Source organism: Cryptomeria japonica, chromosome 9, assembly GCF_030272615.1.
Source record: "Cryptomeria japonica chromosome 9, Sugi_1.0, whole genome shotgun sequence".
NCBI lineage: Eukaryota > Viridiplantae > Streptophyta > Pinopsida > Cupressales > Cupressaceae > Cryptomeria > Cryptomeria japonica.
Genome location: NC_081413.1, coordinates 164,286,371 through 164,430,549, shown reverse-complemented (window position 1 = coordinate 164,430,549; position 144,179 = coordinate 164,286,371).

The following is a 144,179-nucleotide window of genomic DNA, read 5'->3' as shown; positions in this document are numbered from 1 at the left end:
ACTACTTAATAAGTACCCTGCAATCCAACAGTCATCCAAACTAGCATTTAATAATAAACCTCCAATAAACCCATAAAGTCAAAAACCTCACAAATTCATGGAAAGAATATCACCACAATATCGTCCTATCATAGTAATTCTCATACACCACTTATGCGTGCAATATGATTCATAAAGCAATAAAACATAAGACTAGAACTAGTTGCTAATTTCAAATGATAGACATTAGAAGACTACACAAAAAAAATTAATAGCACATACACATAGATTAGACAATCTATAAGCTAATTCTTGTATTAAATTCAAAGAGTATCACAAAAAGAATCTAATTCATAACAATCTACAAAAAATAATCTAAAATCTCTAAGTGGGCCTCAAATCATCCATTTGTGGACCCTTACAAATGAATCAAACTCTCCAATTCATAGAGTTTCTTGTCCTACTTTCTAGGAAATAAATCTACCTAAATTAAGAACTAAAAAGCAAGGAGTTGTAGTTGACATGCAAGTCTCTGCCTTAGAATCTAGTTAACTATTACAAAACTGGGACTGAGAGAGCACTACAAAAATGGTGCTAAATGAGCCAAGCTTTCGTAGTCATACAAAATTCCTCAAAACTAAAGCGTAATTTGGAGGTGCAGTTGAAGTCCCTGTGTATTGTCATGCAAAATTACTTCAAAAAGTCATGCTATCATTGGCAACCATATGTTTATCTTTCACTTCTTTTTATAGGTCTTGTAGTTGCTAATGATACATGCAATCACTTCAGTAGGAGGGTTAGCAACATGTTTGATTCTGAACTTGTACTTCCTCAAAATCTCCTCCGCATTCTTTCTTCCACCTTCCAACTCTTCTACTATTTCTATGACATGTTGACACTGAGTTATCAAATACGCATACCTATCCATTAACACAACATCAAACTGAGCAGGAGATACAAACTAATGTGCCTCATATACATCCCATTGGCAAAGTACCTTGTCCTCCTCCATATGTCCAACACTGGTTATATCAAGCCCCAAAATTCCTAACAACTGCCCTACAAAATTCTAGTACTTCTCTACTACACTAAGAAGGTGAGACCAAATACCTGTTATATCTTTCCCATACTATTGAAGCATTTTGATCTTCAACTCCAAAATGTATATGTAGAATTGCAAATTTTTACAACTATCTCCGCCTAAGAGGTCTTCTCTTACTATAACCTCTTCCCCAAGATTCAAAACTTTATTCAAAACTTGAAACTGTTTGCCAAAAATGTTGAGCTTTCGCTCCCACTGCTGAGAACAAGAAGCTAATGCTCCTCTAACCTGCATGGCCTTTTCATATTCTCTCATGGTGTTTTACAAGAATAATCTAATTTTAGAGGCATTTGTTTGTACCCATGCCTTTGTTGTAGCTTCCACCCGTCTTACTTCAACCAGTGATTTTATATCTCCTTTTGGGAGTGATGAGGTTGAAGGTAGGTTATCATCTATACATGTATCTAGGGGCTTGCCCATCTCTACCAATAGCTACTTATATTCTTCCAGATGTGCATTGACCTCTAAATGGGAGATGTGCTCCTTTTCTATTCAGCCCTTGATGACACTAGTAGCATGTTCCAATGTATCTAGCTTTCCCCACTTGGTCTGTTTACCCAATTTGACCTATGACACCTAGTATTTTGGGGAGTCTTGAGCTTCAACTTGTGTTGGAACTACTACATCAACAATCACTTCACCAGAACTTGTCCTTGACAAATGATGCACTATCTTTGCCTTCTTTGTTTTCCGTGGTTCTTCAGTCATGGCCTATTGTAGTGTAACCTTTGGTAGCACAAATTTCTTCTTCTTCTCGAAGGTGAAGTTTAGCCATTGTGGCACATCCTTATCCTTTTTACCTTCATGTGGCATGATGTCAGTAGTCACCACGTGTATGTTTGACTGCTCTTCTGCTTCATCTTTCTCCTCTCCAACTTGCTCCTAGGTTTGAATATCTCAGGTTGATGTAGCCGGTGGAATTTGGGCAGTTCAAAGAGTGACATCAATATTCAACTACTGTTGCTTATGCAACTCTCCTAACCTATCACTTATCTCTTCTTTAACCTCCCTACCACCTTTATCTATTTCCTCCATACCTTACTTGAAAGCTATCTCTTTTAGTAGAACTTCTTGGTCCTTTGGAGTTAAGACCAATCTTTCATCTTGTTAATCCTCAAGCTCAATTTGTGCCCTCTCTCCTCCAAGTGGCTGCTCAACTAGGAGACCTTGTTCATCAATGTTCATGGGGTCAATCGGTACCTATTTCTTGAGCTTGGTAAACTTCTTTTCTTTCTTCTCTTCATTCCTTCTTTGTACCAACTATTCCACAAGTTGCTCATCTTCTTGGTTAGAATATGACTCAATCTTATGAATGCTTATATTTTCTACAACAAGAGTCAATACTATGGTTACTTGAGGTAACATTTTTGATGTTGTTATGAAAATATCAGATGGTGTTGGCAGAGGGGTTGTACTAGTTGATGTTAAAATTGGAGCTTGTGTGGTTGCTATTGGCGGGGGCTGAGTAGATGTACTTTTCGTATCAGGAGGAGGTTGTGTACTTTCATCAACTTTCTATTGTTCATCTTCCTCCCGAGTGCCCTCTCTTGGCCTTTTCCCAATTGCTGCCCTAACGGGATGTACCTCTACCAATGGCATAGCTACTAACCCTTCTCTAACTCCAAAATCAGTAGCCTTCTTGAAAATTTTGGCCTTCCTCATTTTCTTCTTGACTTGCTTGAGGAGTTCCTCAGTACTTTCTTTAGGTTGTGCAACCTCTTCTGGGTCCATAGACGTATTCTTTCTAGAGATAGACCTTGTCTTGCAGGCATACTCTTTATGAGCCCTTGACTGAGGAACATCGGAGGTTGATTCCTTTTTCTTCCCCTTTGAAGTGCTCGGCCTAACCCTCAAACTTAGCCACTACCTAGTTCTATCTATAATAGTTTGAGTTACTCTATCTATATCCACCTCTTCATTCCCCAACCATCCGATTGGAGAGAGGGGATTCTTATCAATTTATTGTTCCTTATATGTAGGGTCTAATAAATCACCATCATCCCTTAATTATTTAGGGAGATTAGTCTCTATTTTAAAATTCCTTATTTGCAGAACTGAGAGCCTAGAATACTTTTTCTCTCTGACTTCAAAATTGTCTTGGAGTTTGGCCCAAAAATCCTCCAATCTTGACTTATGCCCCTCATATGCCTTTGGCATTATTTTCTTTAGTTTTTTGTATGGGTCATAATATTCTTGAGCATAACTGAATTATTTTAAATTTAAATCTTGTAACTCCTACTCTACTGTCTTAGCCAGCTGAATCTTGGACTAGGAAAAGTAACCAATATAAACTAAAAAATTCAAACCTGCCTTATGTTTTGAAGACAAAAGTGATTCTAACCTAAGCATCTACCTTACATACTCTAATAATATAATGCAATCATTACAATATCTTGGTAGCAATATAGGGCTCCCTGTGAATCCACTGACCCTAATATATGTGGAACGTTGGTTCTGAATGAACCAACACGCCCATTCCCTAATTATTGCCATGGCTTCTGGGCTTATTCTATAACCTATATCACCTATGAGTTTGATGATGACAAGGAAAAGTAAGGCATCATTTATTCTTTTGTAATGTGCCTTTGCATTGCCTAGAGGGAGTTGGGTGTAATACTCCCACACCTTCTTTTGTCCTTCCTCATCTCTGAGCTGGCCATTTGTTTGCAACCCAAGAAATTTTCTCGCTTGAGCAGCTACCCAGACAACATATGAGGTGAAGAAGAATTTCTTCATTCTATGCACATCAACCAATTGCTTATGTATATTGTCGGAGAGGATTTGAGCCCAATCAAAATATTTCTTTCCAATCAGAATAGTAGTCATGTAGTGAAACATCCATGGGTGGAAATGTCGATAATTTGTCTTGCCAAAGGCCTTGCTCAACATAATAATTAGGTCACATTGTGGCTCCTTGAAATCAGCCCTTAGAATGCCATTGGATTTCAATCCTATTTTCCTCTCCTCCTTGAGCCAATTTTCATTCATATGCCTTTTTCTTGGAGCAATATACCCATCCCATACTTCAACAACTTCTTCCTTAGTTGTCAACAACATCTCTTCCTCTCTTGAAGGAATACCAAACACAAATCCCAACATATCAGCAAATAAATCTATTACTATCCTTCCTTAGGCATCTGTGCACTTCCTAGTGTCTGCATTGTAGAATTATGCAATGGTCATAATGAATTTGGGGGCTTGGATAGATTGAGGGAAAACAGTTGCTTCCACTAGCCCTGATCTCTTGATTCTCCTATAAGGAGCCTCTAGCCTAGGTTTATCCAATTGTGTTCTAATATCCTCTAATTCAACATGTCCCACCTTTGTGTCAGTTACCCATTTGATTTGATCATCCAGTTTTGAAACATAAACCTTCCCCCGATAATGGTACTTCATGGTTGCAGGGAGTCTATCCAATTCCTTGCCTTTCTTGTTGGAGGTTGGGTTTATCTATTTTTTTGATCTGCAAGAAAGAACCACAAATTAGCCTATCACATCATTAAATATATTAATTATATCACCCACTTCAAGGCTATGGGGTAAAAAAATCTTTCTAAAATAACTGACCTTAGAACTCTGGGCTTCCGAGGTTCCGAGGTAAGGATGGGCTAAAATAACATGGCTCGAAACTTTGGGGTTTTGAGGTTCTAGGGTGGACCAAAACAATGGAGTCTAGAACTTTGGGGTTCCAAGGTAGGACAAGATTAAAATAATAAACCTGGAACTTCGGGGTTCTGGGGTGGACTAAGTTAGCACAACTCATTCGGTACTTCAGGGATCTGAGTTCAAATGACGGCCCAAAAGATGTTTCAGAACTTTGGGGTTTCGAGTTAAAACAATGGCCTAAGAGGGAAGAACCTCAAAACTCCAAGGTTCCAAGGTTCTGAGGTGAGTAGTTCATTCGACGGGTCAAAAAGGGATGGTCTGGAATTCTGGGGATCCAAAAATCTGGGGTAAAAGCACGACCCAAAAAAAATCAACCTCGGGACTCTAGGGTTTCGAGGTGAAAATTAATACTGAGCTCGAAACTCCAGGTTTCTAGGGTTTTGGTGTTGGAAAACCCTAAGGGACATAGGAAGAACCCGAACACATAAAATGAGAAAAACCTCAAAAAAGAAAATCTAAGCTACAAACTAGAAGATCTAAACAAGAAAACACAAAGAGGGAAAAACAATCTACCAACTTGGCGGGAAAAAACCCTCGAAAACTCGATGATAAGGAGGTACGAAGTCGGGAGGTAGAGATAGGAAGTTAGAAACTTGAATGCACAAATGAGCTCAAAAAAAGTTCATTTCCTCTATTTATACCCCCGACATTCCATCCGTACAGTTGCCTTAAACATGACCTCAGGAGTCTGGGGTTCCGGAATTTTGAGGTGAAAAAAAAAGAAAATCCAAACACACCTCGGGAGTCCAAGGTTCTGAACTTCCAAAGTGAAACACAAGAAAACCACAAACAGACCTCGGAACTCTAGGGTTCTGGACTTTTGAGGTAAAAAAACAAGCAGGGGCACCTTGGGACTCCGGGGTTCCGAGGTGGAAAAAGAAAAAGAAACAAAACAATTTTGAGACTCTGGGGTTTCGAAGTGACTAATGACAAAACATGAAGAACTCAGAATTCCAAGGCTTCAACAAAAAAAAGAGACAAGGCACGACTTTAGGACTCCAGGGTTCCAAGGTCATGACCAACGCAAGAAACAAAAGCCTACCTCGAAACTCCGGAGTTCCAAGGTAAGAACACAACAGAAAACAAGTGCCTACCTCAGAACTCTGGGGTTTTGGGATAGGACTTCAAAGATAGGAAAATGAAACCTCGAGACTCTGGGGTTCCGAGGCGTTAAGGCAAAAAATAAAAAAAAAATCTACAAAAAGAAAATAAAAGAAAAAAGGGGGGACCAATATTTTCAAGATAAGAAAACTAATGGGGCTAGGTATGTAGGGCATAACAGGTTGGCTTCCCATCGTGGTTTTTCCCTTTACCGGGTTTTCCGCGTACAAATCTTGGTGTTATCTTTTGTGGATGGTTGGTAAATGTTTAGTGGTTTATATTTGTGCTTAACTATTATATCTGCTATTCTAGTATTTGGTTTATGTATTCTGGTAATAAGGTTTTAATGCTTAAAGTTCTATAATCTGTTGACAACTGATTCACCCCCCCCATCTCAAATGTCCACCGGTTATCTAAGTTGTCTAAAAATTGGTATCAAAGCTTGGTCCTCTCTGCATAAGCTTAACCACTTGAGGAATATTCTATGGCATCTAATAGTTCAAGTTCATCAAGTTCATCTGCGACTATTTTCTGGAGAGAAATTCCTAGGCTTAATGGAACAAATTATAGAGTATGGAGGATTCGGATGGAGACTCATCTGAGATATCTTGGTAAGGAGATTTGGGAGATCATTGAGAAAGGATATACACCTCATAATCTGACATCTAGAAATCCTCCTCTGACAGGCTTGGATAAGGACATTGAAAATGATTGTAGAGCTAGAGAAGCCCTTTTGTGTGCACTTTCTGATCAGCAAGTTATGAGACTAACTAACAAATCAACTGTAAAGGCTATATGGGATAAATTGGAGACTTTGAATGAAGGTGACACTACTGTTAAAATTGCTAAACTTGATGGTTACCGGGTGAGATATGAGAACCTAAAAATGGAAGAAGATGAAAGGATTATTGATTTTATGGAGAGAGTTAAAAAAATTGTTTTGGGAATTTAGTGCTGTGGTGAATCTTTGAGCGAAGATGAAATAGTCTCTAAAGTATTGAGAGCTTTTCCACCAGCTTATAAGATGAACACTACTACAATTATTGAGTTGAGAACAATGGCAAACACATCTATTAATAGGGATACCTTGGTTGGGAAGTTATCTGCTTTTGAGCTTGAGGAATTTGGTCCTTTTGGAGTTGCAAAATCTGAACCTGCTTTTCATGCATCTATGTCATCTACTAGCAAGAGTGATTGGAAAGCTTTATATGCTAAGGAACTAGAGGAAATGAAGAAAGAAGATGAAGAGTTTGAGAAACTTGAAGCCCTATTTTCTAGAAGAGTACCTAAAGGTCCGACAAGAAGTAAGTATAAAGGAAAATCACCTTTTAAATGTTTTGCATGTAATAAGATAGGTCATTTTGCATATAGATGTCCTGAAAGGAATTCAAGATTTGAGGAAAGAGATATAACATCTTTTAGGCCTAACCATGATTATCTGAATAAGTATAAGTATGGGAGGAACAAAGACAAATCATGTTACTATGCGGATGAGGAAGGTCTAACTGATTCTGATGATGAACCGACACAAGATTCATCTAGTGGGTCCGACAATGGAAAGGAATGGGTATTCTTGGCTATCAAGGAAGATCATCTGGTACCTAAAGAAAAGGCCCTTGCTACTAAAGTTGAACACAAGGATGAATGGGTGATAGACAATGGATGTTCACATCATATGACTAGAGATAAAATGAAGTTTATATCTTTGCAATAATTTGGTGATGGTTTGGTTAGATTTGGAGATGACAAAGCATGCATGATCAAGGGAAGAGGAACTATATCATTGGATGGTAAGCATGATACTGATAATAGTTATTATCTTAAAGGTTTAAGGCATAATATTTTGATTGTAGGATAGTTGGTGGATAAGGGTTTTCAGTTATAGTTCAAGAATGGAAAATACAAGATTATCAACAAATCTAGATTAGAGATTGTAACCGGTACACAGACTAAAGGTAACATCTTTCATTTGAACTCTAGTGAGAAGACATGTTTTATTGCAAAAAATTATGAGAGTTGGCTATGGAATAAGAGGTTGTGTCATGTGAATTTTGATTGCATTGTAAAGATAAGTTCTACTAAGGCAGTTAGAGATATACCTAAGATTGTGAAGCCCTATAATCCGGTATATAAGGAATGTCAAATGGGAAAGAAAGTCAGAACTTCTTTTAAGAGTATACAAGAAAAATCTAATGATGTTCTTGATCTTATTCATACTAATTTGTGTGGTCCTGCTAGAATCAAAAGTTTTCAGGGTGATGGATATTTTATTCTAATCATTGATGACTATTCTAGAATGATGTGGGTTACTTTTCTAAGGGAGAAATCTGAAGCATTTGAAAAGTTTAAAATATTTAAAGCTAAAGCTGAGACAAAGATAGGATTGAAGATTAAATGCTTAAGGTCAGATCAGGGTGGAGAATTCAAATCCAGTGGATTTAATAGTTATTGTGAAAAGAATGGGATAAAGAGACAATTATCTACACCCCAGACACCTCAGCAGAATGGAGTTGTGGAAAGGAAGAACATAACTATCCTATATGCGGCTAGAACTATGATGATGGAAGATAATTTGCCTCATATCTACTAGAGAGAAGATGTGAGCACAACGAAATACACATTCAACAAAGTTCATATCAAAGGAGACACTGATAAGACACCTTATGAGTTATGGTTTGGTCATACCCCTACAGTTAAGTATTTAGGAATCTTTGGTAGTAAATGCTATATCACAAGAGATGATTCCATGGAAATTTTGATCCTAGATGTGATGAAGGGATATTTCTTGGTTATTCTAATGAAAGAAAATCATATAGATGTTATAACAAAAGATTACAGAGAATTGTGGAGAGTACTAATGTCAAGGTGGATGAGATGAACATAAGTCAAATCATAACTTGTGAGAGAGAACCGATAGTGGAAATGATCATACCTACACCAGAACAAAATGTTGAACCAGTTACTCTGATAGTATCAAAAAATTCAATAGTAACTGAAGATTAGAGTAGAGGAACCAAAAATCAGAAGACTCCTAAGTATGTTAGGTTAAATCATTCAGAAGATCAGATTATTGGAGACAATAATAAAGGAGTGATGACAAGAAGAAGGTTGGTAGCTGATGAGGTATGTTTAATTTCACAAGTTGAATTGGCATTAGTAATTGAAGCATGTGAAGATGTTTGATGAAAGCTATGGAAGAGGAATTAGATCGGATAGAAAAGAATAATACATGGAATTTAGTTCCTTGACCTAAAAAATAAGAATGTTATTGGGACTAAATGGGTTTTTAGGAATAAATTGAATGAAGATGGACAAGTTGTGAGGAATAAGGCTAGATTGGTTTGTAAAGGATATTCTCAGAAGGAAGGAATTGATTATGGTGATACTTTTTCTTTGGTAGATAGGATTGAAGCTGTGAGATTATTTCTTGCTTATGATGCCCATAAGAACTACAAGGTTTATCAGATGGATGTTAAGTGTGCATTTCTGAATGAAGATCTTGAAGAGGAAGTTTACATTGAGCAACCTAATGGATTTTCACTTTCAGATGACAAAAATACGGTTTGCAAGTTAAGGAAAGCTTTATATGGATTGAAAAAAGCTCTTGAGCTTTGTATGCAAGATTGTATAAATATATTTTGAAGCTTGGTTTCACTAAAGGTAGTGCTAACAACAATTTATATTATAAGATCACTGATGATGACATATTGATTGTTGAAGTCTTTGTTGATGATATCAATTTTGGAGGTGAGGATACGTTATGTATGGAATTCTCTGATAATATGAAGAATGAATTTGAGATGTCTATGAATGGGGAGATGAAATTTTTCTTAGGTTTGTAGATTACTCAGATTGATAAAGGCATTTTCATCTATCAAACTAAGTATGCTAGGGAGTTGTTGAAGAAATTTGGTATGGAAAATTCTAAACCGGTTGGTACTCTTATGGTTATAAGTGAGAAATTGACTAAGATAGATGCATCAACACTGGTAAATCCTACAAGGTACATGTCTATGATTAGAGGTTTGTTATATCTGACTTAGAATAGACAAGATATAATGAATGCAATTTTTATTATATCACGATATTAGAGTGATCCTAGAGAGAATCATGAGAGTATGGTGAAAAGGATTTTTAGGTATTTGCAAGGAACAATTGAATATGGTTTGTGGTATCCTAAAGATGATGGTTTTACACTATGTGCATATATAGATGCAGATTGGGCTGGAGATGTTGATGACCAGAAGAGCACATCTGGTAGAGCTTTCTTTCTTGGAAAGAAACTTGTTTCTGATGGACTTGAAAAGCACTAAGAGGGGGGGGGGGGGGTGAATCAGTGACACCAAAAATAGAACTACTTCAAATAATAACCGGTAGATGAACTTAAAAAAACTTTTAAACACAATGCATGTAATCCAAAATGATATAACAACATTCACAACAAGTAAAACATCCACCATAACACAAGTGTTTGTATGTGGAAAATCCAAATAGGTAAAAACAACGGTGAGATGGAGCTCACAAGCTAACTATCTATAGTAATAGATAACTGACCGGTTAGGGTCTACAAAGTGCTCTACTAGGAGTGTATCTTGTTAGAGATCCCAAATCTTGATTAGAAGCTTATACCCTGTTAGGAGTAACCTCACTGGAGGATTTTTGAATCCAAACTAATGGATCACCCTATTAGAGGATTTGTACAAAGAAGCTTGTTAGAGCTTACCCAGTTAGGGGATTTGATTTATGTCGTGATTGTTAGAAAACAATAGGATTGGTTTGATTTGACTGAGTAGCACAATAATTGCTTGATCAGATCCTTCTAAACATATTCAACACTACTCTTCAGCATACTCTGTAACTTAACTCTTTTGTCTTTCACACACAACATATCACTTTAACTCATATGAAATAATTCATTGTGATGTCAATATATAGACATTAAGATTTCATGTCGGCCCAAAGAAATCATAACACAATTTCCTATGTGCAGTGTATCTAGTCAAGTGATCATAATTCATCACAAAAATACCGCCAAAATTTGTCGGTGGGATAACTCATCACGATTTGTGGTAACTCATCACAAAATCAATGAACACTGATTGGAATAATCAATACCAGTTAGAGTTAAATATATAAATCATTATCCTTGAATCTCCTGATATGATCTCCACTTGATCTTCATCTTGATGCCGACTAATGTGTATCCACTGGTTGTCTTCTATGCATATACCGGTTATCACAAAGTACTGGTTAGAAGTAAACCTCTTAGTATAACCTCTAGCATACCAATTGTAGTATAAACAACTTGAAGTTATATTGGTAGACAATATAAACATATGTGTGTGTATGTGCTTCATCAATGATAACATATGATGAATATATTACAATCATCATCAAGCCAACAATCTCCCCCTTTGGTATTGATGTGAACACTTAGAAAATTTTACAGTAATACCGCTAAGTGTGCATACAAAACAAATTTACACATATACACATGCTCCCCCTTAATGCATACATTATACAAAATTTTCAAAAAACACACATACATATTTCTACTCCCCCTTTGACAACAATGAGAAATTAGAAAAGAATATATATATATATATATATATATATATATATATATATATATATATATATATATATATATATATAATATTTGTATCAAAGTGTTTAGCACATACAACAATAACTTGAAAACACTGTATCAAAATTCATGCATTCGCCAGTCTCATGAAAATATCATTAAAGTTCTACTTCAACTGTGATATGGCATTTGTCCATGTCACTAGCACATTCTCAGTGTACTCTTTTGTAGACATAAGCCGTGTATGTAATTATTCCATTGAATCTAGTGTACAGGTTTCTAGAGTTGCCAAGATAGCTTCTGCATTTGAGTAGGCTCTCTGTAGTATGTCCACTTGTGATGTGAGTAGACTCTTGAGTTCCTTGAGAGACCAGAGTCTCTTTTCCTTCTCATGATCATAAGTATCCAACATGTTGTGCAAATTATCCATAGATTTTCTAAAAGAAAATATAGAGTCCTGAAGTGGGATATATGCATTGCATATCCTTTCTAGCTCTTGCTTTTTTTCTATTTGAATTTTTGTGATATCAGAATAATAGAATGAAATATTAAAGGTAGAAGAAAGATACTTTCCTCCTTTCTCAATAGCTTTGCTCAACAAATCTTTATTATGTGACAGAGCCATCTTGCCAGTATCAATGTCCTTTGCAAGTTTGTCTCCATACTTCTTCTTGTGATTTTTATCAGCATAGGTTTGAGCAACGTCTTCAAGTGAATTGATTTGATCAGATGCATCAGATACTAACTGACCAAGTTTTCTAATAGGGGATGTCAGATGTGCTGTAGATGTTTCAAGTAGTAGACTAGATAGTATATCTGTGAGATTTTTCCAAGATCAAGGGCACAATAAAAAGTATAAAAGAGAGACAAAAGAATGACAAGAACAAATTGTATTCTCATCAATATGCAAATGATCAACTGGATTAACCAATACAATGTATATGGGCCTCCTTATATAGGCAAGGCCATATGGATGTACGAGCACACAATCTGACATGTGGCTCAATGAGAAACAAGGGTAGGTAAGAAATACTAGGGGTAGGTAGGAGAAATAATATAATATTCCACAAGAGGTGGATGACCCACCGAATATGGAGTGTAACTACAAAATAAGACCACAAAAGGTGGAATTTCTCCTACAAGCTATATCCCTATGTGCACACTTCCCTAAGTGTATCAAATCCAAACTACGAAGAGGTACATTATCCTAAGTTAACTTAAGTAAAGTGTAATAATATCCATGATGAATATTTATTTACACCAACACCCCCCCTTAAGTGAAACATAGGGGAATGAAGACTCAAGTCAACAATGTAAGATGTGTCTCAACTACGAGGTCATGATAGGTACCCTTGTACAATATGCACATGCAGGCAAAACTATGTAATGCAATCTCTCACAAACTGAGAAAGGGAGAAACCCCAGTGGGAAACAACTCCTCCCAAAAGAGAGGTGAATGTACAAAAGACTCTCAAAGAGGAGAAAGTCCCCCCCATAAGAGAGGAAGGAGAAGTTAGCTGACCCCCCCTAATGAGACATCTCGCATCCCCAAGAGAGCTCACAACTACTGGAACTTACTCTGAGTGAAAGGGTTGGTGAATATGTATGCAACCTACTCCGCTATAGAACAATATTGCAAATCAATGACCTACTCTTGAATCAGCTCTTGGATACAGTGCATATGGATCTCGATGTGTTTGGTCTGCTGGTGCTGGACTGGGTTCTTCGAGATTGCAATAGCACTCTAATTGTCACAATGTATAACTGTCGACCATGGAGTGGTGAACCCAAACTTTGTGAGAATCTGCTAAAGCCAAATGGTCTCAGTCGCTACGTTAACAAATCCTTGATACTCAGCCTCATTCAAAGAGAGAGCAATAGCATGCTACTTCTTGCTCTACCAACAAATGGGGCCTAAACCAAGGTGAAAACTATAACCTGAAGTAGACTTATGATCATCAAGATCACCAGCCAAATCAGAGTCTGTGTAACCAACCAAGTGAAGTCCTATGCCTGCTCCATAGTGAATCCCATAGTGATGTGTACCCTGGATGTAATGAAGGATCCGTTTGGTGGCTTTCCAATGAAGCTCATGTGGTTCCTGCATGAAGAGAGAAACCATGCCAACTGCAAATGAAATATCAGGGCATGTGTGACTCAAGTAGATGAGACTACCCACAAGCTGATGATACAATGTGGCATCAACTGGTGGAGAACAACACTATGCCTCAAGCTTGACTCCTTAAAAAAAGGGAGTCGGTGCAGATTTACAATCAACCATATGAGAGAGTCCAAGTAGATCAAGAGCATACTTGGGCCGTGATAGTGTAATCCAAGAAGGTGATTGTGAAATCTCTATCCCAAGAAAGTAGTGCAAAAGACCCAAGTCAGTCATAGAAAATTTGTCATGCAAAGCAAATTTGACCCTACTAATGATGGATGTGGTGCTCCCTGTAATGACCAAATCATCAACATAGAGCACAAGTATCAAGTGAGAGTCATCCTATTATAAAATGTACACATTCGGATTAGAATGGCACCTGGTGAATCCTGATGAGAGAAGAAAGGAATCCATCTTGGCGTACCAAGCCCTAGGGGGATGCTTAAGGCCATAGAGAGATTTCCTTAGTCTGCAAACCGAGGAAGTATCCTGGATGAAACCCTATGGCTACTCCATAAAAATCTCCTTATCAAGGTCACCATGAAGAAAAGAACTCTTCACATCCATCTGATGTACAACCCAACCATGAGTTGCAACAATAGCAAGTGTCAAACGAATGGAGTTCATCTTGGTGATGGGCACAAAGGTCTCAGTATAGTCAACACCTGGAACCTGAGAGAAACCTTTTGCAACAAGCCAAGCCTTATACTTATCCACACTACCATCCATTGTAGACTTGGTTTGATAGATCCACTTACATCAAACCATCTTTCTCCCCTTAGGGAGATGGACTAAATCCCATGTGTTGTTCCTCATAAAGGAACTATACTCTTCCTCCATAGCTTGGCCCCACTTAGGAACCCCTGATGCTTCCTGAAATGTCTATGGATCAGAAGTGGTAGAAATGAATGCATGTGGAAGATCCTGATGTTGTGATCGAGTCCTCCATGTATCTAAAGGATCCCCAACAAGAGAACCCACAGACTCAAATGTCTGTCGATCCCAATGAGGTCTAGGTGGAGGTGGAGAGTGAGTCTCCTCAACTGCAAGTAGACCCTGTAGAGGTGTAACCCTGCGAGTTGAAGTTGAAGGAGTCTCATCATCTAAATCACTAGCATCACTATCCACAATGGAGGAAGGTGGAGGAGGTAGAGAGGCTAAACTAGGAGAGTTTTCCTCAAAGTGAACACTCCTCTCAATAAACACCTCATGTGTCTCAGGATCCATCAATCTATATGCCTTAACACCCTTAGGATATCCAATAAAAATGCAAGGCTGACTCTGAGGTTCCAATGCCTTGTGTTTCTGTGGAGGTATGTGAGCCCATGCCAGATACCCAAAGACTCCAAAATGTCTCACAATTGGTTTCCTACCAGCCCAAGCCTCAAAAGGAGTAATATCTTACAAAGCTTTGTGAGGAACCCAATTCTAGATGTTTATGGCACAACTAATAGCCTCTGCCCAAAAGGAGAGATCAAGAGAACATGCATGTATCATACAGCTTGCCATTTCTTTGAGAGTTCTATTCTTGCATTCTGCAACTCCAATTTTCTATGGAGTGTATGCAACAGAATGCTGAAGATCAATCCCCTCAAATATACAAAAATCCTCAACTTTTGTTCACATATTCCCTTCCATTATTTGTACGAAGAATCTTGACCACTTTCTTGGATTGATTCTCCACACGAGTCTTGAAGTCCTAAAATCTATCAAATACTTCACTCTTATGAATAAGAAAGTAGACCCAAGTGAAGCAGGAGTAGTCATCAATGAAGGTGAGGACATAGCGGGCCTTACTAAATGAAGGTGCTGGAAATGGACCTGCTACATCGCTGTGAACAAGTTGAAGAACTTCCAAAGCTCTCCAAGCTTTCCCCTTATCAAAATTCTCCTCGGGATTCTTGCCCATGGAACAACTTGAACATACACCCTCTGAAAAACTAATTTGAGGTAGACCTGTGACCATGTCTTTAGTGCTAAGCTGCTGAAGATAGCGGTAGTTGAGGAGACCAAACCGCTCATGCCATAGCTTACTTTCTAAATTTGAATGAGTAAGAAAGGCCCTAGAAGGAGAACTTGGCACAAAGTGGGAGAATGAATAAAGCCTTGAGTTTTCATTGACTTGTCCCACTATTACCAAGGCATCATCACCAAGTTCCTTTACCACAACTGAATTAGGTGTAAACTCAACCTTTTTCCCATTCCCATAGTGAGTGATTTGGTAGATAGAGAGAAGGTTGCTAGACAAGTTAGAATCATAAAGAATATTCTCAAATGTTCCATCATCCATGTCAACTGAACCTTTCCCTTCAACCTCAACTTGTGTATCATCACCTATGTAAATGTGAGGTACCTTAGATGGCTCCAATGAAGAAAACTGCTCATTTGTAGAACCCATGTGATAAGAGGCACCTGAGTCAAGTATCCACTACTATGAAGAACCTGTTGTAGCCACAAAAGCTTTCCCTTTTCCCTTAGGCTATGAGGAAGAGGAAGGAGATGAATCCTTCTTTGTGTAGGCGGATGGCAAGTTGATGTTATTTTTCTTAAGAATATTTGTCAGCTCATCAACTTGCTTGGTGTGGCATCGATGCTCATCATGACCATACTTCTTGCAATATGCACAAGTTGGTTTATCCTTCTTAGGTGGAGTCCCCTTCTTGGAAGAGGATGAAAAATCACCTTGTGATGGAGAGGATGATTGTCCTTTTTCCTATTGTGGCTTTGACTTAGATTTCTTCTTCTTATTATTGGAATCTTTGCCTTGACCTCCTTGATTCCCTTGATTAGCCACCAAAGCCTTGGACTTTGAAGACTTGAGAAGCCCCAAGTTCAACAACTTAGATTGTTCCAATATCATCATTTCTGTGAAAGCATAAAATGAAGGCATAATATAGGAACTCCCCACTGTCAAACGATGAGTTTGGAAGCTAGACACAATGTTGCATATTCTGGTGCAAGCTTGTCCAACAAGTTGAATATCAACCGAGAATCCTCTTTGTCAATTCCATAATCCTTAAGCTTTACTCTTAGCTCATTTGGTTTGGTGACATAATCTTGGATTGTATCAAAACTCTTGGGATCTGAGTTGGTGAGCTCATTGTCAATCTTGTAACCTCTAATTTCATCAACCTGACCATACAATTTCTGATACATATCCCAAGCCTCTTTGATTGTTGTACACTTCTCAATGTGAAAAATGAGGTCATCTAATACATATTTACGCAAAGTTCCAAGAGCCATGCAATTCTTAGTGAGCCATTCTAACTGAGCATTAGGATCAGCCTTAGGATCAAGCTATTGTTCCATCTATGTAATGCGTGAGACCATTTTCCATTAATTTGCTCCATACTTTAATTTTCCATGATGCATAGTTATGTGGAGTTAAAGGTGGAAATTTATGAGGACTCTTTGCAACAAAAATGAAAGAGAACAAGAAAAGAGAGGCACAATCACACAAGACACCCCCCAAATTCACTCAATGAAAGAACCCCCCCCCCCCCCCCCCAAAAAAAAAAAATGATGATTTGACACTTTATACTTAGTGCATGTATAATGGGCCACTTGCAAAAAAATGGCAAAGTGGACTTTTGATTTCAACTTTAAAATGGCCTCAATAAGGCCAAAAGAGACTCAAACTAATAATGCAAGAGATTTAAACTAAGATCCAAGCAGATTACAAGTTCAATATCCACTCAAAATATCTGAAAATTGATCATAGATTATGAAAGTAGACAAAAAATTGTGCACTTCCAAAACAAAACAACACCTGAAAAGGAGGTCGTATGAGCTCAAATGAAGCCTTTGAAGTTGCAAAATTGAGGATTGGATAGGTACAACTGAGAGAATATAGAAATTTTGAAAAAAATGTGCACCAAAATCGGAAAATAATCACACCACTATGAAGAGCAAAAAAAAATAGCCCAAATAAAAAAAATTGCACCCAAAAAGGAGCAAAATTGAGCAAGTTATGTACCTCCAAAGTTGACTTAAATTTCCAAACTGCTCAACGGAGAGGGATCTAAAAATAATTTTCAAAAAATGCTAACTGGGCATTGACTAAGCGCTGATTGGGCTGATCCGCTGACTTGTCAGTTGACTGGATCGGGCTGCCTTCATGGTAGGCGGAGGTGGGCCCATTGTCTGCGTTGCAGGCGGAGCTGGATTGCTGGTGGCGGTCACTGGAGGTCTGCTAGCGGCGACCAGAAGTCGGTTGAAGGGCCAATAGTGGCGGCCAGAGTGGTGGGGCTGGGATCTGAAGCCGGCGGCGGGCTGGTTCGCCGGTGGCCGGAATGATTGTGGAGGGCGGGGGCCGCTGCTGGACAGTGGTTGGGGTTGTTGCGCGGTCGAAGCATTATCGCCGGTGGCCGGCAAGGCGTCTGTTGCTGCAGGCGTGACGATGGAGGTCGCTGGTACGTCTGCCAGAAAGCGGGGCTTGAAAACCTGCGAAGCCTACAGAAAGGTATGACAGGGTAGGGTGGGTCTATAGACCCCCAAACAACATAATTTTTTTTTTGTAGGATAATAGATTTTTTTTTTTGCAGAAAAAAAATTAAAAAAAATAAAAATTGAAATCCGTACCATATCGCCCGAATTGGGCAAAAAATTCCTCCAACACCCAAAATTTAATTTTCGCCAAAATAGGTTGAGTTTATACTCGATTTTTATGGAAATGGCCTCGAGGATGCAATGGTGAGGTCTAAAATTCTCTAAGATGCCTCCAAAAAGCACAGTCCCTCAGATCCAAAAATAGAAGCCTTCCAAGATGTCTCCAAAAACAAATCAATGAAGCCCCAATGGCTCTGATACCATGTGAGATTTTGCCAAGATCAAGGGCACAATGAGAAGTATAAAGGAGAGACAAAAGAATGACAAGAACAAATTGTATTCTCATCAATATACAAATGATCAACTGGATTAACGAATACAATGAATATGGGCCTGCTTATATAGACAAGGCCATATGGATGTACAAGCACACAATCATGACATGTGGCTCAATGAGAAAAAGGGTAGGTAATAAATACTAGGGGTAGGTAGGAGAAATAATATAATATTCCACAAGAGGTGGATGACCCACCAAATGTGGAGTGTAACAACAAAATAAGACCACAAAAGGTGGAATTTTTCCTACAAGCTATATCCCTATGTGCATAGTTCCCTAAGTGTCTCAAATCCAAACTATGAAGTGATGCATTATCCTAAGTTAACTTAAGTAAAGTGTAATAATATCCATGATGAATATTTATTTACACCAACAATATCTACTACATTTTGAATTGTTTCTGCCTCAATCCTTTACTCTTTTAGTCTCTTCTTATGTGCTCTAGATTGCATGACATTATCAATCTTCATTATTTCAGATGCACTCATTTTGTCAACATCAATAGGCCCTGAAATGCCCAATGAATCATCATCATCCTCATAAAGTTGGTGTTGCTTTGCTGGTTCAGAGGATGCAACCTTAATGATCGCTTTCTCTAGATTTTTCTCTGGTTCTTTTTCAGAAGTCTGTGTGTCAACATTTTCCATAGACTCCTTTGGAGTATCTTGAAAGACCGGTGGAGATTGGAGTTTCTCCAGTTGTTCTATTTCTGGTGGATTGTCCACTTTTGGTTGTGTTGCCGGTTGCTCAACTAAATTGTCCTTTAGATTAGTGATTTCAGGAGGCTCCATATCTAGTGCAGTGTTGTCTACAGATAGATCAACTGTGTCCTAAACATCATCAACAACATGAATAATGGTGTCATCCTTCTTCTTGATAGGATAGACCTCATCAACTTGTACAATCTCTTCTTCATCCATTTCTGATCGATTAACAACATCTTCCTCATTCTTAGAGGATTGGAGAAGCTCTTCCATCCATTTGATTTCATAGGCTATTCGATGGGTCTCAGTTTCAATAATTTCCCTCTTTCCACTAAGTAGCTTCAATCTCTTTTCTTTGAAAGCAAATTGAATTTTGTACTTATCAACCAAAGGACTTATTTCATCCATAGACAAATTGGGAAAATACTGCAAAAATATCTCATGTATAATTTCTTTTTCCAATTTTATAGCTTCTTCCCATTTATCCAAAAGAATAGTGTACAAAGAATTTGAGATATCCTTTTCAAGATCATATGAATATCTACTATAATGACACAAATGAGTAATTACCTGTTGAATGACTTGCTTCTTCTCATCTTCAGTGAAGGAATCAAAATGTTCTTTGACATTATCAAACCCGTTCCTCCCTAATGTCTTCATTGCTCTTTCAAAATGGGTATCAGGCTTGAAAGTTAATATATTGATAGTCACAATTGCCTTTGGCACTTCCTTTATTGACTTTGCTACTCTACCGATAGCTTTCATCTTCTTCGGTTCTTCTTCAGTATCAGTACCCTTAGATTCTTCTTGAAGAATAAGTTTCTAATTTCTCTTCTTTGGTACATTATCCTTCTTTGTGTAGACCTGAGGTGCCGGTTCCTTTTTGGTTTGGATACTCCAAGTCACCCTTGTATTCTTTATCACTGGAGGTGCTTCATCAATTTTCTTTTTCTTTCCTTTCCCACTTGTGGCAGGAGAAATACTGGTTTTGGTTTGTGCATCCTGGAATACCACAATATCCAATTTTGCCTTCTTTTTATCTTTAGGAGATGCTAATAGGTTATTAGCATAACCAACCAGTAAGTCATGGTTCACCTCATAACTCATATCTTCCATTTCTTATTTTCTGGGCTCAATTGTTTGCATCAAACAATAATTAGTGGTAACTGTAAAAACAATGTCTTTTGCAAAATGTCTTACCACATCTTCAGGCAATCTCATTCTCATGCTCACATTCTTCTGAAACTCATTGAAATAATTATTCATAGTAGCAGGGAAAGTATTCTTTACAGCCTTGATGTTGTTCTTGATTTGTGCAGATACCGGTAGGTCCTTTGATCATTCAATATCTCCTATTCCAGGTACAAAATTTTGAAAATAAAAGAATAACCCAACCAATAGCTGTCCATACTTGAACTTGAGACTGCTATCCTTCTTGATAGATTGCAAATTTAGAAACAATTGTCTCCTAATTGCCTCACAAAGATCATAATCTGCATTTTCAGCTATCATCTTGTAGGCTATGTGAATTGTTGCAGATGGAACACTATCTAGTCTACTGGAGTAAAACACCTAGTAGCCTATCACAAATGCACCCAATTTCACTGCTGGGTCTCTGATATTGTTAACATAAAAAGAATGTTTGTCAGATGTTGAACCAATTAGAGAGAATATCATCTCTTTTGAAATTTGCCTTAGCTCAGGTACTTCACCAGTTGAGAAATAACTAGTTACAACCTGAATGGCTTCCTTAGTTATGGTGTGATTTCTCTCTAAGTACATGTTCTCACCATGAACCTGACTCAAAATAATTCTAATATGCTCTTCCTTGAAATCTTCTAGAAAATAAGCGAAGTTATGAAAACCCTTCTCAAAAACCCTAGCATATTGTGTTTGAATCTTTCCATTCTCATCATAGAGGGATTTCAACTGAGTGTAAATGTATAGTGATCCTAGATCCTCTATCTTACAATCAATATAACTCGACAAATCTCTTTTAACCAAAACTCAACTAGGAACTTATGATAATGCATTATACGACACAATTTGTTCCACCTTTACAACTTCCATTGGCTCAGATGTAATCATTAACCTTTCTATCATCTTTGAAGATGATGCCATTGCAGATGAACAAGATTCAAAGAAATATTTTCAAAGAAATACATTTTCTTATGCACTCTACCTTGTTTACCAGTTGAATGCCCAAGTGCACACTAGTTAGATCTTCTACAACCTTCAAATAATCTTGATTGCAAATCACAATGCAAATTCGATAATTATCAGCCAACAATCTTTCTTAGCTTAGCAAGCGCTCCAAATTTCTTTCTTGAATGCATTAGGATAAAAATAACAAAGTAAAAACTCGCTTTTATCCTTTTCACCTACTGCATTAAATGATTTCCTGTTAGGGTTACAAACCCTAATTTCATAGCTCAAGGAGAAAACCAGTTGATAATATATTGACAAAAGGTTATCAAAATTTCATGCTTCAAAATTCTCTTACCACTCATTTATCTCAAGGGGTCCAGAGGTGGATTTACCATTAAGCTCCCCTTAGCAATATTTAAAAGGCTTAATTCACCGGTGCAGTGTTCTCTTCACTGGGTGAAGGAACAGTTTCTTCTCCAGGTGAGTCATCACTTTTTTTCTTCCATATCTGATTCATTTCCTCTCTGGTTTATTCAACATTAACTTTCTGCTTTCCTTTTTGATCCTTAGAAGAATTGACCGGCTTGCTATTTCTAGATCTACAAAATTTTGCAAGGTGCCCCGGTTTGTTACAGTGATAGCAGGCCATACTAGATGATTTCCAAGGTCCTGCATTTCCTCTCCCAGTTCTTCTTCTGCAGTTCATAGCCACATGACTAAAGTTATTACAGACAGTGCAAATGACATTTGTTACCTTTTCCATCTCGAATGGACTAAACTGGTTGTCGTAGGGTCTTTGCTAGTTCATGTTGACCCAGTTGTCAAAATTTATCATCCAGTTGCCATTTGGTCTTGGATGCATATGTGGTACAGGATTATTAGCTCCATATCTGCACTCAATAGATCTATGTCCATACATTCCACATGTAAAGCAACAAACTTCAAACTTCTTAGACACATACCTAGCATTAGTATTGAAACTTGTATTTCTGTTAGGTTTGTCTCTACAAACATTTGCAGTGTGACCAGGTTTATGGAAAACAAAACAAACAGGTTTAAAGACCACCTTATCGGTAGGCTTCTTGATCTTAGGAACAAATTTGTTCTGAAGAGTGTTGCTCTTGTTACCAAAGGATTCACCTTTCTCAGATGTATGAAAACCAAGTCCAGAGGTATCACCTTTCATCCTTTGAGATTGAATTTGTTCTTCAAGCAAGGTAGAACTCTTGTTGACCTTTTCTAGTTTCCCATTAGCTTTGGTAATATATTTGGTGAGATCTTCATTATGCTTTGATAGGTTCTCTCTTAGAGATGATGCTAATTCAAGATCTAGCTACAAGTTCTCCTTCTCTTCTCTTTCAGCATTCAAATGCTCATGCAAGGTAGCATTTTCTCACTTGATCTTGGAAATCTCTTGATCTCTTTCCTTGATAAGATCTTCAACAACTCTTCTAGCTTCCAGTTCCCGACTCATGCGGATAGTGAGACCTTCTAGCTCTCTCCTCAAATTTTTCTTTTCACCATTTAAATTTTCAACTTCCTCGGCTAAAGCATCAATATTGGCCTCATTTGAAGAACTATTATCAGATATCTCCAATAGTTGTTCAGTAAGCTCTCTCCTTTTGACTTGTGAAGCTTTTAGTTTGACCCTAAGGTTTTCAATCTCAATTCTGCTAGCTTCTAGCTCTCTAGCCATCTCAAAGTAGCTCATGTCCCCCATGGTAGTTTCAAGGCTCCCTTATAAGTGATTAGGATTCAAAGAAGTTAGGCTCTGATACCAATAGATGGACTTGAAAAGCACCGAGAGGGGGGGGGGGGGTGAATCAGTGACACCAAAAATAGAACTACTTCAAATACTAACCGATAGATGAAATTAACAAAACTTTTAAACATAATGCATGTAATCCAAAATGATATAACAATATTCACAATAAGTAAAACATCCACATAACATAAGTGTTTGTACGTGGAAAACCCAAATAGGTAAAAACAATGGTGAGATGGAACTCACAAGTTAACTATCTGCAGTAATAGATAACTGACCGGTTAGGGTCTACAAAGTGCTCTGCTAGGAGTGAATCTTGTTAGAGATCCCAAAGCTTGATTAGAAGCTTATACCCTATTAAAGGTAGTACCCTATTAGGAGTAACCTTGCTGGAGGATTTCTGGATCCAAACTAATGGATCACCCTGTTAGAGGATTTGTACAAAGAAGCTTGTTAGAGCTTACTCGTTTAGGGGATTTGAATTTTGTTGTGATTGTTAGAAAACAACAAGATTGGTTTGATATGTCTGAGTAGCACAAGAGTTGCTTGATCAGATCCTTCTAAACATATTCAACACTGCTCTTCTGCATACTTTGCAACTTAACTCTTTTGTCTTTCGCACACAATATATCACTTTCACTCATATGAAATAATTCATTGTGATGTCAATATATAGACATTAAGATTTCATGTCGGCCCAAAGAAATCATAACACAATTTCCTAGGTACAGTGTATCTGGTCAAGTGATCATAGGTCATCACAAAAATACTGCCAAAATTTGTTAGTGGGATAACTCATCATGATTTGTTGTAACTCATCACAAAATCAACGAATACTGGTTGGAACAATCAATACCGGTTAGAGTTAAATATATAAACCATTATTCTTGAATCTCTTGATATGATCTCCACTTGATCTTCATCTTGATGCCAACTAATATGTATCACTAGTTGTCTTCTATGCATATACCGATGATCACAAAGCACCAGTTAGAAATAAACCTCTTAGTATAACCTCTAGCATATCGGTTGTAGTATAAACAACTTGAAGTTATACTGGTAGACAATATAAACATATGTGTGTGTATGTGTTTCATCAATGACGACATATGATGAATATATTACAGTCATCATCAAGCCAACAGTTTCATGGATCAACAAGAAGTAGTCATCTACCTTTTTATCTACTATTGAAGCTGAGTATGTTGTTGCTGCTACTAACTGTACACAAGTTCTATGAATGAAGAAAATGTGGATTATAATAAGAGTGGATTGTAATGAACCAATAGTTATTCACTGTGATAACTCTACTGTTATTGACATATCAAAGAATACAATATTTCATTCTAAGACAAATCACATATCTATCAAGTACAACTTTTTGAAGGAGAAGGTGGAAGCAAATGAATTCAGACTGGTTTATGTGAACACTAAAGAGCAGATTGCAGATATCTTTACTAAACCGTTGCCTAAGGAATAATTTGAGTACTTGAGAGATAGATTGGGGGTTTCTGCCCCTCCAGTAGAGACCTGAGTGATGCTGATTAGCATCAGTGTGATATGCATTTACAAAGCTACTATTTGTTCTAGATTGACGTGTTGGTGCTACTACTCAGGGGTAGTAGTCAGCTGTGTGGTTCAGTGGATTGGTGATTTTTCTTTGATGTTTATGTTAGATTTTTGGCATTGATGTCAAAGGGGGAGAGATATATGTGAAAAATAGAGCTTAACAAAATATCAGTCAAGGGGAGAGATCAGATCTCAACAGGGATATCATTCACAGGGGGAGTTTTTTAACTTCATTGTAATATCACTTTATGGGAGATTGTTGAATGTCTTCCTTTGGGGGTGACTTGGTTGGCATTTCTTGGCACTTGGATGTTTTTCACATCTAGTGTTGCCATGAATGCCAAAGGGGGAGATTGTTGGCAATTGGAAGAATTGATTATGTGTTGCATTGATGTTTTGTCATTGATGGCAACACCGACTATTTTGGTTGTTTACCGGTTTTCGGTAGGTTCTAGTAGAGCGGTTGGATTATGATATTGATCCGATATGCTCCAGTATTCTTCAGTTTGTGGAATTGGTTTGGATATGTCATTCATGCTATATAAATGTGTATCATGATCAGTTGGTTTAGGATTTGATGACTCAGGAGCTATCATTTGTTCTAGTAAGCCTTTTGGTCACTCGTAAGGGTTTTAACAGCAGAGCTTTGTTGAAGATCTTTTGATGCACTTGATAAGTGGTGTTGGTGCAACTTCTAGATAAATTTCAGAATGTTGTTGGTTATCTTGTTCATGTTTCTATTGATCAATGGTGTTGCATTTAGGACCAGACCTAATGCTATCTTATTCTGCTAGGTTATGGACCAGTTTATGTAACATGTTGGTGGATGATCCTGATGCATTTCTAGTTGGATCTATTGATTGGATTATGTTGTTTTAGTCTTAGGCTGACTTGGTTGATCATTGGATTGCAGGTTTATGTTATGAATTTATTGTATTATCTTTTAGGTGGCCGACCTAATTGTTTAGGTCTCGAGTTGGTATAAATATGATGTAAGATCTCTTTGTAGATCGTGGGTTTTTGGGATATAGGATTATCTGTGTACGAATATGGTTGTAATCGTATGCAGAGGTTTTGGGCGATCATAGGTGATAAAATTGGGTTGGTGAAAGAGGTTTAAGACCTCTGGTACTAAGCTTAACCAGAACTATATTCAGGCATAGGAGATGCTATTCTTGTAGTTCACTCTTCTTTTCAGATTGTAGTTTGGATTTTTTTTGTAGTCAGTGAGGCTCCTTTTGTGGTGAGCAATGCGCTCTAGGTTGTTGGCCTTCCTACATGTGCAGGCCCCTCTTTTTGTAATCACATACTTACTATAGAAGTATTATCTGATTGTGGGTAGGCTTCCCACCGTGGTTTTTCCTTTTACCAAGTTTTCCACGTACAAATCTTGGTGTTATCTTTTATGGATGGCTGGTAAATTTTATGTGGTTTATATTTGTGCTTAACTATTATATCTGCTATTCCAGTAATAAAGTTTTAATTCTTAAAGTTCTATAATATATTAACAACTGATTCACCCCCCCTTTTCATTTGTCCATTGGTTATCTGAGCTATCTAATAGTCTAAGAGCGTGATTTGAGTAATAGAAGTTAGTCCTACCTCTGTCTCATAACTTGTCAAAAATATGTGACATGCATGAGTTTGATTGGGTAGATGAAATGGTTGTAGTAATTTGTATATTGATTGATTGTTCAGATTCATTGGATTGATTAGGTTGATCCAATTGATGAGATTGATTGGATTGATAGGATACAGATCAAGTCTAGTTTCAGTAAGGACACATCCTCTATAAGACAAAGATAGATGATAACGTCTAGTTTCAGGAAAGACACATCTTGTATAAGACAAATGATAAATGAAAGTATCTAGTTTCAAGAAGGACACATCCTATATAAGACAAATGATAGATGAAAGTTGGATGAATGATAAAATATTATGAAAGTGAAGAATGATTAATAAGAATTAAAGATTGTTAGGAAATAGAATTTATTGATGGATAAAATAGTTGATATGAGTAAATGAAACTATCCTAAATTCTTGTGTCTTTATTATAGCGCAAAATTTTCATCACTAAGCCATATTATGTATCAATGGAATTGCATACACCAGGATGTGAAAAACCAAGCTGAAAATGGTATCCCATTGTAGAAACAAACACATAGCAGACAATGATTTTGAATCTATTAATTCTAGGGTATAGTATTAAGGGTCGAGGTATGTGTGATAGTTATAAGCATAGTAATCCTTGAATTTCATTTTTGCATAGGATACTTGCCTAATGAACGTACTAACACAAACATCCAAAATACATGTGCCCCAAAACTTCATGGAAACACATCACAAACAACAAATAAAGAAAAAGGATCATAACCATCTTGACTCCTCTAGTCACTTGTGGACATCCTCGAGTAGCAAAGGAACATGATGTCATAAATTGATAAAGATAAATCAATAAAAGATAAGACTAACTTGACCAAACAAGTCAACAACCATACTAATCTTCTTGCCAAAGATAAGTGTTTCTAGATAGGATGATTTGATAGGATGTCCATTGTAGGAAAGATGTATCCATTAAGACATGATATCTGATAGGGTGCCTATTTTAGGAATGATATATTCATAAAGGCACTTTGTTTGATAAGGATGCTGAAAATTGATCAATTGAGTTGTAGGCTATTTTGGTAGTTTGTTTGTTGATGCATGATTTGTTAAGCTCAATGTTTTGCATGACGTTTTGGTTGTTTGCTCAAATGTTTGTCTTTGCAAAGGATAATTTATTGTGAACTATGATTGATGGATTGTTTTTGGGTTTTTGATTGTATCCTAATTTTTACGGCTTTTAGAGTTTATTTGATGTTTTTGGATATTTTGAGATTTTTTGGATTTTAATAGATATTTTTAGGACTTTTTCTGATAATGATTTTTTAGGACTTTTTTATGATTTTTAATGATTTTTTTCATGGCTTCATTTGATTTTTTTGGATTTTTTCAGGAATTTATTTGATTTTTTGGTACTTTGATAATTTTTTGATTTTTGAAAGATGTTTGGATCATTGATTGAGGTAAAATACATGTCATAATTTATTCTCAAGCAAGATATATTTATTTGCCCCAATGTCTAGCAAGACATATAACATTATGAATGTATGGAGGAATTGGTGGGATGGAAATGGATGTGTGAAAGATGGAGGTAGCTTATTATGGAATTAGAGCTTATTTGGTTTCCATGGACTATCTCATGAGGTAACCACATGTTTACCCAAGCTAAGGGATTGGTATGGAAATGTAAGGTGATGACTTGGTGCATTAAATAGTATCGGGTCCACAAGGATGGACATGTTAAGAGGATTCTGAAAACATGTTTTATATTTTATGCCCTTAGGTTTGGTCAAGATCAATAGATGTATCTGGATAGGATGGAGATAGGATTGGAGAAGATAAGAATTATTAAGAGTGATAATGGATGATGGAAGCAAGAAATGGATAAGATAAGGGATATGGACTAAAGGGTGTGGATAAGTTGAAGCAAATAGGTTGTGTTTTTTTTTCGAAGATCCTTAGCCTCATCAACATCAAAGGTGGAAAAACAAGATGGATGTAGATAGAGTAATGGGTAGTGGCCAAAGGATAAGGGGAGATGTGGTAGGAAGGATGGAGTGGATGAAACTTTCCCCCAAGTATAAAGGCCTCCATTGTAAAAGGGGTGATGTGTGAAATCGTCACAAAATTTAGTGCCACTTGAATAAGTGTTCCTGTATATTTCAAAGATAGAGACCCAACCCACACTTAGAACCTCTGGAAAATTCAATCAAACATACCTAGTGAATAGGAAGCATAATAAAAAAAGATGAAGAATCCCAAATTGGATCAAGGTTGATTACCCATATGTGTGCAAATGCATTCATTTTGGTCCATATGATCATTGTAATCTTTAGAATATAGCATGACTAGCTACGTGAGTATTTCTAACTTCAAAAGCATCCTGGATAGAACCTCACTTCTAATGAGTGTCCATAGCCTTAATGAGGTTATAGTTATAATCTCAAAATATTTATCCATTGCCAATCAGGCATCCATATGCCCAATGGAGTTACTCGCATGTTCCCAAAGCCAAGCATTTTGATATTCTTTTTCATGCATTTTTGCTTTTCTCTTCTTGGTATTTATTTTCTTGCTAATTTTTTTGTTTTTATCTTTTGATATTTCTTTTTCTCTTGTCATTTATTCTTTTGTGTGTTGGATTGTAAGAAATGAAGCTCACTTAGGTTAGAGAATTATAATGGTGTGGAAGCAAGATTTTAGTTTTTTCACTAGCCATGCCTTCACCTAAGAAACCATAATGACTTAGATCAACGTATCAAGTGTATGAAATATAGTAATTAGAAGATGTTGGTATCAAGATACAACATGTGATTTTGTTTCCAGATTGAGTACACATCCCAAACAAAAGATAATGCTAAAGAGGAACAACCTTAGATTCTAAAGTGTTTCATGAATATATATCTATGAAATGGACTAAACATAAGATTGAGCATGCGTGAGTGTGCGAAAAAATGAAACAGACACCTATTTCATAGATGAAGGATTTATGTAAAGGATTGAATGAGAGTGATGGAAGGATGGAAAATAGGTGTTGTATAATATATAGGATGTTGGAAGATTTGTGGTTGGGTGGATACAAATGTCTTCAAGATCAATGTTGGCACACATCTCGAGGGGTGGTGGAGTAATGGAAGAAAAGTGGATTTTGGACTTTGAGATTTTGAGGGAGGCATGGATATGGATTTTTGGACATAATGACCCAAAATGGATAAAGGAGGTGATGGAGGATTTAAGATAGTGGATTTTGAAATAGGTTTGAAAGGTGAGAGATGTTTGGATGGAGATGTTGGAATTTTTATATTGTTGGCATTTTGCATATAGATTGCATTAATGATATGTTGTCATTGATGTCAATTGAACCGGTGAATGGTATTCATGTTTTGCTGATGTTATTGTTGATATTGCTTTTGTATTGTAACCAGTATGATAAAATTTGTGGAAGATGTTGTAAACCGGTATATGGTAGTTTGTAAGTTAAATCGGTGAATAAGGTTAAACCTTTCTTTGTTTTGTAACTGGTAAAACCTACCAGTTGTTTTTGTTAAACCCTAACTCATCAAAGTTTGTTGGTACAAGATCTGATGTTGAGGAGTAATGGTAATGACATGTGTGGTCATTGTATGAAGATAAGTTCAAGTTATTTTGGCGTGTTTGATTGTCTTAGAAAGGAGCAAAGTGGATTGCATCAAATGCATAGCGCGTGATGAGTTACAAGTCTGATGAAGTGGTGATTATGGAGTGGTTGGAATTTTCTTGTTAAATGTGAAGAGATTGTTATGATTTCTAATGGTCAAGATTGTACCAACTTATTTGTAATCTTGATGATGAGAATTAAGGTTTTTGCTGTGTTACCAACCTATTTGATTTGTATTTAAGGTCGATGATGTTTTATTTGAGTGTTGGTAAAGTTGGTAGAAATTAGTTGAGTGTGAGGTTTTCTAACCAGGAGAATGGATCTGCAGTTTGAGTGAAGGAAAATTTGAAGCTTAAGAAGGATTTGATCAAGCAGATGTAGTGCTATCCATACAAATCAAGAAAAAACATGTTGTTTTCTAACAATCACAACAAAAATTGAAATCCCCTAACAGGGTAAGTTCTAACAAGCTTGGTTACTTTCTAAATCCTCTAACAAGGTGGTCCATTAGTTTGGATTCTAAAATCCTCTACTGAGGTTACTCCTAACAGGGTATTGTTCTTTTTATGAAGGCATATTTGTAAAATCCCCTAACCGAGTGATTCCTAACAAAATCAGTTCCCAAATGAATAAGGTGGAAGAAAATGTCATTGCTGAAGCTATGGGTATGGTTAAATAAGGTATTAAATTTTACAGAGATTAAAGTGTGTCTCACAAGGCCGCGGATAGGTTTCCTGTCACTAATGGAGAAAAATAGAAATTGGTGAAGGTGGATAATCCCTACCATTCCCCTAAGCGTATTTGCAGGTCATGGAGGTTTGTGCTATTTGCCACCATCAAATACATTACTCTGGATGAGAGATTCACAAGGGCTTATGGACATCATTTTGTGCTGCTTAATCACTTCCGTCATGGTGACAAGGTCAGTCTTCCTTACTATCTTGCTTTCTCTATGGATCATACTATTATAGAAGTGTAGAAAGACTCTCAAAGAGACCATGCCCTCCACTAGGGTTTAATGGTTTTAGTTTATAAGCTGTTGAAGGGGAAAACTATTGAGAAACCCATTAGTAAAGGCAAAAAAATTAGGGATGATGATACTGAAAATGAGAATAGTGGGTTCAATCTCTACTCTAAAACTAAAGGTGAGTCTGAGTATTTTAGTAACAAGGGGAAGACCAAGGGAAAGAGCAAGGGGACTACTATGGATTCTGATCTTTCAGACTCCGAGGATGAGTCTTTTGATGATAAATTCATAAAAAGAAAGAAAAAAAAGGGTATGGGTAAGCAAACCCAAAGGACTAAGAAGACTCGTAAGGGGAAAAACAAGGTGAAAAGGAAGATTTTTATTTCTTCTAATGATGATACTAAGGTTGAAAAAACTAATAATAAGAAGGGTAAGGAGGAAGATGAAATGCTGGATGGTGATCATGGGGAGAACCTGAGCACACAAAGAATGTAGAATGAGGGCCAAGAGAACAACATGGGAAATCAAAATGACTATCATGGTGACATTGGTAATGACAACATCAAGGGTTTTTGTGAGGTCATTAGCAAAATGGAGAAAGAGATTAGTGACTTGAAGACTGACTTCAATGTGATACAAAAGGCTACTATGGGCAAGAAGCCTCTCTCTGAAAACATAAAAGAATTAATGGTTTCTATTAACAAGGCTAAAGCAATTGAGGCTACGATTTGTAAAATTATGGAAACAGAAAAGAACGTGAAGGAGATGGAAGGGAACAATGATGCTAAGGGTCTGGATACTAACCAGAACAATCTGGTCAACAAAGTGGATAGGATGGAGCTTACTGTGAAGAGGATTGCTGAGCAAAACTTCCAGATCCTTAAGGCCACTGTTGACCATATTAACATCCTTATTAACAGATTTGAATAGATTAAAGGCAAGGAGGGTGATAAGGATCAGATGGAGAAGAAGGGTCACGAAAAAAGAACAAGGGCCAACACTCAAAAACAGGTTGATATCAAGGAAAAAGAGCAGGAAGAAATGAAAAATTCTATGATCAATATGAAGTGGATGGTGGTTCATGCTGAAGAACTTATGAGAAACATTTAGCTGCCCTTGTGCTGTCTTTGTGCTTTCCTTTGGCTGTCTAGTGTTGCTTCCTTTGTCTTGTGTTCTCTTTTTGTTTTGGCTAGGAATTGTTCTATGTGTGGGTGATTAGGCAATGTTGTTTTCTGCCTCTTTTATGCTTTATCTTTCTCTTGCTTTGTAACAAGGCTCTAGGTTCCTTTCAAAAACCTATTTTTAATTAATTAAAACAGAATCAGTTCTTAATAGGACTTATTGTAAAGCTTTAATAGGCTTGGCTCCTAACATGGAGAACTTCAGAAGAGTTTAGATAGCTATCCTTGTGAGTCTCATCTCATAGTGGTTTTTACCTATTTGGTCTTTCCATGTATAAATATTTATGTCAAGTGGTGAATGCTTTTGTGGTTATGATCTTATTTATTGATTTGATTAAGGCATGTTAATTGGAAGCATGAGAGTTGAAAATGTTGATATTTGATTAAGCATTGTTGATGTTAACAAGATTGAAGTTGTTTACTGCTAAGTTGGTATAACAGTCAAACCAATTGGTATTGGTTGATGCTGGTAATCTTTGAGATATTATTTTGAGTTTGGGAGTTTGTATTAGTTTTTGAGTTTATCGATTCACCCCCCTCTCAATATTCTATCAGATACTTATTCTTTCATCATATCATCAATTGGTATCAGAGCGTCTCAGGTACTCTTAGATCTCTAAGCCTAACAACTTGAGGAAAAGATCTTGTAGATCATGATGAAGAAAGAAGGTCCTAAGTTCAACAAAGACAACTATAGAATTTGGAGTGACAGAATGAAGATTTACATCAAAAGTCTTGGTAGTTAGTATTGGGAGCATGTAGAAACTCAATATGTTGCACCTACTGGTACTCTGACTGATGATAAAAAGAAAGTACAATAAGAGAATCATCAAGCATTAGATGCTATTATAAGTTCCCTATATGCTGCTGAATATGTAGATGTTCATGGTCTTGAAACTGCATATGAAGTGTGGAAAAAACTTGAAGAGATTTATGGCGGTGATGAACATGTTAAGATTGCTAAAGAGGAGAGTTTAAGAGGAAATTTTGATGACATGAGAATATCTGAAGGTGAGAATATCCAATAGTATGGTCAAAGGATTAAAGAAATAGTTGGTGAAATAAAGAGTGCATGAGGGAAAGTGGAAGATGCCATAATGATTAGTAAGGTATTGAGAAACCTGCTACTGGTCTATGCTTTTTGAGTTGCAACTATTTAGGAGATGAAATCAATTGACAAGATAGAGGTAACTCTTGACTCTATCATTGGAAAACTTACTGCTTTTGAGATAAATGGCTATGATGGTAGTGTACAAAAATCAGAATTTGCATTTAGAGCTTCTGTCTCTAATCCATCTGTGAGAAGAAGTAGAGATACCGACCATAGCTATGAATCTAGATCCAACAGAGATGTTGATGATGAAGACAATTTATTGAAGCTTGAAGCATTGTTGGCAAAATGACTGCCTAGAGGCACTGGTAAATACAGAGGTAAGATACCGTTGAAATGTTTTTCTTGCAATAAGATTGGTCATATAGTAGCTAATTTCCCTAATAGTGAAAATGAACACAAGAGAGACAAATTTAAGAAGTATAAGGTTAAAGGAAAGAGAGATTGTCTTGTAGCTATTGACAGTGGTACTACTAATGATGAATTTGATGATGATGCTAGTGAAGATATTATTTTTGTGGCTATTAAGGAAGAGACATCTAACCAGAAGGCTTTAGTGTCTAGGATGGATAACTCTGATGATTGGATCATTGATAGTGGTTGTTCACATCACATGACTGGTGATCGGAGCAAATTTCTTTCCTTGAAAGAGTTTGATGGTGGTGTTGTCAGATTTGGCAATGACTCACCTTGTATGGTTAAAGGCAAGGGAGTTATTTCTCTTAATGGGAAGAGAAGTGCTGGCGATGTTTATTGGGTTGAAGGCCTTAAGCACAATCTTCTAAGTGTGGCACAACTGAATGACAAAGGATACCCACTGGAATTTAGAAATGGAATGTGCAAAATCTTTGACAACAAAGGTGAATTGATTGCAACCGGTAAACAAACCAGAGGTAATCTATTTCATCTTAATCCAAAAGTTAGCAACTGTTTGATTGCAAAGATAGATGATAGTTGGCTTTGGCATAGAATATTTTGTCATATAAATTTTGACAATATTGTTAAAGTGAGCAAGTCAAAGACAGTAAGAGGTCTACCTCAAATAGATAAACCAGTTAAATCTCTTTGTAAAGAATGTCAGTTAGGGAAGATGACTTTGTCTACTTTCAAGAGAAAGTCTTTCTCAGCGGAGTACTTGTTAGATTTGGTTCATACAGATCTATGTGGACCAATAAGAAATAGAAGCATTTCAGGTGATATATATTTCATGATATTCACTGATGACTGTTCAAGGATGATGTGGGTCACATTCTTGAAAGATAAGAATGAAGCTTTTGGTAAATTCAAGGCACTCAGGGCCTTAACTGAGAAAGAGAGTGGAAAAAAGATTAAATGTCTAAGAATAGATTAAGGCGATGAATTCACTTCTAAGGAGTTCACTAAGTATTGTGATGAGAATGGTATCAAGTGGTAGATTTATACACCAAGGACACCACAATAGAATAGTATAGCAGAGAGAAACAATAGGTCAGTGGTTGAAGCTAATAGAACTATGTTGATACAAGGAGGTGTGGCGAAAACATTTTTTAGAGAAGCTATAAGTACAACAGTCTACACAATGAACCAAGTTCAAGTGAAAAAAGGTAAGGACAAGACACCTTATGAGTATTGGTATGGAAGGTCACCTGATGTTAGTTACCTTAAGATCTTTGATAGTAAATATTTTATTAAAAGAGGTGATTACATTAGCAAGTTTGAAGCGAAGAGTGATGAAGGCATATTTCTTGGCTATTCCACCAAGAGTAAGGCCTACAAATGTTTCAATAACCGAACTCAGAGAATTGTTGAGAGTGCTAATGTTCATGTAGGTGAATGTCCTAAAGTTTCTGAAGGAACCAGTTTAGAGAAAAAGGATGAAGATCCTTGCATTTTTATTTTAGAACCTGAAACAGTTAAATCTGAATCTGGTAAGGGAAATCCTAATGTACTTGTTCAACCAGAACAAATAATTTCAAAAGAAGAAGATGATGAAGAAGTCGAACCTGAGGAGAATGATCATGTTATTCCTAGATATTTAAGACTGAATCACAACCATGAGTAGATTATTGGGCATAAGGATGTTGGAGTACTTACTAGAAGAAGAGTTAGAGAGAACTCTTGCATGATCTCCACCTTTGAACCTAGAAGTGCTAAGGAGGCATTTTGTGATGATCATTGGGTTAAGGAAATGGAAGAAGAATTGGATTAGATTGAGAAGAACAACACTTGGACCTTGGTACCCCGATTGGTAAACAAGAATGTCATAGGTACTAAATGGGTGTTCAGAAAAAAGTTGAATGAGGATGGTGTTGTAGTTTGCAATAAGTCAAGATTAGTTTGCAAAGGTTATGCACAAGAAGAAGGATAGGATTATGGAGAAACTTTTGCACCAGTAGCAAGACTGGAAGGAGTAAGAACATTACTTGCATTTGCAGCTCACAAGAAGTTCAAGGTATACCAGATGGATGCTGAGTCTGCATTTTTGAGTGGGATATTGGAAGAAGAAGTTTATATAGAGCAACCTGATGGTTATGCATTGACAGATAAAGAATAAACGGTATGCAAATTGCATAAAGCTTTGTATGGATTAAAGCAGGCACCCAGAGTATGGTATGAAAGGATTCATACACATCTAATGAAGATAGGATTTGCAAGAACTAGTGATGACAACAACATTTATCTCAAGTCTAAAGGAGATAAAATACTGGTTAGTGAAGTATTTGTTAATGACATTATATTTGGAGTTAATGATGTCATGAGCAACAATTTTGCAGATGAAATGAAGAATGAGTTTGAGATGTCATTAGTAGATGAAATAAATTTTTTCATAGGCTTGTAGACACAATAGATGAAGAATGGTATTTTCATTACTTAATCTAAGTATGTGAAAGAAGTTTTGAAGACTTTTGGCATGAGTGACTGTAAACCAGTTGGAACTCCAATGGTTATAGGTTGTAAATTGTCCAAGGAAGATGCATCTAAGTTTGTAGATGAGAAACAATACAGGTCAATGATTGGAAAATTGCACTATGTTGTTCATAGTCGACCTAATATTGCCCATGCAGTTGGTATAGTTGCTAGATTTCAGAAGAATACAAAGGAAGCACATTTGATAGCAACCAAGAGAATTTTTAGATATCTGAAAGACACAGTTGACTATGGATTATGATACCCATATGGAGGAAACTTTGATTTGAAGGCATACACTGATGCTGATTGGGCAAGAAAAATTGATGACTATAAAAGTACTACCGGTGGAGCATTCTTTCTAGGAGAAAGGCTAGTTTCATGGAGTAGTAAAAAGAAGAGTTATACTTCACAATCTATTGCTGAAGCTGAGTATGTAGTAGCTTATATGAATTGCACACAAGCTATTTGGATGAGGCACATTTTGGAAGGTTTTAAGATGAAGATCTCCGAACCTATCAAGATTTTGTGTGATAATATGCGTGCAATTAATATTTCTAAGAATCCTATTTTGTATGCAAGGACTAAGCACATTGAATTGAAGTATCACTTTTTGAGGGAGAAAGTTCAAAGTAAACATGTTATCTTAGAGCATGTTTACACCCAGGAGCAACTTACATATATCTTTACCAAACCTTTGCCTAAGACCACTTTTGAGTATCTTAGAAGTCAGTTGGGGATTGTCCCTCTTCATGAGGTCAATTGAACATGATACTGATTGCATTAGTCCCTAAACTACTTGCAGAATTTTACATGGATTGATGAAGAAGTGGATGTATTCCACAAGGGGAGCATCCAGTTGTAGTATGTTGTTGATACAGAGTGATATTTTGATATTACATATTTTACTTTCAATTGTCATTGTTGTCAAAGGGGGAGAAGAATTATGTGTTTGATTAGGTGAACCAGTGACAGGACAATGACAAATAAAGCATGGTGAATATTTGGTATGTAAATTAGGATTCCAATTCACTAATCACAACAACAAATCAGAGGTGTTGATATTTGTATTGCCATCAATGCCAAAGGGGGAGATTGTTATCATTTTGCATATAGATTGCATTAATGATATGTTGTCATTGATGTCAATTGAACCGGTGAATGGTATTCATAATTTTGCTGATGTTATTGTTGATATTTCTTTTGTATTGTAACCAATATGATAAACTTTGTGGAAGATGTTGTAAACCGGTATATGGTAGTTTGTAAGTTAAACTAGTGAATAAGGTTAAACCTTGCTATGTTTTGTAACCAGTAAACCCTACCAGTTGTTTTTGTTAAACTCTAACTGATCAAAGTTTATTGGTGCAAGATCTGATGTTGAGGAGTAATGGTAATGACACATGTGGTCATTGTATAAAGATAAGTTCAAGTTATTTTGGTGTGTTTGATTGTCTTAGAAAGGAGCAAAGTGGATTGCATAAAATGCATAGCACATGATGAGTTACAAGTCTGATGAAGTGGTGATTATGGAGTGGTTGGAATTTTCTTGTTAAATGTGAAGAGATTGTTATGATTTCTAATGGTCAAGATTGTATCGACTTGTTTGTAATCTCGATGATGATAATTATGGTTTTTATTGTGTTACTAACCTATTTGATTTGTATTTAAGGTCGATGATGTTGTTTTATTTGAGTGTTGGCAAAGTTGGCAGAAATTAGTTGAGTGTGAGGTTGCCTAACCAGGAGGATGGATCTGCAGTTTGAGTGAAGGAAAATTTGAAGCTTAAGAAGGATCTGATCAAGCACATGTAGTGCTATTCAGACAAACCAAGGAAACCTATTGTTTTCTAACAATCACAACAAAAATTAAAATCCCCTAACAGGGTAACCTCTAACAAGCTTGGTTACTTAAAGAAGATGGAGGGAGCTCAGGTCCAAAATTCAAATTTGAGCGAGAGTTCTGGTTCAATGTCAGGACAGATTCCTGCAGATGGAGGGAGATCAAGTAGTAAGGATTGCGATGCTCCCTTGGATTTGGGGGACCCAGGGGCAAGACCAAGATCATGAGAAGAGAAAATAGCAGGTGATAGCGGGAAAGGTCAAGCTCAAACTTCAAAATTAGAAGACGACAACTCGAAAGGAGCTCTAGGACAACAAGCGGCTAGCAGTTCAGAGAACACGGTGAAAGGTAAAGTTTCTCCTGAAAACGATCTTAAGGGGGGTCCCAGTTTGAATGGACATACTCGTAAGTGGTCCTCTCTATTCGGAGTCAAACCCAAAGGTAAGTCCTCACTGCCTCCAGTTCCTCGAATGTGTCTTAGGGCAAGTTTGCTATCTCTGTTCTAGACCAAATCATAGACCAAAACATTGCTAGGATGGAAAATACTTTGATTGGTATCTTTTTTGGTACTAGACCGAATATAGAAATCATTCATGGATTTGTCAAAAGAAAGTGGAACTTGAAAGGCCAGGTTGATGTGGTTGCAATGAACAAAGGTTGTCTATCCTTCTCTTTTTCTTGTGATGAGGATATAAGAAACATTCTTTGTAGTGGTTCATGGGCAATAGGTAAATACATCATGTACATCCAAAAGTGGTACCCTAATGCGGGAAAAGGAAATTTTTTTTGGTTCAAGTTCCGGTCTGGATTAAACTCCCTAGGCTCCCAATGGAATTTTGGGAGGAAGATGTGCTAGTAGGAATAGCCAATACCTTTGGGGAGCTTATCGCTATTGACTAGGTCATGACATCCAGAAGAAGGCTTATTTACGCTAGGATTTGTGTTGGAGTTGGACCTGATACGAGCATACCAGAGGAAATAGAGATAGAATCTAAACTGGGGAAGTGGAGGCAGAATGTTGTTTATGAATCAATCTATTTTGCCTGCTTTTATTGTAAAAAAGTAGGACACTGGGCTAAAAAATGCCCAAATAATGAGGGTAAATCTTATCCCCAAGCTAAGGTTTGGAAAAAAGTTGATAGTTCTCTAAAAGCCTTGGAGTCCAATGACCTAGATCAGGAGAAACACTCTCAGGTTGGAAGGATAGAGGAAGAACTCACCAGTGAAATGGGAAATGATCTAAAGAAAGTAGATAGCGAAAAAATAGATCCTCACGAGATGGAGCAGAATGGTAAGGATCTAGACCATGGAGAAAAAGTCAATAAATAGAATGAGGAATCGGAAGAGGATAAGACAGAGTTAGTCTCAGATAAGTTTGAGAGTAAAGGAGATAAAAAACCCACAGATAACAAAGAGGAAGGTGATAATTTCAACCTTGTATCAAATTCTTAGGATCTAGACAAAGAAACATATTGGTTCCAGGAGGCCCAACCTGATAACATTCTGGATCAAGGGTTGTTGGAAATCTCATTAGCTTCCCCAGCAAAAGTAAAGTTGACCTTTTTGGAGGAAAAAGTACCAAAATGGGGAGATGAGGAAGACATCAAAAAGGCACTGGGGAAGAGTGAAACAAAGCAGGAGGAAGAAGAAGTAGCAGAGGACAAAAGAAAGAACAAGAAAAAGAAGAAGAATAACAATAACTATATCAATAGTATGCTGACTAGAAATACCAGAAGTAGGCTTAGGGATGTGGGGCGCAACACACTTGTCTAGGAAGACATTCAAATGCAAAAAAAAGATCAATGGAAACAAGCAAGAATATTGTAGATGGAGCTCAAAGAACCATCTTTGAGGTAGGTATTTCTAAAAATCCATGAAGATCATCTCTTGGAATATTTGAGGACTAAATAGCCCTCACAAACATGATCTAATTAAAAATATGATTAGAGATAAAAACCCTGATATTTTTTTGATTCAAGAAACTAAGATGGCAAAAGATAAATTAGAAAGCTTGAAGATGTTAAAAAATGGAGGAGTTAGTGGAGGGAGTTCTAAAGGTGCTTTGGGAGGAATTGTTACCTTCTGGAACAAAATTAATATAGAAGGTGAGGTGCTGATTCAGGACAACAATTTGGCTTGTATTAGATTTAAGCATCTTAAAAATTTCACTATTTGGGTCTTAACTAATTTATATGCTCCTAACACTAAGACTGGTAGAAGTGAGCTATGGAGATATCTTACTAGGTTAACAAGCAGGTTTGCTAAGGATAGCTAGATTATTATGGGAGACTTCAACACCCCCTTGAAGGAAAATGAGAAAAAGGGAGGGAGTCAAGCTAATCTGGACAATAGATTGGACTTGATGGAATTTATTAACAATAATGCCATCCATGACCTAGAGCTGCAAGGAGTTAAATTCAATTGGACTAATAGAAGAAGTGGTGAGGATTTGATTCAAGTTAGACTTGATAGAGCTCTTCTATCCTTAGATTGGTTTAACCTTCATGACTGCTCTTTATCTTCTCATATAAGGGCAGAATTTGACCATTATCCAATAACCTTTACGGTTGAAGCAAAGAATAGAAGGAGGTATTTCCCTTATAGATTTGAAAGAATGTGGACTAGGCACCCGGATCTGGAGAGTAAGATTAAGGATTGGTGGCAGGTTAGTATTGAAGGAAATGCCATGTATAGAGTGGTTAAGAAGCTGAAGATTATTAAAGATAATGTTAAGAAGTGGAATAAGGAATGCTTTGGGAATCTCTTTGCCTCAAAAGCCACTATTCTCTTAGAGCTTAAGGATATCCAGGATGAGATACAAGATAATGGTCATACTAATACGTCTAGAGATGTTGAGGATGCTATTCTTGTGAGATACCATGATATTATAGCTAAAGAAGAAACCTACTGGAAACAAAGATCAAGAAATGTCTGGTTGAAGGAAGGGGATAGGAGTACTAAATACTTCCATAAGTCCACCCTAAGACATAAGGCCATTAATAGGATAACTTAGATTAAAGTGAATGGTAGATGTGTTGTAGAAGATGAACCCATGAGCAGGGCTGCTATGGACTTTTTTTCCAATTTACTTGCTAAGGATCAGAATTTGGGTATGCAAGCCCAAAGGAATCTCTTAGACAATATACCTACCATTTTAGGGGATTACCAGAATGCTCACATGACTGCTATCCCTTCCCATGATGAAATTCTAATAGCTGTCAACTCCTTTGAAGGCAACAAGGCTCTAGGCCCAGATGGTTTTCCCATGTTTTTCTTTCAAAAGTATTGGCATATTATTGGAGACGATGTGTCCAAAGCTGTGAAAGAGTTTTTTGGTGCTAGAAATTTTTTGAAAGAAGTTAATGGTACTTTTATTGCTCTTATCCCCAAAAAGATGGGGGTTGACACCATGGATCTCTTTAGACCTATAAGTCTATACAACTCTCTTTATAAGATAATTTCCAAGGTTCTGACTTCTAGAATCCTAAAGTTGCTTCCCTCTATCATATCGCCTCAGCAAAGTGGTTTTGTCCCGGGTAGACAAATCTTGGATTCGATCATCTCTGTCCATGAAAATATCCACTCTTTATCTTTCTCTAAAAAAGAAGGTTTTTTTTCTGAAGCTAGACCTCTCTAAAGCCTACGACAGAGTGGATTGGGATTTTATGATGGATGTTCTCTCTGCTTTTGGCTTCATCTCTAGAAGTATTAGTCTTATCAGGCAATTAGTCTCTTTGGCCTCTTTCTCTATTTTAATGAATGGATCTCCTTCTCCTTTCTTTAAATCTTCTAGAGGCCTTAGGAAAGGGGATCCTCTATCCCCGGTTATCTTTATTATTATGGCAGAGTGTCTGGGGAGATGTATTGGGAAGCTGGTTAGAAAAGGGAGTTTTGTGGTTTGAATCCATCTTTTGTGGATCAAATATGTTCCCATCAGCAGTTTGTTGATGATTCTAAAATAATGGGGAAAGCTACAGTGAAGGATTCTAGAAGTTTAAAGAAGGATTTGGATAGCTATGGAGCTGCTACTGGACAACTTATTAATTAGTCTATAAGATTTGTTTATTTTAACAATACCCCAGAGAGAAGGAGGATTAAAATTAGTAATATCCTGGGTTGTCAAGTTGGAAATCTTCCTGCTTCTTACTTGGGGCTACCCTTATGCCATGATCCACCTGATACTTTTTGGGGATCCTTGGTGGACAAATTCCATAAGAAGCTGGCTGGCTGGAAGGGTGCTCTTCTTAGCCAAGAAGGTAAGGTTCAATTGCTGAAATCTACTCTACAAAGTATCCCTCTCTATGTCATTAGTCTCTTTAGAATTCCTGCCAAGTATGTGGAGGCCATTGAAAAGATTCAGAGAACTTTTTTATGGATTGGGGTTGAGGAGAAGAAGATAATGAATTTGATTGCATGGGAGAAGGTTTTCAAGCCTATAAGAAATGGAGGACTGGGTCTTAGAAGAATAAGAGACATAAATGAGTTCCTTATGGCCAAGCAGATTTGGAGATTATAAAAATCACGGAGAGTGGAAACTGATATGGGAAAAAAAATATAAGTCAATGTCCGACCCTTCAAAGCTTCCTTAAAGCAAATATTATCCCAATTGGGTCCAATATCTAGAAAAATGTTTCTAGAACTAGAAACTTAATTGACAAAGGTGCAAAATGGAAAATGGGGAAAGAGAATCTTATCCAATTCTGGGATGACTCTTGGCTACTAGATTCCCCTTTGAATGAAGACCCTGAGTGGAGCAGATTTTAGAACCAATGCAAGGAAAGATTTGGATCTAAGGTGGATGATTATTGGGAAGATGGACAGTGGAAGGATTTATCTCAGGTGGATCAGTCCTTGAGCAGATTGAACAAAATTATGAACTCTATGGTAAGGGTTGAAGAGGAAGACCAATTAATTTGGAAACTCACAGCTAGTGGTACTTTCACTGTGGCCTCTTTGTATCATCAACAGTTCTCCAACATGGAAAGCCCATGCTGGGCTAAGGCATGGGTGAAAGGCCTCACCCCTAAGATTAACATTTTCTTCTGGACAACCCTACAAGATAAAATTCTAACCATTGAGAATATCAGAAAAAGAGGTATTAGTATGCCTAGTGTTTGTATTCTATGTAAGCAGAAGGAGGAGACCATTAATCATATGCTCTTTCATTTCCCTTTCTCTACTAATGTCTGGGGAAGCTATTTGGACCACTTCAAAATCAGTTGGGGTTTCCTTGAGTCGATTCAGGAGGTTTTCAACTCTTGGCATCATCCTTCAAGGAATAAAACCACAACTTTATTATGGAAAATTGCCCTACCTCATATGTGTTGGGGTGTATGGAAAGAGAGAAATGACAAAATTTTTAGAGAAAAGGTTTCTAAGGAAAAAGTTGTGTTTGAGAAGATAAAAAGAAATATAGTGGAAAATATGAATATCATAGGAGGCATTGATAATCCCCAAGATAAGGATGATCAATTTATCTACAAAACGTGGAGATTAAAGGGTCGAGAACACTCTTAGATCAACCCTAGAGAGGGTGTGATATGGATCAGCCCGCCCAAAGGATGGATGAAAATTAATTTTGATGGTGCCTCAAAGGGTAATCCGGGTGTTGCAGGATGTGGAGTGGTACTTAGGGATGAATGGGGAATTTTCAAAATCATAAAAAGTATTCCCATAGGAAATCAGACAAATCATGTTGCTGAAGCGATGGTGGCTTATCATGGGATGATCCTTGCTAAGGAAGCTAAATGCACTAAAGTTTGGTGTGAAGGAGACTCAATGAACATAATCAATAGTTTAAATATGAAATTCCCGCTTTAATGGTCAATTAGTAATGCTTTTAAAGCAACTAGGAAAATCAACGAAGAATTTGAAATGTGTGTTTTTACACGTGTATAGGGAGGCCAATTCCTGTGCTGATTGGGCTACCAAACTTGGTTGCTAGTCAAAAGACATCATTACTAGTCATGGTGAAAGTGAGATTGCAAGTGAAATGAAATCCCTACTTAATCTAGACTGGAGCTAGGCTAGGAAACATGGTACTTTTAATCATTATTTCTAATGCCTCTGCTACCTTTTTTGATGCAGGGTTATTTCGAAGATAATGAGCATTTAAATAGGTGCCTTATCATAATTATCTAGCTCAGATTCTGGGCATTCTTACCAGGCATCCACAAAAACCAGAGGAGAGGATATTAAGCTGAGAGAAGGAATTTCAAGGAAAGTGCTGAAAAAATGGGAGGTAACAAGAAAAGATTCGAACCCACCTCTCTCTTTGACTGGAAAAAGAACAATGATGTCTGGGATATCCTTCAGCAAGGGGGTTTGAATGTTTTCATGGAGCGGCTAAGTGGGAAAGATCCCACAATTACCAGCTATTTCATCAAGAATTGGAAAAATGGTAAAATCCTGGTTGGGTCCCAAATGATGAATGTTGATGAGGAGGTCATTGCTGAGGCCACAGGGATGACTACCGAGGGAATGGAATTTTACAGGGATTGCAGCATATCAGATAAAGTAGCAGATAAGTTTCCAGTCATGGATGAAGAGAGGAGAAAGATGATTAAAATTGACAACTCCTACCATGCTCCAAAGAGGATTTGCAGGCCATGGAGGTTTGTTTTATTTGCTTCTATTGCCTACATTACTTTAGACGGTAGGTTTACCAGAGCCTACATGCATCACTTTGTTTTTCTCAACCATTTCTGCCATGGGGAAAAGGTGAGCTTGCCTTATTACCTCACATGCTCTATGGACCACACCATCAAGGAGGTTCAGAAGGATCCTAAAGGTGACCATGCCCTCCACTAGGGGCTTATGGTCCTGGTTTATAAAATGCTTAAGGGGAAGTGCATTGAAAAGCCTATCAAAGGTAAAAATGCAAGATATGAAACTACAAAGAGTGAAGCTAGCAGATTCAACTTTGAATCGGAGACTGAGGGAGAATCGGAAGAGACTAGCAAAAAAGGGAGGAATAAGGCTAAGAGGAAAAGGATTGTGGTGGATTCAGACATGTCAGAGTTTGAAACTGAATCCTTTGAGAAATTTTTTGTTAAAACAAAGAAAGGGAAAGCTACTCAAAAGTGGACTCAAAAGAAGAACACTAAAAAGGTTAACAACAAAGACATCAACCATATTCTGGTTGATTCTGAAGAGGATGCTGAAGAAAACAAGAAGAATGAGGGTAAGGATAAAGAAGGGGAGGTTAACACAATGATGGGAAACATTGAGGTTTTGAATACCACAAGTCTGCAGAAGGAGGATAAAGGGGATAAAAGTGATATTGGTGACAATGATACCATAAAATCTTTCTGTGAGACCATCACTACCATGGTGAAGGATATCAACAGTTTGAAGACTGATACGAAGGCTATAGCAAGAGTTACGGTTGGTGATAAGCCCCTGGCAGAACATGTTAAAGAACTGGTTGCTATTCTGCACAATGCAAAATCTATTGAATGTATGGTGGGTAAAATCATAGCAATGGAAAACAAGGTCAATAAGATGAGAGATACCAAGGAAATGGAAAATAAAATGAACAACTTGGGCAGCAGAATCAACAAGCTGGAACTCAATGTTAAGAAGATTGCAAACCAAAATTTTCAGATCCTCAAAGCTTCGGTGGATAACATGAACATCCTAATCAACAGGTTTGAGAACAATGCTGAGAAGGATGGTGATAAAGAGCAGCTAGACAAGAAGTGTCATGAAATGAGGACCAGAGCTAACACAAAGATCAAGGGTGACATCAAAGGTCATGAGCTAGAGGAATTAAAGACCTTGATGAACAACATGAAACAAATGGTTGTTCATGTTGAGGAAATCATGAAAAGCATTTAGATCTCTGTATCTGCTTCTGCTGGGTTCCTTGGTCCTGTCTTTTTGCTGTCGTTGTGCTTTCCTTTCACTGTCTGTTACTGGTTTTTTAGGTTATGTTATGTGAGATGATCCCTTTCGGTGGGATCTTTTTGTCTTTTTGAAGTGACCAGACACTTTTCTTTCTCGTAGTTCTGTTCTCTTGGCTTGTACAAGGTTCAAGTTCCTTTCAAATACCTACTTTTACTTAATCAAAACAAGCTTGGTTACTTTCAAAATCCTCTAACAAGGTAGTCCATTAGTTTGGATTCTCAAATCCTCTACCGAGGTTACTCCTAACAGGGTATTGTTCTTTTTATCAAGGCATATTTGTAAAATCCCCTAACCGGGTGATTCCTAACAGAATCAGTTCTTAATAGGACTTATTGTAAATCTTTAATAGGCTTGGCTCCTAACAAGGTGAACTTCAGAAGAGTTCAAATAGCTATCCTTGTGAGTCTCATCTCACCATGGTTTTTACTTATTTGGGTTTTCCACGTATAAATATTTGTGTCAAGTGGTGAATGCTTTTGTGGTTATGATCTTATTTATTGATTTGATTAAGGTATGATAACTGGAATTATGGGAGTTGAAAATGTTAATATTTGATTAAGCATTGTTGATGTTTACAAGATTGAAGTTGTTTACTGTTAAGTTGGTATAATAGTCAAACTGGTTGGGATTGGTTGATGTTGGTAATCTTTGAGATATTATTTTGACAGAACTATTTTGTTGATTAGTTTATTTTGAGCTTGGGAGTTTGTATCATTTTTTGAGTATACTGATTCACCCCCCCCTCTCAGTATTCTATCCGATACTTATTCTTTCATCATATCATCAGGAGAAATAAAGGAGGCCTTGTAAATAACAAGTTTGGATGCCAAATTTGATTTTCTTTAGGATATTGTGCTTCTATGAGTGACTTGGGAATCCAAATTATTCTTGATTTTTCTTTCCTTTGTGGTTCTTTGGAATGCATTGCTTCTATAATAGACCTAGGAATCCACAAATTTTATGATTTTTGTTTTTGGTTAAAGGGCCTTTGTAGCCTTTTGGATATTTCGTTTTTCTTTTGGATCAAATTTTTCTTTGTTTTGACATGTATTTTAGATGGGAAATGTTTTTATTTTGATGGATATGGATTTATGGATTTTATGCTTGGCATCCATATTGCTTCCAAAGGGAATGGGATTAAGGGATGAATAGGAATGATATGGAGGTATTTTGGATGGGTTGATGTAGGTAGATGGTTGGAAGGTGCTCAAAGATGTGCACCTTTGTTGATCTTGATTTATGATAGGGTAACTGGATTGTGAGATAGGGGTAATATGGATAGTGGATGGAGGGATCCAGGGTCCTAAGATAGATGGAAGGGATGAAGGCTTTGATTTGGGTATAAAAGGACCCAAAATGGATTTGGAGGATAGGGACTGTGCATGCTTGGATTTAGATGGAGAAATGTGGGATTTAGTAGGGACACCAAAATTTTGAGAGTGAGTTGTGTAGACAAGTCCATGAGAATTGAGATTTTCTTTGATATGAAGGGGTTCTAATATATCTTGTTCATGTAGGCCTAACCCTTTTCTTTGATAATTCATGTTTTGACAAATATTTTTAGCAATATGATAGTTGTTACTTTTGAAACAAGATGCGAGTCTATTTTGATGGGGATATGGTATGGAAGGGATGATAAGAGAATGAAGTAGAGCAGATCAGGTGAAAGTGGAGGGACCCATTTAATAAGAGGTTCATGACTAGCTTTGATAGGGGTGATGGGATCTTGTGGTGAAATAGGATCATGAGGGGGATTAGGAAAAGGAGACGAAGGGATACTTTGGTCTTGACTTGGGAGAGGATCATTGGAGTTTGTGCTTTTCTCTTGATTTTGAATTGGATCATTGGAGAGGATTGAAGGGATATCATGATGTTGCTTAGGAGGTGGGTGTTGAATGGGAATTGGAAGGGAAATTTTATCTTGAGATGGAAGGGGATCATTGTGAATGAAATACAAAATAATGAGGGGATCTTCATAAGATTCTTAATAGGTGGGATCTTGATAAAAAATTAGATTAGGTTGGAGAGTCATGGTATTTTGATCTTGATTTATGCTAGGACAGATTTCTTTTGACTTTAGATTATCCTCTTGACAAGAGGTAGGATTTTGGATATGCATGGGGGATTCTTGGAAGGATTCAACACTTTGGAATGATAAGAATGGATTTTGAATGAGACTCTTTGGAGCTAGTTTGACTGGGAAAGGAGAATATGGTGGAATTAGATCTAGGATTTATAAATTGTGCAAGGGATTTGTATTAATAAATGGATTATCTTGGATTGGTACTATGGATCCCTTGGGGGTAAACTCAAAGGATGTCATTATTGGATTTACTACTTGGTGTGGAATCACAATAGGTAGATACACCATTGATATAATCACTTTGGAATGAGCCATTGATAGACATGGGTGGATTATTTTGTTCATGCTTGAAAGATACATCTTGACATATTTGAATTCTCTTGCTCTGTGATTTTGTATAGGCCATGAAAGACTCTTAGGAGTACACTGATGAATGTAAAGGTGGACACGATGAAGCATTGGTTTATCAATTGAATGTGAAACTAAGATTGGACAAATACAAAATGGGGATTTGAGCAAATGTCAAATCCATTTTGGAAAAAAAGTGAAAGCTTAACTGCACAAATGCGAAAGGGTCATTGGAAAAATGTGAGATTTATTGTGTACAAATGCAAAAAGTATTTTGAGTGAATGCGAAAGGGAAACTAGACAAATGCGAAGTTCTATGATATTTTTATAGTTTTGGGAATGTTTGATATGTTTTTGGGAATTTTGGTCAAGTTATGATAATTTAGACACTCAAAAAATAGTAGAAACAATATGGCCTTGGATTTTTGGAAACTCAAAAAATTAAAGTTCCTTGTCAAAGGGCCTAGGTTTACTTGAATCTAGATTGACTCTACTGGTATAGCACATTGAAGTTTTTCGTAAAAACTTTGAAAACAAGCATGTGACCTACCAAGGATACAAATTAAACCATCCATTGGGCCCCTACAACAAAATACCTCAGACAAAACATACAACTAGAGATATTGGTGAAACTGGCTCCCCCACCATGACACAAGTATACCAAATCTCTTACCTTGAAGATCTAGAGATCCCGTAGCTGAGGAATTCCTATCTCATTTTGAAGGGTACATGAGGTGTATCTACAGGGTATGATCCACACTCCTTGAACTACCAGATGTAGGGATTTGGGCCTCTAAGAACAAAGGTTTTTAGTCAGAATCCAGGGTTGTTAGCACTCCACGTGTACCAAGGTAACCGTACTTAGGATGTGAAATGCCTTTCAGATTAACAAGAATGGTAGGAGCTAATAATATCAATCTATGACTTTCATCGCACCCTTATTTATATAGTAGACTGAATTAAAGTACCGCTTGAGTTGTTCCAACTCACTTGCATAAATACTCTAGAAGGCATGCTCTTTAATGAGGTAAACAAAAAATGGGCAAGTTCCCTAGACATGACAAACAATATTTAATTTTATTGCACCAATTGAAGTGTGAGATAATCTAGAAAAATAAGATACTCTCCTATACTACCTCTACAAAAACAAAAAAATAGTAATTTGGTGGATTTTTGGTCTTTGACTTACGAGCCACATGCTGAAGATCAAATATTAGTAACACAAAAAATTTAATCATGTGACACAAAAAAAAGAAAAGAGAAATAAAAACCAATATAAAATAGAATTAAAGAAAACAAAAATCAGGATTTTACCTTTAGAATTTACCAGACATATGTGTTTTTAATCATTGTGTCTGCGATGCGTAGTCAAAGAAGATTTATTTGTAATATTTTCAACCCTAAAAACAAAATCACAAAGTGTAAAGGGGAAAATTATGTGACTTGGCAATTTGCAAGATAGAAGGAGAAATCACCAACTCACCTATTTTCACTTGGATGGGGAGATGCCTTTACATTCAAAAGAGGGGGAAAATCCACTAGATTCGATCACTAATCAAATTAGGATAAAATACTAATTAGATTGATTAAAATGGAATGTGTTTGACCCTCTTTTCTAAGTTGACTAGTTGAATTAAGACTAAGGGCAAGAAATGAAGATAAAACTGAGAAAATAGTGAGCTGTAGATCGAGATTTCATCGTGCACCTGGATCTGAGAAGTATGAGATGATTCAGAGGTGTTGTGCAAAAACTGCCAAAAATAGCAAGGACTATGTGTAGGGACCAAGATGCCCCCTCTTGGTCCTCCAAGATTTTCGATCGCCGAAAATGTTTTTTCCATCTTTGTGTTTGAAGCTTATCTTGAGAGTTACAGTTGCACACCTATTTTCTGCATATAGAAGGAAAGGGAAATGTGTTGGGAATAGGGGCTTGCCTTTAGGTCAAACCCCAGTTTTGGAATTAACCAAGTGGTTGAAATAATGTAATTGAAATGACTAAAATTATAAGTCCTCCTTTTTGAGGGGATGTTGAATTGATTGAAAATGAAATGCTTATACCTCCTTGTGAAGTTTTGCTGCCTCTACATGGAATTAGGACTTCATGAATTAGAATGATGATCTCCTCTACAATGCTTGAAACCTTGACTCTATGGCTGCTCCAAAGCTTGAAGGTAGATTGAAAATTCTCAATTGCTTTTGAAGGCTTGAAATCTTGATCTCTTAAATGTTTAATGCTTGCTCATGAATGTTGTCTAATGATCAAATGAGAGGGGAAATCCTCTTATATACTTTCCCAAAGGTAATATGATTTAATTTTTTGACATGAGCTGACATGGAGGGGTGTTTTCCTACTCAAATTTGAGATAGGACAGGGGGTCCAAAAATAGGTCCCCATTAGGGAGGACCTAGGAGCCACACCTTGGTCCTACCCTATTTTGGGGCTAGATCAAGGTGACAATGAGGTGTATTTTTGAGCTAGGTGATATTTATGACATGTATCAGTATAATCAGGTCTCCAATCAGGCCAAGGAGCGCAAACACTAAGGCAAAGACCCAAATGTGATAAAAAATTGCAAGGGGTGAAATTTTAGGATGCTACACAAAGAAGATACCCTTAATTAAGTTCTGAGAGCTTTCTAAAAATGTAAGAATTTAAAGAAAAAACCTTAATTTCACCCTAATGAGCAAATTTATGAAAGAACCTAAATTTTCAAAGGTCTAACTTTACGTTAATTCTTTCACATCAAAATCAAAGTATAAAGAAGACACCTCTTGTGAAATTTCAAGAGATTTCCAAGAAAAATCTATTGTTTAGAAAAATTCTCTAATTTGCACCCAAAATTCAAAATTAATATTAAAATTATCATATCTTGGTCAAAATAGATGCTATAGGTTTGAATTTTGTATTGTAGACGTGTTTTGTGATATTTAACTTGCTATAAAAAAATCTCGAAACAATTCATTTATTTTCTCCAAAAATCAAAGATTTATGAAAAATGTTGAAACTACCATATGCCACTTAAAAATGACGATCCAAGGCTAATTCTTGGATTGTAAAGTCAAGATATTATCCTTAACCTTCAGCTTAAAAATCATGAAGAAATTTTCAGCCGTATGGGAGATATGATGAAATATTTGGACACCCTGCAGTCTTGCTTGGAACTTGATTTGCACAATGTTAGTCTTGATTTTTTTTAATAAAACAACCAATTAAGATAAAAAAAAACCTCTAGAATATGAATTTAAAAGAGAGGCATGGATTCACGTCGGGTTCTCAAAAATGTGTACTGGAAAATTAACATTATTAATTAGATTTAACATGCTTAACCACTAAAAACCCAAATCTAATTGATTTAGTCCATAATAATAATGAACATCTATTAAAATCAAAAAAGCATATAATCAATGAATGAAAAGTCCCTTTGTTGAATTAATATCTTTCTTCCATTTCTCTTCTGCATCTTGTGGTATGATGGTTCTCAGAGTCGTTCTTGAAAACTTGTATAGTAACGAAACAAGAATTCAAAGATAGTGGTTGTTGAAAAAGAGGAATTGGTGCCGAGTTTATAGATTTTGGAAGAAGAATTCAAATGATTGAGATTGAATTGAGAACTGAATCGATCAACGACTCAAATTACTTGAGACAAAAGCTAATTAGAGATGATTACGATGTGAACTAGTTTGCATGACTGAATTGAGAGTTGAACTCATTTGATTGACAATCAAACTTATTTGATTGATTCATTATCTAATTTGATTGACCACTTAACCGATTTGATTGAGGAGATGAATGAGTTGATTATTTGTTCAAAAAAGGTGATCGAGAGTTAGAAAAGGTGATTGAAGAGTTAACTGACTGATTGATTGGATTGGTTGACCAGTCAAAAAAAGGTGATTAGGAGTTGAACTCAGAGTCAGTGGTAGTTAGATTTTAGGGATGTGTTGTAGCAACATGAAATGTAATTTAATTTGAATTTTGATTTTAAAAAATGTGAAATGACATGCAAATTAATGGGAAACGAAATGAAATTAATTAGAAATTAGAATATGGGGAAATTTGAATTATTAGATTAAATAAATTTAAGATATTTATTTAATTTGGAGGACATAACTAGATAACTAAATAATTTAAAGAAATTATTTAATTATGGAAAAATAGAAATTGAATTTAATTAAAGTAAATAAATTTTAATTAATTAAATAATAAAATTAGCTCATTAATTTTAAAGATGAATGTTAATTGAGTAATTGATTAAAAAGAAATTGAATAATTCGTTTATGATGATAAATGATGAATATTAATTTAGAAGAATAAAATTAGAATAATTAAATAATTAAAAAATGATTTTATCAATATGGAAGAATAATTAGTGATGTCAGTAATGGGATAAGTTTAAGTGTCTACAAGAGTAATGCTTCTTTAGCTTGGATTTATGAACATTGTTTCCTATAAGGATATCTCCTTGGTGTTGAAGGTGGGTATCCTTGTTTATAGCTCCCTTAATACACCAATATAGAGGTATGTTGACATCTTAATGGGGGCAAATTGCATATTGCCCTCTTTGTATTATAATTGTAATATATTTTTGCATGTCTTAAACGAAGTGTTCATTTTTGAAACCAGACAAAATAAAGTCTTACACAATATGCTACATGATCGAAACCAGACACACATTTTCATTTTCATTTCATGTATTATATAGGTTGTTTGATGCTTGAAACCAGATAATTGCATACAGAGCAGGATGAGTGGAACTAGCAAAACACAACTAGATTATTTTGACTCTCCTCCCCATCATGAATCACCTAGTAAAGAACAACTAACATGTGGTATCAATGTCTTCTCTTTCTCTTCCTCTCATGGATCACCTAGGAAAACACAACCAACCCATGATATCCATGTTTCCTCCTTTCTTCTCCTAATGAGCTCATATATTTTCTATTTGTGGTTCATGGTTTGATGCATGCTCTTGCTCTTTTTATGCGATCTCTTATGTCCTTGTGATGGTATTTCAAGAATGATATTAGTGGTTGTGACATTTTGATTATCGAGGTCTCTTTGGCTAGTTGATTTGAGGTCTTGTTTTGGTTTTTAGCTTTTGTGTTGTGTGTCTTCTACCTTTTGTCTTTGATTTTCTTTGTTTACCCTTTTTGTCTTTGTCTTGTTTTGTGTGCCCTTGTATGAGATTGTGTGAGTTAAGATCTTAAGATTGGAGACTTGGTTCCTCAAAATTAGTGATGTCTTATACTCCTTGTGGTCTTGCTCCTAATTGCTCCTCTCTCTTTCATCTTTCTTCTACTTTACTGCACAGGGACTTTAGTAAATAGATAATAATATATCACGTGTATTCATATTGGGGGGTTTAATATCCCAAAAATGAGGGTGCAATAAATTTCCTATTGGTGAAAATAGGGGGGTTTTAAATTCTGGCTATGAAAAAAACAATATTTGGTGAAAATAGGGAGGCTTTTAATTCAAGACGTGTATTGGAAGGGGGTGACAAAAAAGGAGTTTAGGGCAATATTTTTTGAAAATAGGTGGATTCTTTAGTATGCCATGAACACATGTGCTATAACCTAGGCTCACTAAGTAAAGCCCCCGTGCTTTATCGCGAGTATTTGCATGGGCTCATACTCCTATTAAAGTGGGGGCTAAATCTAGCATCACAAATTGCCATCAGTCCAATTCACACCTCATGTTTATGCTCCCACTTTAGTATGTCCTAACCTCATCCCCTCTCTAGGTTAGATTTAACCCTATTCTCCAATTTTGAGGCCATGAACACCCATTGGTGGGTCCTATGGTGAGGTACTCCTCCCTCTAGAACCTTATCTTGGTCATGTTTGCAAAGGGACCAAGGCGTGGAACACCCTAGTCTGGACCATGGCACCCTAAAACACCATGGTCCTTCTATGAGGCCCAAATTTGAATTGAGGCAGGTGTTATATCTCCTTGCCAGAAATTGATCCTCGTGGCTACACATGACCATTGGAGGTCGGCCTAATCGGTAAATAACATAGGGAACCCTATATAAAGACATTTTATCAACCTATTTTCATCTAAGAAATCTAAGACTCTATCCACCACTATTCATGCATCAGTGAAGCATTCATCATCAAGAATTTTCAAAGATCTTTAAGGCCTACATATTCATCATTCAAGCATTTTGGAACAAAATTACATCAATCTTGTGCAAGAATGTGTGTGTGATTAGGGTTTTTTGTGTTCATATGTTTGCCATGCCATTACATTCAACATTTGTGATTTCATTCAAAGAGCATTGCATCATCATCAAAAATTGCAAATTTTGGGCATACCTATTAAACATTTATTTCATTAAAGGTTAATTCCTAAACCAAGGTTTGACTTAGGCAAAACCCCATCCCCAACATTTTTTTCCCTTTCTTTTTGTGTACAGGAAATAGGTGCAGAGTTGTACTAGGGAGGATCGAAAAAGTTCACAGAGATGAACAAGTTTAACTTTCGACAATGAAAAATTTGGAGGACCATGGTGAATTGATACTACCTATTTCCAAAAATTCAGGTCAAACTTTTGAGAACAAAGATCAGACATCTTATTTTGCCTAGATCCAAGTTGGTGGCTCCATGGGACATTTGTAGCTTACTGTTTTTATCATATCACTTCAATTATCACCTATTTTTCCCTAATTTTAATCAATCCAATTCAACCCTAAGAAAGAGGAAGTCAAACCCCAACCTAGGCGAATCTAATCAGAATTCTCAACCTTTCCTTTGTAGGATTGAGGCTAGATCTATTAGGTTCACCCCTCTTTCCTGATTTTTTGGTCAGTTTGGTATGGTTTGTGGTTTTATCATTGAAACACTAATTTCCAAATTTGCACCATTATAGATATAATGCTATTTCAAATAGTAGATCTACTAGTTTAGTCAAATATCTCAATCCAAACAACCTAGGATATAGCATATTTAGTTCTAAAATTTTGGCCAGAGGAACTCAACTATGAGAGGAACCATAGAAAACCTCAAGTCTCTTCCAAACATAAGATGTTCTATCTCCACCAATTTTTTAATGAAAAATATAGCTTCAATAAAACATAAAGATCATAATATTTCTTAGTAGGAATCACTAAAAATTGCCATGATATGTAAGGATAACACAACTCGAAAAACATGCCTCTACCGCTTTTTTCGATGCAGGGTTATTTCAGAGGTAATGAGAATTTATATAGGTGTCTTATCATAATTATCTGGCATGGATTTTGGGTGTTTTTACAGGGCATCCATAGAAACCAAAGAAGAGGTTTTGAAGCCAAGAGAAGGAATTTTAAGGAAAGTGCTGAAAAAATGGGAGGTAATAAGAAAAGATTCGAACCCACCTCTTGCTCAGACTGGTGAAAGAATAGTGAAGTCTGGGATATCCTTCAGTAGGGGGGTCTGAATGTGTTCATGGAGAGGCTAAGTGGGAAAGATCCCACAATTACCAACTATTTCATCAAGAACTGGAAAAATGGCAAAATCTTGGTTGGGTCCTAGATGATGAATGTTGATGAGGAGGTCATTGCTGAGGCTACGGGGATGATTACTGAGGGCATGAAATTTTTTAGGGACCACAAAATATCAGATAAAGCAACAAACAAGTTCCCAATCATGGATGATGAGAGGAGAAAGATGGTGAAAATCAACAATTCCTACCATGCCCCAAAGAGGATTTGCAGGCCATGGAGGTTTGTTTTATTTGCTTCTATCACCTACATTACTTTGGATGGTAGGTTTATAGAGCCTATGGTCATTGCTTTGTCCTTCTCAACCATTTCCACCATGGGGAAAAGGTGAGCTTGCCTCATTACCCAACCTATTCTATGGACCACACTATCAAGGAGGTTCAGAAAGATCCCAAAGGTGACCATGCCCTCCACTAGGGGCTTATGGTTCTGGTTTATAAAATGCTTAAGGGGAAATGCATTGAAAATCCTATTAAAGGCAAAAATGCAAGAGATGAGACTATGGAGATTGAAGCCTACAGATTCAACTTTGATTCAGAGACTAAGGGAGATTCAAAAGAGACTAGTAAAAAAGGGAGGAGTAAGGCTAAGAGGAAAATGATTGTGGTGGATTCAAACATTTCAGAGTCTGAAATTGAATCCTTTGAGAAAAAAATTATTAAAAAAAAGAAAGGGAAAGCAATTGGCAAGAAGATTCAGAGGAAGAACACTAAAAAGGGAAACAATAAAGACATCAGCCATGTTCTAGTTGATTCTGAGGAGGAAGTTGAGGAGAACAAGAAGGATGAGGATCATGATAAAGAGGGAGAGGAAAACCCGGTGATGGGCAACATTGAGGATCTGAACACCATAAGTCTACAAAAGGAGGATAAAGGGTATAAAAGTGGTATCGGTGATAATGATACTATAAAAGCTTTTTGTGATAGAATTAGAACCATGGTGAAGGATATTAACAGTTTGAAGACTGATATGAAGGCTATTACAAGAGTTATGATTGGTGATAAACCCCTGATGGAACATGTTAAGGAATTGGTCACTGTACTTCACAATGCGGAAGCAATTGAATGTATGGTAGGTAAAATCATAGCAATGGAAAAAAAGGTCAATGAGATGGAAGATAACAAGGAGATTAAAGGAATGGAAAATAAAATGAACAATCTGGGTAGTAGAATCGATAGACTAGAACTCAATGTTAAGAAGATTGCAGATCAAAATTTTCAGATCCTCAAAGCTTTGGTGGATAACATGAACATCCTGATCAATAGATTTGAGAACAATGCAGAGAAGGGTGGTGATAAAGATCAGCTGAACAAGAAGGGTCATTAAAAGAGGACCAGAGCTAATACAAGAACCAAGGGCGACATCAAAAGTCATGAGTTGGAGGAATTAAAGACCTTGGCAAACAACATGAAACAAATGGTTGTCTTGCTAAGGATATCATGAAAAGTATTTAGGTCTTTGTCTCTATCTCTGCAGGGGTTCTAGGTTCTGTCTTTTTGCTGTCGTTGTGTTGTCCTTTCGCTATGTGTTTCTGGTTTTTTTATGTTATGTAAGCTGATCCCTATTTTTGGGTGGGATCTTTCTATTTTTTTTGAAGTGATCAGGCACATTTCTTTCTTGTTCTTCTGATCTCGTGGCTTGTACAAGGTTCAGGTACCTTTCAAATACCCACTTTTACTTAATCAAAACACAACTTGAAAAACCATACCCATTTATCAAGCCAATAGCCATGATAGTTGTTTCTTCCATGACCCATGATAAAGGGTTCCACATAAACCCCAGAAACTTTAGGAATTTGATTTCAAGTGTATCCATACAACTATAATAATAGTTGGTTAATTATACGAATCCAACAATCAGTTAAGTAAATCATTTAAAATAAAAATATAAAAATATTTATGTTATCTAGGTAAATATTTTCTAAGACCCAAACATTAGTAATTCATTAAGAAACAATAATATAATTCACTAAGAAAAAGAGTAGTTCAAAATTTGGGCATATACTTGTATTGAAGTGGTTTCACAAGACATTGTAGTTTTCAAATTTTGGTAAAAATAATGGAACCAAAAGAACACAAGGCTTAACTTCAATGAAGTTTTATATTGCACTTAATATGAAATTAATATAATACAAAAAAATAGTTTTTATTGCATTTTAAGGATGCAATTGATTTTCATGTATTCAATATTTGCTTCTTCTACAGGAAGATTCAACAGCTCTGGAAAATTTAGTCATAAATAATTAGATTAACAAACCTAACCGTTAAAACTCCTAATTAGCTAAATCATAATAATAATGAAATAGATAATTTGAATCAACAAAGCATAAGTATTAAACAAAGAAACCCCCTTTGTTAATGAAAATCATAGCTTTCATTGCTCTTCTCCAATATTGTGTTGTGTGGCTCTTAGTGTTGCGTTGGGATTCATGCATCAAGATGACACAATAATTTTGAAGATAGTGGTTATTGAAATTGGGAAAATGATGTGCAATTTATAGATTTTAGATGAGAGGAATGGACGATCATTTGATTCAAGAACATAATCGATCAATGGCTAGGATTGCTTGAGAAAAAGTTGTTGGTGTAAATAATTATTCATCATGGATATTATTACACCTTACTTAAGTTTACTTAGGAAATGCATTTCATAGTAGTTTGGGTATGAGACACTTGGGTGTTTGTGCCACATTGGGATAGTGTGTTGTAGGAGAATTTCCACCTTTTATGGTGTTGATCTTGTTACTACTCTATCATGTCCACTTATTGTGGAGTGATAGTTTCGCCTTCGGTGGGTGATCCACCTCATGTGGAATATTTTATTGTTTCTCCTACCTACCACACCTATTTCCTACCTACCCTTGTTTGTTATTGAGCCACATGTCATGTTTGGGTGCTCACATATTCATATAGCCTTGCCTATATATGCAGGATCATATTCATTGTATGTAAGAACAACTATTGAACAACCATTTTTATCTATTGATGAGAATATAGTTTATTCTTGTCCTATATTTTGTCTCTCTATTTTGTACATTTCATTGAGCTCTTGATCTTAGTAAAATATCACATGGTATCAGAGCCATTAGAGCATCATTGATTCATCCTTGAGAGGCATTATTGTGACGTCAAGAGGCAGATATGAGGAGCAATATCCTTTGGAGGCATCCTAGACCATATCCAACCTCGCCATTGTGTCCGGGTGGCTATTTCCATCAATTTTGAGTATAAATTTGGTCTATTTTGGTGAAAATCAGATTTTGGGCTTAAAGGAAAAATTTTGCCCAATTTGGGCGGTACGGTACGAATTTCGATTCTTTTTTTCAAATTTTTTTATTTTTATTTTCTACAAAATCATTTTACGCAGAAATTTTTTGAAAAAGTTTTTTTTTGATGAATATATATATATATATATATATATATATATATATATATATATATATATATATATATATATATATATATATATATATAATTTGGGGGAGGGACGGGGGTATTTACATCCCTGCCCAACTCTGTACCTACCGACACCATACCGCTGCAATTCTCTCCACTCGGCATGTTTTGTGTTGCAGGCCATACCTGCCAGCCCTGCCACAGTGTTCTCGTGGTGGAATTATTTTCTGATTTTTATGGACATAGTTTTAGAAATCTCAGTTTTTGGTGACTATACCTGTCCAATCCCTATTTTTGCAACTTTCGAGACTTCGTTTGGGCTCATACGAACTCCTTTTTAGGTGCCATTTTTTTTGAAAGTGCATAATTTTTTGTCTACTCTCATAATATGCTATCAATTTGTAATGATTTTGGGTAGAAATTTTACTTTCAACATATGGTCTTTTTTTGGGCCAATTTGGCATTTGTATTGCATAGATCTATCTTGCTGGTCTTTTGCATTGTAGTTCTCAGCCTTTTGGGGCAGCTGTAAAACAAAATTAGAATTCCACCTTTCCATTGTTTTCAAGTGGCCTATTGTACACACACTACATATAAAGTTCCAAAACCATCATTTTGGGGGGGGGGTACTTTGATTGATTGAATTTGGGGGGTGTCTCTTGTGCTTTTGTGCTCTTGTGTTCCTTCCTTTTTGCTGCTATGGGTTCTTCTAAGTTTCCTCTCTTAACTTCTCATAATTATTCTACTTGGAAAATTGATGCATGGAGTAAACTTATGGAAAAATGACTAACTCATTATATTGATGGAACTATTGTTGCTCCCACTGATCCTAAGGCTGATCTTGTTGGTCAATTGGATTGGATCACTAAAAATATCATGGCAATTGGTACCTTAAGAAAGTATGTATCAAAGGATCTCATTTTTCATATTGAGAAATGTACTCTAATCAAGGATTCTTGGCAAAAGTTTCAAGACTTGTATGGTCAAGTTGATGAGATTAGGGGATATCAAATTGATAGTGATCTCACCATGTTAGATCCCAATAACTTTGATACTAAACAAGATTATGTCACTAAGGAAAAATAGTTGAGTGCACAACTCAAGGATTGTGGCATTGATAAGAAGGATACTCAATTGATCTTCAACTTGATGGGCAAACTTCCACAAGAATATGCAACATTTATTTCTAGTTTCCAAACCCATAGGATGACAATGGGTTCAAGCTACACAATGCCTACATTGGATTCTTTCCCCAAAATATTGATGATGGAACAAACTAAGTTGATAAGCATGGGCATTCTTAAGGCTTCTAAGTCTCAAGCATTAGTGGAAAATAAAGGGAACAAAGAAAATCAAGGAAAGGAAAACTCAAACAAGAAGAAATGGCAATCAAAGCCTAAGGACAAAGCACCGCCTTCTCCATAACAAGGAGATTCATCCTATTCTAAGAGGGACAATTAACCAAAGAGGGAGAGACCTACTTGTGCCTATTGTAAAAAGTTTGGTCATGAGGAGCATCGTTGCCATTCTAAGAAGATTGATGAGCTCACACACATCCTCAAAAATCATAACATTGATTTGCCTAATGTCTACAAGAAGGATGATTCATCAACTTCCACTTCCTCACATTCAAAAGGGAAAGAGAAAGCATTCATGGATTCTACAAGTGGGAAGACTCACCCTTTTGGGACAAGAAAAGGAAAATCTCTTTGTGCTACTATAAGTCATGATTTAGGGAGATGGCTTCTAGATTCAGGGGCTTCTCATCATATGGCATCTTTGCAGTCTATGTTCTCTACATTTGAGTCTTGCACCATGGCACAGATTTTGATGGGCAATAATACATACATGGATATGATTGGGAAAGGATCTATTGCCATTGGGGATAACTCCTTCAATGATGTATTGTGTGTATCCCATTTGACAAACAATCTCCTTTCCATATATCAAATCACACATGGTGCAACTAAGAGAATTGTGGAGTTCACACTACAGTCAGTTTCATTAGAGACTTGGATACTAGACCTATCATTGCGATTGGGGTGGTTGATCATGCATCTCGGTTATACTTCTTTTTAGATTTTGTTGATGATGATGATTCTACACATGATGATCACACTTCTTGTGATGATTCAGATTTTGAGGAGAACTTGGGGATTCTCACATGTGACCCCATTATTGAGCCTTGTGTTTCATCTCCTCCTATTGATATCACATCACCTATTGCACCCAATGATACATATAGTGCGATAGTTTTTCCTTCATGTGATTCAGTGCAATAGGATATTCATTGTTTTCCAGCTTCAGATTCATGGGATGAGTACTTGACATACATTGCAAGTTTGTTTGTGGAATCCTACATTGCATAATTGGGAGACATTATTAATGATATTCATCTTCTCTTTGATGAAGATGATCCTTCTTTGATTATTGTGAGGGCACACTCTGACCCTCTTGTTTATTCTCTACATAATCATTCTTTCGAGGTTGACATGATTATGGATACTTATGTACAATAGTTGGAGGTGATCTCTTTATGTTTTGAGGAGTCATGTGAGTCTTTGGACATTGTTTTACATCCATCTCCACTAGATCTTGGAGTGCCTTTTTCTGCAGTGTGGAGAAGTTCACCACCTTTGGAGGGGGTATCTTTTAGCATCGATATGGGGACACTTGAGTAGTTTTCAGAGATTCCTTTCATCATGAGTTTTTTTCATACATCTTGCCTTCATGATTGGGGAGACTTCATGGATACACCTTTGATTTTGTTTCTTCCTAAGGGGAGGAATGTTGCTCGACGTTCATGGAGTAGTTTATTCATACATCATAAAGCTTCTATCATTGGTGCAGATTCTACATTGAGGGGGGGGGGGATTTTTCCTCACATGGGTTTTTGTTCCTCACATGCTTCTATGATAGATCTCTTGTATAGCTTTCATCTCTCTTTCCCCACTTTGTGAGAGATTTCATTGCATTTGTTTGCATGCATTTGCATTTGTACATGGGTACCTAACATGGCCTCATAGCTGGGACCCATCTTGCATTGCTTAGTTGCATTGTAGACTTAAGTGCATTCCCCTAAGTTGCACTTAAGGGGGGGTGTTCGTGTAAATAATTATTCATCATGGATATTATTACACCTTACTTAAGTTTACTTAGGAAGTGCATTTGATAGTAGTTTGGGTATGAGACACTTGGGTGTTTGTGCCACATTGGAATAGTGTGTTGTAGGATAATTTCCACCTTTTATAGTGTTGATCTTGTTACTACTCTATCATATCCACTTATTGTGGAGTGATAATTCCACCTCATGTGGAATATTTTATTGTTTCTCCTACCTAAACCTTGTTTCTTATTGAGCCATATGTCATGTTTGTGTGCTCACATATCCATATAGCCTTTCCTATATATGCAAGATCATATTCATTGTATGTAAGAACAACCATTGAACAACCATTTTTATCTATTGATGAGAATACAATTTATTCTTGTCCTATATTTTGTCTCTCTATTTTGTACATTTCATTGAGCTCTTGATTTTGGCAAAATCTCACAAGAACTGATTGAGAGATAAACTCATTTGATTGATGAGTCAACTGGATTGATTGATCAGATGACTAAATAGATTGAACAGTGAACTAGATAGATTGATCAGTTAACTAATTTGATTGATATGTTTCAAAAAGCTAATTGAGAGTTAGAAAAAGGTGATTGAGGAGTTAACTGGGGAGATGACTAAATTGATTGGGAAGTTGACTGAATTGATTGCCTAGTTAGATTGAAAGTTAGTGGTAGTTAGGATTTCAACATGTGCTATAGGAAATTGATTTGATTCAATTTTAATTTGCATTTGAGTTGAATTTTGATTTTTGAATTATGAATTTGAAATGCATATTTATTGAAATTAATTGAAATTAGCATTTGGGGAAATTCAAAATTTTGAATTTTGAATTAGTTAATTAAATAATTTAATGAAATTATTTAATTATAGGAAATTGTATGTGATTAAATAATAAATATTATTTAATTAAAGGTATTAATTCAAAATTAATTAAATAATAGATATTTAATTAATTATAAAAAGGAGAATTAGTTGATTAATTGGTTAAAGGGAAATAGAATAATTAATAATGTTGAAATGATGATTAAATTAATTTAGAAGAATTATAACTAGATTAATTAATTAATTAAAGAATTATCTAACTAATAAAGTCAAATAATTAGTGCATATTAGTGATGAGATATTTTTAGGTGTCTACATTTTCTCCTCTTTGAGACAATATCAGAACAATATTGTGTCAAAGAAAATTACAAAATCCTACCCCAGTATGCCTCAACGATAGTAGGGTGTAAATACGCCCCCTCGGAAATTTGGTCAAAAAATTATGGAATTGAGACCAAATTAACGATATCATGCTTATGAGTCATCATTTTCGATTTCACAACTTTTTGAGTCCATTTGAATGACCTACAAGTGCTTTGACGTTCACAGGATCCACGATCGTTAGGAGGGAAAAACCCTAATTTTGGCCAATAAATAGAAAATCAAAGCCTCATTTGGTTCATTTTGCATTCCTTGAGTCTTTAGCATCTAGAGCACTATTTTAAGCTTTTTGTGAGTGATTTGAGTATGATGGCAGGTGTTAGATCATGACAACACTTATCTGAGAAAGTTTGATCATACTAGCATCCAGTTGGCATAGGAGGCATGGTGAGTATCTCAAAACATTTGACCACTTTTTGCTTGTTTTTCAAACTTTTCCCAAAGCTCCAAATTTTAAGTGTTGTGCATACGTATGTCGACTTATTCACATGCATCTCTGAATTTTTGCATTGTTCCTTTATGTGTCACATTAGCTAAGTGTTGCACATTGGTTCTAATAGTTTTGCATAAGACTAGTGCATATCACATACGTTTGTAGAGTGTCGCATGAGTATTAACCATTGCACATGCGTATTATATCTTTCGCATGAGTCATAAGTGTTGGACAAAATATATTTCAATTTCACATTCGCTATAAAAGAATATTTTTCATTTTTTTTGGCTCTAATTTAACATGAAAATCAATGATTTTGATTAATGCTCTAATTTGTTTGTCGTGCAGGCAATGCTTGGTGTTCTTGGGACTCGGCAAGATAGGCCAAGTGGTTTGGCATTATGGATTGAGCTTCTACAAGAGGATATTGATCAGATTCACATGTAGGATTATACCATGTTTTGCATCTCCTTGAGGTTACAACCAATATGGGTCTTATTACAACATTAGTCAAGAGATGGCATTCTGAGATGTGTATTTTTCATTTGCCAATCGAGGAGGCTTCTGTTACTCTAGAGGACATATGGAGGATTCTCCAGAGGACGTATGGAGGATTCTCCATATTCCCATTCATGGAGAGAGAGTTGTATATAATCATCGAGTATGCATTGCTACACTTTGTGAGCTATTTGAGCATAGATCTCAAGATGGTTTGGGAATGGATGGAGACAATGAGATTAGATGGAGCAGCCTTAGTATAGATTATGATGATCTCACCATTTTATTATGCATAATTATAGCAGGTCTTGTTAGGATTCCCAAAGATACAAAGAGGAGGAGGGGGGGTGAATCAATATCTGACTGGTATAATAATTTTTTTAACTTATAACATGAAAAGCATATTGAAATTGTGTACTGGTAAACCAGAAATAATGCAGCAAATAAGAATAACAACCATAACATGAAAAGCACACCATAACACAATATTTTAACGAGGAAACCCGGTGTGGGAAAAACCTCGGTGGGATTTGTGACCCACAATATTCACTTACTAGCCAATAAGAGAACATTACTGCTTACAATAGGGGTCTACACATGTAGGAAGGCCAAGTGCCTAGAGCTCACTGCTCAGTTACAAAGGAAGTCACACTGACTTACAAAGTTGAATTATACAAATCCAATGTCTTGTACTGCTTTAGATCAACATTTGCTATGCTAGATTTAGTACCAGTTTAAGCTCTGCTACATACATAAACCCTTATCCAATAATTCGCATATTAGGTCTGCTACCTTCTATTCATATTTCACATCATATCATATATTAAATGATCTACAATGATCTCATACATATATGAGTCATATTACAATCCACCATGTCGGCTTACAAAAGATTTTACAATTAATTACAAAATACATTAATACAAAATTGATGTCGGTTAGGGTGTCGGTAATCTTCCTTTTCGGTGTCAGTGTTCTGTATGTCGGTGTAGAGTCTGCCGGTGTCGGTGCCTACTGGTATCACATGATTGTAAGGTTGCCATCAATGACAATCCCTTCAATCACCTACAATTTCTCATTGGAGTGTGCATTTTCCAACAATCTCCTCCTTTGGCATTGATGGCAACACTCATGAGAAAAATCCAAAAAGAATGTGTCCAACAATGGTTTGCTAAAATTATCTTACCAAAACTATGTGCCCAAAAAAATGTATGCTCCCCCTAAGCTGATGATGTCCTGTTCCGATCATTTTTCTCATCTCACTACTTCCCCTTTGACATCAATGACAAAGGTTGTCATTTGCTGTCAGTGGAGTCCTGCCTAGATTCTTGTAACCGGTGGGTTACAATTTGAAAAATATCTGTCAAAACCAAATTTAAACTGTCGGTGAATCTTTTGATATCCTGTAATGCCTCTTGTGTTCTCTGAACTGTACCGGTGAGTATGTGCATTTTCTCTTCCAATGTCTTAAGTTTGGGAACTAGAGCCTTAGAAATTTCTTTTCTCAAAGAAATGAGGTAATCTAGTTTAGGACCAAGTTGACATTTTAAGCTCTTTTCCTTATCCTTTATTCTCTCTTTGTCTTTTTCTAACTTCTCAATTTTCTCTTCTAGATCTGCAATTTTCTTTTCTATCTCCAAAAATGAATCTGATGTACCTATCAGATTGTCAGCAATATTGTTAATCTCATCTTGTACTTTGTTGATTTCCTTGTCTAGATCTTCTGTTAGAATATTTGTTTTACAAGTGTCTCTATATAGTTTCCTGAAATAAAAAATTGTCTCTCCAAGTTCCGGTAATAAGGTGTCCATTTTCTCTTTGTTCTTCTTTACAATTTCCTCAAAGAATTTCTCTTTTTCTTTAATCATTCTCTCCTTAAATGTGTCCTCATTTATTTGATCAACTGTCAATATGTTGCCGATGATGAATTTAGACAATGTGTCTAGTTGACCTAAAGAATCCTTATTATCCACAATGCACTTTGGTGCTATTAATTTAAGAGTAGGAATGGTGTCATCAATAGCCTTATAGGCTTGTGCGTTACACTCTGTGATCTTCTTTATTGAATCCAATAAGACCTCTGTTACATCTGTAGGTCAGAATTATGCTATAGAAGTACTAGATGTCTGTCCAACTATTCTCACAATATCCATGCTACCATTTTTAGTAATTACCTTGCTTGATTCGACCTCTAGTAGGTCAGTCTGTGTTTGCATTTCTATAAGTAAAGGTTTGGGCTTTTCAATTTTAACCGGTGGCACTGTCTCTATCTGAACTTGTGTCTCAACCTATTCCCATTCCAATTTCTCCATCTGTGTCTTAGAAGGTTTTTCTGAGCTCTCAACAGCCAGTTTCTCAGGTGTGGCCTCTGTTTGTACCTCTGTACTGTCCATTGTCGGTTCTCCTGACTGTTTTCCAGTTTTATCTACCAGTTCCTCTAATGGTTTACCAGTGGTATGCTCTATTGGTTGCTCTATCTGAGTAGGTTTTTCTGTGCTTATGTTTACAGTATCATTAACCTTAACCTCAACATCTGCAGTCGGTGACTCAATAGTCACTTCTTCCTTCTTATCCTGAGTGGTTTCTTTGTCAACCACAACATTTACTTCTTGAGTATCTATATTTATAGTGTACCAAATTTCAGATTCAGGATTAGTATCCTCTAGTGGAGTCTCCATACTCTCATTGGCCGGTTGACTGTATGTAGTTTCTACCGGTGGAGTATCCAAAGGAGGTGGGGTTAAGTTATTAGTTATTTTCAGGCTTGGAGGTCCACCTACCTTACCTTTCCCCTTATCCCTATCCTTTTGGTATACTCTGATAGTCTTGGGTCTTAGTAATTCTTCTTGTTTCTCTTTTTCTACAAAGAATATATCCCATGCATTTGCTGTTTCCTCAGAGACTTCATTTACTCTACCTACCATCAGTGCTACGTGTCGGTGAGCAATTGAAAATACTGTCTGGTTAGCTTCACTGATTAGTTTGTCTATCTCATCAGGTGAGTTTACTGAAAACACTACAAGTAGTTTTTCAATTTTTATTTTCTTATCCAACTCAACAATAGCTACCCTTCTAGCTTCTAGTCTTCTATACAGATCATTGGGTATTTCATCAACAATTTCCATCAAAAATTTCTTGTAAATGTCCAAGTGTAAAATTACACTGTTCTCTATGCTTTCTTTGTCATTAGTAGATAGTGCGTTGTACAGTTTGCTAATGTTTTTCAACTTTCCATCTTCACTTATTTCACTAAGATTTTATCCAATGGAGCAATATCTTGTTTTACCTTCTTCTTCTTAGGTGTCAACTTCTTAATAGGAGGCCTAACTGCTTGTTTCTTTTTTCTGGTTTTCTTGGGTGTAGGTGAGGGTGCCGATGATGGTTTTCTTTTCCTTTCTACCCTTTTGAATACCACTGGTATATCACTCTCAGAGGAAGTTCCAACTGGTGAAAGATGAGTTTTCGGTTGAATTCCTTCCAACTCACTTTCCTTTATACTAGTTTGTTTCAAAACATCTTCCTTAATTGCCTTTGCCCGTCGGGTTCCTTTCCTTACTTTTTCTTCAACTTTCTTAACCCTTTTTCTTGACTGAATTCCACTTTCAATTGTTTCAGCATTTCCAAAGACTTTCTCAGTGGGTTCCTTTGGTGCTTCAAGGAGGGCTTTTGCATAAGTTTCAATAATGTTATCATCTGTCTCATAGCCCATTTCAATTACCTAGATAGTTCTAGGGTCAACTTCCTCCATCCATATTTCATCCTTTTTAATTACAAAGAAAATTTCCTTTTGATATTTATCTACAATTGTCTGTGACAATCTTACTCTTGTTTTCATTCGAGCCTTCAATGCTTGAAAATGTTCATTTAAGTTTTTCTCCTCATTTTCTCCCATGTTGTTCAATAGATCCAATAGTTTCTTTCCTACCAGTATATCAAAGCCAAAATCTCTTCTACCAATACCGGGTACTTGTTTAGTAATATACAACATTAAACACACAAGAAAATTTCCAAATCTAAAGGTTCCTTTCTTATCTCCTTTAATCTTCTTTAGATTGTCTATCAATTCATCTTTGAGCCATTCACAGACATCTATTCTAGCATTATCATTAACCATATCATATGCACTTTTGATACATAGGCTATAAACTGAGTTCAATCTATTTGCATGTGTGGCTTTGTAACCTAAGATCATACTGACAAATCTGACATTGATTTCCTTTACATCATTTACCCTTAGAGACCTATTGTCAAAAGTTGCAACGATTAGTTTCATCACTATGTCATTCGAGACCTTCTTTGTTCTATTAGGTCTGCTACCAGTGGAAGGTAACCCTGTTACTGCTTTTACTGCTTCTTTTGTGATTTTATGAATCAAATACAACCAGAATAATTCACCATGGACTCTTCTTAGAACTATTCTTATTATATGTTCGGGGAAAACAGGAATGCTAAGAATATCCACAAAGTCTAGGGTTTCTACTATCTTGTGTTCCGGCTTGATATTTCCAGATTTATCACAAATCACAGTCCTATACATGTTTTTGATCTCATCATCACCTAATTCCTCTATATGACAATGTATGTATATCCTAGGGTTTTCAACATATACTACTCCCTTAGGAATTTGAGAGAATGCACCTATGTTATCATCTTTCTTCACAATTTCAGGAACTAGTTTGAATACGGGTATAGGGCGTTTAATAACCTCAATCATAGTAGGGTTTGCAATGTATTCAGGAGTGGAGGAGGATGCCATAGTTATAAATACCTCAATCTACCTTAGGGATGAGTGCTTTGATGAAATGCTTCACTTCTTCGCTAAGGATGCCTTCGCTTGGGAATTTTCATGCTCTCGAAGATTTGAATTCTCAGTGAATGAAAAAGGAGACAAAACACTTGCTTTATAATGTTATTTTCTCCAACTACCATATTTAATGCTTGCCGGTTAAGTCACAACTTAACTCATCTACCGGTATAGAAGTAATTTCAACTTCTCACCATCAACCAAGGGAATAATAACATGTTTTTCATTTTGTTGCTAAACCCCCAAGGATTTTCCTTCAGATAGATGAAGAGTCTCCTGCTGGTGGAGTGTTACTCTCTTTTGCTGGTGGAGGAGTATTTCCATCAACATTCTGATATGATTTTTTGATCCATTTCTTTGAGAATTCTTGCTTTACCTCTTCAACCTTTTCTTTACCTTTCAAACTAGGACCTTTGTTATTTGCTGGTGGAGACTTGCTTCTACAAAATTTTGCAATATGTCCAATTTTATTACAAGCATAACAAGTCACATTGTTTTTCTGAATAGCTTTCCCATATCCTATGCCAGTATGTGTTCTGCATTGATTAGATAGATGTCCAAATTTTCCACAAACATAACATCTTACATTCATTCTACAATTTTCTGAGTTATGACCAACTTTGTTGCATTTAGAACATTGACCGGTGGGTGTATTAGTGTTCTGATAATTTCTAGATCTACACTAATTTTCTATATGACCATACTTGTTACAGTTAAAGCATTTCCCATTGAATTTGTAAGCATTAGGTTGTCTTACCGGTTTACTATGATCATGATTGTTTGTAGTATAGGAGCTTTCACCAACTTCAAAGCCAAGGCCAGTTGTATCACCATTAGGTTTTTGATTCTTCAGCATGTCAACAAGTTCTTCTGAACTTTTCTTGAATTTCTCTTTGTGTTGATTTGCAGCAGTCAGTTCATTTTCCAAGATTCCTTTATGTCTCATGAGTTCAGTTCTATCATTTTGTGTATGCATTAGATCTATCTTCAACATATCATTTTCATGACTAAGTCTTGTGTTTTCATTTCCAACATCATTTAGTCTTCTAGTTAAGTCATCTTCATTCTTCTTTCTGTCTTCAATTTCTTTACAAAATCTCATAGTCATATCTTGCATCTCATTCTTCATTGTACAATTATCTTGTCTTCGTTGGTTCACCAGATCATTAAGAGTTTCCTTTTCATCTTCCTCTTTCTGCATCTTCTCACAAAGTTCTCTTCTTTTATTTCTTGCTATGGTGAAATTTTCTTGAAGTCCTTGAATAATATCTCAAATCATCCTCAAGTTTGAAATTCTTTACTTTTTCTGCATCATAGTATGAAAGAGCTATTTCCAATTGCTTTCTCAAGTTTTCCATCTCTACCGGTGACAAGATCTTCCTCAAGCTGTTAGGCTTTTGAAAATAGAGCACTAGGCTCTGATACCAATTGTTAGGATTCCCAAAGATACTGAGAGGGGGGGGGGGGTGAATCAGTATCTGACCGGTATAATAATTTTCTTAACTTATAACATGAAAAGCATATTAAAACTGTGTACCGGTAAACCAAAAATAATGCAGCAAATAAGAATAACAACCATAACATGAAAAGCACACCATAACACAATATTTTAACGAGGAAACTTGGTGTGGGAAAAACCTCGATGGGATTTGTGACCCACAATATTCACTTACTAGCCAATAAGAAAATATTACTGCTTACAATAGGGGCCTGCACATGCAAGAAGGCCAAGTGCCTAGAGCTCACTGCACAGTTACAAAGGAAGTCACATTGACTTACAAAATTGGATTATAAAAATCCAATGTCTTGTACTGCTTCAGATCAACATTTGCTATGCCAGATTCAGTACCGGTTTAAGCTCTACTACATACATAAACCCTTATCCAATAATTCGCATATTAGGTCTGCTACCTTCTATTCATATTTAGAATCATATCATATATTAAATGATCTATAATGATCTCATACATATATGAGTCATATTACAATCCGCCATGTCGGCTTACAAAAGATTTTACAATTAATTACAAAATACATTAATACAAAATTGTTGTCGGCCAAGGTGTCGGTAATCTTCCTTTTCGGTGTCGGTGTTCTGTATGCCGGTGTAGAGTCTACCGGTGCCGATGCCTGCTGGTATCACATGATTGTAAGGTTGCCATAAATGACAATACCTTCAATCACCTACAATTTCTCATTGGAGTGTGCATTTGCCAACAAGGTCTTTTGGTTCCCGATAGATGATGCCACAAATTCCTAGTAGGATGGAGTTGAGTACTTACAGGGATGATTGTTGATAGATGATTTTATGCCTAGGGTCCCTATGTACTTGTGATCTGTTATATTGTTAGATGCACATGGTTGTTTATTTGAGGTACAAATCAATTTGTTGTGGTATCATGCTGCACTAGGTTTGGGCTTGGGATCATATTGCCATTTTCTGGCCAGTTATTCATGTTCAATTATAGGCTAAGGATCCCTACACATATAGGTATAGTACTGCTATTAGGCATAGGGTTATGGGGAATACCCTATACTGGCGACACACTATAGATGTATTAAAACATTTTATTTGCAGGCCTTACTTGGATGTCCCCGGTTGGGTGGATGATGCTCAACATTTATCATTTTGTTGAGAACAAAGGTATCTTATAGGTAGGACCATTGAGATGCAACATATCATTGATGTTCATCTTCCTAGCCAAGTTCTACATCATTTTGGTGAGGTCTAGGGTATGCTATATGTGACTGCCTATTTTTCTCAGTCAGTACAAGAGGTTTTAGATTGGGGGGCCTATATAGAGTCTCATGTTTCTTTTGCAGAGTTTGACAATCTGAGGCCAATACAGTGGGTTGGTGTGCTAGAGTTGGTGATCTAGGTAAGACTCCTTAGTACGATGCATGGTGGGCTAGGCATCAACCTATTCCATTGATGAACCTTGCAGTTCCCATTACACCATAGATGGGTAACAACATAGATGATGTAGATGAGGATGGAGATGGAGGAGGGGGTGGGGATAGAGGCGACGTAGCAGTTGTAGCCATAGCTACAACAGGTGGGGAGATGAGGAGGGTGGTGAGGATAAGAGTAGAAAGGAGGGAGGTGATATGAAGATAGACATCGGTGGAGATACTAAGTTAGTCAATGGGGATGATGATTCCTCATCAGGATCATCTAGGAAAAAGGGCACATATGACAACATAGAGGATATTGACATGCCCAAGTTGTAGGATGCACCTGCTGGATAGGAAGTTGACCCAAGTGATGATACATAGGTTATGAGAGCACATATCCTTATCTTATAGGATGCTCTAGCTTGAGAGTAGAAACACAAGAGATATGATTGAGCCCTATTCCATCAGGAGTAGGAGGCATGGATTTCTGAGTAAGATGCATTGATATTTGAGTGGAATAGCTTGCAGATAGCATGAGATTTAGTAGTTGTTGAGAGAGATATTTTTCATAGTGAGCGAGATGATGTTGTTCATCAAGCGTAGTTAGCTCATGATGCATATGATTAGTATATTGCTCATATTACTTGTACATACTCACATGATGATAGACTTATTTATTTGGCCCAAGAGACTATGTATTGGCATCAACATTATGAGGCCATTGTTCCTAAGGGATAGTACATGCAGAGTTATCGCTCTTGCAAGTCCCAGAGGAGGTCTAATATATCGACGACTTGAGAGACGAGTAGTGGGGGTGTGATGGGACCAACTCGTCTACCACCAAGTCATCCTGGGGTAGGATCGAGCGAATAGGCACCTGGACAGGCTCTTGAGAGGGGCAACATTGGTTGAGATACTTTTAAATCATGTTATTGAGCCTTAGATATTTTTATGATATTGTATTCTGACACATTATTATTATTTTGAGATCTCTATAAGTAATGCAATTTTGACTACAGTCTATATGCATGTTCTATATGTTTATTTATATGACACTTGGTTCTATAATGAATTTAATTATGATGATACACTTATTCTTATTCCACATGATGCTCTATATGTTTTCATGATGCATTATATAATGGTATAATGCTATTTGACTTTTACACTTTCTAAATAATATTCAATTATGAAGATATGACTGAATATTCTTATAATGGTAATATTAAAATGAACTAATGAGTGCAATGATTTTAGATGGCTTTATTATGTGCAATGAACACAACTAATTTAACTATGATAATGAATGTGCAAATATGATAATGAATGTAACTATATAACGATGAATGTGGTAGTAAATGCAAATATGATAATAAATGTAACCTACATGATTATGTAACTAATGAATGCAAATATGATAATAAATGCAACTTACATGATTATGTAACTAATGAAAGCAAATATGATAATAAATGCCTTTAGAGAAAAAAATTTGGTTGCGGATGGCTTGGCAAACCTAGGCATTAGTTCCAAAGCTCAAAGCATTTGGTATAGGGAAGGTAATATTAATTTTAATATTAAAGATCTTCTAAGAAAGGATAGATTCATGGGGAAAGAGGAACTGCACAATCAATTATGATAGTTGTAATGAGTAATCTAAAAATTTATAGAAAGGTTATGATTACTTGGCAAAGTGACAGAATCCTAACTAAAGATATTAATCCTTCGCACACTTTGTAGGTTAACATTTTCAAAATTTTGACAGACAACGGGAAGGAAGCTCCGAAATTGCAGAAGAATAGAGTTGGTATTTTGAACTTGAATATGGGAGGGGATCTAAGGAGGGAGGAATCAAATAACATCTCCAGATGGAAGGAAATGCCAAAGGTATGGACTAAGCTAGAAAAAGGGTTTATGACGAATATCATGGAGAAGCTGGTCAATTATGATAAAGATAGGGTTAATCTTGTAGTCTCTAAAATCACTGAAAACTGGAGTAACGGGTCATTTAAAATTCATGGTGTGAGGTTTAAATTGGATGTGAGCCTCATAGCGACTCTAACAGGTATGCCCCACTCAGGTCTCAATTTTTTGAGAGATTTGAAAGTTTGTAATAATGCGGTTAAGCTCTTTCCACGCAAGGAGAAGGAGAGGGCAAAAATTGGTAAAGCTACAGGGGGTTATTATGTTGCTTCCAACATTAAGAAAATTTGGGTCTGTGTGTTGAATGCTATCATGGAATACATTAAAATGGAGGGTCATTTTAATAGGGCCCACACATACCATTTTGTGTTGTTAAATCATTTCAGGCATGAGCAAAGGGTTTCTCTACCCGACTACCTCTTCAGGTCTCTATCGAGGTCTCTTAATAAGCACAACAAGAATCCTTCGAATGCGATGCTTCATTGTGGCCTCATTTTGCTCATATATGAGCACTGCAAAATCCTTGCTATCTAGAAAAATAAGAGATTGTCTGCGTCTCTAGGGAAAGGCAAGAGAAAGGTGGAGGAAGGTGGACCCAACAAGGAAGAGTCGACTCAGAGAAAAAAGAGCAAAAGTTCTACTGGGATGAAAATCCAAGAGGACAAGAATGATTCAGAGGATACTAGAAAAGATAGTAGTGAGATGGAAACAAATGTTTCTGGAGGGGAGGAAAGTTGAAAAGAAGAGGACATGGGGGAAGAGGAAGGTGAAGCTGAGGATGTGTCCAACCAAGATAGTCCTACCCACAGTGCTAGCTTAGGCAATGACAACAACCAGCCTATGGAGGAGAAGGATGATAAGATTAATGAGGAAAAGGAAATGGATATTGAGAAGGAGAAGAATAAGGAACCCGAGTAGGAAACGGTCAAGGAGAATTTGAGCAAGGATAACGAGTGTGCTGGAGAAGGGTTATTTTTGGATAATCTCGAAAACCTATTTGAGGCTATATTGGGTTTTGATAGGTGGACTTATGAATTTATAAAGAATCTGAGAAAAAATGGGAAGCAGTTGGAATAGAAAAGGAAGGAAGATGAAAGGGACTAGAAGAAATGGAAGCAAGACATGGAGAAAAAAGCTAAGAAGATGGAAGCTCAGATTGATAATATAGAGGAAGGAAAAGCTACAATGAAAAACTTGCTAGGAATGATTCCGGATATCTTGACAGCTGTCACTAAGAACCTAGAGGAAATCTCTAAGTTCCTTGAAAGCTCTAGCTCTCCCAAACCGGTCGTGGACCTTGATATTGATGAAGATGCAAACGAGACTGGGATTGTGGAAAGTACTCCTGGTGGAGCGACAAAGAGAACAAGGGCGAGCATGAAGAAAGCTGTTGTGGCCTCTTCTAAGGAAATCCCAAAACTTAGGGATAATATTAAAGAACTGTATGGGATTAGTGGAAACTTGGCTAATGCCCTGAAAAACATAAAGTAGTTACTTTTTTGTGCTTTGTCTGTTTTAGCTGGTTGTTGTTGGTTTTGTAGGGCTTTCTATGCTGGTTTTTTAGATGTTTGTTCCTTCTTGTCTCTTAATGCTCTTTTTTTCAAGGATCTTTTGTAAAGGGTTTTGGGGCCCCTTCAAAACCCACTTTTACCGTAATAAAAAACTAATGAAAGCAGACATGATAATAAATGCAACTTACATGAATATGTAAATCAATGCAAACCTAATGAGATGCCTTAAAATTTTTCAATGTATCAGAACATCCTATTGTTGCTTGCCCCAATGCTTTTGGAAGAATAGTTAGTAGATGAGAGACAAAAGAGATTAATGAGAAATGTTTTGAGATAGGATTAGGAGAAATGACATGATGAAGACTTAGAGATGGTATATAACCAATAATTTGTGTGCCTTTATTTATAGCACAGTGTATTCATCATTAAGCCCTATTATGTTTTAATGGAACTTGGTACACCAAGGTGTAATGATATACCATTGCAAAAACAAACACGTTGCAGACAAGGACTGAACCCCTCCATTTTGGGTATAGCACTAAGGCTCAAGGTATGCATGATAGTCACAAGCATAGTTATCCTTGACTTCATTTTGGCATAGGATACTTACCAAATTAACATACCAACATAGCCACCCAAAATACCATTTCCCTAGACCTTCATTGGTTCACACCACAAATAGAAAACAAAGAAAAAGATCATGGACCATGTTGTCTCCTCTAGCCACTTGTGGACATCCTTAAGTAGCTTAGGAACATGACTTGTCATCAATAGATGAAAGATAAAGACTAGGAAGGACCAAAAATCCAGCAAACATGCTGATTTGTGCCTTCATTTTGCTTGATGTGATGGTTTATAATGTCTGGTTTCAGAGATTGAATACTTCGTTTAAGACTGATATGTTTGATTTTGAGTGTACCCTTCCCTGTTTAAGACAAGGTGATTGATTGATTGATTGGGTTGGTTGATTTGATTGATAAGACAATTGATTGGTTGAGATAGTTTGATATTTTTGTTGACTTTGTGCGAAGTGTTTACTAGGTATCTGCTCAAGTGTTTGATCTTTGCGAGACGTTTTATTGCAAGATTTTGTTGTTAGTTTTTCAAATTTTAGTGCTTTTTCAAGGCTTTTTATACTTTTTAGGGATTCTTTCAAGATCATATTTGATGTTTTTCAATTTTTTTAGGACATTATTTTATTTGTTTTTGGGTTTTTTTAGGACATTATTTGATTTTTTCAAGACATTTAATGATCGTTTTTGTATTTTTTTAGGACTTTTTATGATTTTTAGATTTTTTAAAAGGATTTCAAAGATTTTTAGCATTTTTTCAGGACTTGCCCCCATTTTGAAGACCCATAACATGCAGCCAATGAACCATGCATACTTTTCATGCAGGATGGGTACTTGACACGATGATGATTAGAATAACATAAATGCTTTTTATTAGGCAAAGCAAAATGATAAATAAAATTCCTACTTAGACAAGAGAAATTGTGTGTATTGGTCATGTTGTCATACACTGAGAAACTTGAGGTTGCAGAACATTTCACAGATAAAGATGAATTCCATTCCTAAAAACCTTTAGATGACTCAACTTAGCACACTAGGTGATTATGATTTGCAAATGAAGACGCGAAAAACTCCTTCATTGAATCTTGAGCCTTTGGTCTGCAATCACCTATGTGTGTACATTTAAATTTATTCCAACTCTTATATCCATTGATGACCCCTAGAATCCTATGTGACTAGCTACGTGAGTTATCTTGACTCCAAAAGCATCCTGGATAGAGACTCACAGCTAGCAGACGTCTATAGCCCTGATGAGGTTATTACTATAATCTCTCAAATGTTACTCCATTGCCAGTGAGTGTTCATAGCCCTAATGTAGTTACTTGCATATTCCCGTAGCCAAGCTTTTGATGTTTAATTAAGCTCATTACTTGATAGATCTTTTCTTGCTCATTCCTTTTGACTTGATATTTTATCATATTGTTAGGCATCTTTTGTTTTTATTTCTTTGGCTTGTAAGTAATGAAACTTACATGGGTGTGACAATTATAGTGACATTGAAGTAGGATTTTAGATTTTTTAGTAGTCACACCATCAACTAGGTATCTTCAATGACTTAGAGAAAATGATTTAATTGTGGGAAAGATATAATAATTGATAGATTTCAGTAACAAGACACAATAGGGAAGCTTCTACTCAACCAAAGATAAATCATGACCACAAGATGACACTAGAGATGAGTGACCTCATGTTGTGAAAATTTCACAAATGAATATCTAAGAAATAAGGCGAACCTTAATTCGGTCAAGTGTAGATAGGTGATTCACTTCACACAATCACTTTGATTTATTTATGTAACTATATGGAAACACAATGCAATGGAAATGTAAATGCGATGCAACTTGAAAGAAACTATATGCAATGCAATGCTAAGGAAATGTTAATTAACTTAAACTTGGCACCTCTAGACATACTACTTTTTGAGATTCATACTGTTTATGGGTTCAGAGAGTGTATCTCCCTCCATTGTTGCCAAATGATATACACCATTTCCAACAACCTTGGTTATTACATAAGGGCCTGACTAGTTAGGTTCAAATTTGGTTGGTCTTTCTCGTTCTACCATATTTCTCTAATTTTCTTTTAGCACTAGGTCTCCAACTTCAAAGAACCTCACCCTTACTTTTTTATTGTATCTCCTTCTTAATCTATTCTAATATCCTTGCAAGTGGTTGAGTGTACTTTTCCATTTTTCATCAAGCAATTCTAACTTCTGTAGCCTGGCTACTTTGTAATCCTCATTTGATATGATATGTTTCAAAGAGACTCTCAAGGATGATAATTATACTTCAATGGGAAAAGTTGCTTTTGATCCATAGATCAGAGAGTAGGGAGTCGCTACTGTAGCTATGCAGACACCTATTCTTTAAGCCAAAAGGGTAGGATTCAACTAGATGTGCCAATCCCGTCTAGCTTCATTGACAACTTTCTTGAGGATTCTGAGAATCATTTTATTTGTTGCATCTTCTTGACCATTTCTTTGAGGATATTAGGGAGTTATGAAGATATGTTGAATGTAGAATTTTTCACATAATTCTCGCAATTCGTGGTTCTTAAAAGGACATCCATTGTCTATCACTATGCATATTGGGACTCAATACCACCAGATGATGTAATTAAGTATGAACTTTGCTATCTACTTGCTAGTGGTGTAAGTGAGAGGGATTGCATCAACCCACTTTATGAAATACTCTATTACTATCAAAATGAACTTGTATCCATCAGAGGAGGTAGGGTTGATTTTCCCTACAAGGTCAAGTCCCCATTGTGTGAATGGCCATAATGATGTAATTAGTTAAAGATCTTGAATAGGTGCATGTACTAGATCTCATTGTATCTCGCACTACTTGCATTTTAACACATTTATATGCATCTTTCTCTATGGTAGACCAGTAATATCTGGTTTGCAATAGTTTCTTTTCTAAACTAGGGCCACTAGAATGGGTGCCACAAATTCCATCATGAATCTTTTTTAACTAATTACGCTTCTTTAGAATTTAGACATCGAAGAAGTGTTCTATCCAATATTTTTTTTTACAAAGTGTTTGAGATGAGTACATGTTTGGATTCTTGATGTATGAGAGTTTTGCATTGATTTCGAGAGAGATTAGGAGACATGTATTGATCATGAAGGTATGCATATATGTCATTATACCAAGGTGACTCAGGACCCACTATCATGCATACATATTAAGAAGGGGAGATCCCATATGCTAGTACCATCAATTGATTGACCATGAAATCAAATTGTGTTACATTGCTCGACATGTCCAGGAGAGATCTTGAATTTGCCATTGCATCTGCTACTTTATTCTGCAGTCTAGGAATTTAATAAAAAACAATATGATTGAACTGTTGTTTGAGGTCACCCACCATCTGTTTGTAAGGCATTAGTTGTCATATTTGGTGGTATAATCATCATTAACTTGGTTAATTATGAGATGTGAATCTCAATAGACATGCAAGTCTATTATTTTCCAATGTACAATAGTGCGAAGTCCCATAATGAGAGCTTCATATTCAACCATGCTATTGGTGCATGAGAAACTTATTCTATATGATTTTGGAATTGAATCACCTTGAGGGGTGACAAAGAGAATTTTGGTGCCTTCTCCATTATTGGTATAGGATCCATCAAAATATAACTTTCATCTTCTGGAAGCTACCAATGTGAATACGACCTCATTAGGGAGGTCAGTGAGAAAGGGATGACTATCTTGTATAGGTGCTTCTGCCAATTGATCTGCTATTATATGACCCTTGATAGATTTTCTGTCAACATAATTGATGTCAAACTCACTTAAGATCATGACCCATTTGGCCAGTCTACTTGTTAGTGCAACTTTGCTTAGTAGATACTTGAGTGGATCAAATCTTGCAATGTGTCACACTTTGTGGCTAAGCATGTAATGTTAGAGTTTTTGTGATGCAAAAATTACTACCAATCATGCCCTTTCTATGGGAGTATAATTCAAATCATGCCCCACAAGTGTTCAACTAATATAGTATATAGCTCTTTCGCTACCTTGGTCATCATGTTGTGCCAAGAGTGCTCCCAAAGATGAGTTAGTTGTTGATATGTACAACAGAAAAGGTTTAATTGGTGTAGGAGGTACTAAGACTGGCATTGGCAAAAGATAATATTTCAATGCTTGGAATTCTTCCCAACATTGCTCTGTCCATTTAAAAGTTACCCCTTGCTTCAAAAAATGATGGAATGGTTAACACTTATCAGCTAATTGTGCAATAAAGCACCCGATGGTTTGCAATTTCCCTTGTAAGCTCCTCAATTGTTTGAGTTTGGATGGTGATGGTATATCCAAAATGGATTTAACTTTGTGGGATCCACCTCAATACCTCTATTAGAGACAATGAATCCTAAGATTTTGCTAGTTGTCACACCGAAGACACACTTCTTTAGATTTAGTTGGACGTTATATTGCCTGATCCTTTCAAATATTTTGGCAAGAACATCAAGGTAGTCATCTTTGGTTATAGATTTTTCCAATAGATCATCAACATAGTCTTCCATGGTATCATGTATCATATCATGGAACACCTTTTCATAGCCCTTTGGTAAGTGGCACCTGCATTCTTTAGGCCGAATGGCATCACATTCCAACAACATGTTCCCCATGAATAGGTGAATGCTATTTTATGTTGATCCTCAGGTATAATTCTAATTTGGTTATACCCAGATAAATCATCCATGAGTGATAGCATTTCATGTCCAACTATTAAGTCCACAATTATGTTGATGTTTTTGAGCAGGAAATCATCCTTTAGATAGGCCTTATTCAAGTCTCTGAAGTTAGTGTAGATTATAATTCCCCTAGTAGGTTTAGTCACTAGTACCAATTTTGATATCCATTCTACATAGTCAATCAGCCTGATGAATTCCACATCTAGGATTTTTTTTAATTCCACTTAAACTAACAAGGTAATTTGTGGATGAATCTTTTGGAGCTTTTGTTTATAAGGTTTTGTTCTTGGAAGTAGTGGCAAATGATGTAACACAATTTCTTAATCTAGTCCCTTCATGTCAGCACATGACCAAGCAAAGTTTATTGGTCTTTATTTAAAGAATTGGATTAATTTTTCCTTTTCCTTAGGTCTCAAGGATTGGGCCAAGTGTATCTTATGTATAGTTTCAACATCCCTAGTGTTGAATTCTTTTGTCTTCTCTTCCAACAAGGATGATCTTTCTTGATGAATTGGGAGATCATCTAGTCTATTCCTATTTGTATTTTCTTCTTCTTCAAATTGTCCCAGATAGAAGATGAGCTTGGCTCTCCAAAATATGTTATTCTATCCAAGTCTATTGCAAATCCAACTTTACGATCTCTGTAAGGTAATCCTTCTCATGCACCAAGGAATTCTGCTATGGCTTCATCATTTTTGAACCAATCCAAGTGTGGTTTTTCTCCTTCCCCCCAGTCTATCAAATGTGGATACATGAGACAAAGGTCTCTACCTTCATCAAAATGAGGCGCTGTTGATATCATGCATGTTCTTTTATCAAATCGATGCCTCCAAGAATTTGGATCTATTTCCTTATCTTTATAAACTATGCCATCGTCAATAGGTGGTTGATGGTTGTAAGACACATCCACTGCATAGGTGTTGTTGCTATGGAGAGACATCCATTCATAATCATTGGAATATGACTCAGTTTCAATATACGTTTCCTTTGTTTGATCCCTCTTCATAAGATTCATCAATATGTTGGATGGAAGAGAGTGTAATTTCTGCAACATTGATGATCAGTGATATGTTTGCATGACTGGTAGACCCTTCTTCTATTATTGAGATAGAACTTGTCTCTTGGATTGGAGGTTCTAGTCTTCTGGCACTTGATTCATTGGTGGGTACAATACTAGTCTCCATTACCACATTTGTGTGAGATGATGGTGTAAGCTTGATATTTAATTCATTGGTAGGTGTTATACTCATCTTTGTTACCACATTCACATGAGATGATGGTGCATACACCACTATTGATAAATCACCTTTAATCAGGGATTCTATATCAATGGTTATATCGGTTGAATGGGGTATTCTTGGAGTAGGCATGTTCACTATAACTAGGGTGTCTTGCTTAGATATTTATCTTTGTGTCACCTTTTAATATCCTAGGCCTTGATTTCTTGGATTCTATAAAGGTAAAATTGGTTCTATGATCCCTTGACCTTGTGCCCCTTGGCATGTTGCTCCATCATAACCATGCCTTTGCAACATTTTGAAGTTGTTTCATATTGAGCCAAAGGGAGTTTGATTGTAGGGTTGTCTTCCTCCAATAATTCTTCATTTAATTACCCCCATCTAATAAAAGAGCATGAGAAAGAATATTTGACTACTTCTTTCCCTTTGTTCTGGTTTTTTTGATTGGGTAATTGTCTCCCAAAAGATCTCAGGGAGATAGATAATTGTGTAGTAGAAAGTGTTTCTGAATAGGAATATTCACAACATCCTTCTTATTTGATTTATAATGGTGGTACAGTAGGGGTGTATGATGAAGATACCCATGTATCTATAATTTTCAAGGATTGTAGTTGTGAGGTGAGAGGAGCTACATGATTGATATGGACTTGGTTATTTGTGCTTTCTCTTAGATTGTTGCAGTGTTGGAATGGATCACCTTCTATTATGATCTCAATGCTGTTATATGGAAAATTAACACATTGATGAAAAGTTGATGACACGACTTGCATGGCATGTATCTATGGGTGACCCAGTAGCATGTTGTATCCTAGTTCTCTGTCAAACACTTAGAATGTGACATTTGTAGTGATAGGTCCTACTTGCATAGGTAGAGTAACCACACCTTTCGATGGTCATTCTTCATCATCATATGCTTTAATATTTATTCTTTTGGTAAGATTGATGTGAAGGTGTGAATAACCCAATGCTTTGATTAGATTGAGAGTGCATATTTTTAGACCAGCGTTGTCATCTACTAAGAATCTTCTGACTTTTCTCTTATGGACAAGAACTTCTAGATGTAATGGATCATTATGCAAAGGTCTATCTGCTGGGACATCTTGTTCTATGAAAGCAACACAGGGAGAAGTGGCTAGATTTCCCACCATGGCTTGGAAAATATTCTCATCTATGTCTCTAGTATTGATAGATTCATGAAGTTCTTTGTCCAAGATTGCTATATGATTTGGAGAGATGTAGCAAAATGCAAAGAGTGATATTTGTGCTAGAGCTTCTTCAATTGGTAAAAAATATTGTAATTCCCCATTGGTAGAGGAGGATTGGAAGGGACTCCTTGCAATGTGACTTTTGATCAGTGGGTAACAACCACACAATCTCGATTCCTTGGGTTGATAGTAATTGTGGCCAATATCTCATCACCTGAGATAAGAGTGTTGATTGCATAATCATAAGCTACCTTAGTATAGTTGTCTTGGTTGTCTTGTGCATTCAAGCTTGAAGCTTTCCCTTTGTCATTATTAACAAATAGATCTTTGAAAATGGTATGGTCTATATTAGCAGATCTTTTATTATTATTCACAATGATATATCCTTGATCAATGAGTTCTTGAATCAAGTTTTTGAGCTTGTAGCAATTTGATGTTTTGTGGCCCTTGGTGCAATTATATCCATAAAAATCATTATCATTCCACTAGGTTAGTTTGAAAGGACCTAGTTCATATGGACTAACCTCAAGTAGAGTTATGACATTTGTTTGTATCAATTTCTTGAGTGCTAACTCAATTGGTTCTCCAAGTGGCGTATAGTTTCTTCTTGGTGTATTTGTCCTTGGAGGTCTAGAATTACTAGATTGGATTGCATTTGCATTTGTGGATACTGCATTGTTGTCCTAGGAATGATTTCTGGTTGGCACAAAATAATTGACTAGTCCTTATAGTGAGATGACATGTTGGGCTATGTTCACCATGCGGACGTGTAGAACCCCATCACTTGTCACATTCTTGTTTTTCGATCAAAACTTTGATTTTTCATTGCTTGTATTACTAATTGAACCACTTTCCTTGTTATTTTTCAAAATTCCCTATTCCAAAAGATCCTTCTCACATTTTATTCCTTTCTTTATTATTTCTTTGAATGTACCGAGACACTGCATTTGTAGTGGATATTTAATCCGAGTAATGAGGTTTTCCATGAAAATATCCACTTGTTCTACCTTTGGAATGTGACTAGGACATCTATGGTAAAGAGATTTCCACTACTATAGGAATGAAGCAAATGTTTCACCTTACCTTTGTCTGGCACCACATAAATCCATCAGAGTCACTGGATTATCTATTTTGTGAGAGAAATGTGTCATGAATTGCTCAACTAATTCTACCCATGAGGCGATCTTTGGTGGTATGTGTGAGAACCATACTAAGGCTAATCCACCAAGACTTTTAGGGAATAGACAAATCAAATATGTGTCTTCATTAGCTACCTCTATGCAAGTAGTGAAGAATTCTCTAATGTGATCTCTGGGGTCACCTTTTCCTCTGTACTTATCAAATTTTGGAGTTTCAAAATGTGGGGAAAAAGGTAGCATGTATAAGGTCTGATCAAAGGGATAGGGATGAAGATCTTCCATGGTATAATTTTTCTTCTCATCTCCAGATTGCATGTTTATCATTTATTTTTGCTGGTTTCAGACTTGCTGAACCAAGATCTCTGTCTGAGTCAATGATAAATTTTCTACATACATGTTCCCCACAAAAGGATTAATGTTTGTGTATATTGGAGATTGTTGGAACATTAAGTGGTTATGAAGCTATGTGTTATGACCTCCATTGGGTGCTATAAATTAGGTGAACTATGTGCTAACATTGGGTTCAGTTGATCCATGTGGATTATTGGGACCTTGATTCAAACCCTGGTTACTGTAAGTTGATCCCATTGAGACTGACACTGCTGGTTCAAATGTACTGGTTGGAATTAAAATTTGGGAGGTACTTGTCTAAATTTGTGTTGAGACACTTATGGTTGTTTGCGAAGTAACACTGGCATGTATTTGTGATGTGATATTTAAATTATAAGATGCCATGATAGACTGTAAAATTTTATTTGAAGCTATGGTTGACTAGGTTGATGATGCTTGTGTATTCTGAGTTGGTCCTTGAGTAGATCTTGAGGACACATCTTACGTTTGAGAAAAGTTCACATTATGATTTAAAGTTACTCCTGGTGGTAATATTGTTGTCACATCAAAGTCTTGGGGTCACTAAGCACCATTTTTAATTAATAGGGAGATATATCTATCTCGATCATGATTTAATTGAGCATTGAGGATAATAAGGACTTGTGGGTCTTGTTGGGTAGCCTCAAGTTCTTCCGTTGTGAGGTTGTGTTAAATTTCATCTATCGAGGGCATGTTGTTCAAGTTTGTTGGCAATATTTCTCCTTCTCGAGCTTGTCCATTTGAATAGTTTGACCAATTCATCATGCAAGTTGGGTTAAACATGTTGGCATTTTTGATGTTTATGTTGTGATTGTCATTGATGGACACACAATTGCATTGAGATCCCTTTTATATGTATGAGCTAGAGCTCAACCGGTATCTATTCTAATCGGTATGTTGTATTCTAGTCTTTAGACTGTTATCACTGATAAAAAATGGGCTTTTCTTTTCCCATGATTGGCTATGAGTTGTTGAAATTTTGAATAGGGTGTAGTTCCAAATGCTTCAGCTTTGTTGTAGACCTCAAGGGTTTAAGAGTTTTTGATTTTAGATCCTCTTGTGTTTGTCTTAAACCCTCTGGTTTCTAATCTTTCGTTACTTTATTCACTTAAGTAATGGGTCATGGGGTCATAGGAAGTGTTCCCCCTTGTTGTTTGCCTAGGCGGTTATGTTAATTAATCAAAAAATTTATGCCTTATATGTTTTTCTCCTAAAGTTGTCGGGCCTAGTAACTAGTGCGCATCTCGTAGATGGATCCACGGCTCGCGTTATTTCGCTAGGAAAAGTTGCGTGTAGTTTAAAACCAGTGAAGTTGCGAAAACCACATGGCATGCCACATAGACGGTCCAACTAATTGTTGACAGCAAGTAAAATGGCAGCACGTGGCACAAGTCACAACAGTTAGCGGATCAGGATTAAAGGCTAAAAGGTGGGCCCCAGAGGTGAGTCAGGCCACAGATGGAGATGACCTGGTAGGTATAGCTGTCAATAACTTACTGGAACCCCGTGGTTTCCTTTCGACGTATAACAAAGTGACAAGTCAGCTCCGAAAGTGACTAGGCGCCAAGTGTTCACAGTGAGTCAGCAGGCCCACCCCTCCTAAGAGCCTTTTCAGAGGATTAAAAGCCGATCAGCTTAAGAGATGATCCGATGGCCCGCGCTATTTCGCAAGGGTAAGATGCTCATTCTTTATACCCTGCAAAATAGCAAGAGTGCATGAGAGCCATCCACGTGTCATGATGATGACCTGGAGGATACAACTGTTAAGAAGAAAGTGGGGCTCCGTGGTTTCCTTTCGGTGTATAACAAAGTGACAAGTCAGCTCCGAAAGTGACTGGGCGCCAGGTGTTCACAGTGAGTTAGCAGGCCCACCCCTCCTGAGAGCCTTTTCAAAGGATTAAAATCCGATCAGCTTAAGAGATGATTCGATGGCCCGCGCTATTTCGCAAGGGTAAGATGCTCGTTCTTTATACCCCGCGAAATAGAGAGAGTGCATTAGAGCCATCCACGTGTCATGATAATGACCTGGAGGATACAACTGCTAAGAAGAAAGTGGGGCCCCGTGGTTTCCTTTCGGTGTATAACAAAGTGATAAGTCAGCTACGAAAGTGACTGGATGCCAGGTGTTCACAGTGAGTCAGCGGGCCCACCCAGCCTGAGAGCCTTTTCAGAGGATTAAAAGCCGATCAGCTTAAGAGATGATTCGACAGCCCCCACTATTTGGCAAGGGTAAGATGCTTGTTCTTTATACCCCACGAAATAGCGAGAGTGCCCGAGAGCCGTCCACGTGTCATGATGACACATGGTCTAAGAAGAAAGTGTGGGCCCGCCAAGGTGGAACCAGTGGTATAAAGGAAAGACATGTGGCCAGCATTAAGTCGACTGCGAAGAAAATTTCAAGGCCAATGGTTGGGTGCCACGTGGTATTATATGGCCAATAGAGAAGCTGGACCCGACGCAGAGCCAAAGTTGTTAGTTAATCTAACGCTCGATCAAGTTTCTTTTGATCAGACGGTCGGCACTATTTCGTAGGACTAAGCTACCCGATAGTTATGCTTCGCGAAGTTACTAAAGAGCAAAATGAAACACATGCAGGAACGTTGTGACCCGTTGGAGAGAAAAATACGAATTCTCGTATGAATTCAATTTTGAAGGGACGGCCGAAGCATGTGGGATTAATGTTGTAGTTAAGGCCCAGAGTATAAAATTTGATTTTCTATCAACCAGGTGAAGATATCTTTTAAAGGATTTTGCAGAAGAGTAGATGCAGAGTTATTTTCTTCAGGTATAGAGCAAGTCGGTTCAGTTGCAGAGAAAATTCCTTCAAGCGAAGAATAGGTTCTCTCGTATTCTTGTGTAGCAATTCCTGTGTAGTGTTTTAAGTAAGATAATTGATTCATCACAGGATTGTTTAGGAGTGGTATTCATTTCTTACATTTTCAAAATGGCTCCTAAAAGAGAATTTTCTGGTAAAGTTAACTATTCAGAGAGAAGTGTTTGTGATGATTTTTTAGAACAGTTGACATTGTCAACTAATCATGCATCAAAGGCAAAAGAATTAGTACCCAAAGCTCCCAATTTAAAGATAGGAGAAGGATTATATGACAAGGGTAACTGGTTGAGAGACCCACAGGTTGGATTGTCTGGGTTGGGGTTGTTTAAAGTTGGCTTCAAAATGAGAAATTCTCTTGCCCCGCAAAACTGTATCTGGGAATTAGATGTCGGGAAATTAGTTGTCCCAGGGGTATTTATGGACACAGATTTGCTGACCCAAATTGTGCTCAACTATGATCCAGTCACAAGAAGCATTCGGGATGTAAATGGGAAAACCCTTGTTGAGGTTAATGCTGAAGAGTTCAGGACAACTTTTGGGCTTAATGAATTCACCAATTTTCTAGAACCTATAAATTTCACATCATTGGCCCAAATTTACGGTGCACAGAGGAGTCATCTTAGGAATGGGCCTCTAAAAGAGTTTTTTGTGAAAATAGGAGGGTTAACAGTTTTAGGACCCAACACACAAGAACCCTTTTCATTAAGTATGTTCACCCTGAGGGCTAAAGGAATGTATTGGGCACTTTGCCAAGTTTTGGGAGAAGATGCAGAAGCAAATATGCCGAATCATTACTTGTTAATGATTGCTGAGATTTTGAATCCTTCTCTTGCAATTACATTTGATTATGCCTCTTTCATTGCTGATGCTATTCATGGAGGGTTAATAGGAATCAAGAATGGAAAGGTGGATAGGCCTTTCGGATGGTACTCACTCCTGATGCATCTCTTTCTCTTCAAAGGTGGTGATTACTTTGCCAGTGGACTGGACCTTGTTAAGGAGAAGAAAGGAGAAAAAATGGCAGTACAATTATGGAGTACTATGTTGTCATGGGATAGAGAGGATGCCAGTTTTTTGAAGTTTGATAAATGTTTTGCATCAAAGATAAGGACTCTCCTTTGCTCTGAGAACCCAAGAATCCCCAAAGTTCTTTTGGAATTCATAAGACCAAAAGAATTCGCAAAGAACATAAAAATTGTTCATAACTGGGGTGATATTTACTTGTATCTAGTCTCCACAGCTTTTAGAGTTTTTGGTTTCAGGGGCACCCCATTTTTGCTACCTTACGAGGTCCCTCTCAAAGTGGGAATTGCAGAGATCCTTAGACAAATTGGTGGCTTACAAGAGGCAGAATTAATAGGCAGGGGTAAACAAACTATTTTCACTGCAGCTACCATAGCTCACCAATTTGTAATAACAAAAGGAGGCTGGAATTGCTTTGAGGATTTCCCCAAGCCTTATCATTTGTCCACTGCAGTGTCCAGGTGTGTTGATCCAGAAGACTTCTTCAATGGTATATTTACGAAGAAGGTAGCATGCAGAGGTAGGCCTCATCAATTCCAGTTTCTTGAAGACCTCATCAGAAATGAGTTTGATCTAGATGAGTAGGAGCTGAGAAAAGAGAAGTGGGTGGCTTATAAGAAAGCCTTGGATTTTGTGCATCAGTTTGATCCCAGCTATGACCCATTGTGTAGCTTTTTCCCACTGGAAGAGAAAATAAAGTTTTTGATTGTTTGCTTTGAAGATGTCATGCAGACACTGAAGGAGAAGAGGGAAGTTGTAATCAAGAGCAACTCTGAGAAGGCAAGAATGATCCTAAGTAGGTCAGCTTCCAGCAAAGCAATCCCTCCTGGTGGTTACACACTGCATAAGAAATCCAGTTATAGTGTGTTGGTGCCTACAACAGGGGAGCCCTCTACCTCCAAAGGAAAGAGGAAGGTACAAGATGTCATTGACATCCAAGAACGCCCAAAGAAGCAAAGGGTGGGGAAAGAAGTACAATCAGATACACCTTTTTATTCCCCATCCCAATCCCCTATCCATATAGGAAATGAGCAAGCAGCAGTTGAGAAACTCCTTCAGTTAGCTAGTCTAGGGGAAATTGCATACACTTATGATGAAGTGGAGGAAGGAATGCCAGAAGAACCCATTGCTATTGAAATGGATATCACCACCACTAAACTTAAAGGCCAAGAGTGGGATCCTGAGATAAAGTAGGTAAGTAGTGCCTTTTTAGTTGATAACAATTTTGTCACATCAAAAGCATTTATGTAGTTTATATGGAAACAACACAGATAAATATAATGCTAGATGTGAAACGAGAAAGGCTGAGAAACCCAATAAAGATCCAGCCCTGGTGGAAGAAGAAATAAAGCAAGAGATGATGGAAGAATTCAAAACCATCACCCCTGAGCAGGGAAGAGATATGGTAGCACAAGTTGGAGTGCTTATTTTACCCGAATGGGATATAGCAGACGCCCTGATACTAGATGCAATGACAAAAGAGACTAAACCCATGGAGGGGATTACTTTCAATAAGGACAATGCCGCACTCGTCATGTGGTCTCTAAAGAGAAATGAGAGTAAGAAGAGCAAAGACACCCCAGGGTGGAGTTACCTTGGTGGAATGATGGTGAAGAGAGTGCAGAGTATAGGGGTGGTGGAGGCTGCTAGCATTGTGTTAGAGACTGTGAAATTTAGTGTTGCAGTAGCAGAGAAGGAAGCCAAAGAGAAAGAGGCCCTCCAAATTAAGTTGGAAACAGTTTTGAAGGCTTATAAAAATGCCAAGGAGGAGGTAAGAGGTAAGGATAGCATCATTGCCAAATTGCAGAGCCAGTTGACTGGACAATACCATCAAGGTGAGTCTTCAACACTGATGATCTCCTCTTCTCCTGCAAGACCTCTGCCTACCAGCCCTATCATTGAGTTTCCACCATCTCCAACACCCTCCAGCTCTCAAATGATTGAAATCACTCCCCAAGAATTAGAAAATTTGAAACAGGCTCAGGCGTTATACGCAAAGAAATATGAGGAGAAAGTGAGGGCTACAATTTCTAGTTTTGCAGATACAATAAATGCCTCATTTCTCTACAACAATGTAGGTAAAATTATGGAAATATGGAATGAGCTCAGGAGAGACAAGGCCATTTTGACGCCCATTTTTGACAGATGGAGGCCTAGGGAGCAAGATTTAGAGTTTATGTGTGTATCCTGCGATGAAACAAGGGCCAATCCCATCATTAAATCCACTTCTGATGTCGCTAAAATCTTAGTACAATTAGCAGCAGAAGTGGATAATGTTGATAGGAAGGTAAATTTGTGCAAAAAGGAGTACACTGATCAAGTTTTTGAATTGCTCCTAGGAGTTTTTGCTAGCCCGGATCAATTAAAGGACAAACAGATGTGGCTTAAGGAGATAGAAGCTAAATTATCTGCAAGAGTTAAAGGAATTATTGATCTAGATGATGCTTCTTTCTTTGTTGTGACAATACAAGAGATAGAGAAAATTAAGTCACATTATGGTTTTCTCAATTCAGAAGTCAACAAAATGAGAAATTCTTGGAAAAGGTTGACTAAAACTAAAGATAAAGTGATTAATTTCTCATGGCCGACAGAAGAGGTGTATAATAAGTGGACAATCAAATATGCCACCCATGATCTGGAACAGTTGGAGAGCACCCCTAAAAAGGTAGAAGAGGTTGCAACTGAACAACTTTATGAAGAAACTGCAGAGGTTGAAAAGAGCTTGTAACTGTTTTTGTGAAAAGCTTGTATCCTCTTTATTTTGAAAGAAATGATTGTAACAAACTCTCCTCGAGAAGTCTGAAGCTTTGTGCATCCATGTTGTTATAAATGGATGCTAGGACTAGAGGAAAAGGAGATCACAAAAGAATTGTAAGAAAACACTGCAGAAATTTATCTGAGCTTTTCTAAGTCTAATGGAAAATCAAAATTTCTTGTAATATTTCTTGAACTAAATATGAATATATAGGCCATCGGTTTTGAGTAAAGCTCTGTGTTGTCTTCAAGTGTGTTTGCAAATTTGTGTACTGTTTTCATTCTGAATAATCTTGGGTTGTTCTATTTGAATGGAATTGCAAAGCAATTTTAGTAAAAGTGTTCCTTAGCTTTTCTCTTTAGGAGGGAAATTAAAGATGCGGGGATCACTCATACCGGTAAACTCTTTTGGAAGAAACTTTGAATTTTGATGATCATAGCTTAATTTGGGATGCGTAAATTCTTGTAGGTGTCAGGCATATACAAGGATTAATAGAAACCAAGCCAATGGGAAGCATAAAGATGTTTTGTTTGAGAAGTCTTATTTGAGTTTAGATGACTCTGTGACCTTGGATAAGACACTGGTATTGATTGAAGTTGTTTATTGCATGTTTTGTTGATCAAAATATTGAATTTAAGTATAACTTCCATTATTTGTTTTGAGTTGATATCAAGGTGAACAGATGCATTAGTTTTCTAGACTGGTTTACTGTGGGTTTATGTTTGAATGTGTGAATTCAATTCACAAAGGTATACCCACCTGGGCTCTGAGTAAGCCCAAAGTGTAAAAGGTTTAATCAAACCTTGTCATATGTTGTCTTGAAAATTTCCTTATCTTTGATGTCTCTTCTGCACCAAGCTTAAATCATATCATTTTAAGGATGTTAAAGGGAATCAGATTTTGAAGACAACAAAAGTGGCGACTCTGTTGGGGAAAGTTACAATAATGATATAAACACAGATCTATGTTAAGGCTTGTAAAGAAAATTGTTGTGCATTTGTGGATAAGACTGCTTGTTTTCATTATTCCCATAGTTTTATGGGTGGCGACTCTGTTACTTTTGAACCAGTCCTTGTGAGATACAAATTTTTCTAAAAGGAAGACAAGCGAGATGCAAGGAACAAAAAATACAAGATCATTCATGAAGAAACATCCTCGTGAAACTTTGCAAGAAGGTCTGCCAGAATAGTCACGAAGAGGCCAGAAGAGATCTGTGTTGCATGAGCCCTCAAATGCTGCTTGGGTGCAGAAAAACAATAATAGTGGTAAGATGCCTGATCGACCTGTCTATGCAAAGTCTAATTCATCTTCCAGAGATTCAGAGCATGATATTTTAGGTTTCCATTCGAGATTGTTTGGAAATATTAATGATGCACCTATTTTAAATCAAGATCTATCTCATGCTAGTGTTTCTGCAAAAGATAGAATCGGTTCAAATAGGCACTCTGTTCCTAGGACAATTGATGGGAATATTAGTCTGATTGACATAGATCAAGTTAATGCATCAGACTCTGAAGAAAACTTCCCTGATGAGGATAAAGTGTCTCAAGAGATTGAAGATTTAAATAGAAGAGTCCATCATTTAATAACCTTAAGAGCCCAGAAGGAGGCAAATAAGGAGAAGGAAGTTAAAGCCAAACTAATGGAAAGAGATAGACTTCTTAGATAGATAGCTGATCTTGAAGTACATGCTAAAGAGAAAGAAAAGAGTGATGAGGAAGGCCTTGTGATTAGAGAAATTCTAATCCCCAAAACTAAACAAGCTTGTAAGTCAGTAGCCCAGCAAACTAGGGAAGTATTTAATGACTCTCAGTTTCCTAAAGCCAATCTAGATAAAGGAAAACAAAAATGGGTAGATGATGGAGTAGAATCTAAAACTGTAGAAGAGATCTCTCATAGGATTCTAGCACATGAGAGAGAGATGGAAAGGATGAGGAAGGAAAAGGAAGACGTCCAAATGGAACTGGAAAAGGCTGAGTTAGAAGCAGTGAATCAGGAAGTAAAAAGAAAGATTAATTACTTAAAGGCTCCCCCTATTACATTCCCATCAGAAGATCTTAGCAAGCCTAATCCCCAACACATTTCCTTTCCTCAGGTTAATACTCAACCTGTAGTACATGCTAATATTGCCTCCGTAAGCCAAATACCCGTGAATAAACAATACACCCAAGCACCTCAATCTCCAATCCCAAAAGCTAAAATGACCATGGGAAATAATAGTGCTATTACCCCTTTTCAAAGAAGACCAATCAATTTAGAACAATATAGACAATTGTTCTTTGATGGGATCCTGGGATATCCAAATCACGTTCCCACTGAGTTAAGAGACAGACTTCATAAATTTGCTGGGAACAATGCAATTAATGCTGAGGAACATCTGAAATCTTTTGGGGATCTAATAAATGATTATGAGATAGTAGATGAAGATGTTATTATGAAACTTTTTGCTCAATCCCTGGTCGATGATGCAAGAGATTGGTACAGAGGTCTTCCAGTAAATAGCATAGGTTCATGGGAAGATTTTAAAAATTGCTTTCAAGAGCAGTATGGTGATAAGACTAATGTGAGTTTCATGCTAAATGAGTTCGACAATATTAGAAAATTTGAAAATGAAATGGTCACTGATTTCAATGCTAGATTCCAGAAAGCCATGCACAAATTGTATCAAGTGATGAGGCTAGATGATAACATGTGTCTTAATACATATTACAATGCATTTGATTCCAAAATGGCCTATATCTTGAGAGATAAAAATCCCCATAACCTGAGAGATGCTTTTAGAATTGCCATAAATGTAGAAAGTAATAGAAAAGCATTTGAAAAATTAGGAAGAAGGACTGATGGTAGATTATGGCAAGAAACCAAACAACAACCTAATAAAGTTGCTAAAGAGGATGATAAAATAGAGAAATTGGTTACTGCTATGAAAGATTTGACTGCCAAGGTTAACAAAAATGATAAGCCTCATTATAACTGACAAGATAGGCCTCCTAGATTACATGATATGCCATATAATACCAATTGGAAGGATGGTAAACCCCAAATTGAGAAGCCCAAAATTTCCCAAAGTCAAGACACACCGGATCCTATGAAAGGGAAAACTGTTTACAATATAGAAAATACTCCCTAGTGTATTGCTTGTGATGGACCACATTCTCCTCATCAGTGTGTAGTGGCTCAAGCTCTGGAAGAATCTATGAGACCAGAAGCAGAGCCTGACATTAATATGTTTGAAACCATCATAGAAAGTGATGAGGAATCTGTGCAAAGTGAATAGAGTGATGTGCTGGATAGTGAAAAGCTAGTGCAAGGATAGTTAGCCTTAGGTTGGCATCCTACATTGAATGTGGTAACAATTGAAGATGAAGAGGTTCATCTTAGGAGGCCTAGTGAGGAAGAAGTTAGAAATCTCACTAAGGCTGCAATTGCTAAAGCAAAACATAACTATAATCTAAGAAGCACCAAGAGAGACACTGATCAAGGTGAGCTGGGTTCTATGTTTGTAAAAGAAGTTACAAAAAAGGGGGCATCAAGTAGTGCTACCACTATTCCTAAGGTCGGTCAAGAAAAAGAGGAACAAGTTAAAGATGTACCTAAAAGCATAGATGATAAAAATGTTGGTGACGTACAAGGAGCAGAGATAGTGAAAAGGGCAAGTTAATTCAAAATAGAAAAGGTTAGGGTTAATATTGAAAAATGCAATAATTCCACATTTGATATGGCCCAAGCTTTAACTCAAATGAAAGTCACTATTCCATTAGTAGAATTGCTAAAGATTAAAGAACATAAGGATGTAGCTTTGTCTTTATTCTCTAGTATATCTGATAGTGACACAGTATTACCCACTGGTTTAGCTAAAGTTGGAAAGGATCAAGAGTTCCGAACCCAAGAGGTTTATGTTGGAACCACTATCACTCAGGAGCTTTCTCAGGTAGATCCCTTCTATGTTACTTTGTTAGTCAATAACCGGTTGATTAAAAACTGCATGATAGATTCAGGAGCTGCTGCTAATGTAATGCCCTATGGTGTTATGAAAGAATTAGGGTTATTAGTAACCACTGTGTATGGGAAATGTTATGCCATGGATAACAGAGAAGTACCTGTGATAGGTACAATGAAAGATGTAGAGTAAAAATAGCAGCATTTCCTGAAGCCACTTACAAAATGGATGTTATTGTTACTGACACTAAACCCCACTATGGTATGTTACTTTCCAGGCAATGGGTAGCAGCAGTAGGGGGAAATGTTCAACTAGACTTATCTTATGCTACTATTCCTATTGGTGGTAATCAGGTCAAATTATACAGAGAGCCACGAGCTCCTAGGGTAATTGAAAATGTAGACCCTAGTATGTTTAATTGTATGATTGATGTAGATTTAGATAATTTTAGACTTCAACCAATTTCATCTCAATTGAAGAATACTGACCTAATTGTAGTCGAGCTACAAGCACAGTAGTATGGGTTGTGGCAGATGTATTATGATGGAGCTTGCTCCAAAGAAGGATTTGGAGCAGGGGTTCTTTTTGTGTCCCTGTTAGGTATAACTTTTAAATACTCATTTTTATTGGCATTCCAGTGCACAAATAATACTGCAGAGTATGAAGCCCTATTACTAGGACTTGAGGTTGCAAAAAGACATGGAATCCAACTGTTGAAAGTAATGGGGGATTCAGAATTGGTTGTCTCTCAGGTGAGATCTAAATATGCATCCAAAAATGATAGATTGAAGCAGTATAAGCATGCTATTTGGGATGTTATTGAGCATTTTGATGCATTTTCTATTAATTGGATAGAGCGAGCAAAAAATATTATGGCAGATTTCCTAGCTAATGTTGCTTTGAAAAATGATGATGCAACACTAACCGGTATTTCCATTGTGGAAATAAAATCTAGGCCTGCTATTCCTGATAATGTGTACAATTGGCAAGTTTTTGCTGATGATGAAGACATTCTTAGGTTTATTTAATGTGTTGATGATTATGATGGACAAAAGATTGATTGTAATGCATTGGTGGAAGTGGTAGACAATAGAGAGACAATGTTTGGAAATGATGTTGTCCAGTTGGAAACCAATGAAATACCTAAAGGGCTAGTAGAGCTGGAGAGAATGTTTAGTTATAATGATAGTCATTTACATCAGCAGTCTACCACCAAGTTGGAAGAGTTAGAGGAGGTAAACCTGGGGATAGAATCATCCCCTAAGTTGGTATATATTGGAAAAAAACTACCCCCTCATGTCAGGACTAACCTTATTAATTTATTGAAAAGGTATAAACATGTCCTTGCTTGGTCTTATGAAGACTTAAAGGCATATAGACAAGATCTTTTTCAGCATGAAGTTCCTTTACTTCCAGATGCTAAGCCTTTCAGACAAAAACAGAGGCCTATCAATCCCTTGTTAGAAACTAAAATGCAACAAGAGTTGACCAAATTGAGAGAAGGGGGGATTATCAAACTAATAAGGCATTCTTCATGGGTCTCCAATTTGGTCCCAGTGAGGAAGAAGAATGGAGACATCAGATTGTGTGTAGATTTTAGGAATTTAAATGTTGCTTCCTTGAAAGATAACTACTCATCCCCAAATATGGAAGCCATGCTACAAAGAGTGATAGGATGTGATCTTTTATCCATGATGGATGGTTTCTCAGGATATAATCAAGTGTTGGTAAAGGAGTCTGAACAGTTTAAAATAGCTTTCACTACTCTATGGGGAACTTATGTATATGTGAGAATGCCATTTGGATTAAAAAATGCAGGAGCTACATTTCAGAGAGCTATGGATGTGGCTTTCAAAGAATTCATAAATATCATCATGGTGGTTTATCAAGATGATCTAACTTGTTTCTCTAAGAAAGCTGATGATCATTGTGGACATCTAGAGAAGGTGTTCAATAAAGCCTTGGAATTTGGTGTATCACTGAATCCCAAGAAATGTCATTTTGGGGTCACTGAAGGAAAGTTACTGGGACACATAGTCTCTAAGGAGGGGGTGAGAATAGACCCTGAGAGAATTGAAGCAATCAATAGGGTGTCTAAACCTAAAAATGTGAAAGGTATCCAATCCTTTTTAGGTAAAGTAAATTTTGTCAGGAGATTCATTGCAAACTTCACAGAGATAGTGAAGCCTATCATCAAATTGCTTAAGAAGGACACAAAGTTTCATTGGGATCAAGAAGCTTCAAAAGCTTTTGCTGAGATTAAGAAGGCAATCTAAGAGGCACCAATGTTGAAATCTCCTGATTATAGTAAGCCTTTTTCTCTGTTTTCTTTTGCTTCATATCATACGGTGGCTGCAGTATTACTACAAAAGGACAATAAAGGATATGAACATCCCATAGCCTTCTACAGTAAGTCTTTGCAGGCGGCAGAACTAAAATATGAAACCATGGAGAAACAAGCTTATGCTCTAGTTAAAGTTGTTAAGGATTTTAGGCCATATTTAGTGAATGCAAATATCATTACCTATGTCCCACATGCTACAGTTAAAGATATTTTGTCTCAGTCTGAGGTTACTGGAAAGAGATGCAGATGGATTAATAGAATTTAGGAATTCAACTTGGAGATAAAGATCACCAAATTCGTGAGAGGTTTAGGTTTGGCTAAGCTCATGACTGAGTCGAATCTCATGAATGTAGAAATACACAATGTTGAGATTAGGGATGCTTTGGTCACTAGTATTGAGAGGCAACCCTGGTACACAGAGATAATCCAAGTTTTGAGAGGAGATACACTCCCAGAAGAAATGACATACAATCAGAAAAGAACTCTGAAACTCAAGTCCCAAAAATATGTGCTCATTAGGGGTGATCTTTTCTGGAGAAAAAGAGATGGAGAGTTACTAATGTGTTTGGATGAATTTCAAGCTAAACAGGTGTTGACTGAAATGCATGATGGAGTATGTGGAGGTCACTATTCTGCTAAGACTACTACTGGTAAGATAATACGGGCTGGGTACTATTGGCCCACCTTATTTAAAGATACCCATACATATGTTTGGAGATGTGACCCATGTCAGAGATTCTCATCCAAGCTCAAGTATGAAGGAGCCTTACCCCTAAATCCAGTCTCTGTAGAAGCTCCTTTTGTCCAGTGGGTCATTGATTTTATTGGAGAAATTGTTGAGAAGTCAGGGAGAGGTCATGGATGGATCATAGTGGCCACTGATTATTTCACCAAATGGATAGAAGCCATCCCTACAAGAAGAGCTACTAGTAAAATTGTCATTGATTTTCTGATGGATAATATTGTAACTAGATTTGGGACACCTGCAAAATTGGTGATGGATAATGCCATGTGTTTCAGATCAGAAGAATTTGTAGGCTTTTGTACTAGTCACGGTATACTCATATCATACTCTTCACCTTATCACCCTCAGGGGAATGGACAAGCAGAATCTAGCAATAAAAGCCTGTTGAATATCATCAAGAAAATCCTAGAAGAGAATAAAAGATCTTGGGATCAAAAGTTGAAGTTAGCTTTGTGGGCAGATAGATTAACAGTTAAGAAATCCATTGGAATGTCACCTTTTGAATTAGTTTATAGTGCCCAAGCCAGATTGCCAGTAAATAACCTTCTTCCAGTGTATAAGTTTTTGCAAAATGAGGACATGGAGGTATCTGAACCGATGGAAAATAGAATGATCCAAATTGTAGAAACGGAGGAGCTTAGGGATTTTGCCCATAAGAAAAATCAGAAGATCCAGTTACAGTCAAAGTATCTTTTTGATAAAAGGACATCACTAAGGAAGTTTCAAATCGATGACATGGTTCTTCAGTGGAATGCAAAAGGACAGGATAAGGGGAAGCATAAAAAAATCGAATCACTATGGATTGGCCCTTTTGTGGTTTGTGACTTAAATGGTAAGGATTCATATTTCTTGAAGAATATGGATGATGAAATGCAGGAATTTCCAGTGCATGGACAATTCCTGAAGCATTATTTCTCTTAATGTCCATGCACAGTAGGTCCTTTGTTTGTACATATTTTGTTCCTTTCTTGCTTCTCTGTTTTGGTCTGTGTTTTGGTCTGTTTCTCTAGAGTTTCTGAGTTTTCTTGTGTTGACCTTGCAATCAACCATCCCCAGTCAGAGCCACTATTATCACTGATTAAAAATGGGCTTTTCATTTCCCATGATTGGCTATGAGTTGTTGAAATTTTGAATAGGGTGTAGTTCCAAATGCTTCAGCTTTGTTCTAGACCTCAAGGGTTTAAGGGTTTTTGATTTTAGATCCTCTTGTATTTGTTTTAAACCCTCTAGTTTCTAATCTTTCGTTACTTTATTCACTTAAGTAATGGGTTGTGGGGTCGTAGGAAGTGTTCCCCCTTGTTGTTTGCCTAGGCGGTTATGTTAATTAATCAAAAAATTTATGCCTTATATGTTTTTCTCCTAAAGTTGTCGGGCCCAGTAACTAGTGCACATCTCGTGGATGGATCCATGGCTCACGTTATTTCGCTAGGCAAAGTTGTGCATAGTTTAAAACCAGTGAAGTTGTGAAAACCACATGGCATGCCACATAGACGATCTAGCTAATTGTTGATAGCGAGTAAAATGGCAGCACATGGCACAAGTCACAACAGTCAGCGGGTCAGGATTAAAGGCTAAAAGGCGGGCCCCAGAGGTGAGTCAGGTCACAGATGGAGATGACCTGGTGGGTATAGCTGTCAATAACTTACTGGAATCCCATGGTTTCCTTTCAGCATATAACAAAGTGACAAGTCAGCTCCAAAAGTGACTGGGCACCAAGTGTTCACAGTGAGTCAGCGGGCCCATCCCTCCTTAGAGCCTTTTCAGAGGATTAAAAGTCGATCAGCTTAAGAGATGATCCGATGGCCCGTGCTATTTCGCAAGGGTAAGATGCTCGTTCTTTATACCCCACAAAATAGCGAGAGTGCACGAGAGCCATCCACGTGTCATGATGATGACCCTGAGGATACAACTGTTAAGAAGAAAGTGGGGCCCCGTGGTTTCCTTTCAGCGTATAACAAATTGACAAGTCAGCTCCGAAAGTGACTGGGCGCCAGGTGTTCACAGTGAGTCAGCGGGCCCACCCCTTCTGAGAGCCTTTTCAGAGGATTAAAATCTGATCAGCTTAAGAGATGATCCGATGGCCTGCACTATTTCGCAAGGGTAAGATGCTCGTTCTTTATACCCCACGAAATAGCGAGAGTGCACGAGAGCCGTCAACGTGTCATGATGATGACCTGGAGGATACAACTGTTAAGAAGAAAGTGGGGCCCCATAGTTTCCTTTCGGCGTATAACAAAGTGACAAGTCAGCTCTGAAAGTGACTGGGCACCAGGTGTTCACAGTGAGTCAGCGGGCCCACCCCTCCTGAGAGCCTTTTCAGAGGATTAAAAGCTGATCAGCTTAAGAGATGATCCGACGGCCTGCGCTATTTCGCAAGGGTAAGATGCTCGTTCTTTATACCCCGCGAAATAGCGAGAGTGCACGAGAGCCGTCCACATGTCATGATGACACGTGGTCTAAGAAGAAAGTGTGGGCCCGCCAAGGTGGAACCGATGATATAAAGGAAAGACACGGGACCAGCGTTAAGTCGACTGCGAAGAAAATTTCAAGGCCAATGGTTGGGTGCCACGTGGTATTATATAGCCAATAGAGAAGCTGGACCCGACGCGGAGCCAAAGTTGTTAGTTAATCTAACGCTCGATCAAGTTTCTTTTGATCAGACGGTCGATGCTATTTCGCAGGACTAAGCTACCCGATAGTTATGCTTTGCAAAGTTGCGAAAGAGCAAAATGAAACACTTGCAGGAACGTTGTGACCCATTGGAGCGAAAAATACGAATTCTCGTATGAATTCAATTTTGAAGGGACGACCGAAGCATGTGGGATCAATGTTGTAGTTAAGGCCCAGAGTGCAAAATTTGATTTTCTATCAACTGGGTGAAGATATCTTTGAAAGGATTTTGCAGAAGAGTAGATGTAGAGTTATTTTCTTCAGGTACAAATCAAGTCGGTTCAGTTGCAGAGCAAATTCCTTCAAGCGAAGAACAGGTTCTCTCGTATTCTTGTGTACCAATTCCTGTGTAGTGTTTTAAGTAAGATAATTGATTCATCACAGAATTGTTTAGGAGTGGTATTCATTTCTTACGTTTTCAAAATGGCTCCTAAAAGAGAATTTTCTGGTAAAGTTAATTATTCAGAGAGAAGTGTCTGTGATGATTTTTTAGAATAGTTGACATTGTCAACTAATCAGGCATCAAAGGCAAAAGAATTAGTACCCAAAGCTCCCCATTTAAATATAGGAGAAGGATTATATGACAAGGGTAACTGGTTGAGAGACCCACAGGTTGGATTGTCTGGGTTGGGGTTGTTTAAAGTTGGATTCGGAATGAGAAATTCTCTTGCCTCGCAAAATTGTATCTGGGAATTAGATGTCAGGAAATTAGTTGTCCTAGGGGTATTTATGGACACAGATTTGCTGACCCAAATTGTGCTCAACTATGATCCAGTCACAAGAAGCATTCGGGATGTAAATGGGAAAACCCTTGTTGAGGTTAATGCTGAAGAGTTCAGGACAAATTTTGGGCTTAATGAATTCACCAATTTTCTAGAAACTATAAATTTCACATTTTTGGCCCAAATTTACGGTGCACAGAGGAGTCATCTTAGGAATGGGCCTCTAAAAGAGTTTTTTGTGAAAATAGGAGGGTTAACAGTTGTAGGACCCAACACACAAGAACCCTTTTCATTAAGTATGTTCACCTTGAGGGCTAAAGGAATGTATTGGGCACTTTGCCAAGTTTTGGGAGAAGATGCAGAAGCAAATATGCCAAATCATTACTTGTTAATGATTGCTGAGATTTTGAAACCTTCTCTTGCAATTACATTTGATTATGCCTCTTTCATTGCTGATGCTATTCATGGAGGGTTAATAGGAATCAAGAATGGAAAGGTGGATAGGCCTTTCGGATGGTACTCACTCCTGATGCATCTCTTTCTCTTCAAAGGTGGTGATTACTTTGCTAGTGGATTGGACCTTGTTAAGGAGAAGGAAGGAGAAAAAATGCTGGTACAATTATGGAGTATTGTGTTGTCATAGGATAGAGAGGATGCCAGTTTTTTGAAGTTTGATAAATATTTTGCATCAAAGATAAGGACTCTCCTCTGCTCTGAGAACCCAAGAATCCCCAAAGTTCTTCTGGAATTCATAAGACCAAAAGAATTCACAGAGAACATAAAAATTGTTCATAACTAGGGTGACATTTACTTGTATCCAGTCTCCACAGTTTTTAGAGTTTTTGGTTTCAGGGGCACCCCATTTTTGCTACCTTACCAGGTCCCTCTCAAAGTGGGAATCACAGAGATCCTTAGACAAATTGGTGGCTTACAAGAGGCAGAATTAACAGGCAGGGGTAAAGGGATTATTTTCCCTGCAGCTACCATAGCTCACCAATTTGTAATAACAAAAGGAGGCTAGAATTGCTTTGAGGATTTCCTCAAGCCTTATTATTTGTCCACTGCGGTGTCCAGGTGTGCTAATCCAGAAGATTTCTTCAATGGTATATTTAGGAAGAAGGTAGCATGCAAATGTAGGCCTCATCAATTCCAGTTTCCTGAAGACCTCATCAGAAATGAGTTTGATCTAGATGAGCAGGAGCTAAGAAAAGAGAAGTGGGTGGCTTATAAGAAAGCCTTGGATTTTGTGCATCAGTTTGATGCCAGCTATGACCCATTGTCTAGCTTTTTCCCACTGGAAGAGAAAATAAAGTTTTTGATTGTTTGCTTTGAAGATGTGATGTAAACAATGAAGGAGAAGAGGGAAGCTGTAATCAAGAGAAACCCTAAGAAGGTAAGAATGATCCTAAGTAGGTCAGCTTCTAGTAAAGCAATCCCTCCTGGTGATTACACACTATATAAGAAATCCAGCATTTATAGTGTGCTAGTGCCTACAACAGGGGAGCCCTCTACCTCCAAAGGAAAGAGGAAGGTACAAGATGTCATTGACATCCAAGAAATCCCAAAGAAGCAAAGGATGGGGAAAGAAGTACAATTAGATACACCTTTGTATTCCCCATCCCAATCCCCTATCCATATAGGAAATGAGAAAGCAGCAGCTGAGCAACTCCTTCAGTTAGCTAGTCTAGGGGAAATTGCATACACTTATGATGAAGTGGAGGAAGGAATGCCAAAAGAACCCATTGCTATTGAAATGGATATCACCACCATTGAACTTAAAGGCCAGGAGTGGGATCTTGAGATAAAGCAGGCAAGTAGTGCCTTTTTAGCTGATAACAATTTTGTCACATCAGAAGCATTTATGCAATTTATATGGAAACAACACATAGATAAATATAATGCTAGATGTGAAACGAGAAAGGCTGAGCAACGCAATAAAGATCCAACCCTGGTGGAAGAAGAAATAAAGCAAGAGATGACGGAAGAATTCAAAACCATCACCCCTGAGCAGGGAAGAGATATGGTAGCACAAGCTAGAGTGCTTATTTTACCTGAATGGGATATAGCAGATGCCTTGGTACTAGATGCAGTGAGAAAAGAGACTAAACCCATGGAGGGGATTACTTTCAATAAGGACAATGCTGCACTCATCATGTGGTCTCTCAAGAGAAATGAGAGTAAGAAAAGCAAAGACACCCCAGGGTGGAGTTACCTTGGTGGAATGATGGTGAAGAGAGTGCAGAGTACAGGGGTGGTGGAGGCTGCTAGCACTATGTTAGAGACTGCAAAATTTAGTGTTGCAGTAGCAGAGAAGGAAGCCAAAGAGAAAGAGGCCCTCCAAATTAAGTTGGAAATAGTTTTGAAGCCTTATAACAATGCCAACGAGGAGGTAAGAGGTAAGGATAGCATCATTGCCAAATTGCAGAGCCAGTTGACTGGACAATACCATCAAGGTGAGTCTTCAACACTGATGATCTCCTCTTCTCCTGCAAGACCTCCACCTACCAGCCCTATCATTGAGTTTCCACCATCTCCAGCACCCTCCAGCTCTCAAATGATTGAAATCACTCCCCAAGAATTAGAAAATTTGAAACAGTCTCAGGCCTTATACGCAAAGAAATATGAGGAGAAAGTGAGGGCTACAATTTCCAGTTTTGCAGATACAATAAATGCCTCATTTCTCTACAACAATGTAGGTAAAATTATGGAAATATGGAATGAGCTCAAGAGAGACAAGGCCATTTTGACGCCTATTTTTGACAGATGGAGGGCTAGGGAAAAAGATTTAGAGTTTATGTGTGTATCCCGCGATGAAGCAAGGGCCAATCCCATCATTAAATCCACTTCTGATGTCGCTAAAATCTTAGTACAATTAGCAGCAGAAGTGGATAATGTTGATAGGAAGGTAAATTTGTGCAAAAAGGAGTACACTGATCAAGTTTTTGAATTGCTCCCAGGAGTTTTTGCTAGCCTGGATCAATTAAAGGACAAACAGATGTGGCTTGAGGAGAAGAAGCTAAATTATCAGCGAGAGTTAAAGGAATTATTGATCTAGATGATGCTTCTTTCTTTGTTGTGACAATACAAGAGATAGAGAAAATTAAGTCACATTATGGTTTTCTCAATTTAGAAGTCAACAAAATGAGAAATTCTTGGAAAAGGTTGACTAAAACTAAAGATAAAGTGATTAATTTCTCATGGCCGACAGAGGAGGTGTATAATGAGTGGGCAATCAAATATGCCACCCATGATCCGGAACAGTTGGAGAGCGCCCCTGAAAAGGTAGAAGAGGTTGCAACTGAACAGCTTGTTGAAGAAACTGCACAGGCCGAAAAGAGCTTGTAACTGTTTTTGCGAAAAGCTTGTAACCTCTTTATTTTGAAAGAAATGATTGTAACAAACTCTCCTCGAGAAGTTCGAAGCTTTGTGCATCCATGTTGTTATAAATGGATACCAGGACTAGAGGAAAAGGAGATCGCAAAAGAATTGTAAGAAAACATTGCATAAATTTATTTGAGCTTTTCTAAGTCTAATGGAGAATCAAAATTTCTTGTAATATTTCTTGAACTAAATATCAATATACAGACCATCGGTTTTGAGTAAAGCTCTGTGTTGTCTTCAAGTGTGTTTGCAAATTTGTTTACTATTTTCATTCTGAATAATCCAAGGTTGTTTTGTTTGAATGGAATTGCAAAGCAATTTTAGTAGAAGTGTTCGTTAGCTTTTCTCTTTAGGAGGGAAATTAAAGATGTGGGGTTCACTCATACCGGTAAACTCTTTTGGAAGAGACTTTGAATATTGATGATCATAGCTTAATTTGGGATGCGTAAATTCTTGTAGGTGTCAGGCATATACAAGGATTAATAGAAACCAAGCCAATGGGAAGCATAAAGATGTTTTGTTTGAGAAGTCTTATTTGAGTTTAGATGACTCTGTGACCTTGGATAAGGCACTGGTATTGATTGAAGTTGTTTATTGTATGTTTTGTTGATTGAAATACTAAATTTAAGTATAACTTCCATTATTTGTTTTCAGTTGATTTCAAGGTGAATAGATCCACTGGTTTTTTGGACTGGTTTACTATGGGTTTATGTTTGAAAGTGTGAATTCAGTTCACAAAGGTATACCCACCTGGGCTCTGAGTAAGCTCGAAGTGTAGAAGGTTTAATCAAACCTTGTCATATGTTGTCTTGAGAATTTCCTTATCTTTGATGTCTCTTCTGCACCAAGCTTAAATCATATCATTTTAAGGATGTTAAAGGGAATCAGATTTTGAAGACAACATAGACTATTGGTGATTTTGCAGAATGTGTTTCCCGGTCTGAAGCAACATGTCGATCCCAAGCGGTTTGTAGATCTCAAGCGGTATGAGGGAGAAAAGCAGTATAACACATTCTTACCAGTCTTCATTATTGTCAAACCAGCAACCGGTATTTTGTATGAACCGGTAATACTCTGAGATGAGTTATCAACCGACATTTTGTGATGAGTTACCAATCCACAGATTGTTTGACAGTGCTTTTTGTGTCATGGTATTGAGTATTTCTAGATTCATTGAACCTAGGAAATTGTAATGCAATCCTATTGGAACGACATCAAATCAGATTCCTTTAAAATGACATCACGTCTAGGGTTTTTGAGAAGTTGCAAAAAGGGTTTATGTTGTTCTAGGGTTTAAGGTGATTGATGAGGTGTTGAAAGAGCGATTTTATCTGAGAAGATCAAGTTGTAACTTAGTGAGAGACAGAGAAGACTGAAGTAATGCTGGAATGCATTAGTTGTGAGCTATACTGGATCTAACCAAGTAGTCTGTGCTATTAGATAGATCAAACACTTGTTGATTACTCACATCTTTGACAAGTTTATAGCCCTTAACCGAGTAGGCCCAAAAGCCTTTTGTAAAATCCTCTTACAAGGTGGTTCACCTCTATGAATCTAAAATCCTCTAGCAAGGTAGTCTTTAATCAGACTTATCTCCTAACAAAGATTGAGCTTCCTAACATGATCTGTTCTGGTGAAGAACATTGTAAAACCTTAACTGGTTTGACCTTAACCGGCCTGGTTTCTATTCTGTAGATAGTGACTTGTGAGTTCCATCTCACCGTGGTTTTTCCCATTTGGGTTTCCATGTCAAATATCTTGTGTTATGGTTGTATTGCTTTTGTGGGTGAATCCTTTATTTGCATTTTGGTTTGCATGTGTGATAACCAGTCTATCTGTTAAACTCTTTTATCCATTTATCTTCAGACTATTTAAGTGTTTTAGTGTAGTGATTTTTGGCATACTAATTCACCCCCCCTCTTAGTATTCATCAAACGGTATCAGAGCCTACCTTTCTATAAGTCTAACCACTTGGAAAGCGATATGGCAGAATACACCTTGAGGGAACTTACTCAATGGCTCACTCAGTCTGAGCAAGCCTATGATGATCTTATGGTCAAATACAAGGCATCTCAAGCAAAAAGGAGAGAACATGCAGAAAAGATGATGGAGCTATCTGAAAATAGTTCTACAGATGAAGCAGATATGGAAGCCATGATAGCAGAAGTAAATATGTTGAATGAATCAAACTCCAACCTGAGAAAGGAGTTGGAGGGACTGACTATTCGGTTTACTCAAGAGCTTGAGAATCGGAGGAAAGCTAAAGATCTGGTGAAGGACAGAGATCATGAGATCTCCAAGTTGAAACAAGAGATTAGTGCATTGACTGCTTGCCTTCATGAGAGCAGAATGGAAAAAGGAGTACAAGATGAACTAAACATAGCCATCCCTAAAAATGCAAGCCTAATGGAGACAAATACTGCTATTTCAAAAGAACTCTCTGAGTCAAAGGAAATACTTGCTCAGTTCAACAAAAGTATTGTCAAGCTAGAGCAAAAGCTTGAGTCATCTAGACCAGTAAAGAATACCGATGGACTTGGTTTCTCTGGACATGAGGAAGGAGAATCCTTAAGAACAAATGTTGAAGCATCAAAGAAGCAACTGACATTCAAAGGAAAAGGTAAGCAAAAATTCAAACCTGTTTGCTTTAACTGTCTTAAAGAAGGACACACTACCAATGTATGTGGGAGCAAAGCCTACAATAATTTTCCTTACTTTATTAACAATGTACCTAGATCCAATAAGTTCAACGGTCATTGTTATGCATGCAACATGTTTGGGCATTTAGCATTTGAATTCAGGTCTATGATGAATAACACTGGAAGATATCCTCAAAGGACCTAAGGAGTTGGTCCTGAACCTTTTGTGAACCAGAATCACAACCGGTTTAATGTCTTCAATGATCAGCCAAGAAGTGGTGGCCATCAAGCGGCAACCAAATGGAGAGAAAATTGTATGATCTGTCATGGTCATGGTAACATTGCTGCAACATGCAGAAGGAAGAATGGAAACATGGACAATGGACCTTGGAGAACACCTGGATTGATTTGCTAGCACTGCAACAAACCAAGTCACATTGCAAGATTCTACAGAAGCAGAAATAGTATATCTAATGATATACCGATCACTCCAGAAGGAGAAATTGATGTTGAAATAGTTCAAGCGGACATGAAGAAAACTTGGAGGAAGAAACCAATAATGTTGGAAGAGGAACCGGTTTCTACACATAGTGTAGAAATATCAGAACTAGCAAACTAAGCTTCAAAAGGCTTAGGGGGAGCAAAACGGTGAAATGTTTTTGAACCCCCAGTTTACACCGATAAAGGACCTTAACCAGTATGTGATACCTATCACTTGGCAGAAAATCAAAAATGGTAAATAGGGAAAATTAGGGTTTATGCCCTAATAGAGGAGCATAAATGGTGGTAGGTGAGAGACATGTATAAAAGCATTTTTCAAATCATTTCTCACTATCTATTTTTGAGCGAAGAAAAGTTTTCAAAAGAGCAGAGTGAAGAAAAGGCGATTTGAGCTGAAATTTCAAGAAATTGACAAATCTTGAAGGAAATTCAAATTCAGTTTGCAAATGGTCAAGTGGAGAATACAAAGCGATGATTCGGCAAACGACGGAGTGTGGAGTGAAGGAGAATAAGAAAGCCCTAAATTCACATTTTAAAGGTATTTCTCAAGTTCTTATAATATTCTACAATGGCTTCCATATCTCATACCAGTTCTAGTACATCCATTGAGTTTGAAAGTTTCATTTAAAGGAAGTCCTATCACAAGTTTTGGCTGGAGTGATAGTGGAAGAGGAAATTTCTGACTATATTGATGCAAAATTGAAGACCTAGGGTCTCTAGCCATCCACTCTCAACTAGGTCTATTTTGTGGAAAGGATAAGAAAATCAAACCGAAATATAGTATCTTAGAGAAGAAGAAACTCCATAATGTAGTATACTTTCTGGAAGACATTATAGAGGATCATATTAGGATCATTTTGAGTAGAGTCCATGGTGATAAGATGTACCTAGAGAGGACACATGATATTACGCTGCAGGCAATTCATGCAGTCACCGGTTTCTGCAACATAGGGGAAGTGCCAACCCTAAGGAAAATAAGAAAAATGAAAATGTCAAAGCTCACCGGTTCAGTGAGCGATGCACGAGGCATGATAGTCAACTCCATCAAGGATGATCTTGTTAAGTATGCCTACATAGTGATAGGATACTGAACATTCTCTACTAGCAGAATTAACTCTGTATCTGCTGCAACAGTAAATGCCACTTACTGGACGATTAAAGAGGATGCATCATTTGATCTGTGCACCGGTATGTAGAGGCAACTTCTATCTAATCTGAAGTTGATCAAACAGGATAATGCACTGAGATTAAAGTTCAGACAACTATTGGTTGGGTTGTTCTTCTATTTCCAAGGCTACTTTCCTAGATTAGGAGATGTCTAGTGGTCTCCTGACCAACCGGTAACCAAGCAGATCAAGGAAAGCATTCAAGCTATCGGAACCGGTTACCCTGATGTGTTGAACAAGTACTTTGATGAGTTCAGATGAAAGAGGAGCCAAAGGATGAGGATCTTAGGTGATATCGTCAAGAAATATGAAGATGACATCTGTTTCACCATCCAAGTGGACAAATGATTAATGGAGGCTGTTGAGCCTAGAATGGAAGAAGTGGAGCCAATGGGCTATGAGGTGATGTACAAAATGCTGGAAGGGTATGCCTCAACCCTTATTGCCTCGCCTCTTGATCCTAAGGAAAAGAGGACCGGAACCTATCTGGAAAGGATTGCACCGGTCAAGGAACCCTCTGTTAAGAAAGGAAAAGAATAGGTAGCAAAGAAAGCAAAGGCAGTGCCTGCAGCATCGGCATTGACTACAACTCCAAGAGTGACCAAGAGGTCACCTGCAAAGAAGAAACCACAAGTGGCACCGGCAAAAGTCTTTGAAAGAAAAAGGAAGACTAAGTCAAATGAACCGGACTCTGAAGAGACTGAGTCTGAGGAGATGCCAAAGAAGGCCAAACATATGAAGAAGATGAAGAAGAATGAACCGGCAGCGTCTGCACAAGTAAATATTGATATCTCCTCATATAAACTTTGACACTTTGTCAAAGAACAGTAAAGAATATTAGGAGAAAATTACTTCATGATTTAGTAGATTATTATGATGATTTTAGTGACGAGGAGAAAGAAGAAGTACTACAGGAGATTATTATTTATTTGTGTAAGAATGACCGATCGCCATCAGAGATTAAATCTCAGACAGTGGATTCCTTATATAAGGCATTAGATAATAAATGGTGCATTGCTATAGAAAAAGAACATGAGATTAGGGAGAAAGTCTTTGCACAGTACATTCCTAACCTCTCAAACTAAGAATTATTTGATGTTTTGGACCAAAATAAAGGACTCTTCTTCACAAGGAGAAGAAGACTCTAGCTGTTAGAGGGAAGAGTTGATGATGTTGAAAAAGACACTCATCAACATATAGATCGTGCTATCCATGCTCACAAAGCATGTATAGCCAACCTGCAAGCGGAAAAAGAACTAGTTATATCCAAACCGGATGAAGTTTTTGATGAAGAAGGAAACCCGATTGAAGAACCAATCAACACTATTGATGTCGATGCCCTAGACATAGAAGATGTCACTTAGGACATACCTTTTGAGGGAATAGAATAGGTGCAATAGGCTGAACAGGGTAGTGTGCAAGTCGAGGATAGATAGAAAGCGGCTAAGGAACAAGCAGAGAAGAAGAAGAGGGATGAAGATGAGAAAAAGTAGAAAGAGGAAGAGAAGAGAAAAGAGGAGGAGGAGAAAAGAAAAGATGAAGAGAAAAAGAAGCAAGAAGATGAGAGGAAAAAGAAAGAAGAAGATGATAAGGAAGAAAAGAAGAAGAAGGAAGAGGAAGATAAAGAAAAGGAAAAGCGGAAGGAAGAAGAAAAGAAGAACAAGGAAGAGGAAGAGAAAGAAGAGGAGGAGAGGAAGGAAGCTGAGAGGAAAAAGAAAGAAGAAGAAGATAAGGAACAAGAAAAGAAGAAGGAAGCAGAGAAAAATAAGAAGGAAGAAGAAGACAAAGCAGCGGAGAAAAGCAAAGAGGACAAGGCAGCGGAAGCAGTTAAGAGCACACAGATGGAGACTCTGAAAGCAACCGAGAGTCAAGCCAAACCGGTTGATATCACCAGTTTGCAAGTGAATCAGAGATAATGCAGAGAATCAAGGTTGCTTAAGAGCGCCTTGAAATCATTCAAAGGAAAAAGGAGCAAGATATAATTCAAGCAGCTATAGACACCCTTACCGGTTTGATCCCCGGTACCAATCTTCCCAACACTGAATCATCACTAGCACAGCTTAAGCTACTATATATTGTAGTGGATGATCAGGTGCAGAGCTTGGAAGAAGCAGCTGAGGCAAATGCCAAGAAAGAGCATCAAAAGGCTCTTAACATTGCTCTAGTGAAGAAGTTGAATGAACTCCGGTCTGAACTACTGAAAGACCAAAAGGATATAAGGGACACTTTGGATGTGGGAAATCTGCTACTAAGCAAAATATGTCAACCTCATCTATTCTATGATGATGTGCTAGCCCAGAAGCAAAAGCTTCAAATGGACTTAGAGTCTTACTTAAGCACATTTAAGCCACCTTATGATTCCTTTGCAACTTATGGGCAAACCGTTCACCGGTTTCAGATCCAGTCAGCTAAAATGGAGCAAGAGATCAGTACACGGTCTAGAGAATTGCAGGAGCTACAACTGGTTTTACTTCCACGTCTGCAAATTCTTTAGAAGTGTTATCTGAACCTAGATGCCTTGACAGTTACGCAGGAGATGAGCACAGTTGATGCCATGGAAGAACAGGTATCCCAGATGCAAACAGAGAAAGAAGTGGCCACCTCCCTCCTTGAGTCCCGGTCTCTATCAATGAAACAATTTTTGTAGGACTATAAATACATTTTTTACAAGTATTATTTCTTGTTGTCATAAACTTTTATCAAATGGAAACAAGGTTGTTCAACGGTACTTTGTCATTGTTGGGAAAGGGGGAGAAGTACTCTATTTTGGAGAAGTATAGAGTATCTAGTTTTAAAACTTTGATATATGCTTTGATCTATGCTATATGCTCTGATATCTCAATGTTTATTCTTTGTATGCAAAATTGCTATACTTTTTATTGATTAAGGGACAGTGTATATGCTTAGGGGGAGCAATTTATTTAATGACATGTTTTTGTTGTAAAACACTTAGATGTCAAAATTTTATTTTCCTAAGTGTTGCCATCAATGCCAAAGGGGGAGATTGTTGGCATTTTTGATGCTTATGTTGTGATTGTCATTGATGGACACACACTTGAATTGAGATCCCCTTTATATGTATGAGCTAGAGCTCAACTAGTATCTGTTCCAATCGGTATGTTGTATTCTAGTCTTTAGACTATTGGTGATTTTGCAGAATGTGTTTCCCAGTCTGAAGCGGCATGTCGATCCGAAGCGGTTCGTAGATCTCAAGCGGTATGAGGGAGAAAAGCGGCATAACAAATTCTTACCAGTCTTCATTTTTGTCAAACCAACAATTGGTATTTTGTATGAACTGGTAATACTCTGAGATGAGTTAGCAACAGACATTTTGTGATGAGTTACCAATCCACCGATTGTTTGACGGTGCTTTTTATGTCGTGTTATAGAGTATGTCTAGATTCATTGAACCTAGGAAATCGTAATGTAATCCTATTGGACCGACATGAAATCAGATTCCTTTAATAGGACATCACATCTAGGGTTTTTGAGAAGTTGCAAAAAGGGTTTATGTTGTGCTAGGGTTTAAGGTGGTTGATGAGTTGTTGAAAGAGCGATTTTATCTGAGAAGATCAAGTTGTAACTGAGTGAGAGACATAGAAGACTGAAGTAATGCTATAATGCATTAGCTGTGAGCTATACTGGATCTAACCAAACAGTTTGTGCTATTAGATAGATCAAACACTTGTTGATTACTCACATCTTTGACAAGTTTATAGCCCTTAACCGGGTAGGCCCAAAAGCCTTTTGTAAAATCCTCTAACAAGGTGGTTCACCTCTGTGAGTCTAAAATCCTCTAGCAAGGTAGTCTTTAATCAGACTTATCTCCTAACAAAGATTGAGATTCCTAACAGGATCTATTCTGGTGAAGAACATTGTAAGACCTGAATTGGTCTGACCTTGACCAGTCTGGTTTCTATTCTGTAGATAGTGACTTGTGAGTTCCATCTCACTGTGGTTTTTCCCATTTGGGTTTCCACCTCAAATATCTTGTGTTATGGTTGTATTGATTTTGTGGGTGAATCCTTTATTTGCATTTTGGTTTACATGTGTGATAACCGGTCTGTCTGTTAAACTATTTTATCGATTTATCTTCAGACTGTTTAAGTGTTTTAGTGCAGTGATTTTTGGCATACTAATTCACCCCCCCCTCTTAGTATTCATCAATTGGTATTAGAGCCTACCTTTGTATAAGTCTAAGCACTTGGAAAGAGATATGAGGGAATACACCTTGAGGGAACTTACTCAATGGCTCACTCAGTCTGAGGAAGCCTATGATGATCTTATGGTCAAATACAAGGCATCTCAAGCAAAAAGGAGAGAACATGCAGAAAAGTTGATGGAGCTATTTGAAAATAGTTCTGCAGATGAAGCAGATATGCAAGCCATGATAGCAGAAGTAAATATCTTGAATGAATCAAAGTCTGGTTTAGTCAATAGCTTGAGAACCGGAGGAAAGCTAAAGATCTAGTGAAGGATAGAGATCATGAGATCTCCAAGTTGAAACAAGAGATTAGTACACTGACTGCTCACCTTCATGAGAGCAGAATGGAAAAAGAAGGAGTACAAGATGAACTGAACATAGCCATCTCTGAAAATCCAAGCCTAATGGAGACAAATACTGCTATTTCCAAAGAACTCTTTGAGTCAAAGGAAATACTTGCTCAATTCAGCAAAAGTACTGTCAAGCTAGAGCAAAAGCTTGAGTCATCTAGACTAGTAAAGAATACCAATGGACTTGGTTTCTCTGGACATGAGGAAGGAGAATCCTTAGGAACAAATGTTGAAGCATCAAAGAAGCAACCGACATTCAAAGGAAAAGGTAAGAAAAAATTCAAACCTGTTTGCTTTAACTATCTTAAAGAAGGACACACTGCCAATGTATGTGGGAGCAAACCCTACAATAATTTTCCTTACTTTATTAACAATGTACCTAGATCCAATAAGTTCAACGGTCATTGTTATGCATGCAACAAGTCTGGGCATAGAGCATTTGAATGCAGGTCTATGATGAATAACATTGGAAGATATCCTCAAAGGACCCAAGGAGTTGGTCCTGAACCTTTTGTGAACCAGAACCACAACCGGTTTAATGTCTTCAATCATCAGCCAAGAAGTGGTGGCCAACAAGCGGTGACTGGATGGAGAGAAAATTGTATGATCTGTCATGGTCATGGTCACATTGTTGCCACATGCAGAAGAAAGAATGGAAACATGAACAATGGACCTTGGAGAGCATCTGGATTGGTTTGCTACCACTACAACAAACCAGGTCACATTGCAAGATTCTACAGAAGTAGAAATAGTATATCTGATGATATATCGGTCACTTCGGAAGGATAAATTGATGTTGAAATAGTTCAAGTGGACATGAAGAAAACCTGGAGGAAGAAGCCAACAATGTTGGAAGAGGAACCAGTTTATACACCTAGTGTGGAAATATCAGAACCGGAAAACTAAGCTTCAAAAGGCTTAGGGGGAGCAAAATGGTGAAATGTTTTTGAACCCCCGGTTTACACTAGTAAAGGACCTTAACCGGTATGTGATACCTGTCACTTGGCAGAAAACTAAAAATGGTAAATAGGGAAAATTAGGGTTTATGCCCTAATAGAGGAGCATTATGGCGGTAGGTGAGAGACATGTATAAAAGCATTTTTCAAATCATTTCTCACTATCTAGTTTTGAGCGAAGAAAAGTTTTCAAAAGAGCAGAGCGAAGAAAAGGCGTTTTGAGCTGAAATTTCAAAAAATTGACAAATCTTGAAGGAAATTCAAATTCAGTTTGCAAATGGTTAAGTGGAGAACATAAAGTGGTGATTCGACAACCGACAGAGTGTGAAGGAGAATTAGAAAGCCCTAAATTCATGTTTTAAAGGTATTTCTTGAGTTCTTCAAATATTCTAAAATGGCTTCCGCATCTCATACCAGTTCTAGTACCTCCATTGAGTCTAAAAGTTTCATTCAAATGAAGTCAAAGTATAATGCCCTATCACAAGTTTCGGCTGGAGTGATAGTGGAAGAGGGAATTTCTGACAATATTGATTGCAAAATTGAAGACCTAGGGTCTCTAGCCATCCACTCTCAACTAGGTCTGTTTTGTGGAAAGGATGAGAAAATCAAACCGGAATATAGTATCTTAGAGAAGAAGAAACTCCATAGTGTAGTATACTTTCTGGAAGACTTTATAGAGGATCATATTAGGATCATTTTGAGCAGAGTCCATGGTGACAAGATGTACCTGGAGAGGACACATGATATTACGCTGCAGGCAATTCATGCAGTCACCAGTTTCTGCAACACAGGGGAAGTGCCAACCCTAAGGACAATAAGAAAAATGAAAATGTCAAAGCTCACCAGTTCAGTGAGTGATTCAGGAGGCATGATAGTCAACTCCATCAAAGATGATCTTGTTAAGTATGCCTACATGGTGATAGGCTACCGAACATTCTCTGCTAGTAGAATTAACTTTGTATCTGTTGCAGTAGTAAATGCTACTTACCGGATGGTTAAAGAGGATGCATCATTTGATCTATGCACTGGTATGCAGAGGCAACTTCTGTCTAATCTAAAGTCGATCAAATAGGATAATGGACTGAGATTCAAGTTTGGACAACTATTGGTAGGGTTGTTCTTCTATTTCCAAGGCTACTTTCCTAGAGTAGGAGATGTCCAGTGGTCTCCTGACCAACCGGTAACCAAGCAGATCAAGGAAAGAATTCAAGCTATTGGAACCGGTTAAGCTGATGTGCTGAACAAGTACTTTGATGAGTTCAGATGGAAAAGGAGCCAAAGGATGAGGATCTCAAGTGATATCATCAAGAAATATGAAGATGACATCTGTTTCACCATGCAGGTGGGTAAATGCTTAATGGAGGCTGTTGAGCCTAGAATGGAAGAAGTGGAGCCAATGGGCTATGAGGTGATGTACGATATGCTGGAAGGGTATGAATCAACCTTTATTGCCTCACCTCTTGATCCTAAGGCAAAGAGGACCGAAACCTATCTGGAAAGGATTGCACCAGTCGAGGAATCCTCTGTTAAGAAAGGAAAAGAACCTGCAACAAAGAAAGAAAAGGCAGTGCCTGTAGCATTGGCATCGACTGCAACTCCAAGAGTGACCAAGCGGTCACTTGCAAAGAAGAAAGCAGAAGTGGCATCGACAAAAGTCTTTGAAAGAAAAAGGAAGACTAAGTCAAATGAACCGGACTCTGAAGAAACTGAATCTGAGGAGATCCCAAAGAAGGCCAGACAGATGAAGATGATGAAGAAGAATGAACCGGTAGCATTTGCACTGGTAAATATTGATATCTCCTCATATAAACCTTTGACACATTGTCAAAGAAAAGTAAAGAATATTAGCAGAAAATTACTTCATGATTTAGTAGATTATTATGATGATTATAGTGATGAGGAGAAAGAAGAAGTACTACAGGAGATTATTATTTATTTGTGTAAGAATGACCGATCGCCATCAGAGATTAAATCTCAGACACCAGATTCCTTATATAAGGCATTAGATGATAAATGGTGCATTTCCATAGAAAAAGAACAGGAGATTAGGGAGAAAGTCTTTGCACAGTACTTTCCTGACCTCTCAAACTCAGAATTATTTGATGTTTTGGACCAAAATAAAGTACTCTTCTTCACAAGGAGAAGAAGACTCTGGCTGTTAGAGGGAAGAGTTGATGATGTTGAAAAAGACACTCATCAACATATAGATCATGCAATCCATGCTCACAAAGCACGTATAGCCAACCTGCAAGCGGAAAAAGAACTGGTTATATCCAAACGGGATGAAGTTTTTGATGAAGAAGGAAACCCGGTTGAAGAACCAATCAACACTATTGATGTCGATGCCCTGGACATAGAAGATGTCACTTAGGACATACCTTCTGAGGGAACATAATAGGTGCAACAGGCCGAACAGGGCAGTGTGCAAGCTGAGGACAGATAGGAAGCGGCTAAGGAACAAGCAGAGAAGAAGAAGAGGGATGAAGATGAGAAAAAGTAGAAAGAGGAAGAGAAGAGAAAAGAGGAAGAGGAGAAAAAGAAAAGATGAAGAGAAAAAGAAGCAAGAAGATGAGAGGAAAAATAAATAAGAAGATGATAAGGAAGAAAAGAAGAAGAAGGAAGAGGAAGATAAAGAAAAGGAAAAGTGGAAGGAAGAAGAAAAGAAGAAGAAGGAAGAGGAAGAGAAAGAGAGGAGAAGAGGAAGGAAGCTGAGAGGAAAAAGAAAGAAGAAGAAGAAGACAAGGAAAAAGAAAAGAAGGAAGCAGAGAAAAAGAAGGAAGAAGAAGACAAAGCAACGGAGAAAAGCAAAGCGAACAAGGCAACAGAAGTAGTGAAGAGCACATAGATAGAGACTCTGAAGGCAACCGGGAGTCAAGCCAAACTAGCTGATATCACCAGTCTGCAAGTGAATTGGAGCTAATGCAGAGCATCAAGGTTGCTCAAGAGCACCTTGAAATCATTTGAAGGAAAAAGGAGCAAGATATAATTCAAGCAGCTGTAGATGCCCTTACCGGTTTGATCCCCGGTACCAATCTTCCCAAGACTGAATCATCACTAGCACAACTTAAGCTACTATATACTGTAGTTGAGGATCAGGTGCAGAGCCTGGAAGAGGTAGCTGAGACAAATGTCAAGAAAGAGCATCAAAAGGCTCTTAACATTGCTTTGGTGAAGAAGTTGAATGAACTCCGGTTTGAACTGCTGAAAGACCAAAAGGATATAAGGGACACTTTGGATGAGGGAAATCTGCTACTAAGCAAAATATGTCAACCCCATCTATTCTACGATGATGTGCTAGCCCAGAAGCAAAAGCTTCAAATGGACTTAGAGTCTTACTTAAGCACATTTAAGCCACCTTATGATTCCTTTGCAACTTATGGGAAAACCGTTCACCGATTTCAGATCCAGTCAGCTAAAATGGAGCAAGAGATCAGTACACGGTATAGAGAATTGTAGGAGCTACAACTGGTTTTACTTCCACATCTGCAAATTCTTCAGAAGTGTTATCTGAACCTAGATGCCTTGACAGTTACGCAGGAGATGAGCACAGTTGATGCCATGGAAGAACAGGTATCCCAGATGCAAACAAAGAAAGAAGTGGCCACCTCCCTACTTGAGTCCTAGTCTCTATCAATGAAACAATTTTTGCAGGACTATAAATTGGTTTTTGACAAGTATTATTCCTTGTTGTCATAAACTTTTATCAAATGGAAAGAAGGTTGTTCAGCGGTACTTTGTCATTGTTGGCAAAGGGGGAGAAGTACTCTATTTTGGAGAAGTATAGAGTATCTGGTTTTAAAATTTTGATATATGCTATATGCTCTGATATCTCAATGTTTATGCTCTGTATGCAAAATTGCTATACAATGTATTGATGAAGGGATAGTGTATATGCTTAGGGGGAGCAATTTTTTTAATGACATGTTTTTGTTGTAAAACACTTAGATGTCAAAATTTTATTTTCCTAAGTGTTGCCATCAATGCCAAAGGGGGAGATTGTTGGCATTTTTGATGTTTATGTTGTGATTGTTATTAATGGACACACACTTGCATTGAGATCCCCTTTATAGGTATGAGCTAGAGCTCAACCGGTATCTGTTCCAATCGGTATGTTGTATTCTAGTCTTTAGACTATTGGTGATTTTGGAGAATGTGTTTCCCGGTCTGAAGCGACATGTCAATCCTGAGCAGTTCATAGATCTCAAGTGGTACGAGGGAGCAATGCAGTAGAACACATTCTTACCAGTTTTCATTTTTGTCAAACCGGCAACCAGTATTTTGTATGAACCGGTAATACTCTGAGATGAGTTACCAATCGACATTTTGTGATGAGTTACCAATCCACCGATTGTTTGATGATGCCGACACACTGACGGTGCTTTTTGTGTTGTGTTACTGAGTATGTCTAGATTCATTGAACCTAGGAAATTGTAATGTAATCCTATTGGACCGACATGAAATTAGATTCCTTTAAAAGGACATCATGTCTAGGGTTTTTGAAAAGTTGCAAAAAGGGTTTATGTTGTGCTAGGGTTTAAGGTGGTTGATGAGTTGTTGTAAGAGTGATCTTATATGAGAAGATCAAGTTGTAACTGAGTGAGAGACATAGAAGACTGAAGTAATGCTGGAATACATTAGCTTTGAGCTATACCAGGATCAAACCAAGCAGTCTGTGCTATTAGAGAGATCAAACACTTGTTGATTACTCACATCTTTGACAAGTTTATAGCCCTTAACCGGGTAGGTCGAAAAGCCTTTTGTAAAATCCTCTAACAAGGTGGTTGACCTCTGTGAATCTAAAATCCTCTAGCAAGGTAGTCTTTAATCAGACTTATCTCCTAACAGAGATTGAGATTCGTAACAAGATCTATTCTGGTGAAGAACACTGTAAGACCTTAACCGGTCTGACCTTAATCAGTCTGGTTTCTATTCTATAGATAGTGACTTGTGAGTTCCAGCTCACTGTGGTTTTTCCCATTTGGGTTTCCACGTCAAATATCTTGTGTTATGGTTGTATTGCTTTTGTGGGTGAATGCTTTATTTGCATTTTGGTTTGCATGTGTGATAACCGGTCTGTCTGTTACATTGTTTTATTAGTTTATCTTCAGACTGTTTAAGTGTTTTAGTGCAATGATTTTTGGCATACTAATTCACCCTCCCCTCTTAGTATTCATCAATTGGTATCAGAGCCTACCTTTCTACAAGTCTAACCACTTGGAAAGAGATATGGGGGAATACACCTTGAGGGAACTTATTCAACGACTCACTCAGTCTGAGCAAGCCTATGATGATCTTATGGTAAAATTCAAGGCATCTCAAGCAAAAAGGAGAGAACATGCAGAAAACCTGATGGAGCTATGTGAAAATAGTTCTATAGATGAAGCACACATGGAAGCCATGATAGCAGACTTAAATAAGTTGAATGAATCAAACTCCAACCTGAGAAAGGAGTTGGAAGGACTGACTATCCGGTTTAGTCAAGAGCTTGAGAAGCGGAGGAAAGTTGAAGATCTAGTGATGGACAAAGATCATGAGATCTCCAAGTTGAAACAAGAGATTAGTGCACTGACTGCTCGCCTTCATGAGAGTAGAATGGAAAAAGAAGGAGTACAAGATGAACTGAACATAGCCATCTTTGAAAATGCAAGCCTAATGGAGACAAATACTGCTATTTCCAAAGAACTCTCTGAGTCAAAGGAAATACTTGCTAAGTTCATCAAAAGTACTATCAAGCTAGAGCAAAAGATTGAGTCATCTAGACCAGTAAAGAATACCAATGGACTTGGTTTCTCTGGACATGAGGAAGGAGAATCCTCAGGAACAAATGTTGAAGCATCAAAGAAGCAACTGACATTCAAAGGAAAAGGTAAGCAAAAATTCAAACCTGTTTGCTTTAACTATCTTAAAGAAGGACACACTGCCAATGTATATAGGTGCAAAGCCTACAATAATTTTCCTTACTTTATTAACAATGTACCTAGATCCAATAAGTTCAATGGTCATTGTTGTGCATGCAACAAGTTTGGGCATAGAGCATTTGAATGCAGGTCTGTGATGAATAACACTCGAAGATATCCTCAAAGGACCCAAGGAGTTGGTCCTGAACCTTTTGTGAACCGGAACCACAATCAGTTTAATGTCTTCAATCATCAGCCAAGAAGCAGTGGCCATCAAGCGGCAACCGGATGGAGAGAAAATTGTATGATTTGTCATGGTCATGGTCACACTACTACAACATGCAGAAGGAAGAATGGAAACATGAACAATGGACCTTGGAGAGCACCTGGATTGGTTTGCTACCACTGCAACAAACCGGGTCACATTGCAAGATTCATGTAGGATGAACTTTTTATTGCAAAGGTGTGAATAAGATAGTGTAAAGTTTGAGCTTGATTGGTGTTTTCTTTTTGGGATCATGTTTGAGTTTCTGATGTTTTTGGTCAAATGGTAAATTTGTCACACTCAAAAGATAGTACATACAATATGGCCAATATTTTTTTCTATGGACAAGCTCTGAAAATTAGAGTCACATGTGGAAGGGCCTAGGTTGGCCTAGAATGGGACTAACTCTTACTAGTTTAACACATTGAAAGATTTGAAGGCAGATTGAAAATAATTACAAGCCTAGTCTTGATAATGGAAACCATCCAATGGGGCCTCTACAATATAATACCTCAAACAAGATGAATATATAGAGATTATGGTAGTGCTGGCTCCCCCACCATGACACTCATTTCTTAGGCATACCAGATTCTCTTACCCCAAAGATCCAAAGATTTTATAACCGAGAGATTCTTGTCTTATCTTGAAGGGTACATGAGAGGTATCTATAGGGTATGATCCACCCTCCCTGAACCATTAGATGTAAGTATTTTTGGCTACTCAAAATAATTGGCTCGTAGTAATGTTTTGAGGGATCCTATTCCAATGACGAATTCTCAAAGTAAGCCACTTAAAGCTTTAATTAAGCTTATCGATGTAGAGAGAGCCTCCACATACGTCGAATTCACTCAACACTCTAGTCACCTAACCAGCCTATTTATATAGCGGCTTGAAAAAAATTGCTCAAGATCTTATTGGGAGAGATGATATCCCCAACGTATCTCAATTTGAAATACCCTTGTGAGAGAATAAAATCCCCAATCAAAAATATCCCTCTTGTACAAAAGAAAAATGCGGGTGTCATTATCACCTTTCCCTCTCTCCCAAGACCTGAAGGCAGGTGGAAAGGTACTCAATGCAATAGTGGATCCATCCTACAGATTGAGAAAGCTCTCAAGAGACAACAAACAAGCACTCATTTCCTTTAAAGATAACAATTTGTACTTAGATAATATAATAAGAAGGCAAACCTATGTCCATTTTATTTCACCAAATTTAAATGTGAAATTGCACCCAAATGTCCATTTTATAGCACCAAATTCAAAAATGAAATTTATCAAAGGAAAACAAAGAATGTTGGCATATGCACACTCCAATGAGACATTGTAGGTGATTGAAGGTTTTGTCATTGATGGCAGCCTTACAATCCTATGGCACCGGCAAGGCATTACACCAGCAAGATAGTTCATTGACATCAATAGATCACACTCTACACTGGCACCAGCATAGAGAAAGGAAGCATACCGACACAGAGGCTGACATGATTTTTGATATATTATATTTTGTTTATTATTGTAAAAACTTTGTAAGCTGACTTGGAATGTTGTAAAATGACTTTTATATATAAGAGAGATCATTGTAGACATTTTGTAAGTGAAGAAGAAAAAGATATTAGGCAGACCTATTATGCGAAATATAGGTTAAAGGTTTTATGTAAAGAACAGAGCAGAAACCGGTACTGGATCTGGCATTATAGATGCTATTGTAAAGAAGCACAAGATATTAGATTTGTATAATCCACATTATAAGTCAGTGAGACTTCCCATTGAGAAATGAGCTCTAGGCAATTGGCCTTCCTACATGTCCAGGTCCCTCTTGTAAGTAATATTCTCTTATTGGCTAGTAAGTGAATATTGTGGGTCACAAATCCCACCGAGGTTTTTCCCACACCGGGTTTCCTCATTAAATCCTTGTGTCATAGTGTGCTTTTCATGTGGATGCTTTTAATTCTATTTATTGCATTATTTCTTGCATACTGGTACACTGTTATAATATGTTCTACATGTTTTAAGTTAAGAAATTCAATTCACTGGTTAGATACTGATTCACCCCCCCCCCTCTTAGTATCTGTGGGAATCCTAACAATTGGTATCAGAACATGGTCCTCTATTTTCAGAAGCCTAACAACTTGAGGAAGATCTTGTCACCAGTAGAGATGGAAAATCTAATGAAGCAACTTGAAGCAGCTCTCTCAGATTATGATATAGAGAAAAGGAGAGAATAGTGGATAAGGAAAAGAATTTGAGATTAAAACTGAGTCCAAGATTGGACTATCTAGCATCATTGCGGAAGGAAATATCTGAGGCACTAATACAGGGACAAAAAACATTGGCAAAGCATATGCAACACCTCACCGGTACAGTTAAAAGAACAGAGACACCAATAAGAGATAGTAAGAAGTTTATGGAGAGTATAAACTTTATTTTGGTGGATCTATTTCAAATTGTAACTACCGAGTTACAAGGTTGAGGCTACAACTCTATTGACACCTTGACAATCTTTGTCATTGATGCCAAAGGGGGAGTAGTAGTATGAGAAAATAACCGGCAAAAGACTTATCTACTCAGGGGGAGTTCTTATATTTTTGATAACATATTTTTGGAAACATTTTTGGGTTACAAGTTTTGGATACACTTTTGAATTTTCTCATGAGTGTTGCCATCAATGCCAAAGGGGGAGATTGTTGGCATATGCACACTCCAATGAGACATTGTAGGTGATTGAAGGTTTTGTCATTGATGGCAACCTTACAATCCTATGGCATCGGCAAGGCATTACTTCGACAAGATAGTTCACCGACATCAACAGATCACACTCTACACTGACACTCAGACCACCGACACCGGCACAGAGAAAGGAAGCATACCGGCACAGAGGCCGATAGGATTTTTGATATATTATATTTTGTTTATTATTGTAAAAACTTTGTAAGCCGACTTGGCAAATTGTAAAATGACTCTTATATATAAGAGAGATCATTGTAGACATTTTGTAAGTGAAGAAGAAAAAGATATTAGGTAGACCTATTATGTGAAATATAGGTTAAAGGTTTTATGTAAAGAATAGAGCAAAAACCGGTACTAGATCTGGCATTATAGATGCTATTGTAAAGCAGTACAAGATATTGGATTTGTATAATCCACATTGTAAGTCAATGAGACTTCCCATTGAGCAGTGAGCTCTAGGTAATTGGCCTTCTTGCATGTGCAGGTCCCTCTTGTAAGTAATATTCTCTTATTAGCCAATAAGTGAATATTGTGGGTCACAAATCCCACCGAGGTTTTTCCCATACCTAGTTTCCTTGTTAAATCCTTGTGTCATGGTGTGCTTTTCATGTGGATGCTTTTAATTCTATTTATTGCATTATTTCTTGCATACCGGTACACTGTTATAATATGTTTTACATGTTTTAAGTTAAGAAATTCAATTCACCAGTTAGATACTGATTCACCCCCCCTCTCAGTATTTATGGGAATCCTAACAAAGAAATATTGCAAGCACATGGGTTAGTAGTTTGATTTAAATCTTTTGCCATTCGAAACATCTCTATTACCCTTGCCACATGTTGTAGACAAACTGTTAGTAGCACTAAAAACTCACATCATAGATAAAGCACAGAGATAGAATGAGATAAAAAATTACCAATCTTATGCGACACATAAATAAGATGTATGGGACATAGTAAATGAACATATATGACATACTATATAAATGCTTGCAAAATACTAATTGAATGCATGCGAGACAAAAAGTGAATGCATGCAAAATCAATTTATGTGTAAAACTTGCAACTTAGATTTTTGCAAAAATAGAGGGTTAAAATTCACAAATTATTATCAGATTACCAATCCTGTCCCCTCTATCATTTCATATTTCAAGATATAGGTGTTGTCACAAAGGTTTTCACCCTTGATCATCAACCTTGTGAAACATGGAAATAACCTCTCAAGTGTGGGACCTTGTGCTATTGTGAGGTTGAATCTTCAAAGAAGGCCGACTTCCTTTCCAATCCAAATGCAAAGTACTGGACCAACCCAACACTAGTAAATCTAATCTATTGATCTGACAAGAAAAAGGGAGAGAGAAAAGGGTTTCTAAAAGAGGGGAAGAAAAGGGTTTTCACCCATATTGAAACTACGATCTCTTTGCCCATGTCTTCACAAAACATTAATAAAACTACTCCAGGTATGCCCAATATTCTATCCTAAAAAAGAGTGAAGGTCAAAATTCTTTAGGATGAAGAGAGGAACTGAAATAATTCATAACAAACATTCATAGAGGAATCAACACAATCACCTACAACAAAAGAAAACAAATAATAATGCATTCAAGGAAGAAGGTAACACTACACAAATTGCTAAAACTGAATAGAGGCAAGAAGACTAATTTAATTAATGGAGGGCAAGACAAAACTCTACAAATGTAGAGAAAAACATAAGTTTTCTACAAAAGAAAAGAAGAGAAGATCCCTAGAAAGGGTTACAAAATTGCCTTTATAGTTCAAGTGTAACTTAGATTGAACTCAGGATAGAAACCCTAACCCTAACCAAGGTTAGGTTACAAAAAATCAGAGGAGAAGATTAGATCGACAAGCAAGATCTGAGGCATGTTAGAACAACCTCTGAAGGCATCCTCTACCTCTGGAGAAACAAAATCTATGCAAAGAAGGGGAAAAATCTGCACAGGTGTACTGGATGACATCTGCAGGCACAAAAAAGTCTTCATTCTATATTGAAGAGGCATGGGCAGCTTCAAAATAGCCTATAGAAGTCACCTCTAGAGTAATTGCGAGCAAATTCTATAGCTAGAAGAAAATCTAATTCAATTTGGGGCCACCAACTAAGCAAAATGAGGACCTCAACCATCGGGTCGACAACCACCCCTGACAAAGAGCATTCAAATTCCAAAAGCGACCGAGAAAATTGAATTTCTGCTGTTGATCAAGAAATCTCACGTGCATATGAACATACAAGATCTCTCCATGTAAGCGCGCTCAAAATCCCACTAGAGGATTAAAACATGGCCACCGGATCAGGCCTTTATGAAGATCTGATGACTGTAGATGACTTGCGTGGTGCCCTGGGCCATGTTTCCACTTTGCTGTGTGATCACCTAGCGACCTGTCCGATCATGCGGGATAGTGGGGGTCACCCTTGCTTATGTATTTCTTATCTTGCAAGCCACTTCGCTTCTCTAAAATCCCCTACAGGATAGTAGGGAAGCCTTGTTCATTATATTTATTTCCCTCGCAAGGCCCTTAGATTTTTCTCCTTCACCCTATGGGATGGTGGGGTACATCACCCACATGACTTTTTCTTACCTCACAGGGCCATTTATGTCCCCAAAATCCCTTGTGGTGTGGCAAGGAAACCCTTTGTTCTCTTGCTTCATTACCCCACAAGGGTGCCTTAGTGTGATTTTTCTTTGGTGCAGGGTAGTGGGGTGAGGAAATCTCACCCTACATGTGTTTCCCTACAACACATCTTCCTTGGTGTCTTTCACCTTGTGGGATGGTGAGATGACCATCTGCTCCTCATTTTTTCTTATCTTGCAACATCATTTTTATTGATCTATGCCCATGCAGGGGAAGAAAGGAACTGCCCTCCTTTCCCTCCTTACCCTCCCTACCATCCCGTATGGGAAAAACTTGGGTCTGCCAAACCGTTAGCCTGTTGGAACCTGTTGCAATGAATAACACGTTGTGACCAACACAAGGCAGCGAATATCACAATGTGTTATTCACATGAGATGTTGTGTAACTATAAGGTGTGGGTCAATAGCCCTCATGTTATTGGCACACATATTGTTGGACATTGTTGGATATGGTTGGTCATTGCTACTGCTAGGATACATTGTTGTCATTGATGTCAACATATTCCTGTGATTTATTCTAGTGTAATTGGAAATATTTTCTGATCGAGTTTTGTAGTGTTAGTTTGCTGACCACTGTTTTGCAGAGTTTGATATTTCCTCTGGTATATTCTGGTGTGATCAGATTTGGTGTTGAGCTTTTGGGATATTGTTTGGGATGATCTTGTGTATCTTCATTTCAAATGGATCATGATTTGGTTCTTTGCAAGTTATCTTTCTTCGTGATAGTTGCTAATTGGTTGTGTTCTTGAGCTTTCAGATGTTGATCGATGAAGATTTGATAAGAGGTATTGGTGCAACTATTTTGGATAGTTCTAACATGCTTGCTAGTGTTTCCTAGTCATGTCCTATTTGTTTTGATGATCTGCATTGATTTTTGTGTGAGTTTTTGGTGGCTTTCATCATCCGGCATTGATTTTTGTGTTATATGGTATTTCTGGTGGTGTAGCATGTTGCGGTTGATCTTGGAGTGATTTTTGGTGGAATTGATCATTTAAGAATTTGATTTAGGAGCTTTCAATGCTACACAAATCATTATATTGGTTCGGTGATCGATCTTTGTATCATGTGATGTAATTTTTTAATTGAGGGTTGAGGGTTTAGCTGACCTTGTTATCAAGGTTGATGAATTGTATATATAGGTAAATTATTCATGTAGTTTGGGTGGTGATATTGTGTCTCCATTATTAGAGAGAGATTTGTGTGCGAACAAGTGATTTATCATTCGGTATTGAGTTTGAGGTGAAATTGGTTTTGCAAAGCAGACAACTGTGCTTAACCGGAACTGTAAGCAGGCATTTGGAGATGCTATTATTTTAGTTCACTTCTTCCATATTGTAGTCCAAATCTTATTGTAAGTCAATGAGACTTCCCTGAGGGTTGTAGCCTTCCAGGCAAATATATTTTGAGCAGTGATCTCTAGGGAGTGTGCCTGAATGCATGTGCATTCCCCATTGTAATATTTTCACATACTACTATAGAGCATCATCTTACTGTGGGTAGGTTCCCACCGTGGTTTTTCCCTTAACCAGGTTTTCCACGTCCAAATCTTGGTGTTGTGTATTGTGTTGTTAATTTTCTTATCTGTTCATTGCTACAATCTGCTAGATCTGTTATTGTTCTTAAAGTTTTATATTCAAGTGAAGACTAATTCACCCCCCCCTCTCAGTCTTCCTTCTTGGCCGCTGCTAATAATTGGTATCAGAGCTAGATCCTTAGGTAGAAGATTAATCATTTGAGGAGATCTGGGATGGTAGCTCAAGGTATTCTTTTCAAGAAGGATAGTCTGAGGTTTGATGTGAGCAACTATACTATATGGAAGAACCGGATGGAGGTGTACTTGAAGTGTCTTGGAGAAGATTACGGGAAGATCACAAAGAATGTCTATGTTGTTCCTTAGAATGGACCATCTACTCTGGATAAGGTTAAGGAAGAAGAATTTAATATCAGAGTGAAGGAAACATTGCTTAGTGCCTTGACTAATTTAGAAATGACAAATGTTAGGGGACTTCAGATTGCACATGAGATCTTGGAGAAGCTTGAGCTTCTGTATGAAGGTGACAAATAGGTGAAAGTTGCTAAGTTGTAGAGTTTAAAAGAAAAATATGAGACATTGAAGATGGGAGATGATGAGAACATACATTATTTTATGGCTAAGGTGAATGAACTTGTCTTAGGTATTAGATGTGCTAGTGGAAGCATTGAGGAAGATGAAATTGTTGCCAAGTTGTTGAGATCTTTGCCTCTTACTTATAAACATAAGGTTGCTGCTATTGATGAGATCCAAAGTATGACTACTGTGACAAGAGATATGTTGGTTGGAGAGCTTGCTGCATTTGAGTTGAGTGAGTTTAGAGAATCACATGGAAAGTCTAAGATAACATTTAGAGCATCTGTGTCTGTATCTTGTAAGTAAAAGTATGATCCTGATGAGTGCAAAATATCCATATATGAAAGAGAGAGAAGAGAGATGAAAGAGAAAGAAAGAGAGCTCGATGAGCTTGAAGCACGGATTGCCTAAAGGTGCCAATAAGTATGATGGAAAGTTTCCCTTGAAATGTTTCTATTGTAATAAGATAGGACATTTTGCTTCTAGATGCTCAAAGAGAATGGCTAAGTATGACAGGTATGATAAGTTTGATAAGCATGATAGAAATGATAGATATGAGAAGCATGAGAAATATGATAATCCTTAGAAGACTAATCAAAAGTTTAGGAACCCAAAAAACTATTATTATGCTGCAGATAAAGGTGTTACAAATGATGAATCAAAAGGAGATGAAGTTGTGTTTATTTCCATTAAAGAAGGTAGACTTGTACCTATTGATTCCACTAGTTGTTTTATTGAGGAGAAATCTTTGGCTGCTAAGGTAGAAGAAAAGGATGAATGGGTGATTGACAATGGTTGTTCACATCATATGATTGGTGATAAAAGAAAATTTGTAAGCATGGAAAGGTATGATGGTGGAATAGCTAGGTTTGGAGATTACAAAGCCTGTGTAATCTATGGGAAAGGTTCTATTTATTTTGATGGTAAGAATAACATTGATGATGTCTTGTATGTTGAAGGTTTGAAGACTAATCTTTTGAGTGTTGGATAAATGGTTGATAAGGGTTATGATCTACAATTCAAGAATGGTAAATGTAAGATCTTGAATGCCTCTGGTATAGAGATTACATCTAGGACTAAGACTGAAGGTAATATTTTTTATTTGAATGTTGGTGAGAAAAGTTGTTTGATTGCTAAGATAGATGAGAGTTGGTTGTGGCATAGGAGGATGTGTCATGTGAACTTTGATTCAATGATTAAGATCTTTTCTAAACATGCTATTAGAGATTTGCCTAAGATTGTTAAGCCTATTAATCTGGTATGTAAGGAATGTCAGTTGGGTAAGCAAACAAGAATTTCCTTCAAGAGAAAATAGTATACATTTGATGGACTGCTAGATCTTGTGCATACTAACCTATGTCGACCTACAAATGTGGGTTGTCTTTTTGAAGGAGAAATCAAAAGCATTGGATAAATTGAAAATAATTCAAAGCTAAGGTGGAAATTGAGTCTGGATTGAAGGTGAAATGTCTGAGATCTGATAGAGGTGGAGAATTCTATTTCAATGAGTTCAATTCATTCTGTGAGATGCATGAAGTTAGAAGATAATTGTCTGCTCCTAGAACCCCTTAGCAAAATGGAGTTGTTGAGAGGAAGAACAAAATTGTTTTTGATGCTGCAAGGATTATGTTGATTGAAGGAAATGTTCCAAAGATTTACTGGAGAGAAGCCATTAGTACTGCTATTTACACATTCAACAAAGTTCATATTAAAGGTGATACTAGTAAGACCCCTTATGAGCTATGGTTTGGCCATGTTCCTACTGTAAGATATTTCAGAGTATTTGGTAGAAAATTCTATATCAAGAGAGATGAGGATATAGGAAAGTTTGATGCTAGAAGTGATGAAGGTATCTTATTGGGATATTCAATTAAGAGAAAAGCCTATCAATGCTATAACAAGAGACTGAGAAAGATAGTTAAGAGTGCAAATGTGAAAGTGGATGAGAACCCTAGGAAGGAGAACAAAGCATGAGGTTATGATAATGGTCAACATGTTGTTCTAGCTCCTGTTCAGCCTAAAGAACCTAAGCACAATGATCTCGTAGAGGCTGTTAATCCAGATGTTGCTATTTTTGGTGAAGATGTTTAGAATCTCAAGAATTAGAACATTCAGAAGACTCCGAGGTATGTAAGATTGAATCATTTTGAAAATCAGATTATTGGTGATGAGAATAAAGGTGTGATGACTAGAAGAATGTTAGCTGCTAAAGAAGTAGGTTTGATTTCTAAAGTTGAACCTAAAGATGTTGTTGAAGCTTGCAAAGATGAAAATTGGATGAGATCCATGGAAGAAGAACTAGATTAGATTGATAATACTTGGGAACTTGTGCCTAGACCTAAGAATAAGAATGTTATTGGTACTAAATGGGTATTCAGAAACAAATTGAATGAAGCCGATGAAGTTGTCAAAAATAAAGCTAGGTTGGTTTGCAAAGGATACTCACAACAAGAAGGAATTGATTATGAGGAGACTTTTGTCCCAGTTGCTAGAATTGAAGCTGTTAGACTGTTGCTTGCTTATAAAGATTTCAAGGTTTATCAGATGGATGTCAAATACCTTTTTGAATGGTGATCTAGAGGAAGAAGTTTACATTGAACAACCTGATTGATTTTCACCGTCGAATGATGGAGACATGGTATGTAAGTTGAAGAAAGCCCTTTATGGATTGAAGCAAGCTCTTAGAGCCTAGTATGCTAGACTAGATAAATACTTGTTTAAATTGGGATTTACTAAAGGTGATGCTGATTGTAATCTGTATTTTAAGATTGAAAATGATAACATTCTGATTGTTGAAGTCTTTGTTGATGATATTATCTTTGGTGGTGATGATGAATTGAGCATGAAGTTTTCTGATTATATGTAGAAAGAATTTGAAATGTCTATGAGTGGTGAGATGAAACTCTTCTAAGGTTTGCAAATTGCATAGACATGAAAAGGTATATTCATATCTCAAACTAAGTATGTGAAGGAATTGCTGAAGAAGTTTGGATTAGATGAGTCCAAACCAGTTGGAACTCCTATGGCGAGTGATTGTAAATTGTCCAAGAATGATGAATCTTCTAAAGCTAATCAGATCTTGTACAGATCTATGGTTGGTGGAATGATATATCTTACTCAAACTAGGCCTGACATTATGCACGTTGTATGCATGGATTCTAGATATCAAGCTAATCCTAAATAAAGTCATGTCACTGATGTTAAGAGGATATTTAGATATCTAAAGGGAACTGTGGATTATGGTTTATGTTACTCGAGGAATGATGATTTCATGTTATGTGCCTACACTGATGCTGATTGGGCTGGTGCTGTATATGAATAGAAGATCACTACCGATGGAGCATTCTTTGTAGGTAAGAAGTTGGTGTCATGAGATAGCAAGAAACAAGATTCAATGTCCTTATCTATTGCTAAAGTTGAGTACATTGTTGCTGCTAGTAATTTCACTCAGGTGGTTTGGATGAAGTAAATGTTGAAAGATATCAATTTTTCATGATGAGCCTACTGTTATATACTATGATAGTTCCATTGCTATCAACATATCAAAGAATTTGGTGCAACATTCAAAGACTAAACATGTGTCAATAAAATATCATTACTTGAGAGAGCAAGTCAGTGAGGAGAAGGTGAAGTTGGAGTATGTGTCTACAAAGGTACAAATAGTTGATATTTTCACAAAGCCTTTGCCTACAGATACATTTGTCTATTTGAGAGACAATTTAAGACCCTCTTGATGATAACTAGATGCATCGAGTTGTATCGATCTGGTGGATTTCAGAGCCTTATTCTTTTATCTGGATTGATGATTTGGTGTTGGTCCTCTGCTGGAGTAGTTTGTGTTCAGGGAGAGAGAGATTCAAGTTTCTGTTTTAGGGGAGAATAAGTTTGGTTATCTAATTTCAGATCTTGGGCATTTCTGTCAAAGGGGGAGAGAGATGATGTGAAAAACTTCTTTATCTATCTTGATCTTAGGGGGAGTTTGCCGGTGATATCTTCTATCTTTGTATTGACTATTTTTCACATTCATATGTTGCCATCAATGCCAAAGGGGGAGATTGTTGGAGATTGTTGGATATGGTTGGTTATTGTTGCTAATAGGATATGTTGTTATCATTGATGTCAACATATTCCTGTGATTTATTTTGGTGTGATTGGAAAGATTTTTTGATCAGGTTTTGTAGTGTTAGTTTGTTGATCACTTGTTTATAGCATTTGGTATTTCCTCTAGTATATTCCAGTGTGATCAGATTTGGTGTTGAGATTTTGGGATATTGTTTGGGATGATCTTGTGTATCTTCATTTTATATGGATCATGATTTTGTTCTCCACAAGTTATCTTTCTTTATGACAGTTGCTGATTGGTTGTGTTCTTGAGCTTTTAGATGTTGATCGATGAAGATTTGATAAGAGGTGTTGGCGCAATTGTTCTGAATGGTTCTAACATGCTTGCTGGTGTTTCCTAGTCATATCCTTTTTTTTTTGATGACCCGCATTGATTTTTGTGCAATTTTTTGGTGGTTTTCATCAACCGGTATTGATTTTCATGTTATGTAGTATTTTTGGTGGTGTAGCATGTTGTAGTTGATCTTGGCATGATTTTCGGTACAGTTGATCATTTGGGAAATTGATTTTGGACCTTTTTATGCTATGTAAATAATTATATTGGTCTGGTCATCAATCTTTGTAGAGTGTGATGCAATTTTGTAATTGAGGGTTGAGGGTTTAGCAGACCTTGTTATCAAGGTTGATAAATTGTATATATAGGTAAATTATTCATGTAGTTTGGGTATCGATATTGTGTCTGCATTATCAAAGAGAGATTTGTGTGTGAACAAGTGATTTATCATTCGGTGTTGAGTTCAAAGTGAGATTGGTGTTATAGAGAAGACAATTGTGCTTAATTGGAACTATAATCAGGCATTTGTATATGCTATTCTTTGAGTTCACTTCTTCTGGATTGTTGTCCAAATCTTATTGTAAGTCAGTGAGACTTCCCTGAGGGTTGTAGCCTTCCGAGAAAATATCTTTTGAGTAGTGAGCTCTAGGCAGTGTGCCTGAATGCATGTGAATTCTGCATTGTAATATTTTCACATACTACTATAGAGTATCATCTTACTGTGTGTAGGTTCCCACCATGGTTTTTCCCTTAACCAGGTTTTCCACATCAAAATATTGGTGTTGTGTATTTTGTTGTTAATTTTCTTATCTATTCATTGTTGCAATCTGTTAGATTTGTCATTGTGCTTAAAGTTTAATATTTCAGTGAAGACAGATTCACCCCCCCTCTCAGTCTTCCTTCTTGGTTGCTACTGCTAACACATATAACGCTCAGGTTATATGATTTTCTGAAAAAATAAAGAAACTAACTATGCTGAGGATGATAACACGACGTGTTAACACACTGACTAACATGATGTGTCAGTCACATTGAAAACTCAAAACTGATCTCTGCAAGGGTTGGCACAAAAAATGCCAACAATAGGCTTGGATATGTCTTTGACACTGAAATTAGGCAAATTGCAACTCGGGTTCAATTAGTTTTGCTTTGCTCTCAGGGTTTTCTAGAAATGTCTCTATCATCTTTTATGTTCTTCTTGTTGCTTGGAACCTGCAATCTTGGATTTTACCTTACAAGACATGGGTTTAGATACATTTTAAATGAAATACTGTAGCTAATCAATAGATTTTTTAGAATTGCAAAAATCAATCACGATTAAAAAGTTGACCTAGTAACTAGGAAAAACAACCTAAATGTCTTACCCTGCTCTTATCTTGGATGAATGCGAAAGACCCGAGGCATGAATGTGACACTATCTCAATTAATGCAAAGTGCCATATGAGCACATATAAAAACTTGCATACAAATGCGAAGCTCTGTACACTAAATTTGTAAAAACACATAGAATAGAAGAAAGAACAATTGGTGTTATTTCACATTGGGTTCACCAAATATATTACGGGAAAATTTAGTCATAAATAATTAAACTAACAAAGGTAACCACTAAAAATCCAACCAAATTAGATAAATCTTAATAATAATGAAATAGATAATTTGAATTAACAATACATAAGTATTAAACAAAGAAACCCCCTTTGTTGATGAAAGTCATAGCTTCCATTGCTCTTCTCCAATATTGTGTTGTGTGGCTCTTAGTGTCATGCTAGGATTCCTAGATAAAGATGGCACAAGAATTTCAAAGATAATGGTTATTAAAATTGAGAAAATGATGTGTAATTTACAGATTTTGGATGAGAGGAATGGATGGTCAAGATTGATTCAAGACATAATTGATCAATGACTGGGATTGTTTGAGACAAAACTGATTGAGAGATAAACTCATTTGATTGATGAGTCAATTGGATTGATCAATCAAATGACTAAATAGATTGAGCAGTGAATTGGATAGATTGATCAATTAACTAATTTGATTGATCTGTTCTAAAAAGTTGATTGAGAGTTAGAAAAAGGTGATTGAGGAGTTAACTAAGTTAACTGGGGAGATGATTGAATTGATTGGGAAGTTGATTGAATGGATTGCCTAGTCAGACTGAAAGTTGGTGCCAATTAGGATTTCAACATGTGCTGTAAGAAATTGATTTGAAATTCAATTTTAATTTGCATTTGAGTAGAATTTTGATTTTCAAATTATGAAATTGAAATGCACATTTATTGAAATTAGCCTTTGGGGAAATTGGAATTTTTGAATTTTGAATTAGTAAAGAATGAATTAGTTATTTAAATTAATTAATTATAGGAAATTGAATTTAATTAAATAATAAAGATTATTTAATTAAAGGTATTAATTCAAAATTAAGTAAGTAATAAATATTTAATTAATTATAAAAAGGAGAATTAATTAATTAATTGATTGGAGGGAAAAATAATAATTAGTAATGTTGAAATGATGATAAAATTAATTTAGAAGAATTATAATTAGATTAATTAAGTAATTAAAGAATTATCTAACTAATAAAGATGAATAATTAGTGCATATTAGCGATTAGACATTTTTAGGTGTCCACAAGTAGCATCATTTTATAGAAAGGTAGGCAACAATACACAACCCCAAAAGCTAGCAAAAGTAGGGCATCAAGTCTGTACTCAAAATCACCAATTATCATAATTGTTAAAAGAAAAAAAAAAATAGAAACCAATAGAAACTACCAATTTATTCATGCATGATTTGAAACAATGACATGACTGAACAAAATCTCGTTTGCAAGTGAGTTACCTTAAGATTCTGCACAAATGATGTGTGGTCTCAACGATCCCTCTGACAAATATATAGATTGAAAATTGAAATTTGTTTCTAGACAGGAGGAGACCAATGTTTCAACTACATAATAAAACATAAATGACATAAGTGAAATATCTTAATCAAACTAATGTTACACACTAAAAACAAAAACATGTAGAAATTATAAATAGAGAGAAAAAACCAAACCTACATAGAGATCAAAAGGTCAAGGTGATGGCAACAAATCTTCCACTGAGTTGTTATAAATATAATTTAGTTGCACATGCACTAGCATCTATCCTTTCAAATGGTTCTCATGCAAAGTATCTCAATTGTTTGTCATTGCCTCAATCTTTATTTAAGTTACTCACATCCATCTTCTCTACTATGAACAATTTTGTCTTCACAAATTACACTCTAACCATCCCTTTAAATGTGGAAATTTGTTTTATTCTATGGTAGGATAATAGATGTCAAAGTTTTTCAAAATTTGAAATGTTTACCAATATTTTTGTTACTATTGTAGGAAGACTCTCAGCTTAATAATTTTATTATTCAATAAATCTTACTTATATACCAATTTACTAACCAATCAAATAATTTTTATTATTTAGTTTATTTAATTAACACATCATAATTACATGCTAACTAAATATATTTATTATTTATTTGTTCCAATGGTGCTCCAACATCCCAAAGTAAATGCATTTCACTCCCAATTTTTAAATAGACATTTTGGTTACAACAAATTAGTACTTCTACTAAATGTAATTTTAGTCATTCATCTTAAATAAATTAAATCCAAACCCTTAATTTTCTGCTTGATCATAGAAAATTATTTTTAGTCAATCTCCACCATGTAGATCTCATCCAAAATGTATATATTGGCACATTGTCCTATGAAAATGAAACCATCTAAAAATTATAAGCACATGCTACTAGAACTTGAAATATTATTAAAGAAACTATATTTCAACATCTTGTTGATCATCGCAAACACGTTCATTCTATCAATGCTATTCTTTCACAATGTATTGTTGAGATATTTGTTTTGAATGCCATTTACTCAACTCAAGGTAAATATTTATTTGAATTAGGAAGATTTGTAATTCATATTATTGTCTAGTTTATTTTTGAATTAATTCTCACATTCTAATGACCATGGTAGGAATATACCCTTATTTATTACATCTTATATTTCTAACAACTCTAATGTCTATTTATTGTGCTTTCATTTTTTATGAAACTTGTAATATACAACAAAAACCATTGGGAGACACTATGCTAAGGTATATATGTGATTTGATTGTATACTTATACAATTTTGACAAACTCTAAGCTTTTTTTTTTTTTTTTTATCTCAAAGATGGTAGGGGAAGAGCACCAATAGCCATTTTAGGTAACTTCGTGCAACCACATATCCTAAATGATGTACATTGGATTTCTACGTTCTTTTTTGGTTGTTTGTGTATGTGAGTTAACTACTTATACCTATTGTTATGACTTATGGGTAGTAAATAAAAATATTAAGGGATCTGTTATGCATGCAAGGGTCAAAAAGTGGCTATTTCAAAGCATCATTTAAAACATGAACCCTATTGCGTCATTACTCGTTTGCTTAGACAACTATTTTTTTTTTAATCCCATTTCTATTTTAAAAAACACATAATTAAGTCTATAATTATTTGTGGGGCAGCCCACATGAAAGTTCTTAAGTTGGGAGGGCGATAAAGTTTTACCGCCATAGTTTAGGGTTTTCCATGGGCCACATGGGTGATGGAAAGACACATTGATGAAAATACAATTTTGTGCCCTTTTTGTCATTAATTATGGTGAATTCATTCCAGACGATCTAGTTCCCATGATTAAATCCACGTCTCCCATGTTGCCTCTTCCCTCCTTCCTTGCAATGCCTCCATGAAAGTTCCAAGTAGCATCGACATATCCTGCCTCCTTGAAGTTTGTTGTCAATGATAAGTGGTTTGTTGTCAAAGATAACTTGTTTGTTGTCAATGATTTTAATTAATAATTGAGATATTGTTAATTGATTAAAATGATTTGAGAATAGAAATCAAATAATTAGAAGTGTTGAAGGGCGATGATTAGAAGAAATAGTTAATTTAATCAAATAAATAAAGAATTATTTAATTAAATAGATGAATAATTAGTGTAGAATTAATTAGACATTTTTAGATGTCTACATTTGCCCCTCTTTGAGACAATGTCAGAACAATGTTGTTTCAAAGAAAATGAAAAGAAAAACTACCCCAGTATGTCCCGGTGATGCTAGGGTAGAATGCCCCCCTCAAAAAAAGTGGTCGGGAAAATGTGAAATGGAGACCATTTTTTCAGAAATGTGGTAGATAGTGAGTAGATGAAGTTTAAAATGTTTTCAATCTCTTTTTCTATGTTTACAACTGCGTTGAAGCTGGTGGGGTCCATGGGCATTTATGTTGAAAAAAAAAAAACCTTAATTTTGAGCTTATAAATTGAGGATTGGTATGGATTTGAGCTCATTTGCATTTTGTGTTTTGAAAGAATTATTTGGAGATATTAGTGCTTCCGGCATCCTTGGAGTGAAATGGAAGGTCATAGAGCAAGGCTGCATTTATCCGAGCGAGTGCGGTCTTATCAGAGACCTCTTGACACTGGTGGCCTGGTGAGTTGCTTGATTTTTTTGCTAGTTTATGTCTATATTTCGCAAAAATATTTAACTATTTTTTGGTGTGCCATCTTTTATGTATGTCACAATTGAGTATTGGTATTGCCACAATTGATTTAATCATGTTGCAATCAATGTAAATGCTTCACAGTTGATATTTTATGCCGCATTTGATAACATTGTGTCCCATTTAAAAAAATTAGATCGCAATTGAATGTTTTGAATCACATTTGGTATTATCGTTTCACATATGATACATTTGATTCACATTTGGCATAAGTATGTCGCATAATATTGAATTGCAATTGATAATAAAGGCCTTTTTTTCTTCTTATTTATGCGTCTTGACAGTTTTGATGACGTAGTTGGCTCATTTTTATATTTTCCAAATGCAGGCACATAATCTAGTACTTCTTGCTAGGCAGATACGACTAGATAGTCTTGATCGGCGTCATGAGTTGGATGCAGAGGATACCGCTTTGTTATGACAGATTAGATTGTATTATATAGTGCATTTTCTTGAGGTTACGACCAATAGGGCAATGATTACTGCTTTGATTGAGCGGTGGCATTCAAAGACATGTTCTTTTCATCTACTGACCGGTGAAGCATGTATCACACTTTAGGATGTGTAGCATATTTTACACATTCCTATATCCAGTAGGTGATTTACTTTTGATCGTCATGATGGTATTTCTACTTTGTGTACATTGTTCGAGTGTGGGGAGTAGGATCTACATATCCATGGTCGTTATGAGATTTGTTGGGATGATTTTGATTATGATGATCTCATTGTTGTGCTTGCTTGTACTGTTGCTGGATAATTGATTCCTAATAGACATGCCCATGGTTTCCTTGTTGGATGGGGACATGTCATACATGATATGATTATTACTAGGTGTTTTTTTGCTTCGAGTCCTTGTCTTCTTGCCACTTTGTATCATTAGATGCATGAGATTGTTTACTTGCAGTAGAAATCAGTTGGATGTGGTATTACTTTGCTCCAAACATGGGCTTGGGGACACATAGCTATCTTTTGTCCCATGTTACATATGGATTTAGAGCTAGAGCAGCCATATGCTTTTGGGTATACTGTTGGTGTGAGACATAGGGCATCGGGTAACATCTTGCATTAGCATCATCATATTGATATCTTACAGTACTTCTCATGGAGACCTTATCTTACTTGTCTTGGGTGGAGTGATGATGCTCAACATCTTCCTTTTTGTCTACAACAGAGATATCTTATTGGTCAAGATGTGGATAGTCACAAGGTTATTGATATGCATCTTCCTAGCCATGTACTCAGACAGTTTGGGGAAGTACAGGGTATTATAGACGTGACAACTTATTTTGCTCGCACTACTCAACAGGTTAGTGATTGGGGTGCTTGTGTGCAACCTCATGTTGCTAATGTTGATTTTGATTCTCTTGCTCCTATTTTGTGGAGATGGTAGCTTGGTGTAGTGGATCTAGGGTCCACAATGCAGTATAGTGTTTGGTGGATACAACACAGGCCTATACCTTTGACATATCCGACAGTTCTGACTAGTGCTCAACATATTAGACATGGCAGGGGTCCTAGAGGGAGAGGTGGAGGAGGTAGGGATGTAGGAGGTAGAGGTGGAGGAGGTATAAATATTATAGCCATAGTTGCAGAGCAGTTTGATAGTGGAGAGGAGAATGTGGATATTGGTGGAGAGATTGCATCCATGAGAAGTTCTGATGAGAGTGATGAGTCAGGATCAGGTTCATCGAGCAGTGATGGAGATGAGGGCGGGGATGATGGATATGATGTGGAGATGCCCTAGGATATAGAGTTTGTAGGTGTGGAGAGAGGAGATGACAAGGGATTGAGAGATCAGGTTAGGAGTTTAGAGGACTTGGTCGCTACTTTGCGGCAGCGGTAGATGGAGGATATAGATCAATATTTGTATGTGATGGATGAGTTGACTGCTGAGAGGGATCAGATAGCTTCTGATAGAGATCAAATACAAAGGGAGAGGGATGAGGCAATTAGGAGAACTCAGATCACTATGGATGCATATGATCGGTTATTTGGGCTAGTGACAGAGGCATGGAGCTAGATAGATAGATATTTTGTTGCTGCACATGAGGCTATTTATTATCGGTAGGCTTACGAGATGGCTATTACTAAGGGTTAAAGGGAACCTAGTTTTATTTCTTTCATGGGGAGAAGATCAAGTTGATCCACCTCTCAAAATACTAGCAGTGGAGGAGTGATGGGTCCACCTAGAGTGCTATCAGGACAGGCTAGAGTTGGTCAAGATAAACCTACTGATAGAGGTTGTATAGGTTGAGAGATTGGATATTGATTTTGATGTTGTAGATACGATGTATTTTGACACATTTATTAATGATATATGATATGCATTCTTGATGAGCTTTTTGATGGTGAACTTCATGGTTTAATGTATCTTTCATTATGATGATGAATGCAATATGATATTATGCAGTGATTTGATGTAACTTTTGTGTTGTGATGAATAATGGTTGATGAAAAATTTATTATGATTATGGAATGATAATGAACATGTGATGTGATGTTTATTTTTTTGTGTGTCAAAATACATGTTGAAGATCTTAGAACAATTTTTAGTTGTTAGACATAGAATAGATAGAAAATGATCAATCAACTGAATCAATCTTTGTATTCCAAATTTTGATGTGATAATGGATGATATGATAGAAATTTTGATGAGAAAGTCTTCATTGCTTTATTCTTAGTGAAATACATTATCATCATTGAGCCTTATTATATAACAATGGAGCTTATTACACCAGGGTATGAGGAACCAAGATATATAGATAGATATCTCATTGCAAAGAAACAAACATGTAACAGATAAGGAATGAACCCTCCATTATGGGGATTACACTAGGGGTCGAGGTATGTGTGGAATTCACAAGCTGAATGCTCCTATCATAGACACCCACTAGAGCATTTGTCCCAGAAATTCATTGGTTCAAACCACAAACAACAAACAAAGAAAAGGATCATGCCCATCATGGCTTCTCTAGTCACTTTTGGACATCCTTGAGTAGCTAAAAGCAATGATCTTTGCCAATTTAATAAAAAGAGTCAACCAAAAATATAAAAATCAGTAGTTAGACTGAGTGTGCCTTTTCTTTGATATGTTTGATGTGATTTTGATAATGTTTGGTTTTAGAAGTTTTGGACCTCGTATAAGACCGATCTGTCTGGTTTTGAGTGTATCAATTCTGTTTAAGACAAGATGTTAATCACGTTGATAGTTTGATAAATCGAAAGATTAGATAGTTGATCAGTTTGATTGCAGATGTTTTTGATAAGTTGGTTATATCCTTTGTTTAACTTCATGTGAAGTGTTTACTGGACATCTATTGGGGTGTTTGATTCTTGCGAGACAATTTATTGCAATTTTTTTTTTAGGACTTTTATATTAAATGTTTTGATTGATTTTGATGTTTTTTGATGTTTTTGGTATTTTCTTAGGACTTTAAATGATTTTTGGGATTTTTTCAGGACTGTTTTTTATTTTTTAGGATTTTTTCAAGATCGTTTTTTATTTTTTTAGGATTTTTTAGTATTGTTTTTTATTTTTTAGGATTTTTTTTCAGGATCGTTTTTTATTTTTTAGGATTTTTTTCAATTGTGCCCCCAAGTATGCAGATCTACGAGGATAAGATGATGATGCATAATGCAATGGAGATAATGAATTTTTGAAATGAGTTATTCTAATGCAAGATGCATAACAAAAATGCAGTTCCTATTTGAACAAGGATGAGTCTGTGTGTCTTTCATTATGAAATGCACTAATTGGATTAAAGGTGTGAAATATTTTAGAGATAGGAGTTCAATCCATTCTCAAAAGACTTAGAACATCCAACCTAACACACTATGTAACCAAGATTTATGAATGGAGGCGCGGAAAACTTCTCCATCAATTCTTGAATTTTTGATCTTCTTTTGCCCATGTGTGTGCAATTGAGTTCATTATGACTCTTATAACCATCAAAGACCCTTGGAATCCTATGTGGCTAGCTACATGAGTTATTTTGACTTCAAAAACAATCTGGATAGAGCCTCACTTCCAAAAAGCCTTTAGGGATTTTATGAGGTTATGCACTATAATCTCTCAAACATTGCTCCATTGCCAGCAGGCATCCATAGCCCTGATGGAGTTACTTGCATGTTCCCATAGTCAAGCTTTCTCTTTTTTTGTCGCACTTGTATGTGTGATATTTCAGTAATATATCATTTTTTTTTGTTTTGTCTTGAGATTAACATAACACTTTTTTCTTGCCTTGACTTGTAAGTAATAAAACCTACTTGGGTATGACAATTACAGTGGTGCTGAAGCAGAATATTGGATTTTTCACTAGCCACATGAACAACTAGGTATCTGTAATGACTTAGAGTTTTTTGATTAATGTAAGAGATATAGAAATTGATAGATTTTTGGTAACAAGACTTGATAAGGAAACCTCTACCCAATCAAGGATAAAGCCTAATCACAACGTGACGTTGAAGATGAATGACTTAGAGACTTCCTAAAGACTTCATGAATAGGTATCTAGGAAACGAGACAACATTCATTCTTTTTATTGCACGCAGGTGAATGACTCGAACAATCACCCTATTTTATTAATTCAACTATATGAGAAGGGATAATGCAATGCAGTAAAGAAATATGTGAATGCAGTACTAAAAACTAAAATGAACCCACTCTTAGATGCAATATCTTTTTAGGTGCATACTATTGATGGGATCAGGAAGTGAATCTCCCTCCATTATTTGTAAATGATAAGCGCCATTTTCAATTACTTTCATTATGAAAAGAAGGACCTAACCAGTTAGGTTCAAACTTTCTTGGTTTTTCAATTTTAACAAGGTTCCTTTGATTTTCTTTAAGAACGATATCTCCTATTTCAAAGCAACATGGGTTGACTCGTTTGTTGTAGCTTCTTCTCATTTTTTGTTTTGGTAGCCTTGTAAATGGTTTAGAGCGCTTTGTCATTTTTCATCTAGGAATTCTAATTCTTGCAAATGTGCTACTCTATAGTTTTCTTCTGAGATGATGTTTTTTAAAGAGACTCTTAGGGATAGCAATTCTACTTCAATAGGTAAAATGGCTTCTGCTCCATAAACTAGAGAGAATGGTGTTGTACTAGTTGTCGTATGTATACTAGTTCGATAAGCCCATAGAGCTGGGTTGAGTTGGAGATGCCAATCTCTTCCGTTGTCATTGACAACTTTCTTTAAAATTTTCAAAATAGTTTTGTGTGTTTCCTCAGCTTGACCGTTTCTTTGGGGATAGTAGGGTGTTGCAAAACATCGCTGAATTTTAAATTGTTCACAAATATCGCTCACTTCTTGATTTTTCAAGGATCGTCCATTATCGGTCATAATGCACATGGGTACCCCATACCTGCAAATGATATAATTCAGGATGGATTTTCCTATTTGTCTTTCTATACTTGTGAGAATGAATTTATGTCCGTTGGAGGAGGTATGATTTATTTTTCCTATAATATCTAATCCCCATTGTGAAAATGGCCATGGTGATGTTATTGGCTAGAGATCTTGAGTAGGTGCATAAATAATATTCCCATGTATTTGGCATTGCTTGCATTTTTGGACATACTTTTAAGCATCCTTTTCCATTGTAGTCCAATAATA